The sequence below is a fragment of the Leptosomus discolor genome, chromosome 1, assembly GCF_034619465.1.
Source record: "Leptosomus discolor isolate bLepDis1 chromosome 1, bLepDis1.hap2, whole genome shotgun sequence".
In the NCBI taxonomy this organism is placed as follows: domain Eukaryota; kingdom Metazoa; phylum Chordata; class Aves; order Leptosomiformes; family Leptosomidae; genus Leptosomus; species Leptosomus discolor.
Window position 1 is genome coordinate 137,171,124 of NC_141391.1, and position 144,179 is coordinate 137,315,302.

Sequence of the window (144,179 nt, forward strand, 5' to 3'; positions counted from 1 at the left end):
AAAAGGCAAAACAGCACGCACATTCTGCTTTTATTCTTTTTCTGCTTGTCTTTAAGGTTATTTACCATTTCTACTGTGTCACTTCACACAAGTATCATCTTTCAAGAGGCTGTTATACTTCTCATTTGTGATCGTGTTTTGTCATCTTTCCTGTGCATTAATGTTTCTATTTAAATGATCCCAGTATGCATTTCATGGTCAGTGGAATGCCTCAATACTTAGGCCTCAGCTATTTCAAAAAGTGAAGCTATTTGGAAAACTCATTCTTTTGATCATTTCTTAACACGGGCAAATCCTCAAGACTTCTTGAATATTTCCCGTGTTCCCATGTCGTGTTTCTCATTCAGCTCTCTGTCCCTGTCTCTTTGTCTAACACATCTGATCTCTGTTTCATTCCCCATCTACTCATTTTCTGTCCCCACTCCCCTTTTTTCTTCTGTCTTGGTCACCCTGTTTCCCTTGAAGGTTCTGAATTTCAGATGACTTGCCTGACTGCTCAAATTTCCATCACAATTTCTTTGCAATCAGAGCTTCACCCCATCAGTACTGCCACCTCTAGAGGCTAAAACTGAGAGGTAAGACAGCAGCCTAACTAGGCAGAGGTGGTAAGACAGATGGTCAAGAGCAGAAGGGAGGTTAGCAGAGCAGGGAAAACAGTGGGGTGCCGTCTAGACTCAGCTGCAGCAATGGATAGCCTGGAGTGCAGGGTATGATATGGTTATGCTCACCAGCAGCATCTTCAGCCTGAAGGACTGGTGGCACATGCTGGCAGCGTGGTGGGACTTCCTCATCAAGTCCCCAGAATGACACTGATTTGGGAAGGGGAGGTGGGGGTTGATTTGCTCAAGCGCAGGGCTGCAATTCAGAAGGACCTAGTGAGGTTAGCGGAATGGGTTAACAGGAGCATCATTAAATGAAAAAACTGGCAGCAATGAAAGATAACATCTTTTTGGGCCCTTTCAACACAAATGAAGCCAGTAGATCCAGGGAAGTCGTTACTCCTTTTTTTACTTGGCACTTGTTAGCCTGCATCTAGCATGCTGCATCCAGTTTCGGGGGCCCTAGTACAAGCAATATATTAATAAACTTCTGTGAGTACAAGGGAGGTCCAAAAAGGTGCTCAGCAAATGACCTGTGAGGAGAAGTGGAGGGAATTTGTCTTGATGAACTGGGGGAAGGGATGGCTTTGGCGAAAGCCAAAGAGACTCGATAGCAGCCTTCCACTACCTACAGAGTATTGAGAAGATGAAGCAAGAGACAATGGTCATAAACTCATATAGGGGACATTCCAACTGTATGCAATGAAAATGATATCTCACCAGGATGATGACAAAGGATAGGAACAGGTTGCCCAGAGAGTTAGTGAAGTCTCCATCATTTGAGGTTTTCAGGACCTCACTCAACAAAGCTCTGAGCAACCTTGTTTGAATTCAGTGTTGACCCTGTTTTGAGTAGGAGTTTGGACTAGAAACCTCCTGAGGTCCCTTCCAATCTGAATCATTTTGTGAGTCTGAAACAGAATGGGAACTCCTCACTTGATAGCTATGGTATATCCATCATCATAGTATCTTGAGAACCTCTATAAAATAGACTTGGGGAAGACATTCTCCAAACTCTAGGAGAGGAGCTGTTGCAATGATCTGTTAAGCTAGTACTGGCACAGCCATTACTGGTGCTGGGATCCTTATCCCAAAGGGTCGTTACCCATAGCTGGGCAGGGATGTAATAATTCTGGGGCTATTTCTGGAAATGCTGTGGGACTACAGAAAATTCCTGACCAATCCAGCCACCCTAAGGAGGAGCATGCCCCTTCTCTCTTCTTCCATGTTAGGGGACAGTGTACTGCTAGCCCTAAAGGCTGATCATGGTTAGGGAACATTAAGTGGCTGGGTAATTAAATAGCCACGGAAATAAACGGATCCTCGGGAGATGGCTACTCTTAGAGGTAAGAAACTACTAAGGTGTTGTGAAATGCAATTCAAAAAGACCCCTGGTTTTTTCTAGCTGGGTCCTGGGGGCTCATTGCATTTGTGAATACAGGATTGTGGAGGGAGTCACAGTTCTTATTTCCCAGTCCCACAAGCCGACCTTTGCTGATCCTTGCAGACTTTCTCTCTATTTATGTATGAAACAGTGCCACGATACAGGTGTATGATGGGTACGTCCTGCAGCTGAGTGAATGGTGCTAGGTAGTAGCACCATTCTGCTTTTAGTAGTAGCTGCTCCTTGGTGCTGCTCTAAACTAAGGTGGTTGTTTTGTCTGACTTCTGGTTTTCAGGGAATTTTCCTTTATTTGTCAGGATTAAGTTTGATTTGTGGAGGACGTGACTTGTTTTATGGCAGTCTTAGGTGCTGCTCATTGTTCCAACTTTTCCAGGTCCCATTCTGCAGTGGCTAATTCCCTGCGTACTTTGGAGGATCTAGATATCCCATTCAGGGTTGCAGGCACTACTTTGCAATAAAACTGGATTATTTTCCCTGGACTTCATAGTCCGCAATATTGATGTTAATGAGCATTGGACACTACTGATTGTCAGTGGACCTTTACGCAGCATCTTTATCCTAATGTAGACTCCTAGAGCAGCTCAAATAAATCCCATTCTAGAAAGGTCTGTTCTTCCTTGCAGGGAAAAGGGAAGCCTAGATTAGCTAGCTTCAACATGTCTGAAGCTGGTGAAATGATTAATAGTCCCAGTATCTAAATGAATCTAGCCTAAAGGTGTTGCAGTAATGAGTGTCATAGAAAAATGTATAAAGAAATGAATTATTTTGTGGCTTAGCAGAATTTGAACTGTGTGGCATGACAGTTTGTAAGACCACACGTAGGTAATAGAGGCGCAAAAAAGATCTTGAAGAGTTTTCTCATTCATCCATCAAATTTACTGAAGACAATAGTGGTTCTTCATGCAAAAATAGTATGCAAGTAATGAAAAAGCCTGTCATAATACATCAGTTGGATAGAAAGCTTTTGTATGGCATTTTATAATTTTGAAGTCTTGAGTTTGGAAAATTAAATGTTCATTTCTATAAAATCCTTTCAAAACTATATCTGAAATGACCCTAATAAGTCCATATTAGACATCTGTGCAAATATTTTTATTTTGAAACACATTTTCCCTGACTTAAGTAGGACTCGCATGTTACAATTTATCAGGAATAGTCTGAGTTCTAAATAACACTGCCCTCTGTAGTGCTTGCAGCCTTCCCACCTTGTGGTCAGCTGCAGTTTTAAAGAACATACTCTGTATCCCATTGTTCAGTGTAGAATCCTTCTAGTCTGGGGTAGCACATAATATAATTTCCCAGGTTAGCACTGAATTGCAATTAAATATTGTGATTTTCTGATAGGTTTTGCATTAATTTTATAGTATTCTCACTTCAGCTTATTCGTGAGAATAATCATGTAAGATAGTATCAAAAACCTTTTCAAGCATAGACTGTGTACCATCTTCAACTCCTCTGTCTTTAACAGTGCTTCTCACCCTATTGGAAGACAAAATTTGATATGACATAGTTTGGCTTTGGAAATCTATACTGTCTATTATTCTGTTTCTTTTTAACTGCTATGTGACTGCTAAGTCTTGTTTCAGTATTGTTCTTGTATTGAAGTAAGGCTTACTAAAAATAGTTCTCAGGTTCTTCGTTTTTCTTTCATGTTTCCTTCAGTTTCTCTTTTATAATCTTTCCTGAGCTCTCCGTGACATCTAACAGACTGCCTCAGCTTGCTTAAGCCTAAGAAAAAAAAAAAAAAAAAAATTAAATAAATAAATAAATAAACAAATAAATAAAAATCTAACCTAAGTACTCTGTATCTATTTACTCTAATCTGAGTTCTTACCCTTTTGTTGCTGATATTGTGTTAATTATGTAATTTCTGCAGTTCTTTCTAGCAAAGACACAGATCTTGATTTCTTTAGTTGGTGCTTCCCACATCTCACTGAACAGAGTCAGCTCTTCCTATAGTCTTTGTTTTCCTATCAATAATATTAGAGAATGCTTTCACACTATTGTAATCTCTTGTTACGTTACCTTTTGTTCCTTGGGCGTACTTGCAGTTGCTTTTTTTTTTTTTTTTTTTATATTATCTTATGTAATCTGACCTACTTGTTGCCTCCTGTGTGGTTTGTGTTTGTGATTTCAGACCAGTGGGGAAATTTGTGGCCTGTCAGATTTATTCTCTTCACCTTATGTCCTTCCTCTAGTTTGAGATGGTGCATACTTGCACAATTAATGTCATTTAAGAAATTGCTAATCTTCCTGATGCCTGTTCTCCAAGGATTTACTTGCCTTGGGATGTTACTATTGGTTCTCCGTGACTGCAAATATCTAATTTCTGGAAATACAGCGTTCATACTTTATTGTTCTTCCTCTTTCCATTGGTTCAGGCACTTTTCCAAATATCACTTGGAAGCTCTATAATGGTTATAGTGTAGGCTTAAGAGGGACAAATACTACAATCTTGTGGTGAGGGAAATGCAACCGATTTCATATGCATTGGAAAGTGACAAAAAAAATTTCCAGGTTATTCTATGGTACAATGCTTAAAGACAACATACAACTGTCTGTCTAGAAAATGCAGAATCTAGTAGCCAACTTCCGAGACTTCGCATGAATATATAAAATTTTTCCATGCTCTGGTGGCTTAGTAATCATTATAGGAAGATAGAAATGAAATAATGTGCGTTGGATTTTTTTTTTTTACTTTAGATATGTTTACATTTTAAATATTTACTTAAAATATTTCCTATCTTATTATTTCTCTGTATGAAAATACTTGTGTGTGCTACATCTGCTCTATTTTCCCATGTCTTTATTGTATATTCATTATTATGCAGCCAAATATTCAAATGACAGCATCTTTAAATGTATTCCACAGGCATTTACACCATGTTATTATATTTAGAGTCACTCTACGGAACACTTATAACAACATGTATAAAATGTTTTCCTTATATCTGTTTTATAGGGACCTCTTTAAAAATAATACACAATTTTTCAGTGGCAATTTTTCCTTCTCCTATCTTTATCAGTTTGTTTTCAATGTGATCTGCAAGCACAAATAAAAATAAAATGTTAGGAAAGAACGAAGATAGGTGGCAAAATAAGTATTTCTACTAAACATACTTAAATTCTTTTCCCTTTCCATTTGCATTTTAAAGCCTCAGAAGCAAGTCAACATAATAATCTCTGGTTATTTTTAGATTAAAATAGACTGTTTATATAATAATGGCAATCAGTAGCATTGCCTGATATGTTCATAAATGTATACAAAGTATGTCTTATAAATATAGCCAGACTAGGAAATACAGTACTGTCAAATCTCACTTTTAAAATATATATTGCCATAGATGGACAGAATGAACACCAACTTGTTAGTAATTTTGCTGCTTCTGCAGCTGCTAGGCTTTGAGCTGTCAACCCTAGGGTGTTCTTGTCTGCTCTTTGCAAAATATACCTTCCTTTTACCATCCTGAACTGGACAAACTAATTTCTCAGAAGGCTGCTTTCTGTCCAGCTGTTCTTAAATGCTTTCAAAATGCTTTGGAGAAACCCAAAAATACTACAGCTGCTTTTTGGTAAGGAAAAGCTACAGGAAAACAGCTCATCATGACTCATTTACTTGCCCTTTTTATTTTGGCTTTTCTCAGTGTTCAGATCACTGCCTTACAAGTATAAAAGTTGAGATTGGTTTGAATTCACAAGGTCTAGAATTTTGAATGAGGAAACTATGGTTTTTTGAAATGTTTCATGCTTCACCTTCCCACCTCCCTTCGTAGATTTTTTTTTTGTGTGTGTGTTAAACACTTTTAAGTCCTTAAAGGTATAAAATGGTGTTTCTCATTCTTTAAAAAGTGCAAACTTTTTTTTTTTTTTTTTTTAATACACACAGTGACACAAACCCTCTGACCTTTAAAAACAGCAGAACTAATACTTCCATAGCTGAAAAACAATCAAAAAATGAAGCACTTAAGACTAGGAAGTTCAGTGTGTAATCACTGTTATACAAGGCAGTATAAGCTTTTAAGTTAGGATTTACATAAAAATCAAACAAAACGTGAAATATTAGCAATACATTTCTATAATTCTGCAAGCTAGTTAATAAGTTAATTTCTCCAGAAGTAAATACACACTACTCTTTAAAAATCAGTTAGGCCTTTTAAATGATGATCATTGACCATTATGTTGGCAAGGTTCACATTTTTTGCGACAATTTAGATTTTTGTTCACTGAAAACATTTTTGTAAAACTCCTTCCCACCAGCTATGCACAGCTCTTAAAAAGAAGAAAAAGACAAGATAAGAAAAATAATAAAAAGACAGCACAACTGCCAAGTAAATTGTGCCATAGACTGAAATCGTTGGGCCAAAGTTTAAGATTCTGGGAGATGTGAAGGACTGTCGCATCGAGGACTTGGTTCAGTTCACTCATTTCTCCTTTGCAGTAAGAGGGGGATGGTGAGCAGCCTTTGCTGGTGGATATGCATTTTGTATAGCACCAATTCAGCCATGATGTCTGTTTGCTGTGTAGATGAAAACTCACGTAGGAAATGAGTGTAATTCAATGTGAGAATTTCTGGAGATGGGAAGGTGTTTTTCTCTTGGATTTGCTGGTTTACATTTTTAAACAAGCTCTCTAAGCAATTTGCTTTTACCTGTTTACATTAATTCTTGCATGGATTTAATTTGCTCATGCTCTCACACAAATGTACTCACAAACACCACAGTACATCTGTCCATTTGGTCTGGCCCCAAATATGTGTGTGCAGCATGGAGGCAAAGGGATGGTGGACGTCAAGTTCTCATCATGTCTTTTAGGTTCCTGAGCGGAAGTGAGGAATGTACTTTTGACTTGCCTTTTGTACCCTGTGGCAGTGGGTGTTGTCTGGGATATTTTTTCTCATTATATTGTCTCATTTCTTATAGTCACAGGCAAAATTCTTGAATTTCACAGTTCTCTTCTTTCTTTATGTGGACATCTGGTGGATGCAGTCCTCTTCTCTGTTTTCTTGTTGCTTTATCTGTAGGTAAATTTGTTCCTCTTCTTTTTGCTATCTGTCATTTGCATGAAGGCACGCAGATGGCGCTCTTTATCAAAACACACCAAATGTAAAAGAGAAGGCGTTTTAAGGACCTAAAATTAAACAAATGCACACAGTTTCTAAAGTTTTTTTTTTTTTTTTTCCTAGAAGTGGCATCGTGGCTTGTTACCATGCATATTTCTTTGTTTTCATGAGATGGTGGCAGTATTGGCGTGTAGCCTCAGGAGTGGTGGAGTAATGTCAGCACAGAGCCTTGAATCTTCTACTGAAGGGAATGACAGGTTTTGATGTAGTGATGAGATGTGCATGCTCTTACTCATTTATCTACATCATGTTGGTCTTCTCTGTGAACCTGACTGGTTCCAGCAAGTTCTTGCAGCTCCTTTGTGGGCAATACAATATGATGGTCACTAGACAAGAATATCATGTCAAAGCATGTGGCTTTCTTCCTCAACATAATTAAATGGCTAAGTACTGGAGCCTTCTCACTCTCACACACTTCACAGCCACCATGTTTTGAACAGTACCTCCAGTCTTCCTACTTGCCTTCCTTGCTTTTCCTGTGAATCCCTGCTGGTGGCATAATGATACAGCCTTTCTTTAGGAGTGAAATCCTATCTCTTCCCATTCTTTATTGAGATCAGTTGACAGGAGGTCATGTAAAGTGAGTTCGTCCTTGAAATATCATTACAGCGTCTTTCTTCAGGATTAATTCAGTCTTTAAAATAAATAATAACATTGGGTGGTCTTCAGCATTGCTGAACTCCGTCACTAGCTTCTAATGTGCTTTATCAGTCCGGTAGGCGTGGAGTAGGAGCAGCAGAGCAAGAGATGACAGCATGTTCTAAGAACAATTAAAACATTGCAAATTTTTTGCCTAGGGGGAGGATGATAAATTATGTACATCCACTTACCATATTTGCCATAATTCAATTCATAATAATTCAGCTTTTTATTAGTGATTAGAGAATAAGAGACGAGCTTTGCCCTGGAGCAGTGTTCTTCTGGCAGTGAACTTGTGTTCTTACTGCGGTTTCCAGCTGCAGGTAACAACAAAAGACTGTTTTCCTTGCACCTTCACTTCACTGATAATATGGACAAGGTTTAATCCCAGCTGGCTGGCCACCCACTGCTGTTTATTACCATCTTAAAAAAATTTCTGTGTTCAGACTGAGGGTTTTTTTTTCCTGGTTTCTTTATAACATTATTTCTCTATTTTTTCATGCAATATTTTTAATACATTATTTTGACTTTTCTGGTCAATAATTAATATTACTAAGTAATATTGTTTAAAGCATAGTTCTTTGGAATACTTTTCTGGTGGTGGTTGTTTTGTTTTGTTTTTTTTTCTTCCCCTCAAACATTTTTCTCCCTTTTTTTGTTCCTCAGACATCTGTGGTTCTGAATTTGTGTTGGTGAATGTGTAGAGTTAGTGTCCAGGTAAGGCACATTTGCTGCCAGCTTTGCTAGGGCCAGGGCTCTAAGGATTGTTCCCTCTTGTTTAGCTGAATGAGAAATTGTGGACTTTATGGACAAATCATTTAACTGATTCTCTTTGCGAGGAGGAACAGATAAATATTCTTCATGTTGTAGCAAAAAGAATTTTTGTTCCTTGTGAGAGAAATGATTCTGTATATGAGATGGATTAAATGTAATTTTTACAGTACTAGGCATGTTAATTTAATTAACAAAAAAAATAATAGTGCAACTATATATATGTGGACACTTAAGGCAGGAAAAGAGTGGAACATAAGGATCTGTTCTATAGAAAATTCTGTGTGTAAAAAAAGGATCCAAGGCATATGATTCTGATGATATTTTTATAGTGGTGACTGAACTAAGAGTAATCTTACAGTTTCTGTAAGTTTTACCAGAGAAATGCGGGTTAGAATTGGTAATTTCTGCCAGGGAAATTTGATTTTTTTATTTGGAATGCTGCAGGCTAAATGATATTATAGAAAGTAATTAATGTATGAGGATCTGGTAGTTGTGCCGTATAAAAAAGCTAGAAAAGCTTTAGGATGTCAAAATCGGTGCACTGAAGTGAATTCCACTGTTATCTAGGGATAAATTTGTAATTGTTTCATCTTATGACACATATGCAGACATTCATGAAAACATATAACTTAATTACACAGCTGAAAGGTGTGATGCTGACAATGACAAAATGCCCGTACAACATGAGACTTAATGCCTGGTTCCCTGTACTTGTGCCATTCAGTCAGGGCAAGTTTCATGCCCCTAGTCAGGCCTAGCCTGACAGGAAAGTAAACATGTGGTTGTATCATCCTCTGTCAGTCCTGAGTGTGTGGTTCGGTGCTGTCTCGAGTTTGGAGATTGCCCAAGCCTTATTAGCTCGTAAGTCATACTATTTTGCAACATCTCATAAGAATGATACTTAAATATGCGCTGCTGATGTGCTGAAAAAAATGATTGTTCAGTCGGTTTTTGCTAATGACAACAATGGCTGGATCTTGCAATATTTGTAGGTCTCAGAGCCTGGTTAGGAAGATCTGATCTATCTTCCCATGAGAAGGCTATTTCTGTCTTTCTCTGAATTTACCATGAGATCCAAAACCTTGCTCTGATAATTTAACTGTAACTGTTGTAAAAAGGTGTGGGTAGTGAGTATCTTAACCTCTAACTTGTGTTCTTGAAATTTTTTTTTTGTAACTATCTTGGTTCTTTACTTGGTCATGGAAGACTGCCAATGTGCACAGAGTCAGAGGGTTCATGACCGTTTTTGTTGCTGAGAAGTAAGTAAAAATGATGTATGTGTCTAGCTTAGTAAAACTGTTTTAACGCTTCAGCTCCATATTTGTCATAGAACATAGCACTTCCAAATAAAATTCCAATTGCTATAATAAAACAAATCTTGACAAACAACTTATCAGCAAGGAATTCTTGCTTTACATACCAAAACATATTTGCTATTTCGTATTGCTCCTTGGCTGATTTTATACTGCTTTCTAAGGCTGAAGAATATCCCGATTAGAAGAAATACTAATAGAAGCTAGTTTCATTTTAATGCATATTGAACTAATTAATTCTTTGGCTTTCTTTCATGTTCTTTATTTGGTCAGTAATCATGCAAATGAAGTCTTGGAAAAATACTTAAAACATTTATTTCTAGAAATATTAGTCTCACCTTAATGCCAAAGATTAATAAATAAATAACAATTATGTAGCTGTTGCTTATATGGTGGTGTTAGTTTGTTCATGGACCACCATGGAGACTGTCTTTCTATCAAACAGCTAAGCTCGCATTCTCTTTCCCAGCTTTCTCCTTCCTTTTGCCATTACTTGATTCATTAAGGCTTTTCAGAATCTTGCTGATGGAGGGAATGCTTGGTAATGAATCAGGAGAATACCATCACTTCCTTAGTTTCATCTTGTTATTTCTTACTCTCAGTTTTTTCTACATAAATCTTAAGTTGAAGAACTTTAAGAATTCCCATTCTTATGGTTTGATTTTTAAACATCGGCTCCTTCCATGCTAATCTTCATCATCTTTTGACCCTCTTTTGCCCACTGATATACAGACCATCTGATCGCTTTTACATCCCACGGAGTATATTTTGTGCTGTTACCACTAACCCTCAGAAGCAGTATTCATAAATTAAACCTGGTAATGGAATATACTGTAGGAACAACAAAAAAAGGTTGGATTTTTCCCCAAAAAAAGAGGAAGGCAGGCAAGAATGCCAGGAGGCCTGCGTCAATGAACAGGGAACTCCTGGACACACTTAAAGACAAAAAGAGAATTTACAGAAAGTGGAAGAAAGGACAGATAGACTGGGAAGAATACAAAGAAGTGTCTGAGCAGCCAGGGATCGGGTAAGGAAAGCTAAAGCCCAGATAGAATTAAATATGGCCAGGGATATCAAGGGTAACAAGAAAAACTTTCATAGGTGTGTCAGTGATAAAAGGAAGACTAGGGAAGCTGTGGGCCCTCTCCGGAAGGAAATGGGAGAACTGGTCACAAGGGATATGGAGAAGGCTGAGGTTCCCAATGACTTCTTTGCCTCAGTCTTCACTGGTGAGGGCTCTAGCCACAGGGTCCAAGCTGCATGAAGCCAAAGGCTGGGACTGGGAGAAGGAAGATCCACCCACTGTAAGTGAAGAGCAGGTTTGTGACTACCTAAAGAACCTGAAGGTGTCCAAGTCCGTGGGACCTGATGAGATCCATCCACAGGTCCTGAGAGAACTAGCAGACCAAGTTGGTAGGCCACTTTCCATCATATTTGAGAAGTCATGGCAGTCTGGTGAAGTGCCCACTGGCTGGAAAAGAGGAAACACCATCCCCTTTTCAAAAAGGGAAAAAAGGGAGACCCGGGCAACTACAGACTGGTCAGTCTCACCTCTGTGCCTGGCAAGATCATGGAGCAGATCCTCCTGAAGGCTCTGCTATGGCACATGGAAAATGTGGAGGTGATTGGTGGCAACCAACATGGCTTCACTGAGGGAGAATCCTGCCTGACAAATCTGGTGGCTGTTTATGATGGAGTTACAGCATCAACTGAAAAGGGACGAGCAACTGATGTCATCTATCTGGACTTGTGCAAAGCCTTCAACACTGTCCCACACAACATCCTGGTCTCCAAATTGGAATGACATGGATTTGACAGATGGACCACTCAGTGGATAAGAAATTGGCTGGCAGGTCGCACTCAAAGAGTTGAGATCAATGGCTTGATGTCTAAGTGGAGACCAGTGACAAGTGGTCTTCCTCAGGGATCGGTACCGGGACCGGTGCTGTTTAACATCTTTGTCAGCGACGTGGACAGTGACATCGAGTGCACCCTTAGCAAGTTTGCCAACACCACCAAGTTGTGTGGTGAGGTCAACACGCTGGAGGGAAGGGAGGCCATCCAGAGGGCCCTTGACAGGCCGGAGAGGTGGGCCCAGGCCAACCTCATGAAGTTTAACAAGACCAAGTGTAAGGTCCTGTACCTCGGGCAGGGTAATCCCAAGCACAGAGACAGGCTGGGCGATGAGTGAATTGAGAGCAGTCCTGGGGAGAAGGACTTGGGCGTGCTGGTGGATGATAGGATGAACATGAGCAAATAGCGTGTGCTCACAGCCCAAAAAGCCAACTGTATTCTGGGCAACATCAAAAGAAGTGTGGCCAGCAGGTCGAGGGAGGTGATTCTGCCCCTCTACTCTGCCCTCGTGAGACCCCACCTGGAATACTGCATCCAGCTCTGGAGCACCCAAACAAAGACGTGGAGCTGTTGGAACGAGTTCAGAGGAGGGCTACCAAGATGGTCAGAGGGTTGGAACACCCTCCCACGAGAACAGGCTGAGACGGTTGGGCTTGTTCAGCCTGGAAAAGAGAAAGCTCTGGGGAGACCTTGTAGCAGTCTTCCAGTACCTGAAGGGGGCCTACAAGGCGGCTGGGGAGGGACTTTTTACAAGGGCCTGCAGTGATAGGACGAGGGGTGATGGTTGGAAGCTGGGAGAGGGCAGGTTTAGACTAGATACAAAGAAGTTGTTCTTCACCCTGAGGGTGGTGGGACACTGGAACAGGTTGCCTGAGGAAGTTGTTGATACTCCCTCCCTGGCAGTGTTCAAGACCAGGTTGGATGGAGCCTTGAGCAACCTGGTCTGGTGGAAGGTGTCCCTGCCATGGCAGGGGGGTTGGAACTTAGATGATCTTTGATATGGAGAAGGCTGAGGTTCCCAATGACCAACCCAAACCATTCTATGATTCTATGATTCTATGACTTTTCTTCTGATGAAGTTCTGGTTGGAATAAATTAAAACAAAACTATAATAAGCTGTACTAAGTTCGGACGGAACAACTGGAATGATTTGTGATAAAATGCCTTGCTTTGCCTAATGATGTTGTACTTATTAATTGTTTGGCTGATAATTCCACAGGTCTTTTCATTTACCTGTTGGACTTGAACTTTCACTAGTACTTTGAGAATGGCTGTTTATTGTTTCATATTTATTGTAGTATTAGGCTACTAACCCAGAACCAAGCTTCTTGTAGTCTGTCTGTACTTATTTTATTTTGTTTTGTTTTATTTTATTTGTTTGTATCCTTCTTGCCCCAGTGGTAAGCCAAAACCTGCATGAATCACCTTAGATCAAATAGATTTAAGCAAAATCCAGACTGGAAATTCACTGCCTTATTGACCAGTGTTCCCCCAGAGCCTTTAGACTTTGATAGTTTTGATCATAGGGTAGAAATCCTGGCTTGGGGTTCAGTTTCACTTTGTCCATCTCTGCAAACCGTATTTCAAAGCAGGTAAGACTGTAGCCAGTATAACCTCAGAGAAGTTCTCAGACCCTCTGATGAGCAGGCTTCATCCACTAAGGAGTTAAGCACAGTATGATATATTGATTTTCAGGCACTCTGATGAGAAAGCATTTTGATCCCTCAAACGTAATAACAAATTACTTTATATCAGTAACTTGGTCTGGAAAGGGAGATGCTGGGTCACAAAAAGAGAGGTAATAATAGAGAATAAGCTGATAGGGTAAAAGGACTATGTCTAAAATATTTTTATCTCTTTTATTTACCAGGATAATATAAACAGGACCAAAAGTGATTACAGTATAAAGATAAATTGTTGGAAGTGCAGTATTTTAGTTTGAGGGGGAGGATGGGTTATCCCCTAGTTATGTATTGCGAGCATATTTTAGAAAATGGGAAGCTTTTGTTAAAGTCCGAAAGTTGGAAAGAATTTTTGGATAAAAGCATTTTTCCTGCTAAAACTTGAAGTTGAAACCTTCTGAAAGAAAAATTGTGTAAATTCCAGGAAAAAAAAAAATCCTCTAATGTTTCATTTTCTGTTCTGTTATGGCTTGTACGAGTTCCATAATTCAAGTTCACATATATTTCAGCAAATTAAAGGAAAAAAGAAATTGAGTACGTTTTACAAGTGATTCAAAAACAGACTTGGGAAAGATTTTAACCTTATTTCTGGTGCCTTTTAGGCGTATGTTTTGCCTCTTACCTTACACGGACATGCAACAACCTGGGTCTTTTTCTCAGGATTGCTTTAAGCAACTTACAGAGCTCCACAGATGGAGGGCCGATGTGTCGTGGGTACAAAAGACACCTCCAGTGAGGCTGTCTCCTAGGGAGTTGAGTGCTGTGCTCTCCTTGATGCACATGGAGGAGATATACCACATGGCTCCTGAGCAGGTCTGCTAGGCAGGGGGCACCAGGTGGGTCCAGAGGTGGAGTAGGGCAAGCAAAGCAGAGGTCAGGGCAGACCCAACCCGGCACAAGTGAGTGCTGATTGAGGAGGGAGAAGCCCTTTTGTGTGTTTTGGGACCACTGTTGGGGTCAGGTCCTTGTAATGGTGGGAGGAGTCCTCAGAGGCTGTGTAGCTGCTGGTCATGCAGCACGGAGGTGGGCTTCATTTTCTCTGCCTTTCTGTTTCTCTTCTTTGTTGGCTTTTCCCTGGTTCATCTAGCCTGCCACACCATTTCCTTGCTCTCTGTTGAACCGGTCACAAGGAGACCCTTCTGCTTGCATGGCTTTGCTAGGTGCACATGTGGTGAGCTGGCTCAGCATCTTGGGCTGATCCACCATCCTCCCTTGTTGAAAAGGATGTATAATTGACCTGAACTGGACAGTCAATGTCTGTCCATCTGTACATCTCTTCTTGCTTGTGGTTTGAGGTAAGACTGGTAGGGTTTCCTCAACCTGCCTCTTTCTTCAAAACAAAAAGGTTGCCCCATCTCCTCAGCTACTCCCCACAATGTCCACTACTGTTGCTGCTCTCCTCCATCCCCACTAGCAGTTGCATCATAGTCTCAGCCCCATGGTGGAGGGGCCAAAGCTGAATGTTACATCTCTTGGTTTCAGCGTGGTCCCCACATCATGGCTGTGACTTGCCACTCCACGGTTCTCCACTGCATCCCTCTTTATTTCCCCAGAAAGAAACCCAAGTTCCCTTATTGCTGCTTTGCTTCCATGTTTTGTTGCCCTCGTCCTTCCCCTTGTTTAGTTAAAAATTAGGAAGACTTCCCTGCCTTTTGTATTTATTGTTTATTTTTGAAGTAGTAGCAATGTTTCAGCCATGCTTTGTTTCCCCTCTTTGTGATAGGCAAATACGACCTGTCTGGCTGCCTTTTGGGAGACTCTCATCTAGTGGGAAAGGGCAGCTGCATACCAGAAGGGCAGAGACACACCAGAAGTTCACAAAGTAGCGTCGAGCCATGTGCAGGGCACTTTAAGCTGCCACAGCCCCATGCCTATGAGTGCAGGCAGTGATACTTTGGGAAGACGCTTGACCTCTGTAGGGTAGGTGGTGGCAGGAGGGTCAAGGAGGGAAGAAAGGTGGGGTGGTGCGTGTGTAGCTGTGCTGGCTGGGGAGGGATGCATCTGCAGCGGTGGTGGTGGGATGGCTGCCTGCACCTGTGAGTGGCTTTGCAGGGCACTGTCATCTCCTATGGAAGAGAGCAAGGGTTTGTACTTGCCCCATAGCATTGCTCGTCAGTAGAAACGGAGCATAAGCTTCCCCATGACGGATGTGAGGGTAAAAGGGGGAGGACAAGGGAGAAAATGAGTGGTGTGGGGAAATGAGAGGGTTTGGCACTACCTAGGAGTTTAATTTATGATATAAATGTTGGAGTACAGTGTGTGCTTTTCAACTTTGTAGAGGACATCAGGCTGGCAGTGAGAGTCAAAACATCAGAGGATATGATTAGAATTTGAAATGACCTTCATGAATTAGGAAGAATGCCTTGAAGACCTTGGAGACAATTCAATACAGAGATGCTCCGGCTCAGTGCCGAGGTGGAAATAATGGGCTGCACAGCTCCAGGAGGGGAGCCAAGGTAAGGACGCCTTGTAGTGGCTCATGATGGAGAAAGGGTATGTGTCCAACTTGGAAAGTGAGTGCTGGAAGGAGAGAAAAAAACCTGGAAGGATGATTACAGTGTTTGGTGACTCAGAGTAACCTGAACTGAATCTAACTGCTGTGCTTAGCTTTCATCTTATTTTCAACATGTTGTGATCCCACAAACTTTATTATGAAGATAAAGTGGGGTGTAGATGAACCGAACGTAAACTAAATCCTTTTGCAGGTGTTTCACATGGGCACAATCTCTTCCTATAAACCTTCTTGCTATTTTTGCTGGCATTTTCACCAGCCCTGATTTCTCTAACCAGTCTATGTACATTTAGTCTGATTAATTATGTTTCAGTTTGGCAGCAGCTTTACCCAAGTAATTCTAAAGGGTTTGTGCTCTTTGGAGTGGTTATGAGCCCAAAAAAGCTCAATTGGAGAGGAGGATCTTGCAGTGAGAAGTGAATCAGAAATACAGAAGTCAGGTAACCATCTGAGGTGGGAATTTCTGTTGAAAGCCCTCTGCAATGCTCTCTGCATACCGTGTTCAGGGAAAATTGGGGAAGGGTGTATTTTGTTGAGCAGTGGTTTTAAATGCTACTTTCTGCGCTGGTCCTGAATCGAGTTATGTGCCGATCGATCTCTGTGTAGGTAGATTGTCACTTGTATCTGCGTGCCTGCAATCCCTTTCAGTGGACCTTCATCTATGATTTTTTTTCACTCCCTTCTCTTCCTCAGTGATACCTGAACAAATACCAGGACATAGACTAGGCCAGGGGGTAGGGATGCAGAATAATCATGTTAAGGTGATTTGATGTGTTTTGGTGTGTTTTGTTTTGTCAGCCTGTGAAAATCACTGCTAGGTGGCTTTTCAAAGCAGCTTCAGCCTTGATGCTGTCTTGCCTAATCTTTGTTCTGCATCATTTTTATAGAAGATGCATTTCTTTGATGTGTACTTTTGATGTGGCTTTTACATCTGGGTCTCGGTGAAGCTCATGTGATTATCAGTGCAGTGTGTGCTGTGTCCCTGGAAGGAGCAAGTCACCTCTGAGATTGCAGTGCAGGGAGTTACAGGAATTTGTATAATCAGGTCACTTCTGGTGAGAGCAGTAGATGAGCATGTGCCCCTCTGATGGCTCTGAATGGGATATGGGTTAATCCAACTGACCTGCAGGCAGCCATTTCTTTCTGTGCTTTGGTGTCCAATTCAATAGATAGGGCATGAATGCTGTAGTCCGGAAATCTATTTTATCACTGTGCCACAGCACTTTTCAGAGTCACGTAATCCTGATTTAGGCAGTTATGAAGTGGGATGTGTGAAGTCTGTTCTTAATGAACAGTAACTTTTGGTTGTCCTTTGTTGAGGGAGGTGGGGACAATTGGCTGGGATCCCTTCCCTTGAGACCTGGTGCTTATTCTCTTATCTAAGCTATGGTGTATCAGCTAAGGATTGGTTGTCCTACATTACATCATTTTCCTCCTCCCTGTTTTGCTTCTCTTAGAAAATGAATAGCAATACAATTTCCCTAGTTTATTTAATTGGTTATTTGGCTTGATAATACTATGTCAGAAGAAAAGCTTTAAATATTGAAGTCTGCAGGTTGACCTTTAAGTCTTTGTTCTTTAGAATGAATTTGAACTTTCTTGCTGATGGCTTTAGTTCATTGATGCATCTTAATGGAAAATTGATTTTTTTTTTTCTCCCTAAAGATCACATTTACATTAAAAAAAAAGGAAAATGGTATTTCAAGAAAAGATTTGCTAACAAAATGCAAACGATGTCTTTGATGTATGCCCTGGGTTTCAGGATTTGAAATAATTTTCATTAAGGAAAGGCTCATGATAATGCTTTGACTTCTTCTCTCATTAAACTCTGCTGTATTGCAAGGAAGTGAGGGGTGATTACTAGACGTTGTCTATTCTTGCTTTACAGAAGACCAACATCATGAGGTGCGGTCTCTGTCCTCAATTTTCAAAACTAGTAGGGCTGAAAGGCTTGTCCTCTCTTTGTTTTCTAAAACCAAACAAACACCAGAAACCAACAAACAAAAAGCCCTCAACGCAATTATCTTTTCTTATTGGACTAGGATATGTAGTATAAATCTTACAAAGCCTAGAGTGAGAGTGGCAAAATGCCATTCTGATGAAAGAGCATCATTATAAGGTCAATACCAAATGCCACTAAGAGTGCCATTAACTTTAAAAGAAGAATGAAAAAATATTTCTGTCTCATCTGAATAGCATGGGTCAGATTTTGTTTTTCATGCTAAATTCTGTTAGGCAAGACTGGAATAAGGTTGTGGTGGCTGTAGCAGTAGCAGGAAGTTGATGCAAAGGTTGAGACAAAGCCATTTGTTTTTTCTGGAGTCCTGCAGTGCAAACTGGGGTGCAGCTCCCCTCTTCTTTCTCCCCTTACCCCTTTAGCTTTATCGAATAGCTATGGACTGTCGAGTGGATATTCTGGGGACTGAGAAACGTCAAGCTCAGCCCTCTTCTCTTCCTCTCTCACAGTGAAGCTATGATGAGCTAGTTTCCTTCTGATCTTGGCCGACAGACACCCCAAGGCCTCTCTGGACCTTCCTCTCTTTCTTCCACTTTTCTGATGCAGAAGATACTCTTATAATAAAGAAATTTTAATGAAAACATTTCAAGATGCATGTGTGTGTGTGGGGGTGGTGGTGGGGAGAGAGAACAGATTGTGAGGCGAGCGGAAATTTGGGAGCTGCATGAGTTCTAGAAGTATGAAAAATGTGAAGTTGTGGTAGCAGAAGTATCATTGGGGTTGGGAACAACAGAATGAGAGACAAACTGGCTGTCTGGCAAAGAGGTGCCTTTGAGAAGTGTTCCCTTGCCTGCAGCTGTGGATTAGACCTGCAGAATTTGTGGCATACACACACACAGAGACACAAGTCTTTATATATCTATTTAGCCTGTATCATTGAAAAGTTGTTGCTATCTGTATTTGCCAGCACTCTGCACTCTGTATGTTCCATGAGACCATTTCTACCACAGTGTTTAGGAGAAATTGGCCAAAAGATGATGAGCAACAGGCTGCTTGCGTGATTGTTTATATGCAGAAAGACTTCTCGTTCAGAATTAGTCATACGTGCCAAATATCACCTCGGTCTTCATGCCTTTTTTTTTTTTTTTTCCAGACTTGGTTTGGTTGTTTCTTGTTTTGCTTTTATAATTTAATTTTATGATAACGAAAAGCTTTTTTCTTGAATAGGGTTAGACAGAAACTGAAAAATACTAGTCCATCCACATCTACCACCTCCAAGTCTTGCCCCTCCCCCAGCCCCCTTGGAATTTAAGAACAGGCATTTTTGAAAGGCATTTTAACTTCTAGCATTCAAAATAATGTCTGGGGAAAAAAAAAAAAAAGCTAAAGTTTTGTTTGCTGAGTATGCATGATTTTAAAAATTAGGTAAGACATGGCTAACCTTTTACTGAAGTTAAGCCATCTCTGGCTATGTTTTCTGTTACTGTAGTTTCCCACTACATGCAGTGGCAGTGCATAGCAAGCCACTATTTACAGCATGCTTGCCCCTTGCTACCCTCCTGTTACACTTAATTGTACTGGCAACCAGTATTAAAATCCACTCCCCTCCCTTCCCAGAAGCACAGCTATATGGGGATTTGACCCTCTGGAGATTAGCTCTGCCTTCTTCCCTTGCCTTCCAAAATTTTGTGTCTCTGTGTGTCTATGTGCAATTCTATGTTCATCCATAGATACATAAATGCCAAATATTTTGACCAGTCCTGTCTTTAGACACATGTAATATATATATATTATTATACACATAAGGAATATATACACATATATATTTATAAGACTAAGTTTCTGAAAATGAGATTATTGCAAGTAATTGCAGTCACTAGAATTAAAATGGAAGTACTGAAACATTGAATGATTACAGTTTATGCTCAGTGCTCAGGGTGTCTGATCCTACTGTGCTCCTGCTGAGCACTGGAAGAAGCTCAGATAATCTACCTATCATGAATCTTCATGAAGTGTTGGGGAGTGAGCCAAGATCCAGCAGGTCAGCTAGAGGAGGTGTGAGTGGACTGGTGGTAGGCTGTGCTGTGCATATGCATTTGAAAACAGAATTGCTGCAGCAACCAAGGGAACAGAGGTGTTCTGATTTCAGGATCTTCCAATGCAGATAGTTGGAAACATTTACTAGACTAAAGCTTTAATGTTAAAATATAAACACTTCTCTTTTTTTTTTTTTTTTTTGTCCCCCTGAAGATTTGATAATGGAGATCTCTGAAGGATGTGACATTGTCTACAAATACACTGACAAGAATGCCTGAACTCAGACCTTGAGACAGTGTCCTTTCTTTGGGCAGCTGGAGATTTTTGACTATTGAAGTTCCCAACTGTGAAGCTTTTATTTCAACAAGACAGTTCTGTTTTTTTTTTTTTTTTTTTTTTTTTCAGAACTGGAAAAGGTAAAAACTGTTCTACTTGTAAAACAAACAACTTTCTAGTTAGTCCTGCTATTTGTCAAGGTGATTTCATTATCTTACTGTGTCACTGCTTTCAAATGATCTTGGAGACATCATTTGAAGTACAGAGAAGTACTTGTCATAGAGTCAGAATGTTCTTGGCAATCCCGAGAACTGCTAGATTAAGAGTTTACCGAACAGCCTGAAGTATTATTGTGTACACTTCTTGGAAACACGTATAAACCATGATTATTCCCCCCACCTCCTCCATGCCTATACAGTAACACCCTTAAAACTTTTCTTGCTATTATGATAGGGTCTTGAACTAAAAGCATACCATGTTTCTCTGGTCATTAAAAGCTTTTTATGCCAGAATAGCATTATGGTGTTAACACCAAGTGTAAAATAAAGTCCTTACCCTGTGAAACTAAGAATTTGGGGTAATATTTGGAGGTGCAAATAGCAGGTCGTTCAGGAAGTTTGTTGGGTTATTACAAATTTGTCCTTGCTGAAGACCTGTCCTTATCACTTTCTGGAGGGCACTTATCAGAGGTGGACTCTTCCAGGTCATATGTGTCTGGGTTGAAGTCTCACAGTCATTACAGTTAAAATTTGGGATGTCCCTTTCGTTTTCCCTCTCCTTGCCTGCGCAGCAGGTCCTTCTTCTGGAAGCTGCCTGTAGGTGGGGCTGCTGTTCCACGCAGGCTGGGACCCCGGCAGCTGTGGTACAGATGTGTACAGATGTGGTTTACACGCAGCCTGTGGTGAACTGCAATGGCCGGCAAGTAACCATCTCCTTTAGCAACTTCAGCAATGCAAAGTGACCATAGTTTTAAAATATTTTGTTTTATTAAATGTTTAAAATAACATAAACATCATATTAACAATTTTATGGCTGAGGTTCTCATAATTTGTGACTTTACCATTTCATCTGATTTGAGAGCTCAAAAGATCACACCTTAACATTAGAAACTTTGTAATTAAGATTTATAACAGTAAGTTGTCTCATAGCTAACAAGAGAATAGAAATAGCAGATAGAACCATATAAACTTTGGACAGTGGGAGAGTACATATCTTACTATAAACTGGAGTCTGCCAAGATTATGTAAGGACAAGAAACCTTTTATAAGCAGTTTCATGTTAATCTGAACAAACCAACTCAATTCATAGCTGACTTTTAAGCAATAGAGAAAAGTGGGTACATCTTTAACTATTCCTCAAATACACTTGCTTTTTTTCTTTCTTTTCTTTTTTTTTTTTTTTTCCCCTTAAATTCTCTTAAGTAAGTCTGTACCACCTTCATACTGATATTTAGCACCATGTAATGGGATATTCACCATTTAGCTTCTGGGGAATGTACAGGATGTTATTTACCCTGCGCTAGAATAAAGGGTCCAAGAATAAAGGGTCCAACTGTAATAAAAGTTCATCCTTGCTTTCTGCAGTAGAACGTCAATGCTGGAAGAGCAACAGCATGCTTTTGACCACGAAGCTGTAGCTTATTTACAAACAAAAGAATGCCCCCCTCCCGCTTTTCCCAGTTGCTTATTCATGATGATGATTTGATTAATAGTACTACAGGTTAAGTTTCCTTTACATTGGAAACTAGGGTAGGTTTTAATCACTTCATCTTAAACTGAATTGGAACAGAGCATAACAAACAAGCACAGCCTGGCATATGCGCTCTACTACTTTTACCATCTCTGTATGTTGTACAAGAAGACTGGTGCTGAATGATGTAACTATACACACACGCATATATAATCACGTTTTCTTAGAAAATGTAAGATAACAAATTTCTTGAGGAGGTGGGTAAAGGGCCAACAACCTGTAACATACCAGTATGCCTGTTACCACACCCCCCACCCCATCCCAAGAAAGAATTGTATTTTTTTAACAAAATTATTGGGATAGAGCATGGAGGGGTCAGAAATGTTATTTTCTTGGTAACAGACATGCTGGAGATAAACAGCTTTGGCTCTCAGTCAAAAGGCAGTTTAAACTCGGATTAATTTTAGGGATTTTTTGTTGTTGTTATCTCAATCCAATTTAAAAAAAAAAGATTTCTTAATTGCAAGCTTACACCCATTGCTCTGACAGTGAAATTATATTCAGTGTTTCATTGTTTTTGCACAGCAGTTCATAGCTATGGCCTACAGACTAGTGTATATGCATAGTATTAACAAAATGTTAGTACATCAGGTTCAGCAGTGGTCCATGCTATTTCTGTAGCAGCACTGCAGGCTTCTGACACAGTGAGGGGGTAAGTTCATAGGGTACAAACAATTACAGAGGATAACGCCATTATACTGTCTTGTGGCAGATATTTTCTTTTGTGGCTGTGCAGAATGATGGCCAACATTGTTCTCTATGCTTCCTGCTGGTAGCTGGGGGAAGGACAGAGGAGCCTTTTAGTTCGTATTTTATTACAAGAAACCAAACTGATAGCAGAATGCTGATGGAGCTCTTCCTCCACTCCTTGGGAGGCAAAGTCCTTTGAGTCTGGCAGCTCGTACTTCTCTGATCCTTCTAGTCTCCCTTTGCTTGTTGAGCCAGATACTCTGTGCCTAGCAATGCTTCTGCTGTCTATGGGCAGAGGCTGCAGGAATGCTCCTCCCACTCCTTTCTCCTCCCCATAGCACTGACCATGCTACTTCTGTAGGGGTGAAAAACGCAACTTGAGTCCTGCTTCAACCTTACAGATATTAAAAGCTCTAGCCTTCAGCCACGAGTAACATCCTCTCCTGAGCTGTTTGCGTTAATTTGTGCATGGTCACTGCAGGACCTCAGATTTAATTTAGTAACAGCTATATTTGGCTTTTCTTTTGTCAAAAGCTTGGGTATACATGAAAGAGCAGGAGAGAGAATAGGGAGGAATGGAACTGGCTGTCACTCGGTGTTTTCTTTTAGATATTTTCCCCAAGGCTTGGGTTTCTTCAGAACACATACAAATACACTGAGGAGCACACTGTAAAACATTGAAGTCACTCCTTGAGGTGAGAACAAGTCCTTATGCCAGGTCCAGCTCTCCATGACGACAGTCATGACCAGCACCCAAAAGCCACTGCCACGCATCAACCTCTGCATTGAGGTTTTTCTGAAATATTTCTGTGGTTCAGAGAACCACCTGAAAACATCTCAATCCACAAGAAAATGGATTAAAGATTCACATTTCACTGCATGGCTTATGGCTAAGAAAAGCTAACAGCTTCATCCACCCACCAGCAAGGCCAGAGTTCTGGAGCTGCTGGCAGTCTCCAGAAGAGCATAGACCTTCTGCAACATCCCAAGCAGCTCCTGCTGTTTTTTTTTTTTCAGGGCTGAGTAGTAGCTTTGCTGTGGCTGTTACCATCAGCAAAATGCTGCAGAGCTTTAAAACGTGATACCACCATTGTGCTGAGTGAAAACTGAAACATCGTTTTGCATGTGGAAAAAACAGGTCTGAGTGTGCTCAGGACAGCAAAGAGGCATCTCAACCTTGTTGGGACAATACAGCCTGTGCAAACAACTGTGAATGCCTACAGGCACATGTGAGGAATGCATAGCATGAGTAGCATTGAGGAAGGGAAGGCAGGACACATCACTCATGGTAGAACTAACTGATATAGACCAGACATTGTAGGTGTAGCAGGTCTGCAGTATTTGACTTTTCTGTGAGACTCAAGTTTTTGTCTGTCATGTGCACAGCATAAGACTTACGATCCCCTTAGCTGCTGCTTATTTTTGTACATAAGGCAGGCACTTAAAAAGACTTTTAGGATATGAGTTAAAATTCTTTCCTACTTTTTTAACGGAAGTTTGTTTCAAAATAATCTGCAGGGGTTTTTTTTTGTTTTTTAGCCTTTTATATGAGAGGACTGGAAGCTGGCTGATGACCTGATTATGTACTTGAGGGAATGCAGTCTTTCTAGAGGAATCCCTACAGCAACCTGCCTCATCCTGTGAAAGTAGCCATAGTGTCTCCATAGCCAGGTTAGCCAAGTATAATGCAGCTAACCTTCTCCATACACACTGCTACAGAAGCACTGTACATGAATGTCTGGTCTTCAGGACCTGAACCCATAGCTCCTAGTTTCCCAGCCAGCCACATCTTGCTAACGTGCAATGCACTGCATCCACTGCCAGCCTTCTGAAGCTGGAAACCACATAGCTACCAACCAGCATGGTTTCATTTTGAAAGTATTGAAAACAAAGGCAAGAGCTTAGAAAATTTGCATATTTGTAAACTGGGTGCTTGACCTAATTAAGCACAGATCAAAAGTAATGTGTGACAAACACAGGGGCCTTTGCTAGGGAATGCCAGAGCCCTGACACCACGTTTCTGGTCAGGTTCTGCTGCAGGCATTCTTTGGTAATTGCTTGAAACTAGATCTCTGGGGCATATGGGGGAAGATTAATTCCTTGCACCTTTAGGAAGAGGCTTGTAGGCCTAAGATATAAATACTCTGTCATCTTGCTCTTACCTTCACTGCCAAAACCAAGTATAATATTTGAAGAATGCCAGCTTTCTAAATACTCCACTATCCTCAGCTCTCAAAAGAGCAACTGTGTCATTTTTTGTGATGTAGCATTACTGTTTCAGACAGCTAGCATGACACAAGACTAGATAAATTTGATGCTGTGTTGTTACAAAAACTAGCTGCTTTAAAGTCTGTTAATCTTAAAGTAGTTTTTCAGTGTTATCTGAATAAAAAATATTCCAGTGTTAGATTTGACTTTGAAAATCTGATAGCATGATAAATTCATTGCTGTTGCACACTAAGGCTGTTGTTGCACCAGCTATTTTGAAGAAGGCTCCCTCCTTCTCTCTCCTCCCACCGGAATTCATAACTTCACTAGATGAAACAAGTATCTCCAATAGCCATGAGCGTTAGGAAGATCCTTGGGTTCCTTTCTAAATTGCAATAGGACAAAATGCATTACCTTCACAGTGCATGATTGTTTTAACACAGAAGTCAATGGAACCTTTCCTATTCTTAACAAAAACAAGTTTCAGCCATTTTAATTTCTACTGACCGGAGTGGCAGCAGAACTGGCCTGATGGGATTTCCTCCATACGTGTCTTTACACTTTGCCAGTGGAAGTGATCAACTGCAAAGTGATTTAGCTGTAATGAAAGCATGAAGGACAGTATCAGGCTGTTTTTGAGCTACAGGGAGAGAAGTTTTCTGCAGACAAATCCAAGGGGGAAAAAGACCTATTCCTCAAAAATAATAAAGAGTTTCTGAATACTTTTTCAATCTTTTAAGAAGTCTCCTCTTCATTCTCAGATTAAATACAGCATTTTTCAAGCCAAAAAAATGTTCCAAGCAAATGTGATAAATGCAAGGGCATTTTAATAGACTTCAACCTTAATCACAGAGAGAAAAAATACCTCTTCATAAGAAAGCAGCTTGTGAGTGAGTAGAGTTAACACAACTACATTAATTCTATGTGTGTCTTCAGTTATGGCTTGAAAGTATCAGTCCTCAGTAGCAATATAAGACAAGATCTGAAAACTGTTCAGTGTGTTCACTGGCCTAGTGTAACTGATTTCCCCCCAAGTTTTGTAAAACTGAGAATATGAAATCATGTATTTCAATAAGGTATGATTTCACTGAATGAGAATGAAGGAATAACCTCTTTAGGAAGACCTCTTACAGGTTAATTTCCTTGGCTGGGTCTTCTCTGATGGCATCCTTTTCTTCCAAGGTTGTATGCTTTAAATTTGCCTCTTTTGAAGAAGAAGATGGGATTAAGATAGCCTGGGTAGTACATGGGAAGACAATGGCTTTGGTTAATCCTTACTCTTGCACATCAGATTCTAGATGAATGGTTCCAGCTTCACCTGTTCCTAAAACTTCAGTTATGGCTTTAAAAATTGGCCTGGTCCTATGGAAGAAAGACCACCATGTATTAAAGCATTAGTTAAAATTAAAAAGATGAACATGTAATAGTGCACAATAAATGCAGGCTGCTGTTGGAGGGAGTGGATTTTTCTGCTACTTTCAGACCCCGATGCCCATAGTTGCTGATTAGAGGAGATGGAGGTCCTTCTGGAAGAGGCTGGTTGCTGATGGACAGCTTCAGTGCCTGAGGGTGCTGGATGCCCTGAAGTAGGAGAGAAACTTGTAGCAGAGGCTCACCACAAAGTACCAGATGTTTCGAGCCATCTGTGACCTTGCAATGAAAATGCGCCAGATGATCACAAGGAGGGTGGTGTTGAATGCATATCGGATATTCCTCAGCCTGAGAAAGAGAAAGAGGCATCTTATGGAGGAAGACAAAATCAACAAAAAGCTTACCAGCTTGCTTCATTTGCTACAGGTAATTTTATGAGAAAACCTGTTTACAAATGGCCCTTGGGCTTTTTGCCATTCCTATTTTAGTGAAGACACTGTGGCTAAGATGCCCCTGTCTTGCCAAAGACTGTGCTGAGATTAGGGTATAGTGAATAGTTAATGGGATGGTGGAATACCTGTATTGCAAGTCCCTCCTGTTCTGTGTACTCTCATTTCAAACCAGAACAGAAGTCATACTGAGAGTTTTTCCTTTATGAGTCTAGGTCCAATACTTTCTGCTTTGACTTGGTGTATTAGTTATTTTTTGCTTTGCAGGATTGGTGGCAGGCTAGAGACCTTTGCAGTTGCTGATGAATAAGACTTTCCTATTCAGGTGAAATCTTGCTTTTAATTTTGGGAAATTACTCAATAATCATAAATGGTCTTCACTTCTGCAGTACTGCAGACTTGGGGGCAGGGGGACGACGACGACAGTTTACACTGTATATTTAAACATCATTATTGGGTCTTTAAGGTGCTAATCATCTTGTCCTCTTTCTGTGAAGCAAAAGTTTCTGCAGTTCTCTAATTCTCACTTTCCCAATATCTGACCAAGGGAAGAAAGTGTTGTACCTAATGTCCCCAAGACAGGTTTAAATTTTGAAAAATATACCACACTGCCTATTCAGACTATGAGGCAGTTACTGGCCTGTTACTTATAAATCCTTTAAAAATGACCCAAGAATGAAGAACTTGTTTAGGATTTCTTGCTATGGCAACAGGCTGTTTTATGCTTCTAGTGTTTACAGTGCACAAGAATGGTTTTCTTAAAGGAAGCAACCAGGCTTTTACTCCAAGAGAGTTGCTCCTTCTCCTTTTGCCTGCACTTCCCAGTAAAAGGGCTGGAGCAGGTAGGATGAGCAGAATCTTTAACCGAATAGAAGGACAATTTCAAATTGCTCATTCAGACTCTCTTAAACTGTCACCGGGGCTTGAATGCATAAGCTATCCACTGATTTTGGAGAATTTTTACCCATTCGCCCCAAGGAACTAGCAACTTCAACTTTAAAATGAAATTTAAAATCATACAAATACTTTAAGTTTTTATGCAGTGCCTTTGAATTGCTAAAAACTTCTAGGAGCTTTACAAAATCTAAATCTGACTCTTATTTTTCTATTGCAATTATGAATGACCAAGATGTTCTGCATTCATGTGTTCCCCTTATGAACTTTAACTTTGTTACTTGGTCATCTGCTGGGAAGGCATTGTATCTAGTCCCTGATCGTTAGTGTCTCAAGAGTCCTCTTTTTCTTACAGGATGGAAAAATTAAATACTGACAACCTTCTGCCCTAAGAAATAAGCTATGCTATGTTTATTTCCATATTATTTAAAAACAATTACTGCAATGTAAATAGAATAACTTTCCTCAAAAGCCATTCAAGGTATCCAGGTGCTCTTGTCCTTGTCACTAGGTATGACTTACTTTCGTAAGTGCTGCTTTGCTGCTGGAATGCCAGCCATGTCTTCATTTAGCAAGTACTTCTTAGCACCTAGGCAGTAGCTTTCAATGTATTCTGACCAGTGCAGCTGACGAACGTCAAAATTGTACAACTGGGATTTAAAGACAAAGAGCAGAAGTTAAACACCAGAGTTCAAAACAAGTTCACTTTAAGCATCATTGACCTCTGTTACTGACAAGGCCCTCTCTCTGAAGCTCTTAAAGCCACCAAGTTTCCAAGAAGACATGGGCACTAACAGAATATATTTCACAGCTGTCAATTAATGTCTCACCCAGCTGGGAATCTGGGCAAAGATAACAGAAATTTAGTGCTAGCTGGCAGAAAATAAAGGTAAGTTTGTCTTTCAGGTGGCAATTTTTGCATAAATACACGTATTTGTACATACACATACAAACACACACAAAACTGTGGAAGGAAAATGGCATTCCACTCAGGTAAATGGATTTATATGAAAAAGTCTGTGCAGTTTTTAACATGTCACTAGAATTATGTGTAAATAAATGAACCGGACATTGAGTCAACAGGTGCCTCAGCATCAGTATTAATTACTCTGCTGTGCTGCATTCTCTCTGAGCAGCTAGATCGACAGAAGTCCAAGAAATGGGTGTTTATTTGGTATTTGACATAAAAAAAAAAAATCTCATTGCAGAGCTAACTACCCCAGTTAATTTCAGATGCTTATACTAGAAAAATTGTTAGCAAGCTCTCAGGCGGTCATCTGTCTATGAGAGCAAAGAAAGGATTTGTAAAGAGGAAGAGGTTTTGTTGTAAAGAATTTTAGGGTTTTTTTAAATGAATGAGTGAAGTGAATGGCATTTCTTAGTTACAGGGTCTTAAAAGGAAAGATACTCAGAAAAATACCTTTCTTTCTCCCCCATGCCAATCCAGGCCATTTGCTTTGGTGCAAGAGCTTGGTATCTGCTTGAGCAGATAGGGGTTAGCTAATGCTCTCTCAAATACAGGGGGTTAGCTACTGGGCAGATCCCAGTGTGTCTGTTAGATACGTATAGAGATGTGTGCTGCCCATAAAGTATCTATCTTCACTGCTGCTCACAATGCAGCAGTGGCAACACTGCATGCGATGCCTCTCACAAAGTTCTTGTAAGCAGCTTGGTAAGCCTGAAAATCTGTCTAGCTTGCACTAAGTCCTTGATGCTGTAATTTTTTTGTCTCTCTCTCCCAGAACTAGCTCCTATTATACCATTTAGGTTCCCTCTACATCTGCTGTAGTCACAGCAGTGCCACTGCCCTTAGAAGTTAGAATTTGCTGCATGCACTCCTTCTGCAAGACTAGGGAAGAAAATTCTTGATTCTACTACAGGGAGCCTGCAAGAATTTCATGATGTGAGTGAGATCAGTTTGATGTGAATGCCTAAGTATCTCTGCAAGGTCAGCCTGACCAAAAGCGCATTCCAGCTTATCACAGATCTACTCTTTGTATTCCTTCAGTTGTTCAGTTACAATCCCATTTTTAAGGAGTAGCACTTCAAACCTACATAGACTACAACAGAGCTTGACATCCTGCAAATTAATTACTCTTTGGGGACTTCAATAAAACAAGAACATTTTTCATATTGTCAGGGTAAGACACTAGATGTTAACTAAGTTTCCCCGTGCGGTGCCCATTAAAACCAATGTGGATGAAAACGTCAAAATCTTTCAAGTGATTTCCCTCTAGATCACCCACCACAGCTGCCATGTTAACTGGAAAGACTTCAGTGATTGACCTGTCTCAGATGAAAGAGCAACACGTCAGGAGAAAATATTCTCCTGTAATAAATGGAAGGTTCCTGATAAGTTATTTAATAAAACAAGGAGGAAATAAATTATTTCAGGTTAAAGGCAATTCCAGACATCTGGATGTCATTTGAAAGCTCAACAATACACCAAAAGTAATTACTGCAGCTGAACAGAACTGGAGATTAGCAATCCATATTCAGGACACACTTACCTTTTTGTCCTCTGTGTTAAGGTGACTCATTAACATATTCATATTATCTGAAGACCAATCCCAGGACTGGGTGGAGAAATACTGCAGAAGCATCATAGACTTGTGCAGTCGATTGATAATCTTCATCATTCTGAAACAGAGGAGGAGTGTCAGAGGTGGATAGGAAGTTGGACCTTCTGCAAAAGCTGTCAGTTTGCTCTGCAGGTGTTTTCACCAATCCAGATGAAAAGGCACTGGAATTCCTGATGTGCACTGCATTAGTGCTCACCAGGCTGAGAACTTGCTCACAAGTCTAACTGCTCCACCTGAGGTTTTGAGCCTACAGCTACCCAGCTGTTTTTGTTGGCTCAAACATGGGTGCAAACATGGATTTCCTAGGGCAGGGCTGATGCCTAACTCACTGGCCTGAACTAAACAAGGGTTGGAGACCATATCTACATCATGTACCATGTGTGAGGTGAAGTGCCCATCTGAACTAGTATGAAGTCTGCACAGCAGATTGCAAAACCATTCCTTGCCTCCTGATGTGGATATTTCTCTTTCTACCACACAAATTCTCTTCTGTTCTGAAGCCTGAGTTGGCTTTTTGGAGTTAGCTCCAGTACAGAGGTGATGGCAGCTGCAGCATGGACAAGCTCTGAAGTCAATTGCTCAAATTCAGTTTTCAGATAGAATCATAGAGTCACAGAATGGTTTGGGTTGGAAGGGACCTTAAAGATCATCTAGTTCCAACCCCCCCTGCCATAAGCAGGGACACCTTCCACAAGACCAAGTTGCTCAAAGCCCCATCCAACCTGGCCTTGAACACTTCCAAGGAGGGGCAGCCACAACTTCTCTGGACAACCTGTTCCAGTGCCTCACCACCCTCACTGTAATTTCTTCCTAGTATCCAATCTAAATCTACCTTCTTTCAGTTTGAAGCTGTTTACCTCTCATCCTATCACTACACTCCCTGGTAAAGAGTCCCTCCCCACCTTTCCTGTAGGCCCCCTTTAAGTAAGTACTAGAAGACTACTATAAGGTCTCACCAGAGCTTTCTCCAGGCTGAACAACCCCAACTCTCTCAGCCTGTCCTCTAAGGGGAGGTTCTCCAGCCCCCTAATTATCTTGGTGGCCCTCCTCTGGACCCACTCAAGCAGGTCTGTGTCTTTCTTATGCTGGGGGCCACAGAGCTGGATGCAGCACTGCAAGTGGGGTCTCATCAGAGCAGAGTAGAGGGGAAGAATCACCTCTCTCGACCCGCTGGCCATGCTTCTCTTGATGCAGCCCACGACACAGTTGGCTTTCTGGGCTGCAAGCGCACGTTGCTTGCTCATATTCAGGTTTTCACCCACCAGCACCCCCAAGTTCTTCTCGGCAGGGCTGCTCTCGATCCACTCATCACCCAGCCTGTCTCTGTGCTTGGGATTGCCTCGATCCAGGTGCAGGACCTTGCACTTGGCCTTGTTGAACTTCACGAGGCTTTCATGGGCCCACCTCTCCAGCCTGTCAAAGACCCTCTGGAGTATCAACCATACCAGTCTTGGTGGCATGCTTTTCATGTCTTTGGGCTTCTTTGATCTCTCTCCAAAAAAATAATTTGTTTTTTTCCTAAGAAGTCCATTCCTCTCCCTATATAATATAGTGGCAGTTTGGAGTATTTTTTCTGTCCTTCATTATAATGGAAGGGTCTGATAGCATGCACTGCTGGTGGATGACCTTGAAAATCATTCAAGTCCATAGACTTTTTTTTTGTGAGGGCAGGGTGGGGGGAACTGTTCAAATGTCTTCTTGGAGCGTGTGCGTCCTGGTAAAGATGAAAGCTGCTTCAGGGGCACATCTGCTTAACAGTGACTTTGGAAATATATGTTCAGATCTCTCATGTGTCTTGACCTTTTTTTTTATTAGTCATTTTTTATATAAAAGGGGATGACAGTAATGCTTTCCTAACTTGCGGGATTATTTTAGTTGTCCCAATGGTCATGAGTACAAAAGACCTCTGGGAGGCAGTTGTTTTAGTGTGATGTACAGTGCTCAGTCAATTTTGAGAGAACACCACGTTCTCTCAGACTGGATAAGGGCAAGAGAAAGCATTAAAAGGCTGATTTCTGTGGAAAACAGAGCTGTTTTCATGAGAAATTTTGAGCTGCCCAGAGGGTAACACAGTCGCCGTGACAAATAAAAGGCGGCAGTCTGGGGAAGAATGGTGCCAGGCTGGCCTCTCCCTGTGCAGATGTGACTGCCACGACGATAAGCACTAAGCACAGCAGAAAAAGACACAATGAGTACATTAGTTCAGAGGAGAACTGTGCAGCTTACCCAAAGCGAATTGAAAGAGCACTCCTACTCAGAATTAAAGTGGCTTTCATTTTAGAAGCAAAGCATACCATCAGATTAAGGGAACCTTCATTCTGAATAATTACGTGCACATTGATTGAATGCAGTTTAAACTACTTTAAAATTACTTCAGATTAATCTTCCTGATTGTGCCTGTGTAGGCAAGTACTATGGGGCAAAGCTTTCTGAATATTTTAACACCTTTTAGAAACTTGGGAAACAAAATATATGGCTAAATTGCAAAGATCTGAAGTTGCCCTTCAAAGTGGCCCTCCCAAAAGCCATTAATACGTTTAAAGTGCTTTGGGCTAATAGAATCTGTCAGAAAAAAATAAAGAGAATCAACTGTTTTGAAAACAGGCTATCCACGTGACCTCCTGTCAACGTGGGCAGAATAAGCTCTGACTGTAGATCTACCCAAAACAACATATCTCAGTGGCTAAAAGTAAGAGTCAAAAAGAGAAATGAAACATCCAAAGAGGTATGTATGAAAACTGTTTTTCATGTTAACTGACCAAGCTCAAATGTTATGACTACATTCAAAACAGTCACTAATTTGGATGAAGGAATGGTCTACTGAAAAACACCGAGTAGAAACATGCTTTTCTGCAGCCTCTGAGAGGCTATGGCAAAGATTTCTTATAGAAAATCTTATTCTCCACTGGGGGGGAACCGAGAGGAATAAAGCAAGTATTAGCTGTCACTGATAGCCTTATTAGTTACACTTCAGAAATGCACCTTGTCTTATAGAAAACTGTTTACTGCAATGATTTCTTTATTTGCTCCCACACTGAGCCTTGGATGAGCAGATTCTCAGGTGCGACAGATTGACCCAGGAGACTACTAATGATATAAACCACATTATTTTCTAAATTGTGGATGAATGTGCAGCAATAACAGTAAGCCATTTAGGGCAGTTTTGCTAGACATCTGGCAATTTATGTGAAATGAGCTAACACTTAAAGTAAGTTCCTCAGGAGAGGCAGTACAAAAAAGTCTAAAGCTGAAGGAGATGACTCTTGTGCCTGCTTTTTGGTAGATGGGGTATTATTGCACGATAATTACAAGGTGAACTACAACCAGGTTTTTCTGAACTACTCTGCAATCCAAATTCGTGAAGGTCATACACTGGTTTATTCAGTCTACTGAATAAACAGTAGACTTGCAAAACCATAATCAGCTCCCAGATAATCTATTCCATATGATAACGCATCACCTTATGATGAGTTTAGTATGGATACAATAGAGAACTGAAGCCCGAGTCTTGTTCCTGGCAAAGAACTTTCTCCTTTCTGCTTGCAAATCTGGCATAGGGTCATGAAGAGAACTCAAGAAACTGCCTTGAAGTGGCTTGTACTTCAACAGATGGGACTGACAAGTGGGAAGAAAGTTAAACCTAGATACTCTGAAGCAGAGGGAAAAATTAAAGGGAAACATTAAAGTAGGTTCAATGACACATTCAACTTTTTTTTTTTTATTTGATGTGGTTTACTGCCCTTAGCCCATAAAGGCCTGATATTTAGGTAGCTGTGAAAACAAGAAAGAATAAGCTGCTACTATACTTTCTACCACATTGTAGCAATACCTGGATAAGCTCAAGTAGCATGTAAAAAGAAAAGGGGAATTATATTAAAAAAATAATATTAAAAAAAAGAACCCACAAGTTCATTGCTGAGCCATGTTTGCTCAGGTCGCAAATCTTAAAATTCATAAGATATCCTTCTCAGCATGAATTCATGCTGAGCTCTATTTGAAATTTAATTACAGTATTGTGGCCAATGTCCATTGGCTACTTATGCCAATCAGCTTTATGAGAAGAAATGTCAATTATAATGGCAATGCCAAGATCTTGCTGTTCAACAGAGTTTGGAGATTCCAGCCTGTTCTTGCTCATATTCAGTTTACCTCTATTTCTAGGGTAATTCTTGCCTCCTGGATAACTGGAAGTCTTTTTATGTAGCGATTTCCCTCCATAGAAGAATGTCAGAGAAAAATCAGAGCAATACATCAGCCAAGGACTTCCCTGCAAGCAGCTGAAGCCGGCTTTCTAACTAGCAGAGGAGCACAGAGCAGCTGACATCAATGCAGTGCTGGCATACCGTTCTTGTGTTGCGCAATAAAGTCTCCTCTGTGGTGGCGGAGAGTAAAGGAGGATGTTGTCAGAGTTGTTACTTATGGATGTATCATTCCTTCCACATGGGATGTACATGTCACATGTTCCTCCTAGCCATGACACTGCCAAGGCTCAAATACAATTGTAATAATAAACTGTCCTTGTAAATACAATTCAGAATTTATTCATACTCAGAAACAACTGCTTCCTAGATTTCAAGGGTGCTGGGCCAATGCTGGAAACTACTAATTATGCAGCTGATTTATGGGGAAAAAAATATTATCTGGAATGTTCTAAACCTTGCCAGTCTCAAGTCTGTATGTAAGCTCATGACAGACAGAGGCAATCACATCAGAAAAGTTGCAATGGTGGAATTGTTGCTATACTGAGAACAGTGTAACTATTGGTCCTCTTCTTCTGTCTTGGGAACCTCTGAAGTGTGTAAAGCTGAGTTTAAAAGATGTGCTGTCCCCTAGGTACTGGAAACGGTGGGAACTTTAGGCTATGCTTAACTACAGCCACGTGGTTCCTCTTCTTTTTGAGTAATCTCCTCAAGACAAGGAGATGGGAAGTAGACCAGATACTCCAGGCTGAGGCAGCCAGTTCTCAGAACTTGTTAGAGACCTGCTCTCCATAACAGTGACAGGCATGTTGAAGGCAGGAGGTTGAAGGTGTATGTTTTCTTACCTGGGCTTTCTCCCCGTAAGCCTCATGTACAGGTCGTAGAGTATGGCCGGTGCCTTGTGACTGACAGTTACCCAGTACTGGTTTATCAAGTAGTTGGATGTCAAGTGAGTGTTGGGTGTTCGGAAGGCCTGCTCCAGCGGGTTCCTTTTGAACGTGGACATGACATACTGCTCTGTAAGGGAACAGGCATTTAACTTAAAATCAGGCACTTAATTTCAGTTGAGTTGGGTGCAACCATACCAATATGCTGCAGTAAAGCCCAAGTGCTTAACACGTTTATGAACTCATGTAACCAGAGGTTGGACAAGATCATCTCATGGTCCCTTCTGTCATTAAAATTGATGACTCCATCTATTGCCTATTTGAAACACAATCTGACTCCAGACTTAATAGTGGCAGACAAAAACTTCCTTATGAAAACACCAAAATGGAGGAAAAGCAGGCAGTTGTAGCCTGAAAACCAAGGAACTGCAGTTCTGCTTTCACCTGCAGTAGTTGTAGAAGAAATTGGTAAGCATTAACACAACTTCAGATCACTGAAAGCAATCTTTGATCTGCTAGCATAAAACAAAAATGACATTTCTAATTTCTATTCAATTTTTCAATATTAGTCTGAGTCAGGGACAGGTTGCTTACACACATAGGGGGCTGCTTCTAGAAAGACTTCATTATATCCTTTCAAACCACATCTGACCCACAACACCAGATCCCTCAGCCTGTTTTCAGAGGAGCTCTGGATGCACTAAAGCAGCAAATTGTCTTGCATTCTTAACTCGAAAACTAATGATAGGGTGGTGATCTTTCATTCCCTTTGTATGTTAAGGCACAAAATATGTTGGGTCTGATTCTGAGCTCTTGGGCACAGTGCCATAGAAGTGGCATCTTAATGTGCATATCTGGGCCATTTGCATATTGCAGAGGCTTAATAGAACTGCAGGAGTTGAATATAAGACTGTCATCCTAGGGACTGATAAACAGATGGTGCTCCTATTCCTGAGCACCAGTGAGCTCGACAAAGAAGAATATGTGGGCTTTTTTACTTTTTTAAAAATGAATTTGAGAGTTATGACATCAATCTGTGCTCATATTATAGTTTACTCTCTAAGCTTATGTTACAAATAGAAAATCAGATGAGAATTTGCAAGTCACAAGAAACATCCAGATCATCCTCAGATAAGCCGATTTCAATCATAATATTCAGAGAGGACTCTCACATATCTGTGGTCAGCTTATTACTGCACTTTAAGTACTGACTTTTGCTGTACTTGTTCTAAGTAACAGCAACTAGAGAAGAGACTTGTTAGCCACTTAGCTGCTAAGTTTAGACAACAAAGACTGTTAAAATAATACAATTTAGTTTTAGTGCTAGTTAATTTTTAATTTTTGTGGCCTGTACTCTGCAAGTTTCATGGCTGAAGACCAGTTCTCCTGAAACTCATCTTTCATTTGAACAGTTAGAACTGACCGCCATCCCTTCTGTTTCATGTCGCCATGCTGCAATGATGTGGTTATCTTGTGGTCATCTCGTGGCCTGCAGTATGGAAATCTTATCCTTTGCAGCACGTTCTCTCAAAATGTCAAGGTTTAGCTAAAGCTCCTATTTAAACTTTCCCATGTAGTTGTGCCTGGCAGGGAGGGCTCACTTTACTGAAGATTTGGAAAGGTGTTTACTCTTGGCAGGAGAGTGGCAATAACTAACTCGTTTGGGATGGGCTACTGGGAAGTAAGTTGCTGTCCTGGCCCAGCTCATGGCAGAGTTTGTGTCTGTCTAAGCAGTGCATGAGGAGTTTCTTTCCTCTGTGTTAGCAGCACGGCCATTAACTACAATTATACTTCGTCAAAGTCATAGCTGGCTTAAACGTAAAGAGATCTGCTCCCAGTTTGGAGAGGGCTCTATGTATGTACCCATTCAAATAGTTCATGGATCAGGACAGCAATCCCATGAACTCTGTTGCTTCTCCCCTTAAGGAAGTTTCTCCAGGAGGCACTTTAAATCCCAGTTTATGTACAAACTCTCAATATTTAAGTTAATTTAGTTTCATTTGGTCACTTCATTTCCTAATGGAAACCTATCAGTTTCACTGGGAACCACTGATGTTTTGGAATTGTGATAGTTTTGGTATTGTCTGCAGCATATATTTATAGTTCTGTTTATTCAAATCCTGATGTTAATATACTGCAGATCTAGTTTTCAGCTGTAAACTGGTTGAGAAGGTTTCCCTTTGGAAACATGTTAAAGACATTACTGCCCTTCTTTTCTCTTTGGATTTTTGGCATCTTTGGCCAGGATAACAAGAAAGAACTAATCAGTAAGTGGAAAATACAGCCCTTGTCATTTCAGATCATCGGCCATACACCAAATTCACATAAATCAGCAACACCCTTGTCATCTTGGTTACTTAAGGCTTGTAGTGGAAAATGCAGCTGTAGTAAAGGAGCTACAGTATTATACTGTGGTATTACTCGGTGTGAGAGGCACGTATGTCAAGACTAGATGAGATATCTGCTGAAAATTCAAGAAAAATTCTGAAAGTCAGGAAGGAAAGCGGGTTTGTTCTAAAATGCACATAAGGAGGCAGAGACCAACTTGAAAGACTGACTGGAAGGAAGTTGAGACATAACTTCGAACAGTTAATGCTATAGGCGTTTTCTTTATGAACCTCTCTTACCCTGGCTTGCACTGACTCGGCACAATTGCTCTGTCTCCTAATTTCTGGAAAGCATTCAACTTTGCAAGCATAGCAAGTCTTTTATGCTCCAACAGTTTTTTTTTGAGAGAGAGAAAGAATCAGACAGACAGATGGGTCAGGCAGGCAGAAACCCCCAAACCAGAAACATATCACCTCTAGGAGCTACTGAAATGACTTGACGGGTGGGTCATCTTTCCCCTCTGACCACAGCACAAAAATGAGGCAGCAAATTCTACAACTCAAAGGCAGATTTAGCAGTGGGAGAATCAGAGATAAGTCTCACCTAGGTAGACTGTCAAAGATAAATTGAAAATAAGTTTTCGCACACTGAACACCATTTAGTTTTGAACAGAAATTGCAAAATGTACTTAAATTTAGACTAGCAAGACTTAGATTGCAGCAAAGCAGAATACGCTTCTTCAGGTTAATACTCAGTTGTCTGACCACATTTTTGTAATGGCGGGGAAAATAACAGCTATAATGGAATAAAGTAAGAAAAGATCCCAAGGCATAGCCTTACTTGGAAAAAAAATAAATCAGTTAAGGTTCCTTTTAACACTAGAGGTTAGTCTGTATCTGGAGATCTGTAGAATAAATTGGTTTGCAATGGATGTTTAAGCATAAGCTCTTAAATAGACATATTTTTCAAGTAATTATCTTCTAGATCTCTTTCTCCTCCCTCTCTGCAAGCTTGTCACCTTTGTACTCAAAACTTCCCCATCTCAGTCACTTCTGTTCCCTACCCAGGGCATCCTCAGCCCACTCCAGTCTCAACTTCTCTATTTAATCTTTCCTTTCCTCCTCTCCCACCAAAAAATCCCTACTCTGTTGTGTTCGCCTGTCATTTCTACAGCTGGTCCTGGTGCAAGTCTCCCTAACCAGGTAGTCCAGGTACTCCCCTCTGCAAACCCCATGTTTGATTTGCACTAAAATGCTCAGTCCCACACCAGATGACTCCCATTCCCCATCCTTGTCTCTCAGCAGCTTCCACTCTTGCTTTCATAACCTTCTACCTTGATGACTGATTACAGACCTTGTGCCAGTCTGGCCTCCCCAGACTCCTTGAACAGACTAGCTTTCCCTCTGCTGATCCTGTGTCTGTTTACATCAAACAGCTTCTTTTATGCTGGAGAAAGAAAAATTTGAAAAAGCTGAAAAACCACTGGAGGTAGAGACCTGGCCTCAACTGTTTCAACCTGAAAGGCTGGCAGAGCTAAACACAGTTGGAAACACGCTTTTGAAAAGAGAAGGTGACGACTCAAGTTAGCAGATGCTGCCTCATTGCGAAGGAGGGAACTGGTGGGTAAAGTTCAGTCCTCCTGTGCAGGGGCTGGACTACTCAGTGGTAGCTCTTATTGCAGAGAGAACATGGCTCTGAAAGGCCTATTGGAAGTGCATGCCATCAGTCTGGCTGCCTAGAAACCAAATAATAGTGAGTAGACAGAGAAAGTAATGTGAGTGGGTTGAGAAAGTCTGTCATATATATAAAGAAGATTTTAGAATTGTGTGTATTTACCAAAAAGAAATTGGTAGGAGACTGAATTGAAAATTCAAAATGGATGGTCGCAATAGTAACATCCTAATGCAATAAATCTTTCCCAAACTAGTTTCTTAAACCATGCAACATCTTTAAGGGCAAAATTTTGCTCTTCGATACTCCATCTTAATTCCTATTCATGAATTTATACCTAATACCCCTCTGCCGCCTGCTGATCTCTGTAAAACTGTGGATACAACATGTGGTAGAAATAGCTCCACAGTGTTATCCAGGAAGAAAATTTTGCCTTCAGACCCATCACACAGCTGAACTGCTTATGCAAGCTTCTGCTGCACTCAGATGATTTCATTACTAACTCCACAGTTATGGGCAAAGTAACAGAGTAAGATCAGTTGCAATGCATTAACACACTGCTCTTTTTATCAATAAAATTACACTGAAAATGGGTTAAGAAAGGCAAACCTCAGGTAGTAGTGCTATGGTGGCTGTTGCCTGAAGCAACACAGCGGCCTGTGAAGAGCTTTGCATTTACTCCTGTGACAAAACCACAGAAGATTTGACTTTACATGTTATCAAGACTGGCTAAATTTTCCAACAAACCTCTGTGAAGCCTCACCTCTTCTCACGGCTGTGACAAACCACAATGTTATCTCTCTCTTAAAAAAAAAAAAAAGTATCAGGAACTTGGTGTGATTTTTCTCCCCACTCAGACAGTGGCCGAAACCTCTTCCCTGCTAGATCACTTGATCAAATCTCATGGTAGGACATTAGTAGGAGTTTCAGACAAGCCATGTTCTGAAAATGCAATTATGGTCTGATTCTTTGCTGACTTACAGTTTGCCAATTAAATAATACAGAGACAAATGCAAAGCAAAGGCTGTGAGGTGAAACACCACAGTAGTGATTTGCCAGCCTCCATTATTTAAAGCACAATGATATGAATGAATGGATAACAGAAAGCAAATCAGGCCCTGTACATGCTTCCATGTAAGTACTGACTGGATATAGTATTTCTTCTGCTTGGCTTCAGTGTGAGTTTTCCACTGTAAGAGTGTCAAGATTTGTCTCCCTTTCTTAGCAGTGAATGTTGTCTACCTCAACTTTAGCAAAGCTTTTGACATTGTCTCCCACCACATCTTCATAGGTAAGTTTAGGAAGTGTGGGATAGATGAGTGGACAGTGAGGTGGATCAACAACTGTCTGAAGGACAGAGCTCAGAGTTGTGATCAGTGGTGCTGAGTCTAGTTGGAGACCTGTGACTAGCGGTGTTCCCCAGGGGTCAGTACTGGGTCCGGTCCTATGCAACATATTCATCCACAACCTGGATGAAGGGTCAGAGTGCACCCTCAGCAAGTTTACTGAAGATACTAAACTGGGAGGAGTGGCTGACACACCAGAAGGCTGTGCTGCCATTCAGCAAGACCTGGACAGGCTGGAGAGCTGGGCTGAGAGGAACATAATGAGGTTCAACAAGGGCAAGTGTAGGGTCCTGCACTTGGGGAGGAATAACCCCACGCACCAGTACAGGCTGGGGGTCGACCTGCCAGAGAGCAGCTTTATGGAGAAGGACCTGGGAGTTCTGGTGGACAGAAAGTTAACCATCAGCCAGCAATGTGCCCTTGTGGCCAAGAAGGCCAATGGCTTCCTGAGGTGCATTAAAAAGAGTGTGGCCAGCAGGTCGAGAGAGGTCATCCTCCCCCTCTACTCTGCCCTGGTGAGGCCACATCTGGAGTGTTGTGTCCAGCTCTGGGCCTCCCAGTTCAAGAGAGAAAGGGAACTACTGGAGAGAGTCCAGTGGAGGGCTACAGAGATGATTAGGGGGCTGGCGCATCTCTCCTCCAAGGAAAGGCTGAGAGACCTGGTGCTCTTTAGCCTGGAGAAGAGCAGACTGAGAAGGGACCTTATCAACACTTGTAAATATCTAAAGGGTGGGTGTCCAGAGGATGGGGCCAGGCTCTTTTCAGTGTTGCCCAGTGACAGGACAAGGGGCAACAGGCACAAACTGGAGCACAGGAAATTCTGCCTCAACATGAGGAAAAACTTCTTCACATTAAGAGTGACAGAGCACTGGAACAGGCTGCCCAGGGAGGTTGCGGAGTCTCCTTCCCTGGAGATATTCAAAATACACCTGAATGCTGTCCTGTGTGACCTGCTCTAGGTGAACGTACATTAGCAGGGGGGTTGGACTAGATCTCCAGAAGTCCCTTCCAACCCCTACCATTCTGTGATTCTGTGATTCTTTCACCATTGCCTCAGAAGCACATTCACTTGAAGAAAAGTCAGCCACAGAAATAATTTTGATTCTTCCACTGACAAAATTCATGATCAAAAGGCATACTTTTGAAGCACACTTGTCATTTCAAGGTTTGCCTTCTCAAGGCTACATCAATTATTTCTATTTAGAATTTTCTTCACAGAAAGAGGAAAAAAGGCTTCTCTACTTCCTTAATATAGAATCATAGAACAGTTTTGGTGGAAGAGACCTTCAAGATCATCAAGTCCAACCTTTGTCCTAGCTCTATCAACACCACTAAACCATGTCCCTAAGTACAACATCTACCTGTCTCTTAAACACCCCCAGGGACGGCAACTCCATCACCTCCCTGGGCAGCCTGACAATATACTAGTTTTCATTCACTATCAAGTTTCTTCAAGTGATATCAAATGACAAAAAAACCCCAACAACCCAACCCCAAACCCAGAAAAGGTTCTCAATCAGAAAAGGAAGATGTCCTGTTATGGCTATGCAGAGCATTTTCTCATAGAATTAAGGGGCTGGTTCTCTATTCCTTTTTCAACCACTTTAATACCTCAGTACAGCAAAGCACGTGCTTTGCTGGCTTGTTATGTGATTACGCCCACAATGAAAACGGAATAGATGCTTTCCTGAGCTGAATGCCCCACACCAGGAGCTTTTGCTTACAGGACCCTCACTGACTGCAATTGGGCCTCCCACATGCAGTTTGGTGGGACTGCTGATGCTGAATGCCACCTAAATATAGGAAACCACCTTTTCAAAGCCTGGCTGAGGAATTCTATTGATCTTTGACATGTTCTAGGTTTAAATTAGACCTTACCCATTTCTCCCCAGAAGAAAGGGTTGATTCCACCTGTTGTACAGTTGTACACCAACATGTTTTTTGGTCTGGAAAAGAGAAAGAAGTATTATTTTAAGATATGAAGGAAAGCACCAAAACTCTAAAGCTAACAGCCCAAGAAACAGTATCAGCTCATAAAAAAAAGTAAAAAAGAGGTAATTTGTCACAAATATGAAAATACAGTGTAAAACATGAAATTTTAATAATATTGTCAGATTCTGGAGACCATATGAAGTTAAAAGGGTTTAAGAAAAATCATCAATTTATCACTTATCAAAAATTACAAAAAAAAAAAAGGACAACATGCATACTGACAAGTTTCTGATTCTTTTTTAATAGTTTCTGTTAGTATACTGTAAATAATTGGCCCAAGTCAACCTCAGGGACACATTATGTATTTTACAATCATTTACTTAATGGATATGATTTGTGCTGCTTTTAAACTCCATTTGTTAGGGCAGTGATTAGGAATCAATCCATTTCAACAAAATGCTCATTTTAATACCAAATAAAATTTAGTTGTTATTTGGGCGTGGAACTAAACATAGATCATACCGGTTTTATTTCTTCCTTTGATATAAGGCAAGAATTAGTCACACAGCTTTTCTGATCTAAGCCTGCCTTGCCAAGGGTGCAAGTGATGCCATCAATATCACATTTTTCTTACTCTGCATTAGCATCTGGAGCCATCTGCCAAAATGCTAAAAGAGGTGAGATCTGGCCTTGAACAGGGGATACAATCTTGGCTGGAGGATATGGCATCTCAGTGCTCCTGGGGTGCCTGTGGTGCTCAGAGCCTCTCTCTGCTGGAGGAGGCTGCCTGTGAGGAACCCTTCTTTTCAAAACTCCTGTGACCAAAGATAGCAGGAAACAGAAACCCTAAACCTGGGATAGGAAATTTCACACAGTAATACTTGAAAACTGCAGTTGGATAATGCAGTTTTCACAGTGCTTTTTTAATAATGCTTTGAAGTCATGGCATTTGAATGTATATTATTATTATTATTAATCCCTAGCAGACTTCTAGGGATGGTTAGGACTAATAGACACGTGTCGAGCTCTGAATTCATGATCTCCTGTAACTCTGAATTACTAAGTAAAAGTCTGATAAGAGTGGTAAAGATAAAAATGCACAGTAGTGCCTCATGTGGGAAACTCTGCATTATGGAAATCAATATGGGAACTCACCGAGAACAAATCTGAAATATGTGCCCATATAGAAAACCCACCGAGTGCTGAGCCACACACACAGCCTGATGGAAATATGCACTGAAGTGGAAGCACAGACTTCCACTTGGTCCAGTGTGTCAGGCCCATTAAACACCAAACAAAGAATTTCTCCATTTTCCCTGTTCCCAATGAAGAGTTTCCTCCTGTTGATTTTTTTCCATTCTCTGACCTCCAGCTGAGTTGGTGACCTTGGTAGAGTGTAGAGCTTTGTGGAGCTTCTACGCTATGCAGTAAAGATTGGAATTCTCTGCTAAGATTTAGAATGTAATTTCCCTCAGTAATGTCACCTGCCCTGAAGGATACTCACTTTCTAATTAGATTATTTGGAAAAAAAAAAAAGAAATTAAACCATACATGCTATTCTTCATAATAAGCACCTAAACCCAAAACTCCCTCAGAGAAATTAAATTTACAGAAGGCTCAGGCTTTTGCTTTTTGTATACAGATTGCCTTGGGGTTGTGCCCTGCTAGACAAAGCTTTAAATCAAGTTCTGCAATTGCTCCTTTAGCTTAACAATTATTTGTGTAGGAACCAGATTAAAAGCATGTATCTTTTGCCAATGAAAAGTTAACAATTGGCATTTCTCCTACCATGACCAGAGCCAGGAAGTCTACCTGTGTGCTGATACTGCTCATCAGCATGTGTTCATCTCCTTTTCCAGCTTTACGGACAGGCTGTAGGCCTTTTCATCTGGAGGCTCTCAAGAGTGGGTGTGTATGTAAAGGGAAGCTGTATTTATTTTTCCCAGATCATGGTTCTTTGCCTGTTGCCAATGGAAAGGGATGAAACTATGAGAAAAATAAATCTGAAAAGCTGGTGAGCTTCCTTTCAAGATCCTTGTATTTCAGTTACTGTATGCAGCTCTTCTCCACCCTCAGCTCAGAGGGCTTACTCTGTCTTTCAAAGTGGAATATTTCTGCCTTTTTTTTTGCCTGGTATTGATTTCTCAGAGTTGCATAAACCTCCAGAATAATTCATCTGCTTTACTCTGTAGCACTTCCTACCTAATGATTAAAGGTCAGATCCAGAACTTCACAGGAAGACATCTAAAATCCTTAATGTCACTTATACATACCCTTCTCAACAATGTGAAGAATGAGATATTTTTAGATCATCTCCTCTATCATATGTTGTGCAGTGTTTTCCAAGGAAGAACAGTTTTCACCAAGAAAACTCTAGAAGCCACTTGAAAAGTGTCTTGATGTAGCTGCCTGAGAAAGAAGGCCCCAAAACAGCTGCTGAGAAGCTACAGTAAAGCTCTTGGCCTTCCGAAAAGTGACTTCTGAGACACAGACTCAGAAGTTTCATTGTACTGAGAAACAAGTCTCACCTGTAGCTTTAGAGATTTCCTAAATCTGAAGTCTCCCTTTATTGTTTCCACTACACTATTAGTCATTGCCAAACCAGGGAAGAAAACATGAACCAGAAAATGATTCAACAAGGCTCTTGCATAGGTTTTCAATTAGCTTCTGGTTCCCTTTAAAGCCCTGGTGCAGGCAGTAAATGCCTGAGTCCGGCAGAAACAGGAGTGCATTCCCACCTGTGCACAGCAGTGTACCACCCAGCTGCAAGGGTGAGGTTGATGGCGACGTCTACTGGAATCATATCTGCCACCGCTTCGTTGTTGGCGATGACGGTCCGCAGAATCCCTTTGCCTGCCTGTGGGACAAAGGAAAACAGTCACTAATGTAACGCCACCGTAAGATTTAATTGGCTGGGACTGAGGACAGACCGTCATGTTAGCACTTTTCAAGCCTGGCACCTGCTGCAGAAGATTATTTGACTTCTGTGAAAACAAACATGGAACTCACATGGATCCCACTGTTCTGCATTTTCAGAGGAAGTCTAAAACATGATGACATCTGTGTGGTGTATAACAAGAAAAGCTGTAACTCTTAGTTAACTCAATATGAAAGAAATGCCTTAGGAAAGAAATATATTTGAATTTATTGAAGTAAAATTCCCAGCGATACCTGAAGTTACTTTTTTGTAAATGACACATGCAGACAGAGGTCTGAGTGTCCCTCAAAGACAGTAGTAACTTTGGAAATGACACAGATAGGCTTTTTGAAAAGTCTACTCCCTTTTCTCTGGATAGATTCACACGCTTCTCTTTTCCAAAGCAGTGTCTGTTAAGCACAAAGACACAGTCAAGACATGGCCCCTGCCTTGATGAGCTCACTACCTAATAAAAGAAACTCAAGAAACAAATCAACAAACATACAAAGTATCCACAACCAAAGAGAAGAGGTAGGAAAGAACAGAAGGTTTTAATTTTGCTTTGGTTGGAACGGTGTTTGTCGGAAGATCAGGCTCCCCAAAATATATATATTTAACCTAAATGCTTATCAAGGGGTTTCCCCTTTGGAGGTTCCACAGGAGAGACATGGCAACAACACGGCAGACTGAATCAGAGAGGACAATTCATCAATATAGAAACATGGAGATTAAAGGGGTGAAGGAACTTCACCTTGTGTGTCAGGTATGAGGGCTGAACAAAGCAAATAGAAAAAAAGAAACTCCCAACAGCAGAGTCAAGGTTGCAATCAAGTTATCTAGCATGTGGGAAATAAAATGCAATGAATTTGAGTTTGATGCAGAAGCTGAGGACCCAATGAGAAAGCTGGGAGAATAAAAGCTAGTGAAGCAAGGAAGGAAAAAAGCTCTTATAATTTAGACTCATGTAAAACCAGAAGGAAGGACTGAGTGAAGGGGCAAGGCATATGCTCTACAGATCCATGAATATTTAAAAGTTAGGGCAAAAGAAATGTTACAGCATTTTTTTTTTCTTTTCTTCCAACCAGAGACTCCTATGTCATGATGAAATAGCTCTAGAGCTGTCAAAGATGAAGTTTTACTAGAGCAACTGCACGGGCAGTGCCTAGTTGTGCATCTGGGGAGAAGAGAGATGTGATCAAAAAGCATTTAAGACTTGATATTGACTTGTAAAGCACATGCCATTGTCTACCTGTCATTGTTGGATTTTAAGGGACACTGCATCCTCTGTTTGGGAGGTGTTTATCTGATTTTTTTTTTTTTGTTCTGTCTCTCTCACACTCCTTTCCTCTTCTATAATCAGATGGTTTTGTTACATTTCACGGCTTGCAAGTAATGGAATACCACTTATGACTGATTTAATTTTCATTAGCTAAGACTCCTGTGCAGTCTCATCTCATCCTTGGCGCAGCTGGCAGAGGGATCATAGACAGACAGACTCAGATACAGGCAACCATGTAAGCTTCCCCACATAAACCCATCCTCCTCAAATCCATGGCATGCAGTTAACCTCTGCTGCCCTAAGCTGAACCTCAGCTGAGCCACAGTTAGGCTTAGACATTAAAACCTTAACTTGCAATATCACTATGATTTTTTTTTTTTACTACTGTTTTTTTTTCAAGGGGATAAAAAAAAGCAAAAAAGAATCAAAGGAGGTAATCAAGCTCAGCTATGAAATCTCCACTGCTGTGAACACATGCCCACTAGAGACCACTGTGACCAACTATCATGTTTTCACAGGTACACTAAAGACCTTTTTGAGGTCTTCAAAACTAGGAAGTTTGATGGACGTGCTGCAAACATGCCTGTATTCAGAGCAGCATGTGATGGTCATATACACATGGATGAATTAGAGATTTCGTATATTGTGTATCTAATAAAGACTTCAGCTTTTAGTGTTTTAAGTTACTTTTTACATTGGAAATGGTTTGGTACTTCTTTATCAGGTATGGCTTGATTTTTATTTATAGTTACTGACTTTTTTCCTCTTTAGTGAAATAGAAGCTACTGTAGTTGAAGCCTCCAAAATCATCTCCCAGTCTGAGTCTGATGTTTCTGACAGCCTCGCAGCTGAAGCGCTTTGGGGCCTGTCACTGTCCAGAACATGAATTAAACCACAGTTCTGCCCTACAGCTTAACTGCCTTGCAGGGAAGAAGGTCTTTACATGTAATACAGAACTGAGACAAAATGCCTCAATTACAGTCCAGTGGAAATGTAATTGAGTTCATTTTATTTTTCAATCAACAAAGTGTCTCCCCACAGCAGCTGGAGCAACTGTAGGCGACAGAAACATAATTGGACTATCAAGAACAACTTGAACTCCCATATTTCATGAATATTTAAAAGAAATATATCTATTTGTGGAACGAAATCATTAGACTCAAATATTGTAGAGATGACTGAGAAGAAAACAAAACAAAACCAAAACAACTTCACAAGGTTTGGAGTTCAGGTTCTGGCCAGATGATCCCAAAGATCATCTGAACCAAATCTGAATCTGTGGGTTGTTCTCCATATAGGATGAGTTTGGGTTAGAAGTAGTAAACTAATATTTCAGTCTGGGGGAGACTTAAAAAAAAATATACAAACAGCAAAACACTTCCCTTTTGCTTTTTCCATCCTTAATTAAGGCTAATAAAGCTACTTGGCTAATAAATACACTTTGAAATACAGTTGGCCAAGACAGCTGGCTGTAATCACACACCTTCCAGGTAATCACACTAAAGCATAATTCACATGCTCAAAGGTTAATTTTCAAACTACCAAACATGATTTACCAATTCACCATATCCAAGCACATTAGTTCAAAACATGTATTTATTCCCCCCTGCCCAGAATATCAAAAGACTCTTGGGCTCCCTAATAATAAATACCTTTCACCTCCAGAAAACTAGCACCAGTCCAACTAAGTTCAGTAGCAACTGGAGATGGTACAAGGCAAATACTGTCCATCAGCACCAGCAATCCCACCATCGCTTCTCCACATTGTGGAGTCTCTGCTCCTGATTGATGCCAGCCAACGCGGCTGACTGTGGGGCCCAAGAGCCATTGGACATGGATAACAACCTGATCTCTGCACCCTGCACCTATTGTCATTGCTCTTTGTCTTTTTCCTGGTTAAGTCTTGATATAGTTACATATCAAATCGTCATACTTTATCACTTCAGAGCTCAGTGCAGACGACACCAATTTCATTTAATTCCTCTATTGAAGAGCCTTAGAGCTTCAATTCTGAACAAAAAAAAATACCATCTCTATTTCAAAACTATTTCACTACAAGTCAAAGCATTATATAAAAAGGGGAGGGAAGTTATTTACTACAGCGACCCTAGAATATAAAAATCTTTACTTTCCATAGAGGTAATTTGGAGATAAAGATACAAGCTGGCATCTGTGTGCAAAACCTGGCCTGAGTGAAACCACCATTAGGTTTGATGTTGCATTCAGTAAGGCTAGACATTTTTTGCTTTGAAGAACAGAAAATATTAGTTACTGGCTGTCCTAGGTTACAGTGTAAAATGTGCCAAAAGGAAAAAAAAGTATTCTATTACCATCTTCAGGAGCTGTTGAGACCAGGCGGGGCGGTGCTCCCTGCCTCCCCCCTCTGGACTATCTCCTGTTACTGGGCACAACAATGCCTTATCGCCTGACCCATCGGTAACTCGCTCCTGGACTATCTCCTGTTAATGGCCCATCAAGGAACTGCCTCACGACTCCCCATCCCATTGTGAGATGCTCCGCCCGGGGGGAAGGAGCCAAGCAGTCCATGCCAAATAAAAACGGAGATTTCGAACACCCTAGCAGCCTTCTTCCACTGGATTCCCAGGGGAGTTTTTCCCCCCACTGGAGTTCCAGAGGACAAGAGCTACCTACCTACCACTGGACCTTCGGAGGAAGACCAGACTCTTTTACCTGATCGCTGCTTCAACAGAACTACATCCATCACTTCAGGAGGACTGCAGCCAGCATCTTATCGGACTGCTACTGCCACCCTAACAGGGTGTCAGGTTGTATTTCTGACTCTGTCAGTGTAAACCAGTGGGTTGTTTGTTTTTCCCTGCCTTGTGTTATATATATATATATATTAGTAAAGAACTGTTATCCCTGTTCCCCATATCTTTGCCTGAAGGCCCGTTAATTTCAAAATTATAATAATTTGGAGGGAAGGGGTTTGCACTTTCCATTTCAAGGGAGGCTCCTGCCTTCCTCCGCAGACACCTGTCTTTCAAACCAAGACACTGGCATGAGTGGATAAGCATATAAAATATATGCAAGCTCTAGTGTAAGTTCCTAAAGCGAACACTATTAAAAAAAAGGACTGATATATGGGCAAAATTTCCAAATACTTAACCATTAGGTGTTTTACTTTACAGGTTAAAGAAAAAAGGAGGAAGGAGTAGAAAAAAAAAGCTTTTTAAATGACAAAAGATTTGATTATCATGTTTTTATATGGCTGAAAGCATATGAATTTGGCCTGTGTTTCATAACGTACTGACATAATATACATATGACAGCTAGCTGCTGTGATTTGTTACTTAGGTAATTCATTTGTGGGGAATAAAGAGCAATGCAATGGAACTGTTTTGAATAACACCTTTTTTGTAAACAATTCTGGACATTTTTTTTGTGACAGACATCTTTAATGCTCAAAAGTATCAAAAAAAAGTCAAAACTCACAGATACCATTAAAAAAAGTTAGAACCTGTCACACAAAAATGTAAGGACTGGATCTGCAAATTAAGGAACTGCAAAATTTTGTTTATCAAGATAATGACAAGATGTCATGAAGGAACACAGAAAACAGTACAAGATGCTGGGATTAGAGCAGAGAGTCAGTACAAGCTTTATGAACAGTTAGCAATGAGTAAAAGGCTGATAATTATTTTAAGGAAACTGTGACATGAATAGGAGCTAATAGCACTTTGTGAACACAAATGATGCGTTTGGGGGCTTTTGAATGTCTCTGAAATGTGTTACTGGGGTTTCATATGAAAGCAGTAGCTGGGATAGACCCACTAATTTCATTGGTCCTGTGGATTCCAGAAGTAACTGTAACAGTTTCTATTTATGTTCCACTTCAGGTATAAATGAGCTTTTTTAACAAGATGATATTTGGATTTTATTCTGCTTTCCTATGATTGCTGTCTAGTAATCCTTTTACACACTGCATCAGGCTGATTATAATATAGTTTTTTACGAAGTAATCAAGTTGGACAAATTATACTGCCCATAGCTCTACAGCATTATGCATTGATAAATAGACCTTAAGGCAGCGTTTTTAGTTCAGAAAAAAAACATAAGCCAAGAGAAAAAGGTATGCAACTTTACTGTTTTCATATGTTAAATTGTAATGATTGTTTTCATATTACAGGGAATATTTTCATCAAGTTATTAATTATTTATCTTATGGGTTTGTTCCTCGCCATTTTGCACAGTAGTTATGTACACCAGTGTTAGGCAAGAATATAGCAAATTATACATGTGACTGGCAGAGTCTGAATTGATAGTTATGCACATTATTTAGGTGTACTCTGCACATGGAGAAATCCTGTATAAAGCAATGGCAAGTGAGACTCAGAATCTTTGTTACTGTGGAGTGGCCACAAACTATAGCATTGGAATTAGCAACAATACATACAAAGATAAATGAAAGGATAAATAATGCTGCCTTGAATTGATGGTATGGTAATCTGGCCTGGAAAATTAAGTTCTGTTATAAGAGTCAAGTTTTGACATGTATGAATTACTCTAGTTTCAAGGATGCATCTTTTGCCCTTTCTTTGAAAATTTGGCCAAATTTGTCCAAAACTTTAGGTTTTTTAGCGTTTTTAGAAACTGCAATTCATGTTTAGGGAACCAGCAACATGAATACTCTTTCAATGCGCTTTTTTGAGCACAGCATAAACAGACAGTCTTCTGGGTCCTACAGGTACATAGATATATGGCAAGTGTGTGACATCTTTCTACTAGATTCAGAAAACTACTATGATCCTTTTTTACACATAGTTTTTAAGTGGGGCTGTAGAGTAACTTTAGAGTTGCTATTTTAGTAACTCAAACTCCACTTTAAGGGGAGCTTAAACAGTAACTAGACATACCGCAATAAATATTCCACTTGTCCCGTTGAAGCTGTCAATCCAACCCTGCAAAAAAGAAGAATGATTACCATTTCTTTCAGTGACAAGTTGCTTACACAGGCTTCGAAATGGTGAAAGGGCTATAATGCTGTGGTGTAAACAAAGAAGCAAGAAGACACCAGTTAAGATGGATGCCAACCTATCTGGGACAGCTGCCGGGAAGCTAACCAGTACGACATACCTAATTGATTTTAAATAGGGGATGCAGTGTATGATACCTCATTCTGTCTGCAATTTACCCATCAACAACATAATCTAATTTTGTTTTTAGAAACCACTTCTTTCCTGTAACAACTTGGTTACAGGAATAAACTCTAGCTTTAAACACTACAGTGTCTCAGTGCTGTCACACTTGCTGAAAACAGTCAGTGTGTTATATACCCTCCAACATACAACATGCAGATGTCACTCAGACTGATTTGGTTACTCCAGCTAATTTCTAAGGCAAGGAAGAAAAAAAAAAAAACAACAAAAAAACACTCCACTTCTGAATCCCATCCTACTTCAGGTCAGGGAAACAGCCACTTGTGGGAGCTGGAGTTAAGAGCAGTGATGAGCTGTCTCACCTGAAACAGGTTATGACACCTAACAGAGTTTGGTCTGTCTTTCCAAGATGGGGAGTTTGGCCCAGAGCTTCAGCTGTATCTCAGCCATCTTTAGTACACTTCGAGCTGCATGAAAACCAAACGTGACTTTATGATGCCTTTACAATTTGGCTGCAAGGTTAGGTCACATTATTCCTACCAGTATATTTAGCTTAGTGAATTATTTCAGTCCAACAGTATATTTGCATTTAATTACTGTGTGGCTGACATTTGTATCTGCAACAGGCCCATACAAGTGTGAATCCAGTCAATCCAACAACTACCAACATCAGAGATACCAGGTAACTGCACATGACGATATCAAATGCTTTCAAGGAGCATATGAAGTCTAGGGTGCTCATCAGAACCTCATTAATAGGTTGACTAGACCATGGAAAGACTTGAACCAGAATGCATCAGGACTACAGCTGACCCTCAGATCTCGCATATCACCAGCTAGTACAGAAATTCTCCTGTGTGTCTGTCTGGGCGCCATCCTCTGCGTGTAAGACTCGTCAGCTGCAAGTCCAGCATTTTGCACCGTTATTATCCTAGCTCTCGTTATCATTGCTTAAATGTGTTCTTTTCACTTGGAGACAAAGAATCTTTCCTGAAGATGCTGAAGAAGGCTTGCCGTTCTACTCCAGCACAGGTCCTCCACCTCTTCCACATGCTTTCCTATGAACTGGAGTACCTGTTTCTCAAGCGGACACTACCACAAGTAATGAGAGATTCCTGACAGTACTGCAGCTACAGCCGTATCAAAGGGCTCTCGGCAGGGAATTGCTATGTATTCATGCTTACTGGGAAAGGCTCATGCCAGCTAGCTCCCACGATGGATGGCCTGATGATAGCAATGTTCAAGTTTCCTTTTTCTTGCTGAATCAGGTATTCTGACAAGGCTTTGGTGTAGGTGTAAGTGTTGGGCCAGTCCCCAAGCAGCTTAGGTGTGATGTCTTGTATGATAGATTCATCCAACCACCTACAGGAAACAAGGAGAATGTCATTATCTGCCATGCAAAGAGAGAAAAGACTGAGGCAAAAAAGACCAATGAGACAGGAATCCTCACCTGAAACAAAGGATAAGCAAGTCAAAGCCATTTAAGACAAAGCAAGGAACAACTCGTTTAGATTTAGAACAGTTCTGTGGGAGAAAAGTTACTTTTGTCTTCAAAGTGCAAAATAACCCTGGTGAGCTTCATGCTGGATATCAAGCTCAACCTCAGGTATCTATACAGTCTCATTTTAAAGCAATTTCTTGTATGCTTTATGCTTCACTGCAGTCTGTAATGTAAAAATAGCCATTGTCTACAGATCGATGGAGATTTCCAACCTAGCACTGTCACTGGGTAGCGCTCATCCTTACCCAACGCAGTCACTATATACTCCCAAGTACATGCCAGGAGGTTCTTGGTAACCTTGAGTTTCCGAGTCAATTAGCATTAAAAAGGTCTCAAAAGCTAGACCAACATAGTACAGGGATATTATGCCAGTAGCACTGCTTACAATGTTAGGTGCTCCTCCTACATTTTGGAAGAAGCCCAGAAAAACCCTTCCCGGTTTCCACAGGCTAGATCACATAGAAAATTAGGAAACTATCAATGCTAGCTGCTTAAAAAAACAACCCTGAACAAACAAACAAAAATCCCTCCAAGTATTTTTTTTAAGATATTCAAGTATCTAATCCATCAGAAGTAGTTATGCATATACCTTTTGAAAAGTGGCCCTTACCACTGCAGTGCTGCAGTGCAGGCCTAAGGCTCAAAGGCTCTTCCCTGGCACACCATCGAGGCTCCACTGGTCCTGCCAGCGTTTGGGTCTAAAGGACAGGAACTGGCTGTACTTCTAGAGCCCTTGCACACCTGCCAATCTCCAACAGGCTTTCAGCAGTCTGGTGTTACTCTACAGAATCAAAGATTAACTCCTATAATCCAATTTGTAATTAAGTCTTATAGTTCAGACTGAACACGTGCATTCTTCCCAGGGCATTGCAAGGATACCATTTCCTACAGATCCTTGCTTCACCCCTCCTTATCTTGAATTTCAGAAACTAGTGGAGGTCAAGGGGAGAGTAATAAGGTGGAGACTGTCACACCTGAAGAACTGATCATGTCAACTTAAAAGTGCAAACACCTGATGTCTCAGACGGTAAGCTGCTTTTCAGATGGCTCTCACTAGACCCAGATGGAAATATTACAAGAATTACAGTTGCATGAGGAATTCACTGAAACTGCCAAACGATTTGCTGGGAAGGGTTGAAATCAGTGAATCAATTCTGGAATGAGTTAAAAAGAATCTGACAGATTTTAGTATATAGAAACTATTTTTTTTTTAAATAAAAATTTGATGAGGTCACAAATACTTTTCTTTGCAACCCTAGTCCATGCTTCAGAAACAAGGCAGAAAAGTAGTTTAAGCATAAAATATGAAGTTGAACTATGCAGAGGCTATAAGTAGCATACAATATTGACTTAATTTATGAAGCTTGTTTAGGCAGCCATTGAACACAGCCTCCTCAGGGTCTCAGCTAAATTACCATTGTTTGAACTTGTCGAGTGATTAATTACCAGCCTATGAAAAGGAGATGTCTATTTCTGTGCAGCCCGGAGGAAGACTAAGTTCATTTGGGAACTCAGACTAAGCTGCACACAAGTCTTTTTTCCTTTCTTTTTTTTTTTCTTTTCTTTAAATAATAGGGGCTTACAGGTTAGCATTCTCACAAAGCAAAGACAGGTGTAGAAGGACAAGGTGAAGCAATTTCCCCTTATGCTTATCCTTTCAAACAGACCTCTGCATCACTTTAAGTGGTCATCAAGAGGACCACACTCCTGCCTGTCTCAAGGGTACCATCCTACCAGGTGATTTGATCTACCAGCATTACCAGTACAGGAGCGCTGAGCTGACACTTCAGCAAGGCAAACTGTTCCTACTCCTCTGTGACCTACTTTAAAGATTCTGAATTACTAAATCACAAAGCTACTGCTTTCGCTCACTGCTGCAACTGCCCTGTAGAAACAAGAGATGCAAATTAAACAATTAGTAACCTCTTCTTTCACCACATATATGCACCTAATTACTCTGCTATAGGAAAACATAACTTTCTGTGTTAATCACTTTGCATTAAGACAACAGTGTCTTGTAAGTGACAACGGATTTATATTTTGTGCAGTAATGAAAACAGTTTTGCTTCAGCCCACACTTCACTGTGCGCTTTGTTCCTTACCTCAGCACACCCTTCAAAGCTGATTTCCCTCAGCTTTAGCTTAAGGCAAACCTTGCTTGATGTGGCAGATTATATGTTTCCTCTATTGGCCTGGCAGCACTTAGAAGTGTGACTCTGGTTTACATAGATTAAGCCTAAGGCTTTACTTGCAGGTTAAATATCGAAATAGTGGAAAGCAGAGATATAATAGGAGGATAAGAACAGAGAAAGATTTCAACTGAACAAAGAATTGTACGTATATATCAAGTGCATGGCCAAAAGCATCTTTAAATGTGTCTCTTACTGCATCCCATTATGTGATCTTGCCTCTTAATGCAGTTGCAGAAGAGCACTTTAAGATAAGGGTTGTTTGTGAAAGGAAGCTTTCACAGCTGGCTGATGCAAAACATGACCAGCATTTCTTCCCTCTTTCTAAAGGAGTTCATATTTCCTTGCCTGCTTTTTTTCCTCCCTTCCTTTTTGAAGGTAACGCTCTGATATCTGTTCATCTCCTTTCTCTGAAACCTTCCGCACTGAGATATCCGCATATTATTTCTTCCACTTCCATGGTAAATAATAAAAGGTGCATCTCTCCCATTTCCGTCCAACCCTGCTCTGTGTTCTCTCTCTCCCTCCAAATAATCCCCTGCCCTTCACAGTCTCCCAGAGTTTTCTCTCTCCCATTCTGCCTATGTCATGTCATCCCAACATCCCAGGAACTTTCCCCATCCTGCTCTTTCACACACTCTGCAGCCCCATGCATCTCTTTCGTATCTTGCCTTTGATTTGCAGAACACCTTCCAAACCAATGACCCTGGAGACAGTGATTTTCAACAAGGCCCAGCAGATTTCAGTGCCTTTGAAAGCAGCGGTTGTCTTTGCTGTAAGCATTGTAATGCTACTTGCAAACACTGTAAAGAAACAGATGCCATCCTAGCTGAGGCCACACTGTGACTTCTATCTCACTAAAAGTACTGGAAGGTGGTGAACTTCTGGAGTGCATGACAGGAAAAAACAGTAAAACAAATTGAATAATCTAGTAAAAAAGCAAGAAAATCCATCTCTAATTATGTGGCTAAGAAAAAGCAGCCAAACACACTAATAAGACAAACATATCAAAGAATATATCTGAAGGCCCATCCTCTGTCACTCAACCTTTCTATCAAACATCATCCTCTCTGCTGCAATTACAAACTATGATAAATGAAGTCTTAGCGTCTTATTTGAAGCAGTTGAAGTAGCAACCTCTGGGGTAGCCAGGCACTTCTGCACGTTTCTGATTAGAATTCAGTCCTTTGCTGCAGTCTTTTTTATCTGAGCCATCAACTCTAATTGTTTCCAAAGTCGCAAGTGATGGTAAGCTTTTTGGGGCAGTGAAATGTAATACTGATAGTAATGAACTCCAAAGGACATTGTAAAACTGAGTCAGTGGGCAAAAACGTGGCAGATTAGCTTCGCTGTAAATAAAGGTAAGGTAATGCATTTATTCAATATATTAATCAATGACTTGGATGAAGGGACCCTCAGCAAGTTGGGAGGAGTGGCTGACACACCAGAAGGCTGTGCTGCCATTCAGCAAGACCGGGACAGGCTGGAGAGCTGGGCAGAGAGGACTCTAATGAGGTTCAACAAGGGCAAGTGTAGGGTCCTGCACTTGGGGAGGAATAACCCCACGCACCAGTACAGGCTGGGGATCGACCTGCCAGAGAGCAGCTTTATGGAGAAGGACCTGGGAGTTCCGGTGGACAGAAAGTTAACCATCAGCCAGCAATGTGCCCTTGTGGCCAAGAAGGCCAATGGCTTCCTGGGGTGCATTAAGAAGAGTGTGGCCAGCAGGTCGAGGGAGGTTATTCTCCCCCTCTACTCTGCCCTGGTGAGGCCACATCTGGAGTGTTGTGTCCAGCTCTGGGCCTCCCAGTTCAAGAGAGAAAGGGAACTACTGGAGAGAGTCCAGTGGAGGGCTACAGAGATGATTAGGGGGCTGGCGCATCTCTCCTCCAAGGAAAGGCTGAGAGACCTGGTGCTCTTTAGCCTGGAGAAGAGCAGACTGAGAAGGGACCTTATCAACACTTGTAAATATCTAAAGGGTGGGTGTCCAGAGGATGGGGCCAGGCTCTTTTCAGTGTTGCCCAGTGACAGGACAAGGGGCAACAGGCACAAACTGGAGCACAGGAAATTCTGCCTCAACACGAGGAAAAACTTCTTCACATTAAGGGTGACAGAGCACTGGAACAGGCTGCCCAGGGAGGTTGCGGAGTCTCCTTCCCTGGAGATACTCAAAACCTGCCCAGATGCAGTCCTGCGTGACCTGCTCTAGGTGAACGTACATTAGCAGGGGGGTTGGATTAGATGATTTCCAGAGGTACCTTCGAACCCTGTCCATTCTGTGATTCTGTGATTTACGGAAAAGCAATCTAAGATGGTCTTAGAGGCTGCTGAACTCAGAGCTGGCAGTTGCAGCTCAGCAAGAATCTTGGAAGCACAGCTGACAGCTCTAAGAAATCTCCAAGTCAATGAGTAGCAGCAGATAAAAAAGTCAATGAAATGTTGGACATGATCAGGTACTAAGAACAAGAACAATGGTGTAATTTTGAAGCTATTTAAACACAACTTTGAGTGACCACACCTTGAGTACTGCATGCGGTTCTATTTGGCCCCTGCACCTCAGAGAGGCAGTGGCATTAAGAAAAGACAGAGAGGAAAGGCTACTGAAATCATCAAGAAGCCAGATCAGCTGGCATATGAGGAGATAGTAAAAATGCTGAGACTCTTCAGGCTGCAGAAGAGAAGGTCCAGGGTGAATGCAATACAGATTTACAGAACTGCAGAGGTAGCGAATAGGGCAAATACTGCAGAGATACTGCAATGCTGCAACTATGGGACATACAAGAAAACTATTAGCATGACAGCTTGAAACAGGTAAAAGAAAGCTTGTCTTTACACAGCAGTTAGTAAACTTCTGGACCTTACTGCCACTGGGGGGTTGCAGAGGCAGAGTACCAGGAAGTTCAAAAAGGGATTAAACTTATTAATGGATTCAAAAATGGGTCAAAAAAAATAGGATGTAACAGCCCTCATACTCAGTTTTGGTTTCTGAGAGGCTACAAGGGGAACGGATTGCAAAAAGTATCCAGGCAAAAAGTATCCAGTTACTCTAAACAGCATCTCCCAGTGCCACTGTTTAGGGCAAGCTATTGGACAGGCAGCCCACTGCTCTAACACACTAAGGGTATTTCTTAGGTATTTATCATGCTCCATTTGCTGAATAAATGACAAATGATAGATGACTGCTAGCTAGAAGTAAACATAGCCAAGAATACGGGCTACTAGAAAAACTAAAAAAAGAGAACACTGATTTTTCGGGAGTAGTGCTTAGTCAAATTATTATTTTTTGGGCAAACATTTTTTGGATATAAAACCTGGTTCTCCTGCTGGACATTAATTCATCTCATCTCCTATTACCCTAAATCAAGGAGAAGAAAGATTTTATACCAGCTCTTTGGGTTACTAGTTCACAGGTCAGTTGCTCATATCACAGAAGTTAAATACAACTAGAAAATAAATGAAAGTTACAGCTGTGGGATAATTCTTCTAAGGGGAAGGTGACCTGGGGCCTTTATTAGCAGATTTTTTTATTCTTTCTAATTATTCTTCATTTCGGCAAATTCAGGTAAATAAGCCTTTTTGTTGTTCCCTCAAAGTCCTGGATTCTCACACTGAATTCTTCTAAAGCAGCCTGTTTCCAACTCATCCCCATATAACTCCAGTTTAACACCACATGATTGTCCAAATAGATGGAAACAACGATGGGCATCTGAAGAGATAAAGAAATGAACATAAGGTATATGAACTTACCTCTTACTAAGGTAACAACAGAGCTGAGTCTTACAGAAGGAAGCATCACAACTCCATTCCTGATAGCAAACGCACTTGTACACAACTTAGTCAATGCTGGACCCCCATGAAACCACACAGTCTTTTTTAAAATGGTGCATGGAAAAATATAGAGGTAACTGAAATCACAGGGTTATTTAGTGTGGTTTATGCTATTTCCTAACACTTCTGCATTTGGAAAAGTAGATTAAGCTCAACCAAACATTTATAAAGTGTGACTTTAGCAGCTCTCCAGATAAGTGGCTCCAAAACAGAGTGTCTATTTTTTCTGTTTTCAAAAAACCTCAGTAAAGCTAGTTTCGAGAGAAAATCCAGAAACGACAGACTAACTGGATAGCATTCTGTGGAGAGTACCCCTCAAAACCACCTAGAAGAAAAGCTCTCTCTTCCTGTGGTCTCACTCTTATTATGGCTAGCATTTCTTGCTGGCATAGTGCATACAGACAAGGCCATACAGCGATAACAGCAACCATGAACAGAAATCCCACAGGATAGGTTCTATGAACGCTTCAAAGGTCTTCTGCAGAATGAAGCAAAACCAATGTCGGAAGAGGCGATGCAGCTCCTACTTACTCTACTAAATCGAAGAGCTTCTTGGGTTCAGCTGGGGGTGGGTAGATGACTTCATCTATGCATTTCCGGACACAGTTTGCATAGGCGGTGGAGATGTGGATGAAGGCCTCGAGGTTCTGCATCTGCCGGGCCAGCTCTAGGAGCCGCTGTGTGCCCATTGCATTCAGTTGCAGGGCATGTCTAAAGAGGGCAGCGGAAAGAAACAAAATGCATTTCAACGGAAAGAATATATCAAAGCTGAGCATCATCCAAACTCCAAATAATGAAAAGGCAAGTAAGGGAAGAGAAGGGGTCACAGCAGAGCGGAAAGCTTCAATGAATTGCAAGGGCTAAACCAGCTTTCAGAGCAATACTGTTGGATTCTCTGTTCCGGCCACAGAATGTCTCTCAAATATTTTTACTCTATTCAAAGGATGAGAGGTATCATTTCTCTAACGACTCCACATCTGACCACCCCTTCCTGGAAGAAATATTTCCACACACTTGACCACTGAGGCTTTATGGTTCCTATGGTACTCATTCAACTTTCTCCTTAAGGGACCACTGCTAAACCAGATAAACACATGGCTCCAGTAAGCAGCAAAGGGGTCCTTGGGTTCAGAAAAAGATTCATACTGAAAGAAGACACAATTAGAGATAACAGCTTAAATTCCCAAGGAATGGAGAAGAGAACTGCTAAGCATAAGAGAAAAAGAGTCCTGGTTAGCAAGCTTGACCTTGAAGCACCCAGCATAGCTAGAGGTTGTCCTAGACACTATCTGCAATGGATCTCAGCAAACAGAATGTTCCACTTTGTTGCATGCTTTGTACTGGAAGAAAGACACTTTCCTGCACAGAAGGGAAAAGGCTAAGGAATATGCAATCTGTTCAGTCGAGGAGTAGAAGCTTTCAACAATATGTACAAGATTATGAATAATGCTATCAAGTACACTAAAGAAATTAATTACACTAGCATTGAAGAGAAATTGTAAATAGTCCAGATGAATGAAAACAGAAGTTAAGAGTATGATTAATGTTTGGATCACGATATCTAAAGCCAGAGATACTTTTTTTTCTTTTTTTTTTTTTTTTGCATGCTGCTATTAAAGAATAGCATTTTCTATAGATTTCTATCTCCTCCTGCCCTTCTAGCAGGATGAATACTTCTACTTTAGCTACCCTTCATATGAAAGTTACTCTTCCATGTACATTTCTATTCAATTGTATCCCTTCTGAGAGGAAGGTGAACATGAACTGTGCTCAGAATACAGGCCCAGCACAGATTTCTGCTGAGACATTCAGAGTTCGTTTAGCCTTCAAGGGGAATATCATCTAATCCTGGTGATTCGTTACTCTTTATTTTTTTCTATTTATATTAAAACTACATCTACTAATATTTCAATATAACACAGTTTCTCAGATTTCTGCCCTCAAGAGTTCCATCTGGAGAATTCCCTAAATGTACTGCTTGTTGATGCTAATAATTCATTTAGTTTCTCTGTTGCTGCTTTTCTAGTATCTTTATAGCACTGCTTTTGCACCTCCCTTATCTATCGGCTCTACATATTCTGTGATACGTTTTGGACTTCTTCTGTGTTTAAAAAATATTTTTATTTTTTTGTGTCGTTAGCAAGTTGCTGCTCAGAATTCTTATTTGAGCAGCAATATTGTGCTTTCACATTTACCTTGCTAGAACTTTTACCCGTATGATATATTTTATTATTCAGACAGGAATAACTTGATTTTAACAACTTCTTGTATTTTGCCATTTAATCATACTGGATTTTCCTTGTTCTGTTAGAGAGATTTTGACAGATCACATGCAATCAGCCTTTAAATAGTTTCTACACTGCCTGCAAGCAAATGAACATATTAACTTTTTCTTTTAACTTCTTTCTAGCTATCCTCCTTATTAAAAATGTAGTTTCCCTTTGATGTTACATGCCACTGTGACCTGTTCTTATAGAATGTTCATTTGTGTATTGATTTAAGATCATTTATGGCTATTAATGCAGTGCAGTGCTTTACTACTTCTATCTTGAGCCAGGTTCTACACACTGCTCAAAATTAAATCAAGAGCTCCTCCCTTTCTGGTGGGTTCTATAATTAGCTGTTGCAAAATGCAATTATTTATGGTGGACACAGTGGCTATCTATTTAGCCTACATATGAGGAAGTGAAGACTGATATTAATAACTGTGTTTTCTACTCTCACAGCCTTAATGTTTTTCAAAAAACTGTGATGATCTGGCAATCCTGATCATCCACCTCCATTTGTTGACCTTCACAATTCACATAGAAGCACTTACACATCTCATCTTGGTTTAGTGGCATATTTCTGCTGTTCTTTCTTAATGGAAAGCTTGCCTGGACAGTCACTCCCAAGGGAGCTCCTTCAGAAACTGAGCTTTTATTATAAACAGTTAATTACACCAAGTGTTGGGTATTTTAAAGCTTGCGATAGTTTATTTTCTCAAACAACATCTTATTTCCCTCTCCAGTTACTCAGTGACAAAGAAAGGCCATTAACACTAGCTTTAGAGTCAGACACAACATAGTTTCACTTCAAGCTGTCTCCAGCTCCTTCTGCCAAAACATCTCCCTCTTGACCTAAAACACACTTTTCCCTATCCCAATTTTAGGTCGTACTTAACTCCCTTACTATATGACAACCCAAGCTTGCGGTATTTCCTTCTGTTCCCATGGAAATCTGCCAAGATACTTCACTTCTGACGTGCATATGCACATGACATTTTAAGAGCATTTACATCGCACATTCAGTGCAGAACCACACGTAGCACAAAAATGTAAGTGGAGAATTATTGTCACGGCTATATAAGAGATGCACTGAAGGGTGTGTTATGGGCCATTGTGCATTCTGAATCATGCTTAGCAAATACAGAAAGCAGGACGTACTTCAGGGGTTCATCAAAGCGAACTGTTGCTGCACAGTGGAAGACAATATTGACCCGGGTCAGAAGCTCCTCCTCATCTTCAGCACTGATGGCCAGCTTGGGCTGAGTGAGTTCAGCATTAATAGGCTTAATCTTCTCGTGGAAATTAGGGCAATCTTCTCGGACCCTGTCAAAGACCTTGAAGCACAAACAGAGAGAGATCAAGTACAGAATTAGGCTACTGAGATCACTTTGATTAGTAGCCAGTCTGATTACATCAATCAATAAAATTGGCACAAAAGAGAATGCCTGGTTCTTTCAGAGGGAGGACACAGGAGAGATGATAAAATAGTTAATTCACTTGTTCCCTCCCATGGAAAAACCTCACAGGGGAAACAGAACAAAAATACAGGAGGTAATGCATTGCCCTGAAGAGATGGATGAATCTTCCCTGCACCACTCGTTTCCTGGGACAGCCAATGAAATGCCTGCACCACCGCACCTCCTGCAACCACTTGCTATTTGACCTCAAAGGCTGCCTGTAGCACCATAGCACGAGCTAAACAGGAGAAGGGCAGAGTATGGAGTAGGAAAGCCTGTGAAGCATTAGACTCAAGCAATTTTCTTAATGGTTCTACAAAGGACTTAAGGAGAAGGGGGGAACAGGGCACATTCTGGCTCCTCCTCTTCCTTTGCAGCTTGCCTACTGTCACTCGTTGTTCATGTCAGCTGAGTCCTATGGGGAACTGCCTTTGGGATGGAAAGATGGGGAATCTCAATAACCCATACTGCTAAAGCTGTTGACTGCCATCAGCAATTTTGCATAACTGGACAAGTGTGCAGCTAGTTTGCCTCTCAAGCTGTCTTCCAGCCCTTTTTTCCTATGAGTATGACCCGTAGCTGTTTCCAATACACTGTTTCTGCCCAGACTTCTTCAGAATGACAAGACTGTGCCTCTGTACACTAAAAAGATCCCTACATTTCCATATATGGTTCTGTCTGATGACTTGTCCAAAATCAGCATTTGGCACCTGGCTTTGCCCAAGACCTGAGATAGCAGATACCCTGAACAGCAAGACACCCGTGCACAAACCTTCTGAAAGGAAAAAGAAATCAATACTGTCATCACTTGAAAGGTGCCTGTGTGAAAACAGCAGTTTCTTCAGTTCCCATTTTTACTCTGCGAGTAGCTCAGAGTCACTGGTAACAGTATAGCAGATCTGGGTGCAGTTCTGCTTGTGCCATGAAAGCACATGGCTACTGCAGGTCCCACCTGGAGACCTTTTACTTGGTAAATCTCACAGGCAAAAGAACCTGAAGCCTGAATTTCAAAACACTATGTGAGTTTGCTGGAGTAGAATTTGAAAAAATAATCTTAAGTTTTAGAAGCATCTGTTCTAAGGTTTTTGTACTGCTGGCCAGCATGATAGTATTTGAGCAAATTCAACTGAAATAATAGAAACAGTTAAGCACAAAAAGCTCCTCCCTTTTGGGGGCAGAATGACAACAAGAAAGGTTGAAAGAATAAAGAGAATAGAGATGCTGTGGGATCTGAAGAAGTATAATCTAGATTTCAAAGGATAATGACACTTCAAAGGTAACTAGCCTACTGACAGGAACAACTAAGTACTGGGACAGATTGCTGATGGATGCTGTGGGCCACTGCACTTGGACACATTTAAGAACTGTCTAGATAAGCATTGCCAGGAAAGGCAGGGAATAGCTGAACCCACCTTGAGGCAGGAGGATGGGCCACATGGCTTCTCAGTAGCTCTGTGGTTTTTGGGTGTTTCCTCTACTCTGTAGCTTACTCATCAGTAACATAGAGTTTGTAAATCTCTTTACTATCATGGCCTCTTGTTTTCCTAGAGATTGTTCTGTCTTTGATTTGCCTAGTGCTTACATAAGAGCAGCAATTTGTGACACAAATTAAACATACTAAAAGAAAAAGATGCATGAAAGATTGAATTGATACTAATAGCAATATTTTCTTGTTTGACTAAGGGATTACCATTTTTCTGCTTATCTGACAACCACATCTGGATAAAACTCCATGTTCTTAGGGACAAAGGAGTGGTAAGAAAATCATTAGCTTTCCCCACTATGCAGCACACTCTGTACTTGACTTAATGTATTTTTCTTTAACTTCTGCACACCCTTCATAAACCTGAAGCTCAAGCAAGTTAACAGGAGTTGGACAAGATAATGTAATTTCATTTCTCTCAATTGCACCCAACTACATGTGTATTTCAGCAATGTAGTCTAGGCCAGAGAATAGATTTCTAGACAGAGAAAACTAATCATGGACAAAGATGTTGGTGACAGGCAGCTGGACTGTAGGAACTCAATTCCCAACGACTTTTATTCAGAATCAGGTACTAGCAGCATTAAAGTCTGTAAAAAGCAAACCCTGGTGAGACACAAAATGGAAAGGTTTCTCAGAGAATCAATGTAAGAGCAAAGCTACCTTGTCCGAGTTCTAGGAACAATTCTGCATTTGTTTGTTCTATTGCAAAGACAGTGTAAAACTCCACTCAATAAGAGCTATTTTATACTTGTTTTACTTTGGCATAAATGCAAAGGCAGAGAAAGAATGAATCGTCCCTTTCTCCATTTCAGTCATGCCATATAAAAAGAAGAGTAGTATTTCCGCAATGACAGCCTTGCTCAGTTTTGGACAGTTATATTCTGTCTACATGCCATCTCCTCCTGACGTTCACACTGCAGATAATATCCCCTTTGGTTTCCGTGCCTACTGCTAGGTATTGCCTACTACCACACACCACTCAACAGCTGTACTTTTTCACCCCCTCCAATGATTCACTGTATTTCTCTCAAGGATGAAGGCAATTTCTAAATGCAAGCTCACAAATCAGCATACTGCTTTGGAAACCTTCTGGATCACAAGAACATTCAGTTCATTGTCACCATTAAATCAGATAACAGGACCAGCTGTTTAATCAAAGTCTGCTGCCTCTTTTATGGAATATGAAGATTTCAGACTTGTCAGTGCTTTACAGGGATGTGCAAGAAGATTTAAAGACAAAACAGATGCAGCTTATTTTATACCGTTTCCTATAGTTCAAGGAGTGCTTAACATAAAGATGATGCTTAGCCTGCGGGTGAACTATAACTGCATCTCTAAAGAAACTCAATCAGAGCATATACAATAAATCCCCAATAACCGCATGAGGCCTACGGATTGTACTAACTTTTCTTTTTGGAAGCTGTCTGCCAACACAAAATATATTCAATGGACGGAAGCAGGCCAGTGTGCTGTTGCAAACTGCATGAAAACACTGGCCAAGTCAGCAATGCCCCAGCACTGATATATTAATTACCACAGAATTATAGTGAAGAGGAAGGAAAGATGTTTGATTTCAAGTTGATCAACTGTGTCCAATATTAATTAAACTGAGGGAAATCAGTAATAACATATCCTGCTTTCAGTGTCTTTTTGAGCATCCTAATGCATTCCGAGGGCAACACTGCTGCCTTGACTGAAAGAATAAATGAACCTAATAGCTGCTATTCTCATTTTAATCCTTAAAATAGGACTCAAGTTCCGGACAGGCTGTGCTGCCCATCAACAGAGGTGAGAATTTCACTCTGAAATTTGCTGATGTTTTTCTTATGTTATAATCAGGCGATCCCACTTACAATAATAGTCTATTCTCTGTGATTTCAATTTACATTGTCAAGCACTTATTATGAAAACAGGACTTCTATAATTTCTCCCAACATTATATTTGAGTGTGTTTGATGCGCATCTTTTTCTCTATTCCTGCCCACTTAAGCTTTGACCTTCCTTCCCGAAGGACATCTGTAACTCTCTATATTCTCTGCTCTTGCCTTAAAGCATGTAATAGTTCAGAGATTTCTGCCCATCAGTCTTTCAATCAGAAATTTTTCCGTGCCACAAAGACACAAAAACATAAAATAAATGGCAAATTGCACATGTATGGAACAGTGCAGCTGAAAAATAAAGGAACCACTGAACAATGTAAAATGCCAAAGGCTTCACTGCTTCCTCAGGAGATATTTTCAATGAAGCAAATACAAAATAATGAAAAGTAGAATGCTTAAGCCATGGTCTCCTTTAAAAAGGAACTTCCATGAGTTTGGTCTTCTAACTGCCTTTCAAGGAAGCCTGGGTAGTACTTCCTTTTTTGGACCTATCAGTCCTCATGGCTAAAAAACCAACTTACTGTAACAGGCACCATGCAGAATGGCTTTTCATTGAGAAACGCAAATAGGAGAGAGAGCACTTCTCCTATTTGCTTGATGACGTTATCTAACACTATTTCCTGTGCTCTTCCATGCTGTGAAGGGTTCATCTTCCAAAGTGCTAAATAAACATGTCCCAGCAATGCAAGCCATGTTGAAAGTGGGCTGCTGCTCTTCATCACGTTATCAGCAGAGTCTGTAACTCACTGTGGCTCCTTTCTGCAACAAGCTGCCTCTTCAGTGATAGCACTCCTGGCTCTCCCTCCACTGTCTCAGGGCCAAATGCTTTGGTGACTGACCCAGAAAGCACCAAGTTTTTAAGTGTGGCCTAAAAAGGTAACCTTGTTTCCTCCTGTGGTACAATACTGGTAATCAACTGAGGCATCCAAATTACACTATTTTAACCAGATGTTGCCAGCTTTTTTTTGGTAAGATAAATAAAAAATGGTCTTCTCTGGTGCACAGTGGGACCAGGTGTGTTTAATAGGCACTGGGATATTAGGCTTCTCTAGGAGGATTAGCAAAAGATGGTAACTTACATTATAGTATGTACATTTCAAGGCATTACTGTATGAGAACATTTAAAATGGAGAAAAATCTGAGAATTCCCTTTGTGGGAAAATGAGGAACCACTGAGAAGATTAAGGTAAAGAGAATTCAATTAAAAAAAAAAAAGGCAAAAAGCTTCCATCCTTTCAGATGAAGAAATGCATGGGATTGCTTAGCATAATTCAGGAAAATATAAACAGGAATTGCTTCTGTAAAGGAAATATAATTTATTCCAAGCAAGAGATAGGCCAAGGGGTAAAACATCATAGCAACAATTCCTTTAAAGAACAAAGTGTTCATTGGGTGTGGGGAATAATTTTAAAAGCAAAATGTTTGAAATACCTCTTCTGAGCAGAGCATTGGTGTATAAATGCTAGGGAACAGCCTATATATATATATATATATATATACATACACACAGACACACGGAGTAACATCCTGGTGCATATATCCATCCCTCTGTGATCTCAATGGCAGTATCACAAATTGATATGACTGACCACCAGATTTAAACTACTGAAGGTGTCAAAGACACGAAAATAACTCTTTAAAAAACACCTGATCTCTGCAGTTTTATTCTGATGAAAGGGCTTATCCCAGTTGGGTTTGCCACTGATAAAATCACCCAATACAGTCTTGAAGGAAGGAAGGTACATAACTACTTTTAGAAATGCCATTGTAGTAAATTTGAGAAATAACTGGGCAGCTTCTTGACATAAAGTAATTAGCCTGCAATTAATTTTTAGCCTGGTACATTTCCAGCAATAAGCATCAGGATTGCTCAGTCAATAAATGTGTGAAAATGCAGCTCAGGCAGCATTAATGGGGACAGACCCATTTTTTCCCTTGTGCACACTCTGTCTCATTTCCTCTTCAGAAAGTTGCTTTTAAGTATGGTTCTTCTCAAGGCAAATAAAGCATAATTCATCTAATCAGTTAGAAAGCATGCAGCAGAGTGTTCCTCATTATAGGAAGACAAATAGCTTATGCTTCAATTTAGAGTTATTACTTTCCCCTGAGTAGAGCTAATGTAGTTGAAATACAGTACTCATGACCAACATCTAGTAAACAAAACAGCTCATTATTTAAAGATAAAGACTACAGAAACAAAGAGATGACAGACAGTAAATTTCAATATAGGTCAGCTAAGGCTAATATCTATAGCCAGCTACTTAGGATGTGGTTTCAAACAGCCAATTTCCTTGAAAATTAGCTGCTGACAAAGCCTGCTGTTTTCTAGCAAGAGTAGTTGGGTTATGTGTCAGTTAATCCCGAACAGTAAGAGGAGCTCTTTCAGAGACAGGCATTGTAGACAGGAGCATTAGGGACCTGACAGACATGGAAAAGCTTTCTGTGGTCTCTAGTACCACCATATAGGTGGGTGGACAAGTCCCAGACAGAATACGGAGCCCTTTTACCTTCATCACAGATGCTTCTTGTGCCCCTGTGTGGTGCTTAGATAGGTATCACTATCAGCATGTGATGGTATGCTTGACATTTAAAACAGGGGAAGAATTTTAAGTGCAGGGAAGGAGGATGGTAGCACTTGGAGCTTTTCCTACAGCAACCATTTAACATGTTTCTTCCTGTGCATTTGCCAGAACTGTTTTCCTTCTCATCCCTCCTCCATAGCTACGCCCCAACATGGGCATAGGTGCAAAGGGAGTCAGTTGCCAAAGGATGGCAGGAGCACTTGGCTATGACCAGAGTCCAGTCCATTTCCCCTTCCTCAATGCCTGCCACACAGAATTCACTACCAATTACTTAGAGAATCACTGTATGTACTCGGACATGTTAATAAGTACATAGGATCTGAATCTGCTTTTCAATACCCATTGCCTTAATTACAGATCTTTGAAGTTTCACTGCCAGTTTGCTTGGGCACCAGGGAACCTTGCTGAGTCCCCAAGGCTAACCAGCTAGGAGTAAAGGCTGTGCCAAACAAAGATGCCTTCTTCTTGGAGACATTTAAAGAAATGACCAAGAAAGGCTTTGAAAGACATTTAAAGAAATGACCAAAAATTTCCCATTTGAAAGTACCTAACAAAAATCAGGTTGATTTTTAGGAGTCTATGGAGATTGGCATAGCAGCTAGACAGCATGATCTCTATTGCATTCTCACTTATAATTACAGTAAAACATGTTATATATCACAAGTGCAGAACTTTCAAGTTCCTCTCCTCTGAAAAATACAAGTTTCATGTGTATAGCCATGCAGATGGTGTGGAGTGGGGTTTTGGGGAAGTGAGGGGACCACATGTGAGCAGCAAAGTGTGCTTTCAGATGTGACTCCCTTTCACATGGAGCCTTAGTAGGGAGAGATAGGCCAGACAGAGCTACAACTACACATCTGGCTGATCAGGTATGCCTGGCTCATTAGATCACAGAGCAGGAAAGGTGACACAGTGCAGTCCTGCAAATGAGTGATATTCAGTCCTGGGTGTAGAAGAGTCATTCTCAGCTGTGAAGCTTCACAGGATGGAATGACGTGAAAAAGAGGTGGCCACCACAGACAAAATACAGCATGATGGTGTCCTCAGCCAGCTGCAAAACAGCTGACCCAGAACAACACAATCGGCATCAGTTCCGTGTAGCCGTTCTTGTTTATACAAATGATCATATCCTCTGATGGCTGGAGCTGGTTGAGCCCCACAGAAGACTTGGGGTCTGCCTGGCAGTGTCTCTGTATGTCAGACCATGCAGTGACTCACAATGTCACTTTTCAGTGAAAACAGAGCTCTGCTGAAAAGTTACCAAGGGATCCCCACAACTAGAGACCTTCAGGCAACATTATCTCAGACAGACCCTGACGGTATTTCTCCTTCTGCTACAGTGCTGTCTCCAAAGAGGATAACCAGGCACATTAGCTGTCACACAGATACAGTTGAGGCAGCTAGCACACAACTCGTACACATACACAGTGCTGGCACGCAATTCAAAATTTTGTTTCAAGGACAACTTCATGGATGAATCTGGGCCCTATGACTCCTGTAAGTACACCTGGGAGAGTCTTGAGATATTCTGCTTTGAACCTGTGCCCCTCCAAAGAGCTCTTCCAAAGGAATGACTGCAGCAGCTGTGGCAACCTAGGTTGGATGTTCTGCACTTCCACACTCACTTCTTTAAGATCCCTGACCTCTTCCTGAAGCATAAAGGAGAGAATCATGAAGAGGATCACAGGTAATGTAGGCATCAAAGATTCATCAAATCCTTTGATGTTACACACAGCAGAAGCTGAACAAATCAAGACAAATGCATCAAATATTTAAAGATACTCAAATAAAAAAAAAAAAAGATTTTATAAACACTATAGTGAGATGGCACTCCAGCATAGAGAGCTGAACAACTGGGAAAAGAGTACAGTAGAAGAGTAAGTCTTCTTACTGGTGTTCCCCAGGGCTCAGTTCTGGGGCCTGTTCTGTTTAATATCTTTGTCAATGATCTGGATGAGGGGATTGATTACTCTCACTAAGTTTGCAGATGACACCAAGTTGGGAGGGAGGGTTGATCTGCTGGAGGGTAGGAAGGCTCTACAGAGAGACCTGAACAGGCTGGAACCAATGGGCTGAGGCCAATTGTATGAGATTCAACAAGGCCAAGTGCTGGGTCCTGCACTTGGCTCACAACAACCCCATACAGCACTACAGGCTCGGGGAAGAGTGTCTGGAAAGCTGCCTGGCAGAGAAGGACCCGGGGGTATTCGTCAATACCCACCTGAAAGTGGTCAAGAAGGCAAATAGAATCTTGGTGCAGCCAGCAGGACTAGGGAAGTTATTGTTCCCCTGTACTCAGCACTGGTGAGGCATCACCTCAAATACTGTGTTCAGTTTTGGGCCCCTCACTACAACAAACAGATTGAGGTACTGTCCCAAAGAAGGGCAACAAAGCTGGTGAAGGCTCTAGGGAACAAGTCCTATGAGGAGCGGCTGAGGGAACTGGGATTGTTTAGCCTGGGGAAAAGGAGGCTGAGGGAGACGATATCGCTCTCTACAACTATCTGAAAGGATGTTGTAGTGAGCTGAGTGTCCGTCTCTTCTCCCAAGTAACAAGCAATAGAACAAGAGGAAATAGCCTCAATTGTACCAGGGGAGGTTTAGATTGGACATTAGGAAAAATTTCTTCACTGAAAGGGTTGTCAAGCACTGGAACAGGCTGCCCATGGAAGTGGTGGAATCACCATCCCTGGAGGTATTTAAAAGACATGTAGATGTGGTGCTTAGGGACGTGGTTCAGTGGTGGACTTGGCAGTGTTAGGTTAATGGTTGGACTTGATCTTAAAAGATCTTTTCCAACCTAAATGATTCTATGCTTCTAAGTCACTCGTCCAGTGTCGCCTTAGCACAATTTTGGCCTGAATCAACTACCAGAAAGATTAACAAGTCCCTGGTCACAAGTGAGGAATTAGCCTGGGACAGGGGCTTTTCCCAACAGAGGCACCACATGTGGCTATGATGTTCTGGAAGGTAAGAAAGTTTCATGGCATGAGTGCAAGTCATTTCATGCCAGCTGGTCTTGGTGCCTGAAATTCATCCCAAGAGTGTTCAATTTATGGACCGTGTCAAACAGTGTAATTGTTTAAAAATGGAAGTTTTGCATTTACCTAGGACAATTTCTCATTTCATCATTTTTCTTTTGTGTCCACTGTGTGCTGGTATCTACTCCCACCAGATAAATCATCCATAGAAGTAGCACCTTTGTCTGCAAATGTTCCATGGGGTCACCAGCTATTTGAGCAAGTTGATTCAAAGAGCTCAAGCTGCATGGCCTTCAAGTTGCTGTCTGCAGAGCTACTTCCCACAATCCTAAACCTCAACAGATCGCTACCCTCAACATCTGTATAACACAGATCGTGGTATCCCTGTTTCTTCTGTAATTAAGTCTGATAAAAATACTTTGGCCTTATGCTATTCCACATATATTTTTGTTGTGTTCATCATGACAATCTAATTTTTTGATTGGTTAAAAGAAAAGTACTAAGCCCAGATACCTCAGACTGTCAAATATCTGCTTCCTTTCCTTGCTGTCACTTAACTATAATCATATTCTCAGAGTAAGGCTACATCCAGCACACACAGTAAGTAAATAAACTCTAAAATTACTGGGAGATGATCAGAAGGTAATGCAATTTATGAGACTAATAGGAAAAACAGAAACACTACAAGAAGTGAAGGCACTTGTGAAAAAGAAACAGAGTCCAGTGAAGAAGAAAACAGTTGAGATTCTAAGAAAACATTTAAGAAAGGGTGACTTAATGGATATAAACCATTAAGTAGTGTCCCTATTCGAAGCAAGCAAGGAAGTAGAGAGTTACAAGTAATCCTTGATTTCCATCTAAGGAGCATTCAGCTTAGGGAATTAAAAACTTCTTTAAGAAGATAGAACCATCTGTCCAAACAGTGTCCAGCTACTTACAATGCAGTGTGGCTCTGCAAGGACTGCTCTTACTGGAGACCAGCTGTAATTAATGTCAATTATGGTCAATTTGCAGAAGAATCCATGGAAACCCTTCAGAAATGGTTGCAGAAGCCCACATGCAAGCCTGACAGTGGGACACAGCTCAGACCTCTCTGAATCCAATCTCTTTGCATGCTATATAAAATATGGACTCTTTCTGTATTTGAGACCTCTTTTGACAGTACTTGGATCAATTGGTTCTGCCCATAATAAACATTCTTAAAATTCACCTCTTCCTGGCATTGGTATAAAAAAAATATAAGCAGTCCCACCGAACTGTGTCAAATTATCCTGATGTAAGTAAAATGCAAATTTGGCCCATGAAGTCCATACCAGCTTTTTGGCATGTGTACTCCCTTTTCCACTAGCTTGGGTCTCATCAAGCAGGAGGCGCAGTCTTGTTTCAGAATAGAGATACCTGTTCTTAGGAGGGCTATTTAATGTCAGCTTGTGATAGTAACACTTCTTCCAGGAGCAGATGTCGCTTACTTCCTGGTACAAAGATCAGAGCATTGCCACAGATGGCTCAGTTACACCATGTGAAAATTTTCTCCCTGCCCTGCCATTGCAGTTGTGTCTGACTAGAATGCTCTGACAGAGCTGATGGTAAGAGACAAGCCAGATGATGTTTCATGCACCCTGCAAGACTTGTCCTCTTTAAGGCAGTAAAAGACAAGAATGAGTTTTGTTTGCAGTCAGGTAGGAGTTTCTTTTTTTTTTTTTTCCTTTTGCTTTTTCTTTAATGGTAGAAAAATCCAGGTATTTACAGAAGAAAACACACACACATTTTAAAGAGGATCAGGAAAGCCATATCAAGTGTTCTTAAGCCAGGCTCAGGTTTTACCTCGCTCTGGCATCTCTCAGAGGCTGTTGAAGGGTAGTCAATCATTAAAGGCCCGACTTACCATCACTGGCACTCCTATTAATTGTTCCAGCTAAAGCCGTAACGTTAAAATTTTCTGATCAGAGGATCTGTGACTCAAGACATCTTTCACACTGACACACAGTCTTCATCTCACTCACAAAATACCCCAAATACTGTACGTATGTTAAGGGAAAAGTTACTTTTCTCTGCAAATATACTTTCAGCTCATACTGCTTCCAATGGAGACCAAAGAGGAGAATTCATGTAAACTGAAATGGAATTCATGTTTTCTGCATGCCCTGCCCTTGGCTTCTATATCTATATTGCACCAATTAATGTTATGCTGCCCACTCCACACAAGGCAGAAAAGTGAGCACTTGGGCTAATTATGCTTCAGGTGTAACAAATCACTTGCCCATGTGTCACCAGAATGAGCAGCGTTTCCAACTAGGTTGAACAAAAAGTTGTTCATACACAGAAGTCTCCCCATCTGTCTGAGTAGGGATTACCTTTAATGAGCCTTTGTCCTTGGCCCTAGTCCTACGAGGTTATAAATTACTTTAATGCTTTAATCTACCAGTGAAAAACCCTGGCTGAAAGAGTGGAGAAGAAACAAGCAGAACATACCACAACCAACTACCTGTACTGAAATGCACCCCTCATCCCACGTAGTGGTTTCACAAGTAAGAAATACACAATGTTCTGCAAATACTACTTGCCTGAGGCTATACATCCTAACTATATATTTAACTGAGGGAAGTACAACTCATCACATTAAATCTCCACCTGTACTGCCATGTTCAGTAGAGGCAGCCCATCAATTTCCTGGATTCCCTGGGGAAAAAAAAAAACAAACCAAGGCTTAAAGATCTGCCCCAAACTACATGGCCTGTAAAGCCAGCATCTTTAGGGCATACAGCTTTCTGTAGATACTACTACAGAGTGATAAGGTGTAAGCAGGAGGTCCTAATGGAGCACCAAGCCTCATAACTAGGTAAGGCCTCTACTGGGAATGAGGAAAGTGATTAAAACAGTTCAAGGACAAGAAGGCTGCATAAGCACAAAATCAAAGTGTGAAAAACATGTTACTCTGGTGCTGTGCAGACTGTGCACAAGATAAGAAACTGCTTGTGCTTAACTGGAACTAGGTAGAAGAGTCAAGGCTAAAATAAAATTATTTGTCTTAGTGAGTGTATATGGTAAACAATATAATGCCAGTATGAACTGGATACTGGTAGGGGAGTTTTGTGGGTGCAAAGACTTCCAAAGTCACCTGTACCCAAGCAACCACATAAGCAATACCATATAAAGACAAGATTGCCTAAGTAAAAGCACTAAAAAACCCCACGAAACTTGGGTATGGACGCAGCAGAAATGGGACCAACTAGGAAGAAAGTAACTGAGGACAGACTGTTTATTTGAGAGGAGTTTGGATGGAGAAAGAGAGGTGCAAGGGTGGTGAAAAGACGCATCCAGAAATAGAAAACTGGGAGATAAGATATAAAATCAGGCACAGAATAAAGGAGGACAGGATTTTTTGTCATTAGATGGGATGAAGCTGACCTTTGAATCCAAGTCCACAATGAGGCTGGAGAGACCCTTATTGGATAACCTGCTGGAGCCTCCATCACGCCTTTGTCTGAAAGACTTGGTGTAGGAGAGTAGAAAAAGGAGGAATGGACTTATAGTGGGAAAGGAAGGGAGATAAAATTGTAATTCAGTAGTAGTTGGGTGTGATTCATAAGACTTAAGAATAATAATTAGTAGTTTTATAGTTGTATATGCTTTTAGATTATCATTTAATTGTTTTATTAGTCTCTTAGTAGTGTACGGCTTAATTTAAAAACATCATAGTCTCTTAATTCAGTTACGCATGAAGCCTGCAACCTGAAGCAGGGAGTCAGACTCATAAAGCAACATACGGCTCCCGCCTTTGGCTCACCAGACTGAAAGACCAGCTCTACCCATTAATCAACAGTGGCGGCCTTCACCCTACCTCCAGATGGATGCTCAGACTCCTACCCATCCAGTCTCTGTCTCCATCCTCCCACCAAATGACACCTGTAATTTACAGGCTCCGAATCACTTAGAATGAGAAAACATTGATCCTTGATTTTCTGTGTTCAGCTCATGACACTTCTGTTTCACACATCTGTTTAGGAAATTGGCAAGCCCACTGGTATATTATGATCTTAAGGAGTTTCTGGAATTGCTTCGTGGTGTCATCCCTGTCAACCTGACAGCATGAACAGATCTTCCCCATTGAACTCATAACTGCAATGGAGGGACTCTTTTGATCCCTTGCCTTCCCCTGTGATTTCCTTTTGCAGTACCTTTTTCTGGTACTGCAACATCACTTATTTTCCACCTCTTTGGGCTCCCAAGTACCACATGCAATTTGTGATCTCCTGAGCAGCTATATGGGGTGCCCAAGCAGGAAAGTGGAAGTACTGCTGTGTTATAGCTGCAGAAAATCATCTCTGAGGTGGCACATGCCCTAATGATGAACTTGTGTCTTGGACTCTCCAGTAGCATGTAGGCTAATGGCCAAGTATCTCATGTATGGATTCCTCTAGCTTCAGAGGTATGCTGTTTTCAGACTCATTTTTGCAGCAAAAGTGTTTTTAACTCATCAGGTTAGTGGGGCTCCAAGGAAAGAATGAGGAAAATCCTAGTCCGTGCAATTTTCTTTACACTGAACATTTTATGGCAGCTCATCCCTTTCAAATGAAAGGCATTCAGTTTTGGTATCTTCTCTCCAGGGATAACAGCACAGCTATTATCTCCCCGTCATTTACTCAATTCATCACTCAGAGCATTTTATCTAATTCAGAGAGAGTAAAAATGTACTAAACCAAGAATATCTTCTTCCCTTTTACACTGGAAGAGATTACTCTCCAAAACACCGTGTTTCCTTCCTTCCCACATGCCTAAAAGCATCTTCTGAAGAGGCTCGAATTATATAATAATATCTGATCATCAATCTCTGAACCAAGAGAAATAACAACTAATGAACAATGTCACTGACAATGCTGCAGCCATCTGTGTCCTAAGAGGTATGGAGATCAGGGATGTGCCATTATAGAAAAAGAAGCTCAGGAGATCATCTCCACGATTAAAGCACACTTCCGAAGGGATGCTAATCTATGTTTGGGGTTGCAGCCATGGGGATATGCATTTTCTTGCATGTTGCTCAAAAGACCTTGCCAGTTCAGACAGGATTTTACAAGGCCAGATGCTAATTCTGAAACATTACTGCAGGATGTTTTGTATGGGTAGCCTTTAGCTCTGCAGTTAAATATCAGTTAGCATAGCTAAGAATGGTTCAGAGCACATATAGTCATTTATTTAAAAAAATTGACATTTTTACTGTAATTCCAAAGGGAAGTAGAGAAGCAGAATTAAGTCCCAGACTGCTTAGCACTGCTTCTATTAAACCCAAGTGAAACTCTGCCTTGTCTGCTTCATATTTAGTAGCAGCAGCAGAGTATATTGGACAACTGGTTTTTACGTCTGGCTGAGAATTTCCCACTACACTGTGGCCTGCTCTAAATTAAAAAGTTCAGTGTAGATAGAGACCTTAAAATAATCTCCCCTGAACTGTGCTGGGTCTGCACGCCTAATAGACCTAAAATTGCATTTCAGTCAATACAGTGATCAAATGAGTCCTGAAAACACACTGCCAAGTAAGGAGGGGCCACTTATTTAACCGCTTTCAGATCTTGCATTGGTAAAATGGAGATGGTGTTTATCTAACTCCCAGCAGGTGGGATGGTTAAACACCCTGAAAATGAAACACCAATGTATCAAATGGCTGGCAAGGCACTCTTAGGAGATTACTCATGAGGGAGCAAATAGCCCAAAGTACTGGGTACTTCTTTTGTAGGGGAAAATCTGTTTCATGGGGAGAGACTTTAATTCACCCAACTCAGCAACCTGGTGTCAGAAATCGTTCTGTATTGGTCATGAAAGTCATTACCAGCGCTAATAATTAAACCATGATTTTAAGGAATAAGTACGTTTTATCAACACTAGTGGACTGAAATGAGCTTAACTGAAGAATTTGTATTGGTGGGTCTACAGGATGATGTTTTCTGAAATCTTTCACCTCCCCGGGGAACTAGAGAGGGGCACTTCTAGCCTCATAGGCAGGCAATTACTATTGCAACTTTGCTGTTTCCACCCCTCGGCAGCAAGACACGTCTGGGACAGACAGGCAGCACAGTCTCCTGCTGCTTCACTTCCTGCCATGTTTCAGGATCCACATAACAGGGCAGTTGCCTAGCGAACAGACCTGTGCTGCTGATCACAGAAGGTAGCCCAGGCAAGGCAATCACATTTGAATTGCTACCAATGGCTCATACCAGGTATGATTTATCACTGTTTTTCCTCTCAAGACCTTTGGAGATACCATGTGTGACAGATACACTTGACCCCTAGCCCTACTTTGGTTCAGGCTGACTAAGGAGCAACAGGCCTCATGCCCTGGTGAACCTGTGAGCTGAAGAGCTCCTGGCTCACGTGCAAGGAAGTGAAGGTGCCTCCGAAAAATATTTCAAAAGGTGGTTTTGAAGCCCAAAAATGCAAGATAACTGAAGTACAGAACAAGATATCAGAGCTAAAATGAAGACATCTATCTTGTCTATACTATTGACTACCAGCCAACTACTTCATTCTACAAATTTTACCATCGGGATGAGCCCAGTTTGAGCTCTCCCTTGCAGAATTGTGGCTGGACTGCATGCCAGGTGACTCTCCCCTTGAACAGGGACATCTCTCAAGGCTTAAGATTCCTTACCTGAGACTGAGATCCTTCCTTGCCCAAGGCAGAGAGATCCCTTGTGACAGATCTTTGGTAAGTGACTGATAGCATGCTGAATTAATGCTAACAAAACATTACTAATCCATGTAGCTACACAATACTATTATAAACATAGGATAAAGAATTCCATTAGGCATAAACCATTGTGCAAGTCTGAGATGACGGTTGGACCTAGCCACACCTAGGCTCCATAAGGAGTTTAGAAAGCAAAGGGGTCCACTCTGAACCTCGTGACTCAACAGGAGGGGCTTCCTTGCCCTTTGTGTCTTCATTCCCTATGTGAATCATTCTAACTCAATTCTAACTCAATTTCCCTTTGTATGTTTCTTCCATGCAGTAATTAGTAAGGTGAATCTTGCCGTCAAACTTATTGAACCTTGGTAAACTGCTTTTAAACTTTGTTAAATTCCACTGAATTTATTGAACTCTGTCAAATTATTATTTTACCTCAATAAGACATATTGCTGATTCTCTCTTTTGAGTGAAGCGCATTCCACTCATCCACGCCACCATGTAAAAACTAGACTTGTGTTGACCTTCATCAGAAATTCTCAACGGTTTCCTACACCACCTTCAAGTAGATAGACATGAATCTATAGAAGCAAAATTTCTGCTAGTGCAGAATTCTCTGTTTTCATTCTGAGTTTCAAGTGCCTGGTTTTCTGCCCTTCTGTGCTCAATGATAAATACATCAGCATTTTAAAAAGAAGCAGCTCAGAGAATCTTTTCCAAAAGACAGCTATTAAAAAGTAATCTCTTTAGCAGGGAGAAATACCACTGTCAAGTATACAACAGGCAGCCTTGCTTCATAGTTCATTTTTGTGTTTATATTATGGTTATCTTTCATATTTCTATTCTTCAGCAAATCAGCTTGATAGATTCATTCTTTTTTGAGAGTCAGTCTTAGTCACTAGAGTCTGTTCACCAAGAACCATCTGTTCCCCAAGACTTTCCTCCCACACACCGTGGTAGAATTACGCCTACAATAGGTTTCTTCTGTTCGGAAAGAAAAGACTATAACAAGCTAGGTGACATGAGTCCCTAGAGAGACAACACAAGTACTCACGTCTTTGTTCAGAATTGGTATAAAGCATTTATGTGCAATACCCATTACTAAAGGACTGACTCTGGAGGGTAAATGAACCTGTCTACCCTTCCCTCCCAGAGTCAAAATTTAATCCTAGAAATGATGCTGTAAAGCCATGGTGGTACCATCACAAGCAACAAATGAGGAAATCGGTCTAACTTTTGTTTGTCAGTCACCTGAGAAACACTTAGGAAAGGAAACATTGTGTTTTGATTGTCTCTCACTTCATGCATAATGGAGACAGTCTGATCACACAGGCTCTGTCAATGTTCGGTCAGTGCAAACGGGAACAGCTCCATTGACGTATTTCAGCTGAGGACATAGCTCTTCTTTTTTTTATGTGAAAGTTCATATTGAAGGTTTCCCTGCAGCAAAATATCCACACTTCAGTTACAAAGGGCAGATGGCCCAGGTTAACAAGCTGACCTGGGATTTAGATATGGATTTTACCAGCTTCATCCCCCCACTCCGTACTGATCATTGATTCCTGCTCTCTTGCTAAAATACCAAAAGCTCAAGACCTATGCAAGAAGTGGGGATGGGTAGTGAGGGAATGATGCTGCACCAGCCATTCTTCCCCTTCCACAGCCTGGGCCCTAATTTCATAGAGTGTGTTTATGTGAGAGTTGGGGGTGATGCCCCTCAAATTCCTTCCTCTGCCGCTGACCTTTTCGTGATCATGCAAGTGTCACCTAATCTTTCTGACTCAGACTTATCCCACCTACCTTAACTAACTAAGTAAGTGTCTGGGAGAGTTTAATCAGATTAAACTGAAAGAGCTAATAGATCTATTATGAATGTATCATGTCGCATCAAATCCATTACATCTGCCAAACAATACCAATAAAGTGTGGGCCTTATCTTGAGGGCCTCATCAAAGTGCAGGATGCAGATGACAGACAAGAAGCCAGGCTGCAGCCTGTGCTATGTGTTCATGCTTCACCAAATACTAGGATCAAGTGCACCCTGGGTAGCTGTCACCTTCACTTATGTCACTCAAGCAAGAAGACAAATTGCAGTGGAGAAGTGAGTGAGTAAACACATGCCATGTCTTCAACAGAAAACAAACCGTGATGGAGTGAGAAAAGCAATTGCTGTTTTCATATCAAAGGGGATACCAGCAAAGAAACAGCATTTCTCTTGCACTTTACCTATACATTATTTCCACTCAGTCCCTAAAGTGACCTGCTGAACCAATCCCCTGGAGGCATGCTGCTGGCCTTAGAGAAAATCTAATCTCTTTTAACATAATTTTAACGGTTTTGGAATGGAAATGGCATTTCTTGGCACATCCTCTTTCCAGTGTTAATCTCAGGAGCCCTGGCATCTTACCAGTGCATGGGCTCAGCTACGCCTTTGGAGATGAAATCCGTCTAGCCTTGCCGCTAGAACGAAAACTAATGAAAAGAAAGGAAAAGAAGGGCTGAGTAAATGAAATGCAGTGCTGTCAGAGGACAGGAGCATAAAACAAGGTGTAGCCAGAGAAATTATCCAGGGGCACAAGAACTAAACAGAGCAGGTGCAGATCTAAGGTGTACTTGTTCTTAGCCCTCGTCTGACAACAGCTACAAGGAATGTTTCAAAGAAAGATGTAATAGTCTGCATCCAGCAGTTGGGAAATCACATCTTCCCAGTTAGGTCTCATTGTGGTTTATAGGAGTAAGGGAATGGTTTAAGTGTTTAAGTTACAACACCATCTTTCTATATATATTTTACTTGCAATATATTTTTTATGCATACAAATATCTAGTACAGCTTGTAGCCTCATTCCATTGCCTCAATAACAACATACACAATTAATTTCAAAATCTAGTTACTCTTTAGTAACATAGAATTTCCTTCTTCAGCATGGAACTTGCTTTTACTTTCACTGAATGGAATGTCCCCTTTTCTGGACACTGAGTTTATCTTGTTTTGGTTTTATTTATTTTTAGCATAGATGTCTTTGGCCACTCTGGTTTCATGTTCTGCTGATTCTCTTGATGCCAGGGATTTGAACACCTATTAGTACATGAGCAGTCTGTAGCCAAGCATACAAAGCTGATAGCTTTCCTAGACAGCATGTGCATTCCAAGGAACTCACTATTTCCATAGGCACATGACCCATGGAAAGCAAATTTAAAGAGGACGGCCTCAAAGTTACATGAGTGGCCAGGGAATGACACTGATTAAATGTCTCTGAACTTTGCAGATTAGATTTGAGGCAGGAGGGACAGAAGGATAACTAAAGGTGTCCAGACATATCTTTTGGATTGCAAATAGTTTTTTTTCATTAAATATTCCATTAATACCTAACTATTACATGGCCTTTTTCTTCAGTAAGTTCTTTATAAAGAAGAGCCATATTCTTTTTCAGGGGAGGAAACAGCCACATAGATTTGAAGTGACTTACCCAAGGTCACATATCTAAGCAGCGGAAGAACCAGGAGGAGAACCTAGGTATTTTAAAGCCCTTTAAGGTGATACTCCTTCCTTAACTAAGTGCTTCTTTTCTGAGAGCTGCCATTTGAGTGCTAAGTGAACATCAAAATTATGGCACTAAGTCAAAGTCAAACTTATGTTTAAAAAAAAAAAACCCAGCACACACATTTTAAGATTAGGAATATTACCTCTTTCTAACTGGAGTGTAAGAAATTGTGTTTAATAAAGGCAGGATACACTGGGGTGAATAGTAACAAACTTGTGTGACAAGCCCATGAAAGAATCTATTCTTTTTGTAGGTACCATGTGCTCTCCTCTGTCCTGTCCACTGTTTTTCTGTTGGGCTGCAGGGAGACCACAGGCCCCCAGGGAGAAGGAAGAGGGAAGCACATGGGTGCAGCAGAGTAATGCCAGGCCCAGAGAGTACCAGCCCTTGGGGAAACATTTAAAGGTGGTGTTAACCGGAGAATGCCTCTGCTTGCCTCCAAGGAGGCTGGGAAGATCCAGCTCCGAGCTTACAAAGAAAGAGGGTACAAATAACTGCTTTGACCTTCATGCCTTTTCTCTCCCCCACAACAGGTCTTCGCTCATTCTAATCCGGAGCTAACATGCATCTGGAGGAAAACTGCCTAGAGTTAGCAAGCCTAATGTGTCCTGCAAAGTTAACATAGGAAACATGGAAATTGCTATTTGGTGATACAGGAGTTTCATCTAAACAAAAGGAAAGCAGTGAAAACTGTCCTCAGAGGACACATCTGAGAGTGACTGAGGAGTGACTGATGTGTGACTGAGGCAGACACTGGCAAATGAAATAAATACATTTATAGCAACTAAGGTAGAAAATCAAAAGAATCTTCTCTGCAATTCACAGATCAACACAGAGGCAGCTGTATCAACTCTCGTTCTATACAGTACAGGTCCCAAGTCAGTACTGAAGCAGGAATGTAACGGTACATGAAAAACATTTACAGACACAATCTCAGATCTCAAAAGCACCTCTCCAAGAGATTTTCATAGTGCCCATGTTGTGTAAGTGGATGGATAATGTTCAATTGGATTAGACTGAATGTATGTCACTGCTATAAACACCAGCAGGGCACCGATGCCTTAGGATTGCTAGAGCTTGTTTTTTCATGTCCCCTTCAGCAGGAGGTTCATCTTTGCACTTTATTATACACATAAGCAAGGCTTCAGTTTATCCACACCTATGGGCCTGTAGCATCAAAAATGTTTGCTTGCTCTTTGCAATAGTTGCTCAGCTCCCTCACTTTTATGCTAAATAACAAATCAAGCGCATTCTCTAAAATATCTTTTTGGAACCTCCCAAGGAAACTAACCATGCATTTTATTTTGACAAATCACGTACGAATGCATTTCTTCTGCAACTGACAGTCCAGCACAAAGAGTAATTTAACAGCATGTATTTCTGTGTAAAAGTTGTGGCTTCTACTTAAATTATTTGCTTTCTCCTAGAGTCACTGGGGAAATGTTCACCTTCGAATCAAAGACAATGTACAGATTCACAGAAACATGACCCCATTTATGTGTACCTACTCCAGATTATTCACTGCTATTTAAAATACACAATGGCACACATGGAGAGTTAATATCATGTATAATTGACTTTCCTGTGAAATTGAAAATTTAGTATGGTTTTCAGCCTGGTTTCCAAGGAAACATTTCCAGTTACTATTGGTGGAGGTTACAGGTTGACTGTCAAGCCCACGATTTCCTTTGTTCCTGGTCCATCAGTTTGATTTCTTTTATCATCTGGTCTTCCCTGCTGAAATACATACTAATATAGGGGGAAGGGTTTCTTAATACATGCAAAATAATCGCTATTTCCCAAACAGCCTCCCAAAAAGAGAGACACTCAAAAAGCAGTAGCAGTGATTAAAGGAGAATTAATTTCAAAAGTGATATCCAGATTTGTATATGTACAAGTCTGCGCAGTGTTGATAAATATCTACTGGAGATAATCTACAATTTTACTATTTATCCCTATTGGCTCCCACAGTGCCATTTTCAGGAGTACAAACACATTCCGAAACCAAAAATGAAACTCAGAAGAGTTTAAGAACACACGTGCAGGTTTTTAACCAAATGTGCCATTACTAAGGTGAGATTTTATAACCCTTTAGGATACCCACATTTTCTATAATTACAGCATTAGAAGATGATGAGGACCACAGAAAATCATTCACCAATGTCATTGCTTTTTGAAGACAAGGAGCAATACACATTGGAGTACATGTATAGGACAGAAAACAGGTCCTAGCCCCAGAGACTGGCAGGCATACTGCCTTGGTCTGGTCCCTCCTTGGCTTTGTTTCTTACCAAAAAAGTAGTTGGTACAAAGGAAGAGGGCAGCTGGATATTTTCATGCATGCAGAAAAGCCTTGCTCATAATGCTTAATGAAATTTTACAGACTCAAAGATATATCACTGCTGCTGTTTCTACTTTTGTCCTTACTTGTGTTTCTGCTCACTCTTTCTTTGTGCCCTGGCAAGGAAAAATATGGAGAATTGTGGTGGTTCCCCTCTTCTTCCAAGGTAGAAGGGGGTTGAACCCCCCTCTTCTTCCCAGGACATCCATGTGAGCCCAGACTGCAGTATTTTTACTCCTCTTTTACCTTTTCCAAAAGCTCTGTAGTGGCAGAAGGCTAGTATGGCTTTTTTTAAGGACACTATTAATAATATCCTTCAGACACTAGAGTAGATTTCTAGGCGCTATTCCTTCTCTGCCCAAGTAACACCCAGTTTCCCTCCTAAGCCATGTTAGTCATAACATATGGACATACAGGAGAGTACTGTGGTATTTTTTGTTTTGTTTTTCTTTTTTTTTTTAACTGCTATAGTTCATCTTTCCCTCGACTGCTATATGCTCTTCTCCATAAGTGCCTTGCACTGCAATTGCTCCAGCTTATTCTTTCCCTACTCCTCTCTTCTCCTCACATCTAAATCGCACACGAGTAAACACCTTCCTCTGCTTTGTATAGTACACTTCTGCCTACATTTGATTAAAAAGCTCAAAGTTTCTCTTCTTGGCTATGCACAACGTCTCCGGTGTCCTTCCATCCTACTTTCCAGGATACTTTCAGCTCACACACCCGGTAATGATCATGGCAACAAGGAGCAGAGATAAAGGACTATGCTTTATGTTAACAACTGGGTGATGAACCAGGCCTAATACCCTCAAAACTGGAGCAAGACACACCCTGCTTGTGTAAAAGCACAAACACTGATGCTGCTATGAACTGAACCTGACCTTGCAAAATGGCTGCCTTGATTCCCACAAAGCAACACATACTCTGTGCATTTTCCTTTTAGATGTTCATAATTAAAAAAAGAAGTCTGCTATGACAATTTCCCTCAAACTTGGGATGTAATTTTCCATTCTCTCCCTCCTTTTATATATAAACAGATTTAATTCCTTCCTCTGTGGTCTACACTAAAATTAGGAAAAGAATGGAAGGGGAGAAAGGATAATTTTTATTTAATTTCTGCAAAAAGCTGATAAAGAACTCTTCCTCTGAAGATGTGGTGCTAGACACCAAAGGAAATGCAAACAGAAATGATGGGTGCTCTCAAGAGGATGGCTGAGAAGGAGTGCAGGCTGGAGGTGACAAGGGGGTACCTGATGTTGGCACTTCGTTTCACAAGATGATGAGAGAATTAGCACATCACTGTAACTGACAGCAGAAAGTCCGCATCCAGAGGCAGTGCTGAAGGAAGGCTGCTTGTGACCTGGATGGGGACCACTTCATGGCACCACTGTTCTCACCTTTTATCCTGACCTGCATGGGCCCAGGACATTGGGAGTTGACCAGTCCCACCCCTGGCACTTCCCCAGTGCCACCCAGCCAGGTCTTGCCAGCAGCAGCTCCTGCAGCACAGCGTGCTGAGGCTCCCAGCACTCTCACTTGCAAGTAGTTATTGCTTTTTTGTTGTTATTACAGGATACTCCTCCCTTAATTTACTTGTTACTGCATTGGTTAGGTGGTAATAAACACTATTTTATTACCCATTTCCTTTGCAGCAGGTGTGCAATGGTGCTGGGAAGGTACAAGAGACACAGACGCAGGAGGGCTGGACCACAGCAATGATGTGGGGTTAGACATTGCTCCCAGGACTTAAAGGCACATGGTCTTGAGAGAGACAAAAGCAAGTGAAAATGTCCTATAGGGAGGATGATCTGTGTTTCACTGAGATGTTGCTTAGAAAGCTTTTCTCTTTAAACTGGCATCCTAATGTTATCACTGGCAGTGATTAAAGCTTGATTTACCCCTGTTCACACAATGAGTGGGCTGACCTATCAAATTTTGACACAACATCATGGCAGCATAATTAAAAATGGAGGTCCTGATAAATTCTAACATTGCTCTAATTTTATTCTAGTATGAATCTACTTAGATTGATCCAATTTGGATAACCTGGAATAAAGGTGAAACTTTTCCAGTCATGTTATCCGAAGAGGAATGTCAGAAAATCATAAGGGTTCACCTTCCTCTCCCAAACTAAACCAGGTGGAGATATTACAATATTATCAAAAAATTGTGGATAGGATAAGAGCTGTATAATCCTTTGATACTAATCAACACTGAAATTGCTAGAGAAATAAGAAGCTGTCATTCTGTTTAAAGCAGAATTTGCTCAGTTGATAGCAAAGTGAACATTACACAGGTTCATTTATTTTATGCATTTCAGTTCTCAGCATGACATGCTTTCTATCCAGAGATGTGAGTGCATTTGCAGTGTACCTCAGGAGATGGGAACATGTCCATCAATAAATTCCACTGTAGTTTATTTATGCTTAATATTTTACAACAAATTAACATTAAATACACTCCTCCCCAATAAGATATCAATCTGAGGGCAACACCTTCTCTTTCAATGCTCCCAGTAAAATGATAACCTTTGAAACATGGCAGCTGCCTGATGTAAATACTGACAACTGTCTCCATCAGGCAATTTAACAACTGATCTGTATCTTTATGACTACAGCTTCTCATTATAGAGATATATACTGCCTAAACCACCTCCAGAAAGACACAAGCAAAAGTGAAAAAGTTGTTCTAGGCCCCCACGTGGGGTTAGCTCAGTATATCAAGATATTGATGAGGTTCTGCTGGGAAGCCTTCCTGACTGGAACAAAACAAAACCACATAGCATTACTCTGGTTAGTATCCATGGGTTGCATAGCTACTATACCTGCAGCGCACTTCAGCTCATTCAGCTATGCATTTGATTTGCCATTTTGTTGCTTTCCTTCTTATGGGGCAGTAAATTTTACAAGTTCTAGTTCTCTTTTTTCCCCTAGAACTGCTGAGGCCTCTTAGACTAATATTGCAGCATTCAGGTAAGTGACACACAGCATCTTGCATGGGTAGACTGCGGCCTCAGGGTGCATGTGTTCTTCTAAAAAAAAAGCATTGTGTATTATTCACAGATAGATATGAAGAAAAACAGTGTTGGAAGGGACCTTCTAAGATCATCCTCTGTCCCACTGAGATACCAGACTGACACTGTTGAATATGGGGTTCATGTTGCAGCTGCAGTTGGAAAATACAACCGTACTTAAGCTGGTTGATTTGTTGAGATTACAATGCTAGTTGAAATCTTACTGTACTCTGAAACATCAATTTGGGTGCTTGTACTCTGTAGTGAAATACATAAACACAGGAGATAACTAGTTCATACAGGTTAGGCAGACCCAAATCGTAGCAGTTAAAACAGAAACTAAAAGAGAAGGATGAAAAGGAAGGCGAGAAATAAGTTTCTAACATGGTTGCCCGGGTATCAGGAAAGGAGGTACACAGAGAACTCTTTACCATTTGGAAAAAGGGCAGCATTCAGAAGTAAGGCATGTGTGTTATCTGAGAGGGAGAAAAGCCATACAAAAGGGTATGGAATAAAGGACTTTGCTTCCTAAAAGGAGATGGCCTTTAAGATCAGCTGGCCAGGTCCTCCTGGACATGCTCTTATGTAGTACATATTTGATCAGTATCCATCACAGTAAGCATGAGATGACTTAGCACTATCTTACAGAAGATGCCTGATACAGCTGTAAAAACGTGATTTTAAGACTGTTTCTAACAAGTGACTGCTGTTCAACAATTGAGGCAATTCGCCCCCTCTACTAAATGTATTGCTTTACTCAAACCTCGAAAGATAATGGCTGCCTCTTGTAAATGTAATGTAATGTAAATGTAATGTAAAAACATTATTCAATGCTTGTCAGGGCATGAAAGGAAACAGTAGCCAAAGAAAACAGTACAGCAGCCTTTCAGCAAGGTGGATGATGTAACGTAGATGGACCAGGGGACAGTATGCTGCCTAGCAGCACGTTTAGTGCCATCACACAGTTGCCTCATTTCAAGCGTGACTTATGTTTGGCCATATGTGTGGAGCGCACCAGTTGAGACAACTGTCAAGTTAAGATATAACCAAACATTCTCCTTCTGAACATCCTTGGCCGACAGCCGTTCCAGCATATCAAAGAGTCAGGAAGGCTCTTTGGGGAACCCTCTGGGGCAGGCACACTCAGACTGGCTAGCCCTAAACTAATCAGCAGTGGCTGTGAAATCTGTCTAGCTGTAAGTGCTTCAAGCAAGCTGCTTTATTTCAGTACTCCAGACTCTGCATGCGAGTGAATAAGCAGCTAGGTGCAAACTTGTAAACGATGAACAGCACTCTCCGGCCCAAATCCAAGATACAAGATGTACACTCATTTCTTCCAACTTTCACAAAGACTGCACTTAAAACTCCAGGTTGCTGATAGGGAAGAGTGCAGCTCTACCACCCTGTTTAAAGGGTGACCTCTGAAAGTGGGAAAAGTGAGCTGTGGAAGTGTAGGTTGGTGAGGAAAGGGAATCAGGAAGCATCGTTGGCCATCACCCCAATGTGGATGTTCTCAACAGGAACACACAGTTGGCAGGCCCTGAATCTCAGCAAATTAATCTCTAATTTTTCCCCTTTCTGCATTTGTAATGATGTGCTAAAATGGCAAAGAGTTTACTTACTGTTGTTTATAGTTGCTGAGGTATATGGGAGGGGCAGGTGACATGACAATGCTGAGAGTCGAAGGAGATACGTGAAGAAGGAACTGAGCAGATGATGGCTGTAATGCTCTACAGATCATTAAACAGAAATTAGAAGCAGAGCTGGGCACAGGATTTGGATCAGAGTTGACTTGGAAATGTAATGGTGCAGCTAGAATTCCTCATGTTAGAGTGATGTTGTGATCAAAACCTTCCCTGGAGATTTCTGGGGCTAGTGGGAAGTGGGGAAATAGATTGCTAGGCCCCAAAGCAGCAAACCCTGCCTGTTAGAAAGAAATGGAAGAAGTAATAGGGGAAGGGCGGAAAGAATGACAATCTTCCAAGCTTCAAAAGGAAGGGCTGAAAGGAAGAATTCTGGAAAGATGACAAAATGATTTACTGCTTCCATGCCCTATTGAAGCTCAAGGTCTCTGTGCTGCTAAGAATGGTTACTGTCCTCTCACTCAATGTACTGTGCACATGGAAAAATTTGACAGGGAAGAATCTAATTATCGTTCCCTGAAGGCTCAGAGACTCTCCATTGACAAAAATCCATCAAAATCATACAGGCACTACATTAACAATTCTGAATTGCAGTAAACTTGATTTATTCTTTATTTCTTTGGTATTCAGGTCACAGTGTACAGAGTCCTGGTGCCCTTTGGACATTGCCACCAAAACTAGTACATCGACTTTGACCACAGTTTGTATTCCTGCTCATGTTGAAACAGAGACAAGCAAAATCAGCACTCAGGATTTGCAGCAGACATCAATATTTCAAAGGATCAGATATACTGGGTTAAAAATACTAGAATGAGAGAAATATCTACAGAGAACATGCCACGATGTCTTCACATACAAGAATTTTCCCCCCTCTGAACTTCCATGCCTTGATCTCTTGTGCATCCTTTTTTAGCGTAAATCCTTCAAATGGATTATATTTAAAGAACTACTTACTTGATGCTGGGAAGAGATGCTAAAGCAATATTTTCGCACATATTTATAAACTCATTAAAATCTTCTGTTTTTTCCACACAGATTAAAAAAAAAAAGATGGTCATGTATTTTGATAACTGATAGGAAACAGTAAGGACTAGTACTTTAAATCAGTAGAAAGATAGGAACCAAAATCTGACTGTCCTTTCTGTAATGAATATAGCATGAGCCCTATGCGGAGAAAATCCCTTCCTTGAAGAACTTGTATGATGACAACATGCAGCACATGGATAAAACAAAAAGGATGGAGATGAAGAAGAGAGTCTTGTCTCTCAGTCCTTTGTGCAAGTCTGTATTTTACTCTGCTTATCTTTCTGGATATGCCTAGTCATGTCACACATCCCTCTCAAAATTATTATCTGCAATACAGATTATCTCCACAGGCTACTTCTGTATTTCCCCACACTCTTTATTACAAGAAACATTAATAGTTACATGTACATGTATTTATGGTTCTCTGCCCTTTTTGCCAAAAAACCCCCAAACCATACCAAAAATCCAAACCCACCTCAGCTTTTTTGCTGTCTCAAAAATAATAAAATAGCAAGCCCTCTTTTCACAGAAGAATCCTTGGATATCTCAGAGAAGGCATGTTGTGGGTTTAGGACTTAGCTCTCAAAAAGATGCACCATTCTCCTAATATCATCTAGGTGGAGAGTGTGTGACATGGTAGGTAGCCAAATGATAATAATTATAATATTTTACAAGAAGAAGTTACTAGCTCCACCTCCATGTTCTTAGAAACTTGGGCAACTTGTAGTATACCTAGAAAGCTGAGCTACATCTTGGACATGAAGTTTGATAGAGAAACCAGCTGGCAGGAGCATATTTGAATAAGCAGCCACATGAATGAGCTCTAAAACACATTCTGGTTATCTTTGATTGTGCAATGTGGAATTCTGTGGCTAGGTAACAGCTTCTACCCACAGCGTAGGAAAAGATGTCACGGCTTAGCATTCTTTCATTGGCATATTCTTCTCCATGTCTCCCACTCTTGTAACATCTTTTCTAGCTTTAGGCATCCAAAAGCTAGGCATTCAGTCTAAAATGCTGCCCAGATTAGGCTAAAGACTTAAGAAAGAGTAAATGCATGTGTACTTAGGCTACTCTCATTCCTTATGAAAGCCTAAGTCAACTCCACGTTGCAACTGACAGTCCAAGCCTCACCCCTGCCTTCCTGTCTGCTGCTACTAGTGTTTGACGGCCACATCAGGAGCTGAACTGGCACAAGCGGGAGTTACATTTTCAGCCAGAGGGTGGGGTTTTTTTGGTTATTCCTGCCAGGTTTGGGGGCTGGTTTCTGTGCAGGGGATGGAGAGGGTTGCCTGTGTGGTTTCAGTCAGACCAACTGCTTACTTGATTTGCTATAGCTATGTATAGGTGCTAACAGCAGCATATGGGAAGTAGCCAGATCATGTGGCACATGGATAAACCATCCTTTTTGATGGAGTCAGCAGAGACTTGGATTGGCTCAGGTCAATCATGAAACTGCACTCTTTAAGTAAATGACTCTTTCAGAAGCTAAGTGTAGAGAAGATTAAACCTGCCCTTAAAGGTCTTTGGGTTAGAGCCACCAATCAGAACTCATGAGACAGAAGCTCCCTTGCTTGCTTTCTGCTGACAGTCTGTGGAGCTTGACACAGGTCAATTAGACCTTGCTTCAGGAAAATGCCTAAGCAGGTACTTTATTTAACTCATTGCAAGTTTCGTATTAGGTTGGCTTTTGACACCCCGGGTCTGGAAGCTGTACATCTGTTTTGTCCCTCATTAAAACAGAGAAAATAATACTAATTTATTTGATAGAAGGGGTACAGTGAAATCATGATTCATCTAGATATTTAAAGAGCCATCCTGATGGAAGAATATGACGTTCTGACATGTATCTTTCACATCTCTAAGTTAAAGCAGGTGCATACCTGCTTCACTGAATAAGAAATTTAAACACACCAGACCTGTAATCACACCAGGCCTCCAGTATGCGATTGACACCTTTGGTTGGAAGCTACATATTAGTATTGTTACTGGCACTGCATCTACTTTAATCCCTTTGCTGCCAGCCGCTCACTTGCTTCCTTATCACCAATTGCAGTAATTCCTGTGACTTAAAACACCCCGTCAGGACGTGCCTGGTGCACGTATAAGCGCTTATCTAAGTAAGGTTTGTTTACTGAGTGACCCCTCGCACACAGAAACTTCCTTGTACTGAACAGTGCCCATCAGTGGCAAGAGAGTAAAAGCCAAGAGACATATAAAAAGACCAGGAAAAGCTACCAGCCCTCAGGAGCACGGAGATGCAGAATAGGGTTTTTCCTCTGTTTCCCCTCTCCAGCTTCCTAAATCAGGTATTACTTGTGAAAGCACAGCCAGCTATCAGTAGCCTAGAATAAAGAATGCACTATAACCTGGAGATACAGGATTTTTTAAGGCATTAAACAGTGCAGGTGCCCAGATAAACCCTAGGGAATTCTACTTACAACTGGCCTCCAGGCAAGGCATAACCGATTAAACCCTTTCAGTCTGACTGTCCAGCGAGGTTTCTTTTCCCCATCTTGACTGTAACACCCCAGTTTGGATGTTTGCACATAGTTGGAGACTATGCTGAAAGCTTTGTGAATGTCATGGTAAATTACATCCATGGCTTTCCCTTCATCCACAGATTGAGCCATTTTATCACAGAACATGATCAGGTTGGTCAAGGCAAGGATACCAAAGGTAAATCCATGCCGACCATTCTCAGCTACTTCTTCTCCTTCACGTACGCAGAAATGTGCTCCAATAAAAATCACTCCATGATTTTTCCAGAGACAGAAGTGAAAGTGCCTGGTCTATGGCTGCCTGAATTGTCCCTCTTGATCCTTCTGACCACAGGTGCAACATTTGCCTTTCTCCAGCCAAAACTGTCTTCTAGAATCTAGAAAGCCTGGAGGCTTCTCAAATAAATGAAATACATAGTTTTCATACTCCCTTTGCCCCTGTGGCAAAAAAATTTGCTGCAAAACATACACACATACACACTTTTAATAAAGTCAATTTCCTAGAGATCATTGCAAGGACAGCAGCTTGCGAACTGCTCACATACAACCGGGAGCCAAACATCAGGGAGACAGTGTGCCTCCAAGCATCGATACAACACACTAGGTAACAGAGCAGATTTTTTTAAAAGTTATTTCCTTAAAGCAAACAATCTCCCCAAACAGAAACCTACACATAAAAGTGGTTTTCCTGCTCAAATTATTCAGGTGGTTAATTCCTTGGGTGTGGGTGCACATGCAATGCCAGAAGCAGCACAGTTGTATTCAGCTGGTCTTGTGAAACATGACTTTATCACTTGGTTCAGCAGTAGCCAGCAGAAAGCAGTATGATAAAACCTTCTGTTACCCTACTGCACCTCTACTGTATGTTCTTACCACCCAGTTTACACTTGAATACCTTCAATAGCAAATGAAGTACTTTTAAAAAGGTTTAAAGAGGTCAGACCGAGATGGTTTACAGACAGGATCATGAAGCTTTCAAGTGAGGAGTCTAACTACATGCTTTCTGTGCATGTTACACACCTTTCAAAAACAAAATGCTAGTTTACTCTTGAGAATACTACACAGCCCTCTGGACACCTAATTCTTCAAGGTGATTTCACTATCAAAGAAAAAACCTATATAACTTAATTTTTGCTTAAACTGAAGGGGAAATTTTCAATGAAATGAAAAAAATTGTCACCAACTACAAACTTTTGCTGTAATTTTGAGCTATAGTCCCACAATTTTGAAAAGAAAAATCTGAAATAATTTTCAAAATAAATATCCTTCAGAACGAAAAATGCGAATTTTTATTTTAGAAAAGGTCATCCCAAAACATTTTGGGTTTTTTTTTGTGGGTTTTTTTCCTCTTTCTAAAGCCCTGGTGTTGGAGCTCCACCAAAGCAATCCTGGTAATTCAATACAAAAGTGCATTTTACTTGCCTTTATCCATGTTTTATTTGCCAAGAACCATTTGGGTTTTTTCTTTCCCTACTAGGAAGATGCTGACTCTTCACCATAAATGTTTGCTTATATTTATGCAATACTTGTAGCATTATACAGTTGTAATGCCTAGTAATGACCAGCTTGGAGCCAGATTCAGGCTCCTGTTTTGCTGAGCTCAGCAGTAGTACGAAGGCTTGAAAACAAGGTTTAGGGTTTTGCAGATACAAAACCAAAATAAGAGACCTTGCCCCTAAACTAAACTCTGGAACCCCACTTTTAAGACAAGATGGCAACAAAAGGAGACACGAGCAGAGAAGCAAGAGAGGTGAGAAGAAAACAAAATAATGCAGACCAAACGTACACACACAGTTACCTAGTATCAAAGATTTGTTAAAAAACAACATGACATTTTTTGGTTTTGTTATTATTATTTTTTATTCATATTGCAGCAGTGCCTAGTAGTCCCATCCAGAAAAAAGCACACCAAGCTCTGTCCCAGCCTTTAAATCTTGGTGCAATCAGACATGGACAAATAGAAGTTACTAGAATCAGTAATTTCTCCTCTCAAATGCATGCCTCCAGCAGACTGGGAGAAAAATGATGACCATAGAGTTTTGGTAAATTCTGCCATTCCAGTGACCAACCTTGTTTCTTGTTATCACAGGTACAATGTGCTGTGCATTGTGGCATACACTTGCCTTAGTCTCAGTTCAAAGCCTTTATCCTTTGTTAATTCCCCTTGGTACATCCTCCGTCCCTCTGCTATTCTCCAGTTCAGTGTTTTTATAATTCTGTACTCTTTTAAGCATTTCAATGTGCTGCCCCTGTGGGAGCAGATTAGCACTGGCACCAGCTGGTTTCTCAGCTCTGATTTTTCCTTACTGTACCTAACACTAAATGAGTTACACATTCTCCAAGCTCAAGTTTTTGACCCTACCAATTTATTTTTTAGCTCATCTGAACTCATCCACCACCACTGCCCATCACATGCCTGCTGGGATATTTTAGAACTGACAGGCAAATTAATTACTTACTCCAGTGATTATCCCAAAGCTTAATGTATGAGGAGGTAATTCTAAATTTTCTCGTTCATATAAATCACACCCATAAGTAATGAGCCATACACTTGGCAAAATGCACCCAATTCAGTCTGTATCATTGCAAGGCAAGATTCTGTTGACTCTTCAGTGGCACTTGCTTCAACACAACCTCCTTGAGTTTAGGATAAAACAGACCCAAAAAAGAGCACAAGACTGACACATCAGTGAAAGAGGCATCAACTTTCTTCAAAGCCAATGAATACAACAAGGCTCATAAAATGTTTGTCATTGCAATACTCAGACTCTTCTTTAGGTACCTCAGCATCACAGTCTCCACAAGCACAATCCACATTAGTAAGCACAGTAGCTGTAGGTCATATTAGACTTGCTTCTAAGCCACTGTCACTTTGCCTGCTGCAAGTTCTCATCAGATTTGCAGGTATTCTAACTTTCTCACATTAGGTGACATAAGCACACAGGACAATAAAACCATAGGAAATCACATAATTCCATCTCAGGAGAAGTACAGCACAAGCTGTGACAGCCAGGCTGGAACAGAGATGCATGAAACACCTGAAATTGGCATGGAGCACCACCTGGCATGGCATGGCACTAGGTGCTGTGATGTAGCAAAACATTAAATTCCAAAAGTACACCGTGGAAGCAGTCATCTTACAGTTAGCATTTTTAAAGTGGATGCTTATAGTAACTAAACAAATATAGGATCTAAAATCAGTCTAATGATAATTTTCAACAGAGTGCATAAGGCATGCCTTGATTTTAAAAATATTTATCTAGACCAGTATCTTTTTTCCCTATACCATCTCTAGATCAGGCACAAGTCTAGTCACAAACAACAGGCTCTGGACAGCCACCTCCACAGTGCAGAGTGTGGCAGTGAATCATTCCTGTTCACAGAATTAACAGGTTTCCCCTTTGCAAAATCAGACCAGCTCACTCTGAATGTTTGGCTGCAGCCAGTCATTTGTTGTTCATAATCACACCATCATTCATATTTAACTATGAATGGAAAAGCTGCTTCGCCACAGCAGCTTTTCTTTCAAGAAGCAAAACTAATTTGCAACAGGCTAACACTAATAATGCTCCCACCCCCAGCTCCCTTAAAAGAAAACAAAAGGTCTAATACAAGCCTTCAGAAAATTACCGAAAACCAATTTTCACACTTGGGTTCTTTGGCACAATTCAGACATTTTGATTTGCATATGCAATGGTGCGATTCAGAACTTCACATTTTTTTAAAGCATTCTCACTAATGGGTTTGGTAAATGAAATAAAAACAATAGGCTGGATATGCTAGGGTAAACTGCAGTTGAAGGTGACCTTCAGCCAACTTTTAAGCTGTCTGATCTGGAGGATCAATTTTAGGGTCAATTGTCTGGTACACAATGCAGCAGTCAGTACCTGTACAAATGGCTTTATGAATGCCTTCTGGCAATCATGGCATTCTGGTATATAGGGATATCTTGAAGTTGCTTTCATTCTTCCAGTCATAGCTCAATGCCAGGGACTGTGAGAAGGATGATGCATGAGCCAGTGACTCTTCTTTGCAGGCAGGACACCTAGAAGAACAAATGCTCTGGACTGTGCATTTGAAGATGTACCACTGTGTCCCAGGTGGGAGTTCTCTCTTAGAGGTCCTAAGGCTCAGAGTGTTCCCCCTCATCCCATCTCCCCAGTACAACTTTGTAGAAAGCACTATTCAGTGATCAGGTCTGAGGGTTTTGACTGGGAAGGTAAAACAGAAGATTAAAGACTCTGCCCCACTATATCTAGGATTTCTTCTCAAACCGCAATGTTTTGTTCACCACAAACTTTATTTCTTTACAAGGTCTTCTGACATAAAATCAGTTCTAGCATCCATCATTCAGTTATTCAGCTGCCAGATAAGAAAAACCACAGGTAAGGAAGGCCAGGGTTAACTTTAGGAAAACAGAAAAGCTTTCTTTAAGAAAAAATGGAAGAAGAAGCTGGGGATAGAGTGTACTAAAATCAGACACGAAGGATGAAACATGAGTTAACTTTATATTTTGTTGAATGACCAAACAGCAAATTCTGCTGTCTGGGTGCTAACTGATAGCTCCATCACTGATTGGTTTAAGAAAAAAGGTAAGTCTCCATTCTTCACTATGATTTGCAGTCCAAGATGTTCCCAACAGAGGTTGCCTGAGGTCAGGTGTCCTTATTCAGCACCAATTCAAAGTAAAGAACCCAAACCTGCATATGAGCTTTGATACATGAGCAGCTCCATCGGTGTCCAGTGGTTCTAAAGTGCGACAGCCCAAAAAGGAATCATGCCAACTCACACACGTCAAGAGTCAAGTCACGGGCTCCAGCAAAATGACAAACATTGTTTAAAAACATGTTTGCTGAAGGCCTTGTTGGTGAACGGGTCACTTGGCAAAACTGTGAACACAAAGCATGCTGTGCAGCTGCCTAAAAGCTCAGCTCTCCTGTATGCCTGAGCAAAACCAGGATACAGGAGAAATCAGAGGGTTACAAAGGATACCCAACAGGACTTCTCTAATGATGTTGCTCCATGGCCTTGACGACAGCAAAAGCTGCTGGGAAATAGCTCCAATTTCTGTTACTGATGTAAACTCTCAAGCCAGTAGACTGGAGCTTTTCTCTTCAATGTTCTTTGTACTTTTTCTGTCCTCTTTGAAAATGCCATGCTGAACTCTTTACCATCACTCTCCCCTGTGCCACATTTATTCCATACCTCTAATGCACACTCTCTCTCTCACTTGCTTGACTTTTACCACTGCAGACAGCAGTGGTGGTGATGCTGAAAGCTTTCTGCTGGCAAGGAGACCACATCCAAAAAGGAACAATTTTCTGGATGGAGAGATCTCTGACTGGCATAAAAGCAAATTTTGTGGATTACAGAATGTAAATCTTCCCTTTACTTGCAAAAATCTAGTATTAGGATACCATTTCCATTTCCAACTTGATACACAAGGTGAAGTTCAGATGCAATCACATGGGCAAAAAAAGTAGATGAGAGTCACCAGTACCAATAAAACCATTGCTTCTTGGTTTTGGTAGCTTCCAAACCCAGAAACTGTCTAGTTTGCTTATCCTCCAAGGCTTTTAGGCTGGAGTCAGAGAGTATTGGTTTCAAAGATACAGATGAATGCATTTGCATTCCTGTATCAAGCACTTCATACTATGTTTAAATCTTTATCATCTGAAGTTGAAATATTGGCACTGAAATAAAACTCACACACACATTTTTTTTCCGTAAGAAACAAAATTATCCAGAGCAAAAAGAAAATCCAACATGATGACATATAACTGAAAGGACAATATAATTACTTATTTGGGCCCATCACCTCTGTGAAATCCACCATTCCTGAGATACTCAACCAAAGATAAATGAAGATACCAAGAAAAATTCTCCTGACTTCAGGAACTGGGCCTTGGCTGCAAACCAGAAAGCACATAGGCATAAATGCAAATTCAAGCAATGTTATGAATATCCTTTAAAGTTGTGACTCAACTGCAATCTTAGTTTGCTAACTCGCTGATGAGATTCCCTCTTTCTTCTGTAAGACACTCTTGCACATTAAAGAAAAAATATTGTGAAGCAGATACAGGCTACAAGTGTCCCAAAATATCACTGCTCATGGAGAACTAAAAACGCATTTCATTTTACATATGGGAGCAAATGCAGCCTGACTGCAACCTCTAGGCTCTAACTGCTACTTAGCACTGGTGAGGCCACATCTGGAAGAGCAGTGTACTAGTTGTGGGATCCCCAGCGCAAAAGAGAGATGGATGTACCAGTACAAGTCCAGTGAGGGGCCACGAAGATGATGAAGGGACTGGAGCACCTCTCCTATGAGGAAAGGCTGGGAGAGCTGGGACTGTTCAGCCTGGAGAAGAAAAAGCTCAGGGGGATCTTACCAATGTTTATAAATATCTGATAGCAGAGAGTAAATAAGAAGGTGGAGCCAGGCTCTTCTCAGGGTTATCCAGTGACAGGACAAGAGACAATGGGCAAAAAATGAAACACATGAAATTCTACCTGAATATAAGAAAACAATAGAGCACGGGCACAGGTGCCCAGATAGGTTGTGGAATCTCTGTCCTTGGGGATTAAAAACCCAGATGGACATGGTCCTGGGCAACTGTCTCTATCTGACCTGCTCTGAGCAGGAAATTGGACTAGGCAATCTCCAGAGGTCCCTGTCAACCTTGGCAATTCTGTGATCTTGTGTGTCACAGATTAGGGCTGGGCTGGCCACTAATGAATGACAGATGCTCTCTATTGACCCCTCTTCCTCCCCAGAAGGGGAAGGGAGAGAGAATAAGGGAGAGAGACTTACGGATTGGAAAACTAAAAAAGCTTTAATGAAACAATAACAATAATAAGAAAAGATAAATCATATTAATAAGAAAAATAATAAAATATATACAAATATATATGAAATCAATACTGAACCCAACTCCCCCCGTGACGACAATACGTCACCACTAATGCTGCAGGGCTGGCACTGGGGCAGTCCCAAGCTGGACTCATCAGCAGATGGGATGCAGGAGCTGGATTCATGAATGCACGGATTTGGATCACAGACAGAAGAATGGACACAGTCCTCCTTGGATGTCAGCCACTGAAGAAGAAGAAAAAACCTGACCCTCATGATCCCTCAGCTTTATACTGATCATGATGTGTATGGGATGGAATACAATGTTGGTCAGTTTTGGGTTACCTGTTTGGTTCGCTCCTCCCTGAAGGTGTGAACTTTCACTTCGCTGTGACCCTTTTTCACTTCTGGCACCTCAACACGGGATACAGAATTTAGCAGTGATCTTGGTTGCTGTAGAAGCAAGTATAAGCAAGGGCCTTTCTGCACACCATTCCTTGGTATTAGCTATAAACATCGAGTGTTATCACTGCTAGAAGCAGTCACTGCCTGGAAAAACCTGCTATTGACTTCAGAAAGTGCAGTTATTTAGAAGAGACTTAACTGAAAAGTAAAATCACTGAACAGAATTAGTTCTGGTTTAGTCCAAACCAGGACATTCCACCCCTTATTCCATACCATTTATGTCATACCCATTACTAGCTTTAGATTTGCCATCTTACAAAGTGCCCCAAACCAGGACACTGTGAAAAAGTGCAGAGAGAGGAGTGTGAAAACAAGTTAGAAAGAGATTTGCATTTTCAAGCTTATAAAAAACTAGCTGAAACTGCAGTGAATAGAATTCCTATTTTTTTATATAATAAAGGTCACTACAGAGGTTTTAACATATTCCCTACTGATTAAAATAGGAGATGAAATTTCCTGGGAATACCTACTCTACTTTGACAGTATCAAAGACTGATCTTAATTAGAAGACAAGAAGGAGACTTTATTTTCCCCTGAAACTGGAGAACACTATCTCTTTCAGACTCTTGATGTTAGTGGCTAGGAGGAACAGAGAATTACTCAGGCCACAGGGATGTCTACATGATGTCATGACACAGGCAGAGAGCAAGGGAGAAATGGACAACTTAACTGATCAAAGGAAGAATAAAGAGTTAGAGCTTGTTCTGTAAAATAAAATATTAGTTCTGCATATGTTTCAGTAACCGCACAGAGGAGAGAACAGGATGGGCAGTTCTCATACTTCTTATGTTCTGCAATGCAAATAAGACTGAGGGGTAGAGAATAACCTCTGTGTTGTTCAATAGATACTCATCGACAAATTACTTTGCAGTTTAAATAAATAACCACAAAAAAAAAATTAAAAGTAATATCTAAGTGAAAGATGAAAGACTTCTTTTACAGACTGACTTAAATGCGACCTAAACCCCCTCTCCCATGCTCCTAAAAGCTCGATGAAGATTAACATATTTAGCAAAATTTGAGAAAAGCAGGAAAACAAGGTCTGAACACCTTGATACAAGAGAAATGACAAATTCAGAAGGGCTATAGGACAGGCACAAGGTTTTTGGCTTTAAATCAGGCATAATACTTTTTAGAACTTAAAAATCATGGTGCTGATTCATTCCCGTGGGCCCTCTAATCACCCTACACTACTTCTCTTCTTTCTGCTCATGACCTTACCAGGCTTTTCATTCAGACTGAAAGACTTTTTGAACAGAGATCTGTGCTTGCATAGCTATGGCTCCAGAATGTCAACATAAGGCAAATAAAATTTATCATGTATCAATAACAGAAAAGTAGGTTTCCTTTTCTCCCTCATCCCTACCAACATCCCTTTGTAGTCCTCCATTACTTTTTTCCTCCATCTAGCTCCTCAACTCCATTCTCTTCCAGATCCTTGCCCTGACTTTCACCAACGATAATGCCCTACTCCTCACGCTTTCCTTCTCATGCTATTTACAAACTCTTTTTTCCCAAATGTTATCTCTGATAGCCTCTGCAGACCTGATGCTTTCTCTTTTTCCTCTAATTGTTTGTTCAGGATCTCTTACTAAGCATTTTCCTTGTTCCAGATGCCTGTGTTCCAGCAGAGCCTAAAGCCAAGTAGCAGCAGCAGGAGCATGGCTTCAAACATCCAACAGCAGAAAAAGTGACACCAGGGGCATGTGAGTGAGTCTTGAGCTCAGGACTAATGGTGCCTTCTTTTTTGTCCAGTGTGAAAGGTTATCTTGCTGGAAGCACCAGCTGTCTTGTTGGCTCTTCCTTGTGGTGCAGGAAGGAGCTATTAGCTGTTAACATATAAAACAAAACCTTACTGGTTTTCTTCAAACAGAAACACAAATTGGAGAAGAGAAAGAAATGAAATGGAACAAGGCAACAGATGGTGTTAGCTTAGGAAAGAGGAACAGAATGGTTTGAGACCCTTGCCTGCATTTGTGTCAGTTATGTTACTGCCCTTAAGATTTAGCTCCTCTCTGCCAAATGGTTTACAAGCCATGGGGTCAAGTAAGAAACAAGTTTTTGTTAAAATGACAGATTTGTTCCTTTGGTACACAAATACCAGAGTTATTTTTGATAATATACTGACAAAAGCAAGGCAAATCTAAATAAATAATAACCCAGAAAACATCTCCAGCTCTGTTTCACTCCGATTAGCAGTTTCCAGACCTCTTACTGAGCAAGTGGGATCCTGTTCCATCAACCAAAAAACCTCATTACTCTGATCTAGGTACTTATATATGCACCATTGCAGTGGTTGCATCAGATCTAGGTCATGCAACTCCAGAAGGAGTGATGCTGCACTGGTTTGGCATTGAGAACCTTTACTGCTTATGGTGACGAGCAAGAAGCACGAGCGAGGGAGTGTAGAAAGGGATAGTCAGGAGAGGTGGAAAAAGTGAAATCTGGCATGATTTGGTGAAATTTATAGGGCTAATAGAGGGTCTTGCTCTATATTTGCTGATAGGCATAGCACACTTGACAAGGAAATACTGAAGAGGCAAAGGTGTCTGATAACATTGGACTTGTGCTGTTTTCAGTGGTTGGTCCAATCATAATGTGTAGTTCCAGACAAAGCTTTGCAGGGAAGAGAAGGTAGTTTATCTGTATCATCCACTTCAACTATAAGGATTAACCCTAAGGGTTAACTGTGGTTGGAAGGAATGAAACAGCAGAATCATTTTACAGTATTTCTGGTCACACTGAGCAATACCTGCTCCCCATTTTTATCAGCCTCACAGCCTCCCCTTTTTCTCTCTGAATTATCAGAGACATTAACAAGCGTCTTCTCCACTCCCTACTTTGACTGATCTTTCTAATTAGGAGCACTGAACAAATAGCTCTGAGGAACAGCCTGGCAGTAGCAAGCAGCCATGGTTCACTGCACGCAGGGCATGGAAAAAGCTCAGCTCTCCCAGGACAACGTGAAAGCTACAACCAGTGACTAAGCATTAGCCCGATAACTGCTCTCCAGGGAATCTGAGACAACCCCTCCAAGCATTTCTGCCTATTTCCATGCACGGAGGGATCAGACAACAAAAAACACTCCTTGAAACAATTCCCTACCTCTGATAAATACACACCTCCCATCAACTAATGACTAAACAGCACTGTCAAGCTTTGCCTTGTGATCCACATCTACAAACATGTCCAGGGTGAAGCCAATACTAAAATATGTTTTTCTGTGTAAGAGCTGTGCTCTGTGCCATGCAGACATGGCATTTCATTAAGCACAGAGTAATAGCTTGATTCCCTCAGGGACTCTCTGCAGGAAAATAGAACATCTCCTTTCATAAATAGGCAAGGTCACTATGTGCCACTCATTCCTCAATGAACATGTTCATTTTGGAGTTGATGCTGAGATAACTGAGTATCTGTTCATTATACGTTTCATATTAATGCAATAATGCATCTTCATCTAAAACTAATTTTACAAGATCTGAGGAAAACTCGCATTATATTACATTTCAATGCCATTGGCTTAGCTACTACAGAATACAGTGGAAGAATTCTGATTTATGCCCAAACCATTTTTAATATTTTACTCTTCATGTTGGATTCCGAATTTGAAAAATTCCAGATAAGAAACATTTTAGAAGCACAAACTAAGCTGTTTTGCCCCTTCACACCTCACCGCCCTTTTGTGACTTAAAATTGCTTTTTTATTTAACAGCAGTCATCTTCCGTCATATTCACATGTACACACTGTGAACAAGACAGTTCACAAATGTGACACCTCAAAGTTTAAACCCCTGTAGCTATAATGTTAGAAATCACCAAAATTTCACAGAGATATATGAAGAGAGATCAAAACTGATAGGCAATTTCTTTCAAAATATTGTTAAGTACTACCAAAAATCAGATGTCCTCAGAGGACCTTACCTGAAGAACCTAAGCATTATGCAGTGCAACCAATTCCTGCCATCTACTTAGCTGTTTTCACCTCATTTCACCCCAAATACTATTTTTACCTGTTTGTTTAGAATATTTAGAAGCTGCCAACCTGTTTTTCTCTATTCCTCTGGTTCCTGGGAAACTCCCCTTCTGGATATGAAAATGAGAAATTACAGAGGATAATAGTGGGCCAAGGCATAACATAAAAGAAGAAAGAGTTACTTTCAAAGTGGATGTGTAATCAGTCAGTAAAGGAGATTACATAGGGCAGAATACAAAAGAGAAATAAAAGTATTTTCTCCTAAAACCAGATAAAATACTGCATTGCATTAAATCCAACAGCTTGTGGGGGAAAAGAATAATTATGCAGTACAGATTAGAAATTACGTATGCACACGTAAGGAAAAGAAGGGATTTTATTCTGAATTGTCCTGTGTTTACTCAAATATATGCATTCTTCATCAGAGATTATAATCAGGAATGTCAAATACAAATGTTGCCTGAAGAGGAATAAGCTTTTGCTGCATTTTTATTTGTTATGTAGCTCAAGGTTTTCCCAAACTAGAGAATGCAAACCACAACTGTAAATGAAAGTGTAGTCTCTAGATTGTGAATGACTGACTATGTGGCTTAAAGACATACAGCAAATTCAACTGGAAACAATCTGCAAAACTGTTAAGAATAATGTTTCTTGCTCTGTTCATCTGCCATGAAATTAACAGTCACTGGAATTAAGTTTCATTTCTAGAAAAAAAACAAAGGCTGTCAACATTTTCGCATGGAAATAGCCTTTGAAGAGTTGGGTTTCTGCCTTAGGGAAGTATTTTTGCTATATTTTAATAAGAACAGTATCAAAAAGGCACCTTCTTCCTTGAAGGAACCTGAATGAGTTGTGAGCATATCCCTAGAGCTTTTTTTCTTTTCAAGGCTACAGCAACCTATCTTAGTGACTTGCCTCCTTCTTTTGTTCATTTGAAACATGTTGAAGCAGGCTGTCAAAGGTTCAATGAGAGGTTATCAAGTCCCGTTTGCTGTTGGCATATCTAAAACTGCTGACACATACTAGGAAAAAAAAAGGCACATCTAGTCCAGCTGCAGCAATAAAAGAGATCTTAGGGAACCTCTCCTGGAGCAAACACCACCACTAGGCTGTGCTGGCCAACTGAAGAGTTAAGCCAGTAATATTTATACATAAAATGCAAACAAAGCTTATAGAAGTCCTGGAAAATAGCTAGTTTTGTCATTTTCTTAGTGGTTTTAAAAAAAAAGAAGGCAAAAAACTACGCAAGCACATCACATTTGGGATTTTGTTGTTTTACAATGAAAACCACAGTCTTCAGTGATGAAAGCTGTAGAAACAGCTGAAAAATGTTAGTTGAAAAGCAAAGTAATGAAAAATTGCGTGTTTGACAGACTTCCAAAAAAGCAACCAACGTGATGGTTTCCTTTTCTATCACTCAGAAATTTTCCTGAATATGAAAATACCTACCCTCTGTTGAAACCACACCAAAATAAAAATAAATCAAACTCTGTTGTTCTAGCTCGATCCCTCAAAGCATTTAGGAAGAAAAATGCCTACCTTCTCCCAGAGTTTCTTGTCTCTAAGTAAGTTATCTATAGAGCTATTTTACCTCTACCTCCAGTAGAAGGAGGAGGAGCAGTTTTCCAGTCACGTCTTGTTTAAAGTTTTAGACTAACACTTTAAAGATATGTTGACATTTCTTAGATTAATTCCAAGTAACTCCTTGCTTACTAGACCAGATCTGCCTGTCCCCTCATTTCACATCAGCTATGTACAAATTCACACTAGCAGTAAGCATTAGCTAGAACTCTGGCACTTGCCATAGTTGGAGGAGTCTGAGCAAGTTCATGACCTCACCACTGGCCTAAGCTCCTGAGGACCTTGAGGTCCTCAGGCCAAGTCTATTCTAGATAACTGGTCTAGCAGTTTCCTCTTACAAATCTTTACATCAAATGCAGCAAAGGGCTTTGACATCCTTCTTGACACTAGAGATCTGGATTTCCTCACTGGGGCAGCAAGTTAAAAGCTCAACAGAAACAAGCCACATGGGTGGAGGTCATACAGGTCTGTTCTTCAACTCACAGGTCTCTCTTAGTCTGTGTTCTGCTGCAAGCAACTTCAGAAAACACCCTTTTCAAATTCAACAGTATTCTACCACTTCGTAAGTAAGGTTAAACTGAAGCTGACATGAGAAGATGGAAGATGCCCTATGATACTGCAGCAATTTACAGCCCACTATACATTGCTACTAGGCTTTGTCTTATGAAATGATGCTACTAGGCTTTGTCTAATGAAATTAATTTAATGCCCCAATAGGGGAAAGGAGTAGGGTGTGAAGGGCTCACACTTAAGTTTTAGTTTTGAATGCTAATGTTTGAATATTAAACTTTGAAAGTGGGGGAAGAAAAAGTTCATGAAAGCAAAATGCTGCTCTTCTTGCAAAAAGGAAATTTGCTAAGGTAACACACTTTTGAAAAAAATAGTTCTCAACAAACAGCAATGCAAAAAGGAAGAAAAACAATTACAACATTACAGTGTAAAATGCTGCATCACCTACCAAAATCAAACAGATCCAGGTTTATTCATGTACAAATTTTTGGTTTGTATGTTTTAGACACAACAAAAATACACAACGGTTAGAGCAGAAGATGGTATTTTTTTCTTCAGGAACTGAGTATAACATAAGTCCTTTGCTTCACCCAGATAAACGGATTTCAGATTAGACTAGAATAAAATACAGACACTTACCTTGCATTTCAACATATTGGCTACTCTCTCTTGCATTGATTGTCCAGCCTTTGGCCTGACAAGTATATAAACTGCTTTGACTTCAGGGCTGGAGCGCAGAAGCTTTTCCACCAGTACTTTGCCCATGAAACCTGTAGCTCCTGTGATAAGTACGGTCTTTCCATTGTAATATGCTGAGACCGAAGACATGGTGCTTTTTTGTTCTGTCCTTCCTTTAACTTCTTCCAGGAGGTACCTGAGAAGATGCAGAAAAAAAGCTTTAAGGCCTTTTGAGTCAAGATATAGATCAGGTTTTTTGGGAGATACAGTCTGAAATAACCTTTCCTAGTCAGCTCTGGCAGCTCACATTAGTTCAGTCAATGGAAAGTCTAAAGATGATTTTTTTAAAAAGCCTTTATTATGAAAACAAACCACAAAAATTAAGAAGGTTGATCTGAGAAGCTTAAAAAATCAAGCTCAGCCTTATCCTCCATATTACACAATAGCTGCACCCAGCAGTCACAGTTCAGAACATAGATTGTGCTGTCCAAGACTCCTAGCAGTAGATGCTCACTGTAGTGCTGAATAGCATTTATCTCCCCCACAGTGAAGTGGCAGCCATGAAGATATGCAGTTATCCCTACAAGAAAAACAGATCCCCTCACAAACACTGCAGGTATGAATGCTGTGCCAAGCTGTTGCATTTCTTGTCAGCCATCACTCAGCAATGTGCTCAGTCTTTTCCTGTTGTATTGGCTTGGAATAAAACCATGAAGAAAGCTCTTCTTCATGGAAGATACAATGCAATGACATTGCTCTGCAAAACTGTAATATCATGCTCCTGTGTGTAGGTCATCACCCATTACTGGCTGCCAAGGCCAAAATTCATCCCACTTAACTCTATGGAGCATAGGTGTCATACGCTTTTTCTGGAGAGTTTAGGTTGTTTGAACTGCCCTTTGAAGATCCACTGACTATATAAGTGGGCTGACATGACTAGGGTCCCACGTGAAGTGTCCCAGTTAAGTATTTTAATTAGATATAATCGTTTCAGCCTACACGTCCCCAGCCATCCCGATTCAAACTCTAAGTTGATTAAATGACAAACAAGGCTCAACTGAATCCTCTTAGAACAGCCCCTCTCTCTATTAGACTAACGGAAGGAAAAAATCCTTCCTATCTTTGAAGTGCTGCAAGATCACAGCATGAACAAACCATTTACATTGCAAGGGAAAGGTTCATTAAAAATATAAAAAAATGTTTGGAAAAAGCTTCTTAAATTGGAAACAAAAGGAAGCAAGAACAGTAGAACACTGTCAATCAAGTATTCAAGAAAAACTTCTCTTCCTCCTGCAGAGGCTTCAGAAACACTGTTGGCCATTTCAAATTTCTCAACATGACATGAGTCAACTGCATGCTAATAAAATGCAAATACATCAAAACAGAAATACTGCACTTGCTGCATTTTTGCAGTCTTCCAAGATTCCCTATTTTCACCAACCCTTTTGCATTTCTGAAACCTAGTAAACCATTCAGGGACAGGGAAGTAGCCTAACTCAGAGCAAAAGCTGCAAGCCTTCATACAGAAACATCTTATATAATGAGTCCTTGGCTTGGACCAACACAAGTGAACAACAACAAAGAGTTTAATGTACTGTAAGAACCCTGGCTATATGTGATGGTAGGTAAAATTCCCTTACACCACATGGGACCATGAGAGAAATATCACGTGTCCTACAGCCCATGCCTTCCTCAGGATGTAGTGAAGTACCTTACACCAGAAAACTGACCACCAGCTGTGTGAATCAAGAAGGACAGAACAGATCAACCCTTACAAGGTGTACTGTGGTCACTGCAACACTCAGAAATGTGCTTAGCCAGACTGCGATCCCTAAGGCATTACACTCACAGGAGTGAAAAGCGATCCACAGCCTGTGTTAATGTACTGTCATTATCTGGGTCTATAGCTGATGCCTCTACCCAGCCCTGACTTTTCATTCCTACCAATCTGCCAGTTTTCACAATCCCTGTACTGTTACATGGAAACACTGAATATGTATTTTTAATGGGCTATAGCCCAGACATATAAACGAGAGGCTCAGCCCAACAAAATATTGTTCTTCTTTCCCAGTGCTGCCTGGGACTGCAGTACACAGCATCAAAAAAATAAAAATCCCCAAATTTCTTTATCCGTAATGAATCATCAGGTGTGCCATCCAATTTAGAAAATAGGTCAGGCAGAGTAACTTCTGAAGGACACTATTTTACAAATTAATAGCTGTAGTATTCTGGCTCAGTGAATTTGGGTATTAGCCTGCTTTCAGATATGGCCTAGATCACAATTTAAATGACTGTAACAGGCTTGTCTAGGCCTATTAAAAACCCGTTCTTATCAAAGAGCTGGCCACTTGGGAAGTTAAACAAACAGGTTAAACTATTAGATAATTAACTTATTTACAATAAAATGTCACATCTCACTCAGGTTCAGAAAAACTGAGTGATATTGGAAGACAGGAACTTGCAGAACCTGGAAGTATGTGAAAGGGTGTGCGAGTCCAAAAGTAGATGTTACTTTAGCCAGATGAATATGGAGATGACAAAGAAATTTGTTACAACACGTGCCCTGCAAAGCAGGAAAATTAATGAGAGAAGTCCTTAGTCACTAGAGGCTATACATACTGAACATAAGGAAACAAAAAGATGAAATGTAAGACCACTTCCAGTCTCTGGATACTTGCTTTGATCTTGTATTCAAAAGATCATATCTACCTAACCTCACCTAATACTCTGCTAGAAAAATGGTACATCTATAAAGTTCTTTCCATCACAGACTTGGAGGTTAACACAGTGTTTAACTCTCCTTCAGCAGGTTGGAACATTTCCAAGCTGTATCTCTAAATGTTAGTGCTTTGCATTATAGTTGTAGACTACTGCAAAAAATAACTATTAAGATTTTGGAATGTGAACATCAATTTACTATGTTGTTTCATTTGGGTTCTCTATTGGAGTTAATCGAATTTGTCTTTATCTGTTTTGGCCAGATGTTTGATGCCTACTAGAATGGTAAAAAAACCCACAACCAACCACGCTACTTTAAAGTGTCCCTAAAATCAGTTGTGCAGCCAGATTTCATTAAGTATTTCTGGTAAGGACTGCACACTCATAACTGACAGTTTTTCCCCATGTAGTCTGAGACCATTTTGAATGTTTGACTCCAAAAAGTCAGGAAAATGATTGCATCTCTGAAACTATTCTGATCTGATAACAATGGAAACACCAAACACAGACACAGAACACTGAACTCCTAAGGCAATCTGCCATTCCTCTTGGTTATTGGCTTAACCCTATAGGGTTAAAAGAAAAGGCAAGAAAAAACCCACATCCTTTCTATTTTCTGTAATAAAGCAGTCCAAGTCAGGCAACGTATAGTTTGCACGGCCAGTTTCAGAGCTGAATCAGGCTGCTCAGGGCCTCTTCCACAATAAAAAGCCATAAGGAATGAGATGGTGTTTGCTTATCATGGGATCAGATTTGTCTCCTTGCAGTACTTTTTTTTCTCCTTTCCTAAGTTAGCTTTATATGAAAATACAAGAATCTTGCACCCATCTGATGCTGTGCTAATTATCAACAAAGAAAATCTGTGTATTTGTTTAATGTGCACAAACAAATTGATGTTTTGAGATCATGATAAAAAAGCCAGAATGCTGCAATCTGCTATGTTCATACAGATCCCTGAATCTCCACTGTCCACGCAAATTTAAAGAGGCTTTTAGTAGGTTCCAAATTCAAAAGCAGGCTCCAGTTTATATTCAGGATTGCTGAGATATTTCAGCTTAGTCAGGGAATATTGACTTTTTTTATTTTTCAGAACCACCTTTGGTTTTTATATTTTTAAGAGTGTGATTTTATAACAGAATTTATTATTCTCTGCTTTAATTGATTTTGCTTGGCCTTTGTAAAGAAAGTACTGAAGAAGTTGCGGAGATTTTAAGGAACAAGAGGATTTCTAAGGTCAAAGGGTATGATCCAAGTAATGCCTGCTGACCTGACCCTTTGGATGTCTACTTCAAAATTCAAAGAATTTTCTGACTTTTTGCTCTCAGTCAAATGAAGTAAAAATTGTTTCCTGCAGAAGCTTATACTCTGCTTTTCATTTTAAGGAATAAACAGTCAATACTGAGTATTAACTATTTCCCAGTCAATTAAGCTGCAGGGGATTAAGTGTCTGGTAAGAGAAAACTATTCAAAATCTGAACCATGGTCAGCAGTTGCAGTGAGTTGACCCTTATTGAGGTGAAGGAGAATAAAGACTATTTCAGAGCCTGAGGTTCCTGTCTCTTCCAAAACTGACTGGAGGTGAGAAAGCCACTGAATGGTGGAGAAAAGCCGACACAAGGGCTTCCTGAAGCCAAGTTCATGTGAGTAATTACAGGCAACTTTGACAGTATAGGCACTAATCAGAGCAGGAAAGTAATCACTGATGCCATCTGAATTAATGAACACAGCATCTTTGCAGCAGTACACATCTTTCTGATGCTGACTCATCTCCAATTGTAGTGTGAAAAAAACACCTTTTGGACAGCCAGCCAGGAATCACACTGAGCATCTCTGCAGACACAAGTACACAAGCAGCTTTAAGGGTAAAGCTCTGTTACTGATGCCTGTGGATCAGTCACAAAGGATGACCTACAGCACTGCATTACAAACAAAGCCACAGTCTTGTGACAGGGGTGTATGCCAAAGGACAAGCAAAGGAAAAGGTTGGAATCCTACCAACTAATACTTTGCTCCTGCAAAAGAAAACCCTCATATCCCCACCAGAAGAGTAAAGGAGAGCTTCCCCCCACCAACAGCAGATACAATTGTGCTGATATTTAACTAAACAACTAATACACTGTCCCCACCTTCCACATACTTGTATGATGCCAAACCTTCATTCAGATTACAATGATGTAATGCATACAGTTAGACTGCTATCAAAGCCAGTAGCAATGGGAAGGGAAATGTACAGCTGAACCTCATTGACTGCTACTACTGCCGCTGCCCTCAGCAGGTCCAAGGCTGCAGGGTGTTAACATGAGATGGCAAAATGGAGCATGAGCAATGAAGGATGGGTACACTGGAGCAAGTTAATATTTCACTATGGTTTGGACCACTAGTAAGATTTCCATGCTCTACTCATCAAGGACAGCAGCCATTGCAAAAGCTCATCTGTTGAGATATTTGCCTTTTCAACTCAACAGCACAAAATTGAAAAAAAAAAAGGAGAAAAAAAAAAAAGATATTTTGTTTGTGCAAGAGCAAAGGGCTGTATGCCTGTAAATATACATCTAGGTTCACAAACAGCCTCTCTGGCATCTCCTTCTACTTAATCTGTTTTTGATGAGTTTTCTTGTGTCCGGTGTGTTTTCACAACTTTACACAGGGATGTAATCTTTGTAAACAAGGTGGTCAGACTGTTCAGATGAGTCTTTCAGACATCATATTAAATGTAATGAACCAGCTTCAACTAAAACAAATAATGACAAATGACGTTTTTTGAAACAAAGCTACAGACAGCAAGTCCTTTAAGACAAAATAATTTTTGGCCACTTTCTGAATACAAATTTTTAGTCTTGGGTACAAATATCAAATCATACATAAGGCAGTTTTCTTTAATCAGGATTCTGAGGAGTCATAATTAACCTGAACATGCAGAGAAAGAAAAATTCCTCTGTTGCTTCAGAGAACTTGTACAGCTGAGGTTAGAAGCAGCAGTATAAGGTGGTCACGGACTGTTTCAATCTCATCAAGTTACCTCCTCAGTCTATTAATTATTTCATGAGTTTAAAATGGACTGAACGCTGGGGACGCCTGAACAATGTATCTTCATATAATTTTTTTTATTTTTTTTTTTTTTTCCCCCCAGGATGTGTGACAGAGACTCCACAAACTATGCACGTAATTACAATACATAAAAGCGATTCTTTCTAATGTGTGTTCTTTGCCTGAAAGCAGTTGTGTATAATTTCTTGTTATTTAATCATCAGCAAGTAAATAATCCCACAACTATGTCTGCAGCAGGATACCTGATCTTTTCACTTTGGTGGCCAGTAGAGGTGGATGCTTGAACAATGAGCAGTTTTCCTTCCATGCTAATGCATATACAGCAATTTTACGGTTTGAAGCAAATCAATATAATCCAAGGACAGTGTGTACATGGATGAAGAGGCAAGAATAGTGCTAAAAGTTCAACACCTGCACACCACCTCCTATGGAGCAAAGTCCAGTCTGAAACAAAGTAACTTTCCAACCTTCTGATTCCTGGACTAACAGAATGCTCCATTCCATGTTGAAAGAATAAAAATTAAAACGACAAAGGAAAATGCAACAAGCATCTATATGTCTCATTTATATGCTTGCACTAGAAACATGGGGTATAACAGCATCCGTCAATGCACAGCGAAATCTCAGGCATATGGAGGTGCATTAGTTGTGCATGCTCTCCCATTTGAGATACTTTATATGGATGTCAAGGTTTTGTTGAACACCAGGCTTTGCTTCAGAGATTTCACAGATTATTTTTAGCCCCAGGACATCTGGAAGTAATAGAGCATGCTATGGCCTTAGAGTCACAGAGCACAGTCACACACCATGCATGCTAGCAATAGCTGAAGTAGTGACTTGTTTTCCATCACAGTGACTTAACTCCTGGCTCCTCGGTAACACCAAGAGGAAGCTTATGTCACTCAGCTCCACTGATTTTCTTTACTGGACCAAACTCACAATCAGGGTACTTCCACTGCGATGACCAACATTTCAGTTGGGATTAACATGAATTAGCTTAGATTTGAGCCTTTATATTTAAAAAAAATTCTGCATTTTCAGTAATAAGCAACAGTATCTCAGAACAGAACAGGGCTGGAGTTCAACACTGCACAACATTTTTTAAAACCGCTGCTAGCAGACAACCAGATAGTACCAACAATGATGTATATATTTTCAAAGGTCTTTAGGCACATAAAGATTTCTATGGTACGTGATGTTTGGGTAGAGGCAGGGAAGATTTTACTGATGGCAGAAATGAAGCAAAGAGGACACTAAAATGGCTGATGTAAGGACAAATTAAAAGATCCTTATGGTTTGCTAAATGTTATTTAATAGTACTAACAACCTAACAACAATAACAAACTGGCAAAGAGAAACCTTCTCTCACTTAGCTACAGAATTAAAAGGAAGGTCATAATCCATCCTTTGTACAGGCATAAAAGATGTTAATACAGCTCAAAGAAATAAAATCCTGTGATTCAACGATGGGCACATTCACAGCCAGACTGAACTCCTGTTGATAATCCTCTTTACAATAGAGATTTTGCTCAAAGCAATTTACACCAAATATAAATGTTGTTGCTAACATCCTGAAGGTTAAATCACTTTTCTCCAGCTAATATATTTAATTTTTTTTTTTGTTTGCCAACAGTACCAACTCAACTCCGTAACAGCATACCCAAGTACTGTCAAGCAAGTAGAAACTCGCATTGCTCCTGGAAACCCTTCATGACTTGAAAAATGACACCAGTTTTGCAATCCATTTCAATTTATAACAGTTAAATCTAAAGAGACAGTGCAGTGTGACAACATAATTAAGAGCTAGAGACAATGAGCAGAGTGCACAGCCGGATCCTGCAAACTGATGAACATTACATGACATGCGGACAAAAGCTCTCGATCGTTCGGAAACCATTGCGAGTTGTGGCTTCTGGGCTAGAGAGCTGCCCGCAGAACAAGACCCAGATGTAGAGCTAAAGCTTGAATTTCAAGATTCGGTCATTGCTTAAGCATTACCTGTACAGCTTCACAGATCAGTTGACTCTCCTAAGTAGTCTGAACTGTTTGACTCCCATTAAAAATTAGAGGAGAATGCATGAAGCAGAAGAGACACTGAGGTAATGAAACCCAGGAGCAGCCTCTTGATTTTTCAGTGAAACCTATTCATCCCTCTCAGTCTCACTATGCTTTCTCTAAAACTGATGAAAACAAGTCTGTAAGTGTTTTAGAGCTAAGGCAGGGCAATCATACTAAGGATATAGCTACATCTGTGATATGGGATATAAAAGAATAAATATTCCTCAGTAGCTCAACTATGAACGTATTCTGCCTTACCCCTGATTAGTTAGTCTACTGGTAAGAACAGCAGCTCCCAGAGACATCAAAGGTGTGGCTTCTGAAGGCTCCTTTCTGTATTACGCAGGTCAGTGACTGTGCCCACTGTTCCTTTTTTTTTTAGCTTAGAGCTAGTTCTTGCAAGGCCATTGAGCAGGTTGCAGGATCAAAGCTTAGGTGCTGTGCACAGATGAGAACTAGAAAAGAGTTTTTGCTTTACCTTGGATTAATTAAATGTGGACATCCTATGTCAGAGCATTTCTGCAGGCTATCCTTCCCCTTCTCTTTCCACTAACTCACTCTTCACAGCCATTATCACCTTGCTTTTTCTCCTTTAGCTGTGACTGGGATTTCTACAACCAGCAGTCCTCTCTCAAACCCCTAAGTCAAAACCCTTGCCATACCCATTGCACACTGATCACACTGCATCTTAGATTGCAAAAGGAAGGTTTCTTCATTGATTAAGTCAGAGGTCTATGAATCTCTCTGTGACATCAGCATGGTCTGGCACATTTCTTTTAGAGATCTTGATAACTTTGTATTACCATCTAGCATCTCTTAGCACAGTATTCAAAGACTTTCTGTCCTTTTCCACCACTTGTTCTTGCACCGTATAAAAAACAGTGGCACTATAATTTATGGCATTTGTGGGAAGAGTTGGAGACACCAAGTTGGGTGGGAGTGTTGATCTGCTTGAGCGTAGGAAGGATTTACAGAGGGATCTGGACAGGCTGGATCAATGGGCTGAAGGCAATGCTATGAGGTTTAACAACGCCAGGTGCCGGGTCCTGCACTTGTGTCTCAACAACCCCATCCAGTGCTACAGCCTTGGGGATGAGTGGCTGGAAAGTTGCCTGGCAGAAAAGGACTTGGGGGTGTTCATCAACAGCCAGCTGAATAGGAGACGTCAGCGTGCCCAGGCAGCCAAGAAGGCCAACAGCATCCTGGCCTGTATCAGAAATAGCGTGACCAGCAGGACCAGGGAAGTGATCGTCCCCCTGCACTCAGCACTGGTGAGGCTGCACCTCAAATACTGTGTTCAGTTTTGGACCCTTCACTACGAGAAAAACACTGAGATGCTGGAGCATGTCCAGAGAAGGGCAACAGAGCTGGTGAAGGGTCTAGAGGACAAGTCCTGTGAGGACTGGCTGAGGGAACTGGGGCCATCTAGTCTGGAGAGAAGGAGGCTGAGGGGAGACCATATCACTCTCTACAATTACCTGAAAGGAGGTTGTAGAGAAGTGGGTGTTGGTCTCTTCTCCCAGGTAACAAGTGACAGGATGAGTGGAAATGGCCTCAATGGACTCAGGCGAGTTTTAGCTTTGATGTTAGGAAAAATTTCTTCACCGCAAGGCTTTTCAAGCATTGGAACAGGCTGCCCAGGGTAGTGGTTGAGTCACCAGTGTAGATGTGATGCTTAGGGATATGGTTTAGTGGTGGACTTGACAGTGTTAGGTTAATGGTTGGACTTGATGATCTTAAGGGTCTTTTCCAACCTAAATGATTTCATGATTCTATGATTGATCCTGTTTAAGAATACCTGCATACAATTTGAGGGTAACAGAAGGCTGAGGTGTTTTGGTGTTTTTTTCAAGCATCACATTTGGAACAGTCCAACTAGCACAGCTGCTGTTAAGGACAGCAGCAGCAGGACTGCTGTCGCACTCCAATTCCCACATTCCAGCACTCATGAAAAACCATCCCTCAGTGACCCCAAAATAGACTGGGTAACTAAAACTGAAAGTATCTAAAACCTGCCTGCATTTCTGTAACAAATGAAAAAAAAGCAGTGATTGATAGTAGCAATGCAAATATCCATGGGATTAGAGCAACCATCTTCTGCACAAAGGCACTGTCACAACATAAAGAAGTATGGTCTTCACTTAAGATTTTGAGTCAGCGGTAATATTGATCCAAGTAGAGCATTATCTAGTAAGTAAATCTATGTCATGTAATGATGGAGAGAATACCTTCCTGATGGATTCCTCCTTTACCCCTAATTCTCCTTCCTCTACTGTCACTGTAGTCTCCATCCAGGTGTCTTGCTAGGTAATCACATAACCACAATGCTTAAAAGTCTTAATGAAATCAAATGGAACTGCATTTATATATTTTCATGACAAAACCTAAAAAATGCAGAAAACAACAAGAGACGAAACTGAGTACAATGTACTAGGAATGTGGTCAAAGTGACGACCCCTTAATGGTCATTATTGATTGCTTATCTAAGCCATGCCACCTTCCTATTGTTACATCGTAGCTATGTCCAGTAGAAGCTGTATATAGAAAAGATGGGTAGCTTTGTAGTCCTGTACAGATTTATCATAATACATACAGATTTTTGTTCAAAACAAATGCAAAGTATTTAATAAATGACTGAATGACACAGGCTGCAAAAAACCCCTCCAAACACAAAAACTGTAGAGATTCAAATTTACACACATTTACCCTCTCCAGTTTCTGATGGCCTGGGTCCCCCGTTCCATTTGTCTGGAAGCATATGGGCTTCTATGGAAGAAGACTTCTCTTCAGTTATGTGTGTGCACATACTTGTGTTTGTACATGCACCATTTTTAGGTTGTAGACCCAACGATCTGTTAACTGCATTTCTCCTTGAGTCGCAACCATTTTTGGGTCGTCAAGACCACATCTATCTTTCACATGCCAGTGGCTATAGAACACCTTTTCTTGTAAACTTTTACAAGCTGAACAAATATTCCTTTTCCTCCATCCCTCCATAATGTCTAGATTTGCTAATACCTTCCCTATAAGGCAGAGGAAACTACTTAGCTGAGATACCCTTGACATTTTGTCAGTGAAACCTCTTGATGAGCTCAGATATTATAGTAGCATGGTGTATGTCACTCAACAGAAAAATGTGGTGACTATACAAAGAAGTCTAGCAGTCCTGTGACAGCAAGCTAAAATGAAATTTCACACTTTAGATCTCAGATCTAACAGAGTGGAAAAAAATACCTGCTGTGTTCAGCCTCAGATTTAAGGTTAATTAAATAACTGTAATTATTTTTCTTTCCAATAGAAAGCTAAGCTCAGCAGTCGAAGAGCATTTTTATATTCAGGATTTATTAAGAAATGCAGCCTAGAACCCTACTCCTGCCTCTGTTGCGGCTGAAAGCTGAAAATGCTTGGAATATTTCCCACCAAGAGAAGTTTTCTTAAAAGGATGACCAGTTGGACGTGAGAAGCTATACTATCAATTTCATAACAAAGAATATATAGATACAGGCATATGTTTTCAAAACCAAAGTTTAAGATACCATCAGGTCTTCAAACCTAAAAGGGAGCATTATCAACAGAAATACCAGTTTTGCCTGTACATCTTTTACCTCATCATTGCATCAAAACTCAGGCTAAATACCAACAAAAGGTAAATATTTTTTTTTTTCATTTCTCCCACATTTCTCTATTGCTTATGCTTAGAGGAGTTGATGGGACCTGGCAATCCATCAGACAACAGCAGCAGTCTCATTTGTTCTGTCCAGCTACTGAAATAAGACAGAAGCTATCCAGGTTTCTGCTATACAAAATTCTCCTGTCAAGTAAAGTTCTCGGCAGACAGAGCAGGATCAAGCCCTTCAGGAACAGGGAAGAAATGTAGCCAAAGTGTATTTTGTTCCAGGAAGCCTACATGGAATTTCACACTGCTTAGTGCATGCTGCTAGCTGGCTTATTCTGCAGCAAGCCAGAACACCAGCAGCAGTGACCAGCTCTCCTATAATTCGCTGCATCCCCTGTTTTGTCGAAGACAATTCTGGTACTACCTGAATCAGAACTGCAATACGCTGACATATTTGCTGCCAGAGTCTTTGGCACTAAAATAATGACCTCGCATAGGCAGGGTAAGGGTATATACTAAGGCAGCTGCAGCAGCAGAGCTGCAGCTGTTCCACAGTTTGGCAGGTTGCTGCTATGTCGTGACTTGCTGAGCAAATGTGATCGACTGACAAACATCTCATTCTGCCTTCGGAAATGCACAGAAACCACAGCGAGGAGAATTAGCAGACCACTTCCTCCTACAAGGACCCATGTGGGGAGCATTGGGAGGGGGCAACGGAGACAGCGGTATGGGGCTTGCCTACTTCTGAAGAGAGGGTGAGGAAACACAACAGCAAAAAAAATTTAGACTTTATATATATAAAATGTAGAAAAAATATAAAGCATACTAGTTCTTAAGTCTGTGAGACAGAAGGCACTTCAGAGAGATTCAGTGGCGTTTCTGCCTCCCATTACACTTCACCATTCTGGGAAGACTTATCCCCTGCTTTGTCCGACTGTCCCTGTGGGGATGCACTCCCAACTGCTTTAATCTTTGATCTACTGCTTCTAGCAAGACAAGAGAAGCATGGAATTACAATGCATGGCTGATTCCTGCAGGTCCTTGCAAGGCTGTAGGATAGCTTGGGACCAGGGGATGAAAGCTTCAGAGGCTACAAGTGCACAGCAAGACTACTAGTTTTGCCTCTGCTCCTTCCAACAGCAAATATCACCCTAAGGGTTCAGAAGTTTTTTTCTTGGGATCAACACACAAAGCATGCAGGCAGCATGAGCAGGAAGGCCTCTTCCTCTGGAAACTTGAATAGGGAATACAGAAGAACTCCAGCTAAGCCAGAAGCTTCACTAGCCATATGAAAACAAGTGGTGTGTGTTAACAGGTAGCTCCCAGGTAGCTGCTGGGATTTTCAACAGACAGAGTAAACCAGTGTTTGATGAAAGTGAAAAACTGAAGGAAATCTAATGAACATGGGTTGGCTGAAGGTGAACATACCTCGAATGCTAAATACTACCAACAGAAACTGCAAAATATATCTTCTCAAAAAAAAAAAAAAAAAAGAAAAGAAAAAGCAGAGAGTAGCAGAGAGAATTTGCAGGACTCTCTGTAATTAGTATCTTAGTCAGGCTGTTTATGGAGGACTTCCCATTCAGTGTCTACCAGTAGGCCTACATCTCAGAATGAACCAAGTGTGCAAATCAAAGAGACCTCCTCACTGTGCTATACCTGGAATTACCCACAGCAGCTTAAAACTTAAGAGTAGTTTGGTGTTCTCTAAACGCACTGTGACAAATTACACCTGGGTGATATCCTAGTGATCTTTAAGGCGGACAACACAGAAACTGAACTCTTCCAAAAAATAGTTTCCTTAAGACTGAGACCAATAGCTGAAAGAAACGAAAAATAACTTACAGGGTCTCCTCATGGGCTTTGGAAAATTTATACTTCTGGTAGAATTTGCCAACTGGCATGCTGTTGCTAGCTGGCAATGGAGTCTGCTACCAGCGATGCCAATCAAAACTTGTAGAGAAGGTAGGCTTTTGTCAAGCAGGAGCTAGTTCAGTAGGAAATCGATTGAGACCTTCTCATTTATTGACACCTGACAATTTAGTCACTGTCAGACCCTAAAAGATCTTTGTATGTAACAAGCCAATGCCATAATATTTTGAGATAAAGTTTAAAGGTGCAGTTTGTAGAAGAAGGTACCAATAAAAGGCAAAAATCATGGTCTTATTTGCTCCTATAAATATATTAAAACTTCTTTTTCTACCTCTCATCAGCTCTTCCCTTACTTGAAACCCAGCTATGAGCAAGCAGAACTCATTCTACTAACAGTAAGAACGTTTTCATAATTCAACGGATTGCACTCTTGACGCTAAATACTATCTTTACTTAATTCCTGAGAGTTTAGTTACCCTCAGCAGGTAGTTTTCCTACCTCCTGATCCTCATCAGATGGCTTTAAGGATTACCAGCTCTTCTGATTAGTACATCTCTCCCTGTTCTACCAGGATAAACAGACTGAGAAAACAGATATAAAACTAAAAAGCAAATGTTAAGCAAGCCTGAGTATGCTGTTTAAAAATACAGGGATAGATGCAATATTCTGAAACAAATATGCCTCCAGCAGAGACTACAGATTCACTGCATCTCAAGCTCTTTGGGATGGGATATATGCAAGTGCAGTAGTACCAGTCAGAACAGGTCTGATCACAGCTGAAGTTATTGGAGTAGAAATATTTTTTCTGGATTTGTATATGTAAATCAGTAAAACAGCAAACACAGTCATATCACACAGAGCATAGCAATGTTTGTCCCTCCCTTATGCTGTTAAAAATTCTCTTTTATCATATTAGTGTATTCACTCATACCCTGTTTTATACACATTAACTAATGATCTCTGAAATACCCCAGAGAAACAAAGATGATGTGCATTTTATTATTCCCATGATTAGAAGCAAGGCAACTCACAGGGGCTGTCAATGAATTAAGAGTTAATGATGCAGTCCCAAGCAGCCACTTTTTTGCTCTTTTTGTGAGCTGTGTTCAGTTCTTTGGAAATGTTTATGTCATAGCAGAACAGGGGACAGGAGTAACTTCCATTTCACAAGCTAAAGAGCACAACAGCAAGAAAGACCACATATGCTGTAAGATACATTGATTTTATCACAATAGTTGTTGTAGTATTGCAATTTCATTGGTATCATGTGCATATGTAAATTAAAAAAAAGTCCTTAAAAGTTTTCTTGTTGTTGGGGTAGGTGGGTTTTTTTTTTTTTGTGTTGCTGATGTGTTTTGGTTTCTTGTTTGATTTTTTTAATTTTTTTTTTTTACATGCAGTTATTCTTCTCTCTCAAGAGCACACAGACCAAACTGTGGATTCAGGAGGGAAATGACAGCTATATGTGGAAGAAGCCAAACTAGAAGGTCAAAATAATACCCTTCCAAACTAGATTTTCTCACAAACTGGAAGGAAAACACAGTCCTTAAATCTCCTCACTCAGTTTCTGTGAAAGATAGGCAGGACAGTCTGCAGATTTCTCTCCCCAAAGTTCTCCAAGAAACACAAACATTTACTCTCCAGATAAAGGGAAAAGAGCAGGAAGAGGAAACTAAAGAGAATTCTCTGGAGTTACTGAAAGCTGCATTAAGGAACTTTGCTCAGCACAACAGCAGCTCTGAATAATGAGACAGCAGAGAGCTTTGCAACACTGGGAGCCTTTGAAACACACTTCTCCAGAAAGAAGAGACAATAAAATGTAAATAGAAAATGCCTCTTGGCTGGCACATACTGGCACAGAGAAAATTTTCCCTCCTTTTCCACATACAGGGACCAAACTTTTTCTTCCCCCCTTCTCCAATATTTAGAAGACGAGCTGATGAGAGATGACTAGGCACATTTGTGTAAGTTCAAAAAAATCCAGCATTGAATAAAACATAAGTGCAGCATCAGAAAAGGATGGTCAGGCTGTACTAATGTCATCTAATACATCCTCTGTGCACTGAAATGCAAGGATGGAATGGAAAGAAAAATTCAATGATGATTTCGTTCTAAACATTCAAGAAAAGTTTGAGTTAGGTCTAAAGTACTTGAATAATCCTGTTGTAACCAGTGCCAGGTTCAAATTAGTGCACATGTGTTTTCCACAAATTACGTTCTCATCCTTAAAAGCTCTGCATTCAAAATTTACATGCTCCTATACCGAATAAAGTTTTTTCATTTTTTTTTTCCCCCATGACTAACAGTTAAAATCTTAATTATCTGGTAAAGAAAAATATCCACAAATTTTGCAACACTGGCTTCCCGCCCTGCACCCTCAATCTCATCCTACCGCGATCTATAAAATAAAGAAATTATTCCTATTTCCAGGGAATCCCAGACAGTCCTCTTAAAGTCAACCCACAGTTTAACTTTCGGTGTGATTTTATATTAGGTTAGTTACAGACTCAGGAATACATCCTGAAAACAGACGCGTGCTCACTTTCACACGGCTCATGAAGTACAACTCTGTGGACCAGCAGGCAGCAAGCCTCCTGCTACGCCTTGATCTTCGCTCCTCAAGCAGGAAGCTGTCAGGCCGTACAGCCTACCTAGTGGTAGTGCCTTTGGATCGGTTAATATGTACGTGCCTTCAAAATGCACAACACCACACAAAGTTGGTATATTAGGATAGCTTCACATAGTGCAGAGAAATACAGAAATAAATATGCAAAGGCATATGACGTGCTTCAGATGAAGTCAGGTATTCTCCCAGATTTTTCAGTGCAGCACCCAATCTATAAATGTGCGGAGCCTTATAGCCAGCTGTCTGTCAAAATGCGGCACTTTTCTCTCAGACGGCAGTCTTCTCTTAACATCGATGTGGCTACTGATGTTTCAGAAAGCTAGTAACAAAATATCCACGAGATGCAATATCTCAAAATAGATGCAAGTCACTTAATTAATTACATTATGCTTGTATAAAACACTGCAGTAAATGCTGTACTATTGTGTGTGCCAGTGATTTCAAGATTAGGTACAAGTACAGAGCATTGGTGATGCTTGATATTTTTTTTCAAGTTTTTTTTAAAGCCTTTTCCTCTCTTGTAGAGAGAAGAAATTTTTATGTTCCAAGGTAAAGGTATTTAGCTGTGTTGTTACTACATAAGCATTAATGTTCGATCAAACATGACAATAGAAATAAAGGGCTATTGAGGACCCTTCTAAAAGGAAGGATTTATCCATATCATGTAAGAAAAAATAACTATGACTCAATTCCTGTTTATAATGTTTTATTATATTTTCCAAGAAATTATGGTCTTTTTGACTTCCATATGATCTCATGATCTCGGAGACAAAGCTTCAGTGCATTTAGCTCCATTGCACTAAGACACCAAAGCAAGCTCACTCTATCTTACATCTCTCTATTTTATGCACTTAAAATTTTGATATTCAGAATAAGCTCAACTGCCCTCTCTTAATTAAATCGTACCAAGCAGAACACAAAAGATTCGCATCTTAAGTCATGTCTCTCAGGCCTTATGTGGGTTCAGAGTCTCTTCTCAGCCCAAACCCCAAAGATGCTGTGAAAATAAATGTCAAGAGACTTGTAAGGATATATGTGCATGGCAGGCTACTTCTCAATAAATAAAGTGTTATCACTTCCTGCTTCTAAACTGTAGCCAAAAGGTGCAATGTCCTCTTGAAGGTATCACCAATTGCGTTATTGTCCTGATTCTTCAGACAGAAATTATGCACCTCCAAGCCTTGCAGCATTTGTTGGATATCCCCCATCTTGGATTTTTTACTGCTGATCTTTGGTCCAGATAAAAGTCCTGTTATGAAGGGTTGAAGTGAGGTACATGCAGATTGCTAGGCTGGAAATTCTCTGACAAAATACACAGCTTAATTGGTTGGGGACATAATAAGTAGCATGTATCTGCACTAGGCTTGCCACAAGAAAGAAAAAGTTGTGTTATTAACAGCCAAAATACACGCTGACTTTCTCAGAAAGTAGTTTTTGGGTAGGACACTTCCTGCAATACAGAGATATTTACCAAAACAAGCATATAGAGTCAGGCTCCTGCTCAATTACACCTATACGGGAAAAGAGTAGTAGGGAACAAACATGCCTACAGGTAGTAACAACCACTTTTTCTCTCAATTAAGAGCATAAAAGCGGTGCCACTCTGTTGCTTGCAAAAGCAAAGCAAAACAGGAAAGGTCTTTCACTCTGCTCGAAACTGTATTTCTTGAAAGCTCTGTAACACAAAATCCTGTTTTAGGAGAAACTTTTTTTCCCCTGGCAGTGCAAAACAGCCTGAAACTCAACATATTTGGCTTCCTGAGAATTTTTCCTGGCTGAGTACTCATCACCTACAGAGGGTCTCTGATACAGCTTTTGCCAATTCCCTTTCTTGAGCCCATTCCAATAGGATGACCAGAGAAAAAAGGTGACAGTCAAACAAACAGTACGATCCAAGGATCCTTGTTTTATCAGAAGGCTGTTTGAGGCCACAGAAAACAATGCACTGAGGTGGCATTAATTTGCACGGGAAACCAACATAGGTTTGGGGAGATTTAATAGTTTTGCCACCACATCCATCCTCTTTGATTTTATATTGAACACATTCCAAGAAATCTGGATATTAACAACCAAACAGGAGAACTGTCCTGCAAGAGATACAGTCCTAAAGAACCAGAGGGGAAAGAAATCATGCCTGTGAATATAGTGTGAGTCTTTTTCAAATCACGTGGCAGGTGATTTGTGCTTGGAGAAAAAAATTAATTTAGATGATACTTACTTGCAAGTTATTTGGTCTAATTGAAATCTAATAACACAGAGGATAAAAAGGTTGCTGTCAAGGCTTACAAGTCGGTGGGCTGCAGAATAAATGGAATACAGTGATCCTGTATACCCAATACTCAAACAGCATAAAGAGAGCACTTATAAAGAGACTGGATAATTAGTTTCTTACAAATAAAAGTCAGGCATTTTTTTAGGTTTTCAAGAACTTTAGAAAACTTCAGCATTCAAATTCAGGTTAGAAGGTTATAGTGTTTATCAGGATAGAGAGAACTTAAATTGTGTATTTCACAGAACAAGTAGTATCCTTAGAAACAGTGATAGAAAACGAAAACTACTGTCTACAATCTAAAAGACAAATGATGAACTGCAAGGATAAGTAGAAGAAAGGCACCTTTTCACTTCCCAGCTGGCTGTGAGATACCAGGTTTGTCAGGGGAAAAATGCTCCATAGAAGATATTAGCGCCACTAATCACTATATAGCATACAGATTCCTATAGGTGATACCAAAGCACTTAGATCATCTTTACACTACATGAACAGCTTTTTTATAGCACGTTGATCTCTCCAAATTTACAACAACTGAAGTCTAACTCTGAGGCAGAGCCTGGGCCAATTAATTTGCTAAACGTGTACAACCATAAGCCTTAATTGCAACATTCTTCAGTTCTGACTGTAAGACTGAGACAATCAATGCAGTGTATTTCACAGGGGAAAACCATTGCTGATCCTGTTGCTCTCTTTCATGAATCTCTGGAGATGCACTGTGGCTAAACACAGAGGTTTTGGCAGCAGCTTTAGTTTTTTTTTTTAGAAATTCTTACCTTCAGCAACTCAGGCCATATTTTTCTTGCCTCTTCACTTGTGCAGGAAGAATTCTTGTGGGATCAAGTTGTGAGTTAAACAAATTCACTGGACTGGTTTACAATGTGGGTTGAGAAGGAGTTCTGTCAGCACCGCTGAAGCCGTTATGAGTGGTGAGGCAGAGGCAGGAAAAAGCAAGAATTTGTTGGTCCTGCATTGTTGCCAAGGCCTTCACACTGTGGAACTCTGACCCCTCGACAGGAAATTTAATCTACCTTTTCCAGGAAGTACTACAATTTTAGAATTTAACAATCATAACAGTTATAAGCAACTTTCCCCAGGATTTGCATGAAGTCTAACCTGAATTTCAGGCCATCTCTCCCAGATCCTCATGGGTGTTTTGTCAATACTCTGCTATTCCCCTTCAAATCCCTTGTTTTCTTTCCCCTTATGTATGCTTCAGCCCAACCTGCAGTGTTGTCTTCTGAACCGGGAAGCTTATAATAGGAACAGATCCTCCATAGCCACTAAGCAAGGAGTAAAACAAAACCCTGGTAGCCACCATCAGCCTTAATCCACTGCTTCTATGAGAGTCCCAGCTGAGGAGATGTTAATGGAGAAGTGAGGACTGGGGGGACCACTCAAAAGGGAGAATCCCAGCCCAGCATGGAAGAGAAGAAGGTCTAGCATCACCTACAGAGCAAGGATTTAGGAACATGGCTTACCTGAAAAAAAATCAGCTCTTACAGAAGTTTATCTGCATGCAGTTAGTTTAGTCAGGGAAGTCAGCCAAACTCTCTAGCAACATGGGAAACTTTATAGTATAGGATGGGAACCAGCTAGTCCCTCCTTCTGTTTGCTGTAAGGGAGGTACTGTAACGTTTGCAGGAAGTAGAGAAGCCATTAGTTATTAAGAGATAAAATTACTTTAAGATACATTGGACGCACACAGTCATGGCACACTATAAAACACAGGAGAATTGCAACAGCTACAGACAAGTTGACGCAATAGCTAAGATGAGACAACATGACCAGGTTTTTATATGACAACTATTTCTGGAATATACAGCCTGTTCTTTGTGCAACAGCCTTAGCATTTTTGTTAATTTGCAGTTGAATGGAAAGATGAGCCACTTTATCACAAAACAACTTCACCATAACTCAGGTTTCATCCTGTGAGAGCAAGAAAGCAGAAGAAACTCAGAATAAAAATAAAAATTACTTTCTCTCCTCACAGAGGATACACCTACCTCAGCTGTATCCAACATATTTTCACTTGTAATTTTTCTACTCAAATAACTTGTCCTCCCACTTACAAAGGGCAGCATTGACACAGTCAAGACATGATAAAAGTTACAAGCTCTTTTTTATATAAGGATCATAAACTACAATCCTAAGCAGACTGAGTAGCTACTAACCTCCTGTTGAAACAAGCCTCCCTGGACTCACAGGGGGTTGTAGGGCGGAAGATGGGAGGAGAAGGGCATGAACCATCTCAAAAAGAAAGAAGATCAATGATCTCCACCCTGGGCCTCCTTTTTGTGCTGCCCTTCGGCATGGGGAACCTTCCTGCTCAGAGACCCAGGAAAGGCCCTTGTGTCTATGGGGCTCCTGACAGCTGGTTGAACGCTGGTCCACTTGAGCAAAGCTGTGTATCAAGGGACCAGCTCTGACCTGTCTGCGCTTCATTATTCCGTATCCACTGCAACTTCCATTTCTCGTGCAGAAGTCACTTGAGCGCACAGGCTAAAAAAAAAAAAAACCAGTTTGATATCTTTGCAGCATGACACCTGAAATGAGCTAACTGTTTTCTTTCCTGTTATTGTGACTCCTAGAGCAGGTATTTTATAGACTGCCAACAAAGTGAGACATTTGTGCGAGCTACTGTGGAGGCCTTTTCTCCCTCAAAATTACATCCTGATTAAATACTAACCCAGATGAATAAATATCCCTTTCACAGAAGTATTCATTGCAGGGTAGCAGCTGATGGCTGTTGTACAGCCAATGGATGAAGCACACATGCTGATCTGGAGATCTTCATGACACAGCTGAATTAAACCTGAACTTTAGAAAGTGTCACATAAAAGTCCTGCTCCTCTCTCTATAAAACCTACTTTTCATCTCAATAAGCTTCAATAAAATACGTGTTTTACTTTCCCTTTTGCACCTAGACTACCACTTGTGCTGCTGTTTTCCTTTGAGAGCACACACAGTTTCCTCAACTTGTTATACACAACATGAAAATACTCCACCAAGTCACAACATACAATTACTTTTCTGACGCTACATTTACATGGGAAAGCCAGTTTGGGAATTGATGGGTAATTTTTCTCTCCCTCTTTTTTTTTTTTTCCCCCTCTCTTTAATTTACAAACATTTTCAGTGATTTAACTGAAACATTTAGATGTCTTTCCATCAAAAATCCTGAAGCAAAATGTTTCTGCTGGAGCTAAGGTCACTCAGAATCAACTGGGATCTGTCATTTTGTTAAATTTTGTCTCATTCTGACATTGACCTGCATCTACCTGTATTGTCACTATGCCCAATGACAGTTCTAGCTTACATAGGTCTTACTTTCATTATTACTATCAGTTGGGCCTCTTGATGGACTGTATCTCTCAAGAGACACACACTCACACAAATTTGGCGTATTCTGTGACCTCCACTCTGCTGTAGCTCTTTGGATGCGGAGCAGGAGGCACATAAATGTGATTCACCAGGACAAAAGTGCTTGGGCAGTGACCCCAGCTCGTAGTGATCAATGACTGTATCTCTGAATTGCCATTCCCAGGACTCATCAAAAGCAGTGGAGGAAGACATAATGCCAAACTGCTCTTTTTAAAAAAACCCACACCATCCTTTTGAAAATGAAAATTTTTCATAACGCTCCACTCCAGCAGAAAAATTAGATTTTTTTAAATTATTTCTATCGAGTATAAAGATAAATGCTGAAGTTAGCAGAATTCCCTGAGGGAAGGAAATAGCGAGTTTTAAATCAGCTCTAGTTATTCCTCCTCCTCATTTCATCTCAATCAGTGCTTGCTATGTATTCTACTATTAAATTTTTCCTCATATATCTTTTCCAGCCAAATCTTTTACTTAAGCTGCTCTTTAAAAACTCTCTCTGGTTTGCTGACTGCTACCAGAGATAGATGAGACAGAGCATCACAGCTTTCCCTCATGGGAAAGTATCAAAACATCTTTGCCTAAACAGACGAAGTATGTTGGGTTCATCTCCATTTCACGGTACCCTGGGCACTTCTGCCAAGTTATCACTGAGCTGCATCTGCCTTTTTCTTATCCCTTCTCCCTTTCTCTCACCACCATACCACAAAGCTGAACTTCCATTTTATTACCCACTGTCAACACTTAACTTCTTTGGAGTGCCTGTGTAGGAAGTAAAATTGTTTCAGGTTGCTCATAAAATCCACTGCTCATTCTCTCAGAGCGGTGCCTCCTCTCTTATGGCAGATAGTATACAAGTTACAGAGAACTAGAGAATGCTAGGGCAGGAGATGCTCTGAGCACTGCACTCTCCTGGCATAGCACAACCACAGAAGTAAAATTAGCCAGAACTGCGAGGGGAGATTAAGCTAGAAGTCTTCACCTCTGAAGTAAAAAAAACGCTCCATAAGCCTTTTAAAACCATTTCAGGTTTCCCACAACTTAAAGGTCAAATAAAATTCTCCTTTTTGCAAGCTTCTTTAGACCAACTTCATGCAGAAATGTCTATCTTTAAAATATAATATTTTAAATGGCATATTTTTATACAATATGTGAAAGTACACTTAACATAAGAGGTCTTCTTTATCTAATTACCTTTCTTTTTTTGTTTCCCCATTTCCCCGTCTGCCTTCTTCTTCCCTTTTGTTTATACACTGCGGCCACTTATACATTACATTCCAGTATAATGGCAACCTTTCAAAAAAGGTGATGAAGTAACAGCTAGTCTTGTCCAGTTTGAGGAGAGTAACTTGGGTTATTTGCAAAAAATGCCAAACTCTAATGCATGGGATCTGAGAAACTGGGGTTCCATCACTTTATTCTTTTGTTTCTTCCTTAATTACTGAAGTCCTGATGACTATACACAGATATCTGGATAGCAAACCATAACTTCAGTAGAGGAAATACTCTGAATTTCTAGTAAGTCTGGGTAAAAAATATAAATTTGCAAGTCTTTACTTGCAAGTTCTGCCCTCAGACCTCCCAGATGCCTGTGTCTCCCAGCAGAGTCTGGGGGAGCAGTTTTACCTCTGGTAGAGGAAGATGGAGTGAGGGACCCAGGCATAGCAGATCTAAACACCTCTGTGGGACTGGATGGGATGGATCCAAGGGGGCTGAATGAACTTGCTGATGTCATCATGAGAAAACAGTCTAGCATTTTGGGAAGGTCACAGAGACTGAGAACAGACCCATGGACAGTAAAAGGCAAACGTCAAGACCATCTGCAGCATGGGCAAGAAACTTCCCAAGGTGGAAGATAAACTATTCTATGTTTCCATAATTATTAATTACTATAACCACATTTCACATAATTTTCCTTCAAAAAACACAAGGATGAAGAAAACAAACACATAGAAGAGGGAAGGGGAGATGAAGATTAGTTTCCTTTTTGTGCTGGCATTCAGTTTTGCTTGCTGTAAATGGTGTGCTGACCTCTGGCAAATAGCCCTGAGTGAAGGCCTTAGAAACAGTCCATGCAAATGGTCCTATAGTTTAGGCAAAACAAGTTAGACTGACATAATGCAGCTAATTTTTCCAAGCTACATAAAGAACTCTTTACAGAAAGAAATAAAAATACCTTCAGAAAAGGTGAGTTGCATGGAGTTATGCCAGTTCTCTATACATTTTTTCTTAGTGCACTAATCAAACACCTAGTTTCTTAGTACAGCAAATCCTGGGTTTGGACAACACCATAGAGCTTAGTAACTATTTTGGCAGAGAGGCTTTCCTGAGATGTGTCAGTCTCCTGCCTCAACCTGCTCCCCAGAAAACAATCCCCTTTCATCAAGGGAACACTGCCTGCTTAATAAGAGGCTTAGGAAAACCCAAATTAAATATTTTTATCTTTCCAGCATCAAGAAAGCCTCCAAATAACTACTGAATGACTAAAATCAGGGAGTGCCCGAGCAGGGAAATTGATTCAGAAAGAAAATACTTTGCCTTCACTCTCTGGACGCCACAGCCTGTGAGCTGGCTTGTTCTATTCCTTTCACCCTGGGAGCAGATTTTTACATCTTTCTGAAGTGCTATTTTATCATAATGATAACCCAAAATGTACTTTTACTTCTCCAGTCATATTTCCATGCAGGTTTCTGTGGGAAGCTGGGATGAGCAGTGGCTCCTTTGCATGCACAGCCAGTGGTCTTTCTTCTCCTAGCTGCCTGTGTTAATAGCTCTGCTTGCTCCCTCAAGGTCAAGCCCCCACAATAAAAAAAAAAAAAAAAGACAGCAAAAACCAATAGAAAGAGACTCTGGCTCTTCTTGTTGGATACTCCTATTTCTCCCCACTGAATATACAAGAAGCAAGAACTACTTGGCCCTCAACTCTGAGGTGCCTCAGATGCACAGGCAGAGCGACTACATTATACTACTTTACTGTTACTGACACTGTCCCAAAAAGGGCCAAAAAGTGAGAAGGAAAGAGTATGCAAAGTAAGAAACCAGGACCTCCAGGCAACAAACCATTCCAGAGTCCACCTGTGAAAGGCAGTTTCAGCCAAAGGACATTCAAGGAGGTTTGTCTCCCCAGTTCTGCCTGAGCTTCTCACCAAGAGCTGGGAATGAAAGACCATTGCTCTTCTCTCAATGTATATCTTTAAAAGGAAAGAGCCTTTACTGAAGTGGAAAAAAGAACAAATGGGATTTGGCAGAAAGGAAATATTTTATATAGAGGTAACACTATCAACAAAACTGCCAGGGAATACTGAGCTCCAACCGCTAACAGAAGAAATAAATCATTTTTGTCTCTCCTACAGCAGAGAGATGATTAGACATGAATGAGAGGTTCAGTTAGGTACTATATAAACAAAAGAAGAGGTTTAATTGAAGATATTCTGATGCGTCAAAAAATAAAAGCAAAAAGGTATTGGTCAGCACAAGTTTTTTTCTGAGTAGTTCTGAGAAGTTTTAAGGGAAAATATTTTCCTGACCAGTAAAAGATAAGTAAAAAGATATTTTGTCTTTGCTTTGTGAAATACTTACTACTTGTCTTGGTCATTCTCTGTCTTTCCACCAGCCATCACAATTCTGCTGCTCTGGGCTTCTATCTCCTTTTCTGCAGATCTCTTTCCTTCTCCCCAGAGTACTTTTTCCCTTAGCTCCATAATATTCCACTTTTAAAAGGGGCATCTATACAGGAGTTTCAACGAAATTTTGCTTCCTGGGTCATCGGGCTGACCTGATTTTCTTTTCCTTTCCTTTTTTCTTTTCTTCATAAAGTCAAACCAGAAAAGATGCAACATTTAAAAGCCATGTAAAGTGGGAAACCTGCACAGCTGAAACTCAGAATTCTCAACAAAAGAAGAATGCAGAGAAATGCTACCACAACAAATCATGAAAGCTGAGTTTCCAGGTAACCTGAATATCTTTGGTAGACTTAAATTACTTTAAAATGCACAAAACGCATCTTTGTTGTTCAGAAGTGCAACAGTATACACTAGAATGAGATTTACATAAAAATTATTTCACATCACTCCACAGCTTGAAATTTGACCATCTGACTTTCTCACATATTCTGAGGAATTTCATAGCTAAGAAATAAGAAAAAGTATGTCCATCTACTTTCAGAACTGTTAAAGGTGCAAGATAGCTGGCTGTATTTATTACAATATGCACTGTAATAATTAATTTAACCTCATGATACAGGCTTTTACTTCAAGAATGGCCTCTGCTAGACTAGACCCTACAACAACTAAGCTCTAATTCTATTCATTGCACACCTTCCAGACAACCTTACACAAAGCCAAATCTACAAAAGCTTGTGATTTTTACTAACTCCTCCTATATTTTGTTCTTTCCTAATCAAAGCAATAAAAAGCAGTTTCCAGCTCACTGCATCATTGTAAGGTAGAGAAATAGTGTTGTACTTAATTTAGATTTAGGCACTTTGAAATGAAGGGATCTGATCAAAGTTGCACAGAAATAGTCCAGGAGAAAATTGGAAACCAAATGGGAGAAAATGGAACAGAAAAGATCTGCTATGGGGAATTTTGTTCTTCTACAGGATCCACCCAGTGCCTCATAATTCAGGCTGGAATGAAGAAGTAGCTCGGTTTGGGTGCATTCCCTTTGACATCTTAGGAACACTGTAAAGCAAGAAACTTCTGCAAAACACATGCAAACCAATTTCTTAGTTACTGCCCAACTATGAGTAAAACCTCGTTCTTAGCTGCCCAGAGAAAACAGAGAAACTGAAAACAGCTGCTAGAGTTGCTGAAGATGCTGAGGAATTGTTGGGTAAAATTCTGATGGCAATTAATAAAATCAGGCTGCATCCTGCATATGCAACAGAAGGAAGCCACAGGAAAAAGTGCAGAAAGAATTCACACAAAATGGTAGTCAAAGTAAATGTGCTCTTCTACATCTTTATTCCCAAACTACACCTCTAAATGGAGTCCACAGAAGACATCTGAGATGGGAAAAGATAAAAATTTCTGAAACTGTCTGTTGAATCAGCTCCACACTGACCCATCATAGTGACCCCACACACATCTGAATTAAGGCAGTATTTTGGTTATTATTTGATATTATAAAGAAAGGAGCTTGTTATTTCTTCACACACATATCCCAAATGCCCATTGCATCCTTTTTTTTTAATACATATGATGGAAGGAGGCTGCCTTTGGTCCCTTACAGCTTCTATAAGAGAACACAACCTGCCTTATTAAGAAAAATCTTAACATACATTTTCTAGTTACTGTAAATCCAGGTTTGCTGTTATCTGTTTATAGTCCAGAAAGAAGACAGTGAGAGGATCTGTGAATGTGCAGCAGTAGGGAATGATACTCAAGAAAATAAAATTTGTGGACGAATACTGAGGATAGTATCTTACTGGGGAGATGTGGTATGAAACTGGGAGCCTTTGGGAACAAAAAGAGCATGGTGTTCAAGAAATACGGTTTAAAGAGGGATTCCAGAGTAAGGAGGAGGAACAAATCTGGAGTGAGAAGCAGAGGACAAGGAAGTGTTAACAGGGCAGACGGTTTAACACACCAGCTGTGTACTTTGGGGAGCTGTGAACAGAGAGGGCAGAAGGCTACAGAGTAAGGGAAAAGGAAAAGAGAGGGTGACTGTGAGTGCATCCAGAACTTGCTGGGGACTAAATGATGCTCAGGGGGTAAGGGAGGGTGAGTAAAGTCACTGACCTCTGAGGAATCTTCAGAAAAAAAAAAAAAAAAGCATTTATCTGTGCACTTGAAATCTTGATTTTTCTAATTGTACAAGGACCATTTAAAGAGCCTGTCCTGAAAAGGTAATAAGCTCAAAAGGCATCATTAAGCAGGCAGCTTCTTATCATTTTTGATCTCTTTGGAGGGAGGAAAATGGGAACAGGTTGATAACATGACTCTTGACTTTCCAATATTAGGTACGAAAACTCTGTACTTGTAGAGGTTGAGACTTGTGTATCCCACTTCTTCTAACTCTGAAACTGAAATAGCCAAAATTGCCCTTGCCACTGGACAGGGTATGTACTGCTTTGTACATTCCTCCCCCAAAGCCACACTTAGTTTAGAAAGGTAGCAACAGAGATTGGTGTTTACCTGCAGCCTACACTGAATAATTATAATCCGAAACAGGATTTCCTCATCTGTCTCTCTGGTTAACAAGCCACAGTGAAATAGCACTACACACATTTAAACCCAGCCATCTAAAATAACATTGTATCTGCGACTCTTCCTACTCAGGGAGGCTGTTGGTACTCCCAGATACTTGGTATACAAACAGATTTCATAAAACTTAACAGTGGCAAAAGAAAAATCTGTAGATACTAAAAAAAAAATAAAAATAACACAGGCACAGTGACATCCCAGTGATATTTACTTCAGAACACTTGTAGCAACAAACACGTTCTTAGGCTGCCTCTCTCTTAGTGAGGAGTGAGATGAATTTAGCTGAGCATTGGGAAGGGAAGCTTGCTCCATCGTGCCACATTAAGCACTGATGTTACATTAAGGCTGGGGAGGGGGAAGGGAGCATGGAAGCATAAGGAGAGCAGTCTGCAAGGTAGGGAGATATATGACAGAGAAAATAAGAGTGGTTCAACAGCATTCACCTGGAAACTCAATAGGGTTGAAAAAGCCTGGGATTTACTGCCAGTGAAGCTGCTCTGGTGGCACTTACCCCAAACTCCCTCACATGTCCCCTATCCAGAGCTGAGCTCCAGGCAGGCCTAGGAATGCTCCAGAATGAATTGCTCCAACAAACCCAAGCCCAGGCTTACAGTTGTTGTAATTCGGAATTCAGAAATGCATATACTTAGCAATAACAATTTGCTGGATAACCACATCTGGCAGAATCTATCAGCAGACTCAGACTGCCTTCACACGTATACTGAAGGTAGGACTGGAGAAACCAGTCTTTTTCTCTGTCACCAAGCATATACTAAAAATACTGGCTTTAATGTTTTTGGCAGTATTAAGGGAACCTTTTTTCTTAATGGCTCAATTTATTTAAGGTTTTATATGGGAACAGTTAAGTAGGGAGCTTTTCAAAAAACCTGACACAATAAAAGTATTTAATCCTTAAATCATCTGGACCTCGCTCCACTATTCTCAAGCCCAGCAGCTACCATATAAGCTCACAGAAATGCAACAACAGGAGTTATAAGTTCTATCCCCATTCCTAAGACATCAAAGGAACTCCTCCACAGGGCAGGTGTTTAGCAAGCACATTCACAGACAGCAATATACACGGAAGGTTTTGAGTCCACGACTCTCCATGTGCATCAGCAAAGGTTACACTCACACAGGGACATCTGTGGGATGCAGGGGATGAGATCTGCTGGTCAGAATTCATTGCAAAGACTGGGCCGGTGGCAGCATGTTTAAGCCAGAAAGATATTGCTCTCACTAGTACTTTAAGAGACAGACAGCATATGACTGCTTTTAAAGAAATACTTCAAACGTTGGAAAGCTTAAAAAATTTACTTATTTCCTAACAGTACAATACTTACCATTTCATCTGATCATACATTCTCAGCCTTTCCTTGAATTTCTCTATTCCAAATATCACTACAAAATAAAATACTCATTGCCTCATTAAAATAATCCTCTTGCTGTTCTTAGAAAGGGATAGAAATAGGATAAAATCCTATGACAGGCCTGTCACTTTTACTTATTTCATAATTTGGTGCTTACTATATTTCTTGATGATTAAATTAGAACAACAGTAAAGGTACTTTAAGAAGTTTTCCATCCTCAAAATTGTTGATTTCTCTGACATGAAAGTTAAAGTCATTAAACATGGTGATCTGGTTGTTCTGTCTGTTCAAAGGGACTTTCAAAATTTGTTTGTGCAAACGAACATCTGTTTGGGCAAGGCAGCTTTCCAAATCAGCTCATTTGTCTGGCTGCCCTAACAGCTACATTGTTATCCATCACCTGCCACCAAAGCTGCCAATGACCAGGAAGCTCATGAGAGGAAAATGGTCTTATCTTAGAGCTGCCCATGGACAATACTCAACAGTAACTGAAAATATTAGCAATGCTTTCTCTCCCACTCCCTTACTGAGATTAACAGATGATGAAATACACAAAGACACAAAAATCCTGGCTCCCATGCAGCCAGTGGTGAGGGACTGCTCCTTTCAACAGAACCAAGGGTTCATGCCGTATCTCCAAGCCACCTGACGTTTGTCACCGCCACGAACTCCTCTTCAGTCTTTTGCAACAGCCTGGATAAAAAGGTGTGGATTTGCCTGTTTTCAGTTCCAACAGTCATGTAATTGGAAGGTGACTTAAAATCTTCATTGCCCAAGACAGCTCATGTGGCATTGAAGGTGTTACGTCCTCTTCAGCAAGCTCTTCCTTGATTCTGTGAAGCGGTCTTCTGTTGGTGCATGTCTTTGACTCTTGTGCAGTGGATGTGTTCATTTTGCCAAGCACCAGCTGCACTCTTCAGAAATCTGATGTCACTGAAAGTGGCTGAATTGCTGTGATTCTCTGCAGTGAATCAGCTGCAGTTCCTCACAGCGCGAGGTATGGCAAGTCCCATGTAAGTGCACATGAGCAACCATCATGTTAACTGCTGGGTCACTGGCCAGTTTTAAAATCTTGTACGCAAACAGAAATGAGACCATTCAACCTGTCCTCTTGTTGCTGGTAACCCTGCCTCCTCCAATAGCACACCTGTAACCTTCCCCCTTCTTCCCCAGCTATTAGTTTTTTTTTTATCTGCCCCAACTCAAAACGCAATGGGGTGCAGAGCAGAAGTAGCAGGAAGCAGCCAGGAGCCCTGGGTGACTGCAGAGCTAAGAGGGAAAGCATGAAGCTCTCTGGCAGTGAACAAGGAATATTCTATTTCCAGAATATAGTAAGAAAGGAAGGGAGAAGAGGGATGAAAGCTGACGTTGCTTCTTCAAATGAATCAGCAGATTGCAGCTAGAAAGGAGGGGCATGCTTGTTTTCAAAGCAGTAAAATACAACCACAGCACACATCATTCCACATCTACCATCCTTAACAGCACTCTTCACACAATGCTCTTCTGTTACACACAAAAACCCAAATCCACTGGTTTTTTTTAATAAAAAAAACCCAAAACACCAGTGTAAGAAAACAACAAACCAACCCAGAAAGACAGTCCCTTCTCCCCACAAAATAACAAAAATGCCCCAAAGCTATCCCAATATCGTCAATACTCTAAAGACATGATACACTCACCAAAACAAAACAGTTGGCTTTCTGTAGAGCTGTGTTTACCAAACCCTTTCATTTGTAGCACCCAAACCACCAGCCAAGGCAAGAATGATGGCTAGCTTCAGCCATGCTGAAATGTTTGCGACATGCACCTTGCAGCAGAGGACTTCAGTGATGCCCTGGTCTAGCTGTGACCAAGCTGCTTCTTGAACTGGGAGTGATAAAATCTGGTCCAGGCAGCGCTGCTCCTCGCTTAATTAACGTTGCTCCTGTAACCCATGTGCAGTGCTGCCAGCTGACACTTTTGAATGTACCTTTGAAGATCTAAGCTCATAATGTCACAGCGCTGATGTGACACAGACAGAAGTACCGGTCTGATGACTGCACTGCATGCCGTTGTGCAGCACAGACATATCCTTGACTGATATAACTTCTTAGCTGTCTTTTTTTTTTTTTTTCTTCCTGACCTAACAGGGATCTCCTTGCACAAGGGACAGGGAGCACCTCAGCCAGCAAGTGTCACAAAAGCAACAGACTTGGAACAAACTGATCCTCTTGAAGTTAAGCAGAGCAATGGATTTGGATGCACACACAGTCACTTTGGATCTCTGTGAAAAATATCATGTCAGGAAAACAAAACAGATGTGATTTGAGAGAGAGAATATAAATGTGAGTATGTACAACTTTTAGGCCTGCAAAAGACAGAGCTGTGGGCAGCACCTCACTATTTTGACTATTTTACATTCAGGGAAATGGATCTTTGCGATAGCGAGACAATTTGTCTACCTGACCAGAAAGACCCTTTATTTTTAATTCTCATTTTAGTCAAACCATACTTTGACTAACTGAAACTATGTTACTCCATGAAGGTATCAAAACGAACTCCATGCCTCTGCCATTTCCTGGGCCTACCTGTTGAATGTCAGTACACCCTATTCACCAGCAACAGCAGCAACAGCAAACAGGAAAGTTCCATAAAGATAGTTAAAAAACACCCAACACACAGACACACAAACCCAGATATTGTCCGATTCCGCCAGGAGTTTGCCAAGCAAGTTGGCGGGGTGGGGTGGGGGGTAGTGGTGGTGTTTCCTCCTCTTTGCACTGTCAGGATAGATTTTGCCAGCAATTCAGGGAAAAGTTTACATAACAAAAATACTTTTTGCTTAGTCACAGTTTTATTTGAATCCAGTAAATGTTCTGATCAGGAAAAGTATGTAGCTATATGGGTAAATTCTCCACATTACGAAGTCTTTCCATATGGGTACCAGTGTTTGCAGTGGCAATGGGACGGGAATGAAATATTCTCACAAGGAAAACAAATGCAGGTCAGTTAGGAGAAACACACCTGGGAGAAAAGTTGCAAATACAATAACATCAATACTAGAAGGGATTTTCTAACAACCCAGTTCTACTCAGTGTTCCTGGTATTTTGAGGATATTGGAAAACCTGTTCATTACCTTTTTCAAAGTTTATTATATTTTTAGATAAAACTATTAGAATTTTTATGATTTTCTCATAACAAAATGAAAGGTAGAAGTTTTGTTTCATTTCTGGAATACGTATTTAGGGGAAATTTTCCCATTCTGAAGGCTGCATTCCAGTTAGCAGCAGTGTGAGCAGTGTCAGTGTGTTAAGCCTAAGATAATGTCCATTTATAGTCATATCAAGGGCACCGTGACAGGGATGTTAAAGCTTGTCACTACAGGTGAGTCCTCATACTGAGGGCCCTCCCCAACTTGATTCACCTGGAAACGGGTATCTCTGCTATTGAGTCAAACCTAGATGGATATGACCTGATTTTAGCTCCAGAAATTAGAGTCCTTTAACCATTGCAAACCAATACTTTACCAAAATTGAACTAGGACCTTTTTCCATAGTCTGTACAGAACTTTAACAGACTGCTCTCAGGAACCAGTGCCCTGCTGAAAATATAGCAGGAGGGAACCCAAACAGAAGGGAGGGGGAGATGAAGATATAATGAAGTTTTGCAAGAAAAAGGGTGTAGGAGCAGGAAGACAGCTGTGATGCATTCTGTAATGAAACACCATTCAGGTGCAGGGAGTGAGCCATACGGTCTGATTCTCAGTTGGCAGACAAAGTGTTTCCAGCCCTGAGGGTTAGGACTACATTTCACAAACAGCTGGCTGGCTATACAGGAAGTTTTCCTAAGGTGAGGAGAAACTTCCCAGGGCTGACGGAAGGACAGAATTGGTGCTCCTTATCATCTGCTGGGATGAATCAGGTCTACAGGCTCGATTTAAAGCAAAACCTGGACGATGTCTTTACTAGGGCAGCTATGGCATTGTCCTGGTGTGGGAGGAAGACAGACCAACTTGTGATGTTCCCACAAGTCTAGGTATCTGTTCCTCAAGCAGAAATTTCAGAGTCACAATTTCACTTGCAAAGCCAAGACAGACAAGCATTTAAATTGACACTGCAATCTCTGTAAAATAAACAGATATTCTAAAAAATATCTTAATTATGTGCTGTAGGTCAAGTACTCCAGAGTGATGAAAAGACACTTAAAGGCTCAACGATCTGGCTAAGCAGATAGTCCTAAAATATTGTGTTGGAAGAGGCCCTTGATGGATTACTGGGGACAGGTGGATGTGAAAGATGAAGGGCTGCAACATGGAGATACATCCACAGTCTTCAGCCTTTACATCCCTAATTTAGCCCCAAGACGTGCCCATCAGAAAATACTTTCATTTTGTGTAACAGGTTACTCAAGCAGTGTTGTTTCCTTATAGTGTATTAACTGTCAGACATGATATGTTGCAGAGAGCACAATATACATGCACCTTGAAACAGCATCATTGGCAGTGAGCTCAAGCATCTTAAATGTAAGAGTAATCTGACGTACCTACTGACTTTTACCCTATTTTTTATGGAAGTTGATAGATAAGTGCTATTAGAGGCAAGCAAAAACTTCTGATTGAAAGTTTCTTGGTGAAAAATGAAGATCTTGATGACGTCAATGATTTTAAGGGTTATGTCACTTTTGGTGTCAGTTTCTTGTATTTATTGGGGGGGGGACGGGGGACGGGTAAAAAAGCCTCCCAAACCCTAAGTATTTTATTTCAAAATTAAAAAATGAAACAACTTTGCTTTAATATTTATCACTTTTGTTTATCACTTGGGGGAAGGTGGAGCAGCAACCTGAATAGTTTATTTTAACCAGAACAGTTTTCCTCCTCACATTCATAGGCCAGTGACTTCTCCTCTTTGATTTTTCAGAGCTAGCACTGATCTGAACATTGATTAGCCTGAATTCTTTAACAAGAAGAGCAAATAGTCCTTATCCAACAACTGCACCTTCACCTGTGTAAACTGCCCAGAGATGAGTCTTTTCCTTTCAGTTTCCTTTTCAGTTTCTAAATACTGCAGAAAACTACCCTGTCTAATGCTTGCTTAGGAAAGGAAAAGAACCAAAGGACTTATTGAAGTGGCTCCTTTTCATTCTGCCCAGCTCCCACCTGCACACACAGACATTATCAGGACCTGACCTGGTGGTACTGGTCCACAAGAAGTGATTGAATTGTTTTCAGCCTGCGCCACAGCCATCCGCATTTGAGCTGCTATGTGTTCCCTCCTCCTCCCCAGATGGGCGTGAAAATCAGAGCATGGAAGAACTGCTTGTGCTCTGGCTTCTCCCAGCTCATCTGCATAGGAATGCAGCCTCTTCATTTATCTCCAGGCTTTTGTTATTTGCCAGTGCAAGTATCATGGTGTAGCAAGGTGGAGGACATTTAATAGACAGCTATAATAAGTTGCAATCTTGAAAAATACTATTAAGAGCAAAGACTCTCCCTTTCTGTATCTCCTGTGTTAACGAAACATTTCTTTAGCTGACAGAAAATTTACAAACTGTATACTATTGCTTCTGCTATTTTAGCTTCTTGAAATAAAAGGCTTATGTGCCTGCAACTCTAGTTTTTGCAGAGACTTCAAAGATGCAATGATTTTAATAAAATAAATCTCTGCTAATCTTGACTCCGAGGATATTATCCTTAATTATTAATATGGCACCAGTGCTGTCTACCTCCTGTTGCACAGGTCGCTATAGGCACTTTTCTGCTCCTGTATACCTGGATGCATGCTTCGTTGGTCTGATGTGAGAGCCATGATGGCACAACTCACCTGAACCTTACCTTGCCTGTTACGCCTTGTACTCAGTTATCTGAAATCCAAAAATCTTTCCTTCTTAGCATTCCTGACTGCTGATCATCTCTGAAATGACTTATCTATAAAAAGAACACTCACCAAACACATACAGTTTTAGGATTCTCCAACAGGTATTTACATAGTGACTAAATTGCCATCAGTTGCACCCAACTTTGCTAGCATCATTTTTACACCCCGACTCATCACCCAGCCCCTCTAACAACATGCCAAGAGTGACTGGTTACACTGCTCTATTTGTATGGGTACTGTTGCACAAACTAGGTGGTCTCCATGGGTAAAGACGGCCTTACTCATGCAGCATAAGGATGCTCCCAGTACAGTGTGCAGCAGAGTCCTATCCAGAAGGCTGAGAGGCTCCAAGTGGCCTTGGCCATGTTTAATAGGCTTTATTAGCCCAGGCAGCAGTTTCAAGGCCTTCAGCAAAGAAACGGCAGTGACAGCAATCATGCCCACTAGATGTGAAAAGGATGGAGAGAGCAGGTAGTGGAAAAACATGGAGGGACAGGAACCGAATCAGTTAAGCACACAACATAACCACTTTTCTGAAGCAATAATCAGACAAAAGGAACACGAGACTTACCTCCACTAGAACAAGATAAAGCATTACAGGTACTTATCCCCAGGCACTCATTTTGGCTTGTACACTGCTGCCCATGGCTTAGTACACCGGAGGAGAAACCAATTTTTGGTATATCTTTCACTGACAAGATTGTTGATGGATGAAGTACCCACTCCTAACTGATCCAACATCTGGGAAGCATCTGCTGAGCAAAGCGGTTGTCTGCCTACAGACCATCAGAATATAGGTCCCCCAACACTGTTTTCCTCACTTGGCCTACAGGTCTCCACAACCTAGATACGGTAACAAGAGGAGTATCACCACAGGAGGCTGCAGGAAGAAGAAAATGCTGGAAGCAGGTTCCCTAGATGCATTGCTTCACCATGTCATCATGGCTGAAACACAGCTGGTGAAAAAATACCAGATTGGGTTGAACCCTTCACATTGCATGTGGAAACATGGAGCAAGAGAATGAATGTGGCACTGCCCTGAAAAGTACTACTGCGGCACAGATACTACTCCAGAGCTCACATGCAGTGTATGAAATTTGTTTGGTCTGTGCATTTCTTACAGTATTTGTTACATCCTCCAGTGTTTCACAAGCACCCCAAATTACATTAGGAACTTTACCTTATCATGGGTGTGTGCTGCTGCACCCACAAAAAGTGGATAGACAGAAAGGATTTTTTTTTTCCCAACAATCCCAAGATGGGTGGACTGAATCCATGCATCAGCATCTTCGTAATGCAGAGTTTACAGCACATGGCCCAGATACCATAGCCTGTCTTGATGGGGCAAGAGGATGAGCAGTTTCTTCGCAACAGCTACATCTAGATCACTTTCTCCCTTCGTGGAAAAGCAGAATAACAAATCACTGCTTTATATGAGGCTGATGGTTGCTGTTACAAGAGCTACCTTGAGGCTCCTGCCTCAAGGAACAGCTGTTATCTTCATCTATGCTAGCATGCCTCTGTACTGCAGCATGACCCCATGTCATGCACTTTTCAAAAGGAAGGCGCTGTGCCATGGAAAGATTCAAGCAACCAGTATGACAATATCAAAGCTGCAAATTAACATTCTGAGGCTGATATAATGGGTGTGATGACAGCAGCTGATAAAGCGATACAGAGGTAAGACCATGCAAGACAAACAGTAACATGTATGGAAGGGCAGAGGATGACAAGACGAAGGGTTTATCACTTTGTTATTGCTGTTGTCTGACATCAAGAGGAAAAAAAGGTGGAAGAACACATTATAGATATCTGATACAAGATGCATAGTCTCTCCTACTTTACACCCCCGTCAACCTTCATTCTTAATTGCAGTCTTACTAGTAGATTGAGCAGGTGGGAAAGGAGGAAGAAAAATAGCCGGCAGGCAGAGTTTTTATACAAACACATATTTGCCAGTATTTTAAGAAAAAAGGACAAAGAAAACAATGAAAAGATACAGCAGCTAAGCGCACAAAGTGTTCATTAAGCATAAATATGCTTTTTCCCAAGGAAGACCTTTAACTTGTAGCCTCTTCTTGGAGGAAAGAGAAACAATTTAAAACTAATCAGTGGTAATAATTTTTTCAGTGATTTAAGGAGCTTCCCTTCTAACAGTTTGGTATTCTGTGTGTGTTTGGGCTTCAGTACCTAACAAATGGAGGTAACGATGAATCAAAGTGATTTAGGACTGTGATTTCTTTATAGACACATTTACAGGGGTGAAACTATCCCTTCCGGGGTGAAAAGGTGCAGTTCTCAGCTCAGCTAAGAATCCACACAAATCCAAAACCAAAGGAGATGACACTATGGCTGGCAGAAAATTAAAACCTGTTTTTCTTCAGAGAAACAGTGTTT

The 144,179-nt window shown here is 40.7% G+C and overlaps 1 protein-coding gene across 10 annotated transcripts; it reads right to left on the bottom strand.

The window, feature by feature from the left end:
• Positions 1-26,218: 26,218 nt before the first annotated feature.
• Positions 26,219-106,915, bottom strand: FAR2 (fatty acyl-CoA reductase 2). Of its 10 annotated transcripts, none has more exons than XM_086465827.1 (11): positions 106,727-106,915; positions 62,733-62,908; positions 59,839-60,018; positions 52,974-53,151; positions 51,547-51,591; positions 45,212-45,330; positions 42,420-42,487; positions 35,155-35,326; positions 30,039-30,168; positions 28,051-28,178; positions 26,371-26,533 (listed from the first exon to the last, which is right to left on the bottom strand). In XM_086465827.1, exons 1-11 carry the CDS (start codon positions 106,913-106,915, stop codon positions 26,371-26,373), a joined length of 1,548 nt encoding a protein of 515 aa, XP_086321953.1. The 10 variants fall into 10 exon arrangements, with proteins under 10 accessions (XP_086321933.1, XP_086321953.1, XP_086321959.1 ...); XM_086465833.1 differs by having other exon boundaries at positions 35,155-35,321; positions 42,415-42,487; XM_086465815.1 differs by having other exon boundaries at positions 42,420-42,495; positions 45,211-45,330.
• Between the last annotated feature and the right edge of the window lie 37,264 nt (positions 106,916-144,179).

Excerpts from the sequence above, each read along its gene's own strand:
- FAR2 (XM_086465807.1), bottom strand. The coding sequence starts at position 106,915 with ATGTCTTCGGTCTCAGCATATTACAATGGAAAGACCGTACTTATCACA. Across the intron at positions 45,331-51,546 it reads CAAGTGGAATATTTATTGCG|GCAGGCAAAGGGATTCTGCG; the intron begins GTATGTCTAGTT and ends TTTGTCCCACAG. Across the intron at positions 26,534-30,038 it reads TTAACACAGAGGACAAAAAG|GCTGAGGAATATCCGATATG; the intron begins GTAAGTGTGTCC and ends TCTCTTTCTCAG.